Source organism: Bos javanicus, chromosome 5, assembly GCF_032452875.1.
Source record: "Bos javanicus breed banteng chromosome 5, ARS-OSU_banteng_1.0, whole genome shotgun sequence".
Classification (NCBI taxonomy): domain Eukaryota; kingdom Metazoa; phylum Chordata; class Mammalia; order Artiodactyla; family Bovidae; genus Bos; species Bos javanicus.
The window spans coordinates 89068098-89191879 of NC_083872.1; the positions used below are offsets into that span (position 1 = coordinate 89068098).

General features: G+C 39.6%; 3 protein-coding genes across 7 annotated transcripts in view; 2 read left to right on the plus strand and 1 right to left on the minus strand.

The window, feature by feature from the left end:
• Positions 1–8274, plus strand: part of LDHB (lactate dehydrogenase B) — an 18407-nt gene extending 10133 nt beyond the window's left edge. The window contains exons 3-8 of the mRNA XM_061417668.1: positions 215–332; positions 1799–1972; positions 3799–3972; positions 4852–4969; positions 6498–6621; positions 7903–8274. Of these exons, the coding sequence (XP_061273652.1) occupies positions 215–332; positions 1799–1972; positions 3799–3972; positions 4852–4969; positions 6498–6621; positions 7903–8070 (876 nt within the window). The 3' untranslated portion in view covers positions 8071–8274. The remainder of the gene's footprint in view (positions 1–214; positions 333–1798; positions 1973–3798; positions 3973–4851; positions 4970–6497; positions 6622–7902) is intronic.
• Positions 8275–47840: 39566 nt separating this feature from the next.
• Positions 47841–106413, plus strand: GYS2 (glycogen synthase 2). 4 transcript variants are annotated; one of them, XM_061417672.1, is made up of 16 exons: positions 47841–48219; positions 61994–62175; positions 67237–67428; positions 69539–69721; positions 71483–71627; positions 75116–75233; positions 75411–75531; positions 78953–79059; positions 80236–80295; positions 82827–82905; positions 84115–84228; positions 95416–95542; positions 98876–98971; positions 100292–100369; positions 101656–101736; positions 105437–105547. In XM_061417672.1, exons 1-16 carry the CDS (start codon positions 48102–48104, stop codon positions 105448–105450), a joined length of 1815 nt encoding a protein of 604 aa, XP_061273656.1. In that variant the 5' UTR covers positions 47841–48101; the 3' UTR covers positions 105451–105547. The 4 variants fall into 4 exon arrangements, with proteins under 4 accessions (XP_061273656.1, XP_061273654.1, XP_061273653.1 ...); XM_061417669.1 differs by having other exon boundaries at positions 47843–48219; positions 100206–100369; positions 105437–106413; XM_061417671.1 differs by lacking the exon at positions 47841–48219 and adding an exon at positions 56358–59276 and having other exon boundaries at positions 100206–100369; positions 105437–106413.
• Positions 106414–111625: 5212 nt separating this feature from the next.
• On the minus strand, positions 111626–121646 carry SPX (spexin hormone). 2 transcript variants are annotated; one of them, XM_061417673.1, is made up of 6 exons: positions 121459–121646; positions 120975–121055; positions 120720–120777; positions 120118–120180; positions 118433–118516; positions 111626–113122 (listed from the first exon to the last, which is right to left on the minus strand). In XM_061417673.1, exons 1-6 carry the CDS (start codon positions 121462–121464, stop codon positions 113064–113066), a joined length of 351 nt encoding a protein of 116 aa, XP_061273657.1. In that variant the 5' UTR covers positions 121465–121646; the 3' UTR covers positions 111626–113063. The 2 variants fall into 2 exon arrangements, with proteins under 2 accessions (XP_061273657.1, XP_061273659.1); XM_061417675.1 differs by lacking the exon at positions 121459–121646 and having other exon boundaries at positions 120975–121061.
• Between the last annotated feature and the right edge of the window lie 2136 nt (positions 121647–123782).

Below are 123782 nucleotides of genomic sequence, written 5' to 3' on the forward strand. Positions count from 1 at the left end.
CTTTTTTAAAAAAATGGCATCAAATATTAATAGTTCATTATTCAAAACTTTCCCTCATCAAATTGTTGAAAGCACACCTAATTCCATTTTAAAAATTCTTCCCTAAGTTTTTAGACATTGGGCATTCCCATTTCAAGGGTATTTGACTGAAATACTGTGAATTGAGGTGTCCTTGAGTAGCTTGGGGTCCTAACAGCTCCTTTTGTGTTTATAGTCTCTGACTGACGAGCTTGCTCTTGTGGATGTTTTGGAAGATAAACTCAAAGGAGAAATGATGGACCTGCAGCACGGGAGCTTATTCCTTCAGACACCAAAAATTGTGGCAGACAAAGGTAGGCTCCTTTCATGCCTGAAGTGATCAAATAATAAATTGATATCCTCACTCCCTGAGAGAAAACAGGTTTTCCCATCCTGGTGAATCTAATGTCAGCAGTTTCTTGTTTCCTTCTGGGTCCAGTTCATCCTCAGGGACAATCATAATTGTTATCTCTGTAAAGCCTCTCCCTGGTGCCTTGCACACATACAGTGCATAACATTTTAGGAAATTGGATCCAAATGCTTGCTTACACATACTTGAGAACAGGGATGTTTTAAATCCGAAGAAATATTTGCACAAAATAATTTTGAGTGTCTCAAAGAAACTAAATAAATTCGTATTCTAGCCATCTTTGTTCTGGATTAATGCATTTATGCAGTAATACGGCTGTGCCTACAGATAGAGTAATGTCCAGCCTCCAAAATAATTTCTAACAATACTACTACTAATAGTGTATGTGTCAATCACTCAGTCATGTCCAACTCTTTGCAACTGCATGGACTCCTCTGTAGCCCCCCAGGGTCCTCTGTCCACGGGATTTTCCAGGCAAGAATACTGGAATGGGTTGCCATTCCATTCTCCAGGGGATCTTCCCAACCCAGAGATCGAACCAGGGTCTCCTGCATTGCGGGCAGATTCTTTACCATCTGAGCCACAGGGCAAGTCCACTACTAATAATAAGTAGCTGTTACTTACTGAATTATTAGCATTCTGGGTACTGTGAAACTTGTTGCATGTCTCATCTTCACTGCAGCCCTGTGAAAAGTGGGTCCTATTACCCCCGTTTTATGGAAGAGGAAGCTGATAAATTATTAGTAACTGTCAAAAGTCACATAGCAACATGGTTTAATTGTATGAGTCATCCATAAGTATTGAGTCTAATGACCATACCAAATCAAAATGTCTGTAATTTGAGAAAGGATTCACTTGCTTGGGGAAAAAAATAAAATACTCTCTAGAGAAACTCATTGCTAAAAACAATAAGCTTATTTAAAATATTGAGTATTAGAAATTAAATTTTAGCCAAGAACAAACACTTGAGTGCCTTCCTTTGCCTTCACAGATTGAATTAACATTACAAGTCTACAGTTACCTTCCAATTGCTTTTTTGTTGGATGACTGCCAGTTGAACTTTGCATTCACTGTTTATACTTTGTGTTATTACTGACAATCCAGTATTCTCTAAAGCCAATAGGATTTTGAATCTGTTAGCAAGAAACATAATTTAAGGCTGTCTGTGTTTCCTGGGTTCATTTTCTGAGCCAGTGTTATGGTCGGAATGGTTCCATATCACTCAAGAAGGAAGAAGCCATGAAACACTGGTGTTGCAACTCAACACGTTATACAGAAAATGTAATTCTCACGTAACGTTCCTCACATACGTTCCATGAGCTTACGTATGTTTGGGTCCCTAGAGCACCTCATACGGCATGTTTTGATGCAGAGTTGTATGTGAAGTCCTTTTCTCCCCTCTCCTTCAAGATTACTCTGTCACTGCCAATTCCAAGATCGTGGTGGTAACTGCAGGAGTTCGCCAGCAAGAAGGGGAGAGTCGCCTGAATTTGGTGCAAAGGAACGTTAACGTCTTCAAGTTCATCATTCCTCAGATCGTCAAGTACAGTCCTGACTGCATCATCATTGTGGTTTCCAACCCAGGTATCATTGTGATGCCTTAAGGTTCAGTTCTGTTCAATACAGTACTTTGGGATTTTTTTTTTCTTTTCCTTTTTTTTTTTTCCCCTTTTTTAACTTATAAAAAGTCTTTTCTGGTGTTTGGCCTAAGCAATTCACGTGTCTTCCGTTAATTGGCCACAGAGAGTGATGTTTACAAAACCACTGGCACATTCCCAGGCCACATGCTGAAGAATGTGAGAAGAGTTTTATATAAAACAGTTTCATCTCCTTATTTTATCTGGGTTTGTTGGAAAGTCTAAAAGATTTTAAAATTTTCTATCAAGATTATACTGGGATACAAAATTTGAATGTGGCCCCAGTTTGGAAGAAGTATTTTAGCATATTTGATCATCTGTTTTCCAGAAAATGCACTTTAGTCTTCTAAAATTCTTGAAAATTAAGTTGACTGATTTTTTTTTTTTTTAAGGAATTAAAGAAAGCCATTAATTAGTCTAGGTTTAAAGATGGAAAATAGCCTGTTGATGGACAAATAACATGTTTAACACCAAATGTTGTAACTTAAAATTTCTGATTAGAAAGAATTGTACTTTTTCAGCCCAAAGAGTCAAAATTCACTGTTTCACACTTCTTTTGCCTATAGTTTGCCACCAAACTTACTTTTTATTGGTAAGCACAGTAGATAAATATGTTGTTAAATGGTAAAGCTGATTATCTCTGATACTTCACTTAGAGAAACATTGTAGGAGCCAGGAAAGTCCTTACAGTTTATGGGATATTGAGAGTTTGGAGCCAGCAAGACCATCTTGGCTTGGAGTTTCCTGGTCAACCTTGTATCTAAAATTTCTCATAAATAGAGAGTGGCAAATAGATGCAGAGCATGAATGACAGACAGCAGACACATATGAAGTTGCTACATCCTGTGCTTAAGGCAGACATTATTAACTGGTTATACAACTTTTCCAGGTATAGCTTCAAAGTCTTAAGTCTCCAGGGAGTCACTCCTACTGAGTCAGTGTTGCCAAGGAAGAGGTTATAATATCCAGGCCAAAATGACCTTAAAATATCTCATCCAGTGTCTGTATATGAGAGTGGAGGTGGAGACTTGCCTTCCTGGTGTGCACATTTTCCTACTTTTTACAGCTTAGCCTGTATAAATGCTCTGCTCTTCTCTAGCCCGGCAGGTTTTACCTCTGTGCCACACCAGAATAAAGGCTCTGTCATTAAATTCTTTCTGTTAAATACTGCTGCTGCTGCTGCTAAGTCACTTCAGTCGTGTCCAACTCTGTGCGACCCCATAGACGGCAGCACACTAGGCTCCCCCGTCCCTGGGATTCTCCAGGCAAGAACACTGGAGTGGGTTGCCATTTCCTCTAATTGTTTACTGAGTACTGTCTTGTTCGCAAAGGTAACTTTAAGCCGCGTGCCTTGGTTGTTTAGTAACCTATAGCTTTCGGTTTCTGAAAACAGTTGTTACAATCCTGGAATGTTAGAATTGGAAGAAATTTAAGTGATGATCGAATTCAGCCCTTTTTCTCTTTCTTTCCATATATAGTAAATTAATCTGCAGGACTCATATATTCTTGTTTCCAATGATAATGTAGATTAAAACCACAATATTGCATTTTCCATGTTTTACAATCTCTTGACTATACAGCTTAAAAATTTTTCTTATCTTTCTAGTCCCCATGGTCCCTAATTCCGAAAAGTCAAATATTCACATCTTTCTGGCCACATCTCATTTGGGGGATGGAGCAGAGGGGAGAGGAGAAAACCAGGGCACCACTGCTTGACATAGCAGTTGACATCAGTTTTGATGTACTTACATATATTATTTTAAAAAATTTTAGTGGATATTCTCACATATGTTACCTGGAAACTAAGTGGATTACCCAAGCACCGTGTGATTGGGAGTGGATGTAACCTGGATTCTGCTAGATTTCGCTACCTTATGGCTGAAAAACTTGGCATTCATCCCAGCAGCTGCCACGGATGGATTTTGGGGGAACATGGCGACTCAAGCGGTAAAAAACAAAACAAAACGCAGTGTTTGCTGTGAACTAGGATATTGTTCTTGCCATTCTGAATTTTTTGTTTGTTTTTAATTGTAGTTTATATTTTCGCATACATCACATTATAGATAAGTAATTGTGAGAGAATACTTTGATACTGACTAGGTAAATATCTGATTCCTTATCAGTTTATTGCCTCATAAGTTTAGTATCCACAAATGATTCTTAGTTAAATATTATTTAGATAATAATGGTTTAAAAATAGTTAAAAATTATTACTATGATAGTTTTGAAACATTCTAATTCCATCATTTCATCTTAAACATTGAATATTATACATTGAATAGGCTTATTGTATAAAACTGTAATAATCTAAGACATAATGATAATATTGGTTTTACTAAATCCACCTCTGTCCAATATGCAAGGGGCTATTTTCTCCCTAAAGGTTAAGGTGTACATTTTTCTTTGAAAAATTAGTAGTGTAATTCTGGTAGAGTGAACTTTGGTAGTGTAAGAATTGGGTCTTAAAATTGTTACTTATTTTTTAAAATATAAGCAGGTGGAAAGTTCAGAATTTCTCAAACCCAGAGTTTAGGATAGTCCCGAACTAGAGTCCCTCACGATTTCACAAACCCACAGAAAGGGAAGAATTTCATAATGCCTGTTAGTCTGACACAGCAATTCTGTTTGCATCAAAATGGTTGAAAGGTTAAAGGTCAGATTTGAAGGCAAATGTTAGTCTCTGGGGGGAAGTGAATTGGAGTGAATTGTCATTGGAGCAGTTAGTGGGTAACTTGCATCAAGGGTGAAATCTGAACTAAGAGAAGGAAAGATTTTTTAAAAACAATGTCAGAGATAAAATACTTATCTTTCCCCCACCCCCAATAGTGGCTGTGTGGAGTGGAGTGAATGTGGCAGGCGTTTCTCTCCAGGAACTCAATCCAGAAATGGGAACAGACAATGATAGTGAAAATTGGAAGGAAGTGCATAAGATGGTGGTTGAGAGGTAAGCGGGGGGGAGGGGGGCTTGATTTAAGACAATATCATCTCAGACAAAATCGAGAACACTTTCCATGGCTGCCTATTCAGATAAACTTTTTCCAAAATTTTGTTTTCCTTTTTAAAAAAAAATTTACTCTTTTTTTTGTTTGTTTGAGGGAGAGTGGTTTTTTTCCCCTTTTTTTTCATTTTTTAATTATTTTTTCTTTTAGATAGACTCAGCATAGCAAATATGCAGCTGTTACCTTCTGAAAGAGGCAAGGCTGACTTAACACTGGTCAAACTTGCTATGCTGGTGCCCCTAGGGAAAGCAAATATTTTTCCAGAGAAATTCTGTTGTAATAGGAGTGAAACATGGAATTCACAGATGACAGAGGTGGCTTATTTAGAAAACTAAACCTAGGCACTGTTGTGTCATAATTGACTAAAATGATACCTACTGATTGATTGTTAATAGTTTTCAAGCTATTAGCAATCAGCAGCTTGAACATTGATTCAGTGTCTCTCCATACCCAACCGAGGATGTCCCCTTTCCCCTGTTTTTTTAAAACTGCCTTTTGTGACTAACCATTCTCTCTATGGGCCCTCATGTTTATCATAAAATAAGGTATCATTTTGGACCAGAGTAAAGACTGTGGGCTTAGATTGAAATTATGGGTCTTTTGACGTTGTATAATATTGGGAAGCCATTTAACTTTTAAGCTGAATCTCAGTTTTCTCCTCTACAAAGTCTTAAGAAGGTGTTTATAAGTCTGTTTTCTCAAATATGGAATCGTTTCATTTAGTTCAATTTTAAAGACTTTTTTTCCCCCCAAGAATTTGACCTGTATATGGAGAAAAAGGATCTTTAAAAAGTTGAAAGAGTTCTTAGGATTTCATGAAGATAAACCCAGTGTAGCTCACCCAAGGTCTTTTAATTAGTGATACATTGCGTTAAGTCCCATTTTTCTAGTGCTCAGTTACTCCTGCCACCTAATTCTCAAGTCCAAGTGCCTTTGTGGGTTCAGAGTGTATGTAATTTGTGCTCAGATAGTTGTCTACAAGGTTTTGACATCACTTTGCTCTTAAGTTGTTGGTCGTCGCATTTTAGGTGACAGTGATCAGTGGCCTCAAAGGGACCTGAAAATCAAGGTGTAATTTGTCCTTTGAATGTGAATGTGAAGGTTCCTTTACTTTCATTGTTCCCTGATTTTATTAGTATCTTTGGAAATATTTGTGTTTATAAATAAGATTGGTTGCAAAATGTACATGCTACCAATGTAATTTTAAAAATGGCTATTTATACAATAAACTACTTAAATTTGTCAAAGCGTTTACATAGTACCAACCATGTAGTTTTAAATATTTTACATATATATTAACTCATTTAACAAACTTATGAAGTAGATACCATTGTTACCCTTATTTTACAGAAGTGGACCCTGAGACAGGTAGTCTAAATCATGTTCTCAGGATGACAGAGTTAAGAGACAGCAGGAATCAAACCACCAAAGCATCTGGTCAATTATCTCCTTAATGGGTTTTTTTTTCCTTAGTGCCTATGAAGTCATCAAGCTAAAAGGATATACCAACTGGGCTATTGGATTAAGTGTGGCTGATCTTATTGAATCCATGTTGAAAAATCTATCGAGGATTCACCCAGTGTCAACAATGGTGAAGGTAAACTGTTACAAAATATTAGGTGGTTTCTCATTGAGTATTCCATAAGTAGATTAATTTTAAGAAGGATGAGATAATGTCTCAGTCCACAGTTACTTTTCATCTCAAAGTTTTATGGAAACTGTTCCTTTCTATCAGAAGCTTAGGCCAAAAGAGCAAAAGTTTATAGAAGCTGAGACATCAAATGTGTTTTTATAATTCTCCTTTGTATAATGTGCCAAATTAAATATTAACTCTGAGTCTTATTCAGCATATTCTTAGATGATTATTTGAATAAGTTTAATAATTTCATTTCAAGTTGGTATATTGTAAACTATAGCTTGGCTTTGTGGTATATAGCACTGATACCTTAGCAAATTTAGCTTAATTCAGAAGCTATGGAACAGTTAAGTAGAAATTGATGATTATTTTAAAATAAAACTGAGATAACTGACTCATTTTCTGCAAGTCAACAGCAGGAGTGAAAAAGTAAGGGAGAAAATGCAGTAGACTGAAATAAACAGAAGAGGTAAATATAGAAGTATTTGGGGATAAATCATAGTATCAGATGTTTTGAGGATTTTTTTGTTATTGCTGTTTGGCTTTTTGATACTATGGCAAAAAAAATTCAAGCAAGTATGGCGAAACTGGATAATTGCCAAGTCCATATATAAAAATTTGCTTACTGCCTCCACTTTGGTGTATGTACAAAAACTTTCAGAGCTAATTTAAGAAAATCTTAAACTCCCTTGATTAATGTACTAAAATAATTGCATAATTAAATTAATCCTGTGGGTAAATTACTTAATACAAACCAGTACAGTGTTTGGGGAATTGTGTTTTTGTTTTTGTTTTTTTTTCCCCAGCAATTCTTGAGTGTTCCAAGAATCTTGCCTTTGTGTGACTTCCAGTTACTTTCTTGGACCTTGTAGGTCAACTACTACCTAAAATCTACTTAACTAAAGAGTTTTCAGGATACTTAAAATTACATGAAAAACAGTTCAATAAGAACCACATTTGAATGTGATTTAATTTGAAGACATACAAGCAGAGGGGTGTCAATGAGTTTGATAAAGTACTTAAAACATTCTAGTTTTATCATAGTGTCTATTTGTATATTCTGTGTACAAAATCAAATTTGAAATACAAATATTAGAGATAGATAGGCCTGTCAGTGATAAAAACTAAAGGAGTTTATGCTTATCAAATTTCCTGCAGTTCGTCCTGTTCAACCCCAGGCCCTGTGGTCATTCTTACCTGTGGTTTCATTTCTTAATCGTGGTGCTTTTCTTGTTCTGGCAGGGCATGTATGGCATTGAGAATGAAGTCTTCCTGAGCCTTCCGTGTATCCTGAATGCTCGAGGGTTAACCAGTGTTATCAACCAGAAGCTGAAGGATGAAGAGGTTGCTCAACTCAAGAAAAGTGCAGACACCCTCTGGGGCATCCAAAAGGACCTGAAGGACCTGTGACTTCCGGCTGCAAGGCTGTAGACACTTAGAACTACAGTGTGATTAACCACGAGCCTTTAGTTTGCATCCATGTACATGGAGCACAGTTCGCTTTTGTCTTCCTAAGTCTGTGAATCTGGGCTCCCAGAATCAAAGCCCATGCTTGCTTTAATGCTTGCAAGATGAGTCCTTGAACAAATCAAATAAACCACCTAGTGTAGTGTGCTCCTGTCTCTCGAATTCTTTAATTTCTAAAAGATTTCCATCTGTCTCTCTTTTTTTTTAATAATAGTTCTTCCCCCATATCATAACTTTCCTTAAATTCTGTCGTCTCCATCTCATCCTGTACTTCTTCCACCAAACAGCACTACAATTCTTTGTCACAACATGTGCTGTGCTTTTGTTGTCCTAAGAATATGTTACCATTTTTTGGTTTCGTTTATTTTAAATTTATTTGGCTGTGTCAGATCTTAGCCATGACATGCAGGATCATTATTGTGTCGTGCGGGATCTTTTGGTGCAGCACATAGACTCTAGTTGTGGCTCACTGGTTTAACTGCTCCGTAGCATGTGGGATCTTAGTTCCCCCTCCAGGGATTGAACCTGCATTCTCTGCATTATGCTGCTGCTGCTGCTGCTAAGTCACTTCAGTCGTGTCTGACTCTGTGCGACCCCATAGACGCAGCCCACCAGGCTCCCCCGTCCCTGGGATTCTCCAGGCAAGAACACTGGAGTGGGTTGCCATTGCCTTCTCCAATGCATGAAAATGAAAGTGAAGTTGCTCAGTAGTGCCAACTCTTAGCGACCCCATGGGCTGCAGCCCACCAGGCTCCTCCATCCATGGGATTTTCCAGGCAAGAGTACTGGAGTGGGGTGCCATTGCCTTCTCCATCCCTGCATTATAAGGCAAATAAATTCTTAACCATTGGACTGCCAGGGAAGTCGCAAGGATTTTTTTTTTTTTTTGAGAGTGGTTTCACAGCAAAATTGATGCAGAGATTTCCCATTAACACTTGCCCTTGTGTTTATGGGAAATCTGTCTATGAATATATGTATATGAACACATATTCATAGCTTCCCCTGTTACCAGCATCACTCAGAGTGGTGTGTTGGTTATAGTCAAAGAACCAACATTGCTATGACATCCAAAGCCCGTCATTTACATTACGGTTCAGTCTTGGTATGCATTCTGTGGGCTTGGACAAACGTAAAGTGACATGTACCCAGTATTTTCACAGCCCTGAAAATACTGAGGGTACCATTGTAGGTTTACCACTGAAGAAAGAACTAGAACCAATGGATGACACTTACAAAGAAGTCCATTTTATTTCTTTTAAAGGACAAGCCTCTAAAACGGCTTTCTAAAATTGGGATTAACTTTGTTATAGTTGGTCCAGTTTGATAATGAAAAAGGAAAGTGGCCTGAATTATTCACATCCAGGCTACTGGGAGACAGCTTAATACAGGGGTTAGGAGGGGGCCTTAATGCAGACTTCCTTTAAAAAATAGAGTCTACTTTACATGTAATATCTAGGGGTCAGTTTTGATAGTGTTAAAGGCATGGGATTTGTTATCATGTAAACCTGGATTTCATTGATTAACTGCAGTTTGGGGCAAGTGACCTTCTTTACCCCTAAGCCTCAGTTTTCTTACCTATGAAATAGTGGTAATAATAGTACCTCTTCAATATGGTAGGTATATGAATTAAATGAGAAAATGTAAAACTTAAAGCACAATGCTTGAGTCTAATAGTATTTTAGTGCTTACTGTTATAAGTGATTTCAGTTCAGTTCAGTTCAGTCCCTCAGTCATGTCCAACTCTGCAACCCTATGAACTGCAGCACGCCAGGCCTCCCTGTCCACCAATTCCCGGAACTTACTCAAACTCATGTCCATCGAGTCGATGATGCCATCCAACCACCTCATCCTCTGTCGTCCCCTTCTGCCTTCAATCTTCCCCAGCATCAGGGTCTTTTCAAATGAGTCAGCTCTTTGCATCAGGTGGCCAATGTGATTTGCATATATATAATATATATATAATATATGTGGTTTACATATATATTAACTCATTTAAGTCATCCTAAGCTGGCTTAAAACTCAATGTTCAAAAAATGGCATCAGGTCCCATCACTTCATGGCAAATACATGGGGAAAAATAGGAACAGTGACAGACTTCTTAGGGTACAAAATCACTATGTACGGTGACTACAGCCATGAAATTAAAAGACACTTGCTCCTTGGAAGAAAAGCTATGACAAACCTAGGCAGCACATTAAAAAGCACAGACCTTAGCTTGCCAACATAGGTCCGTCTAGTCAAAGGTATGGTTTTTCCGGTCGTCATGTACAGATGTGAATTGGACCATAAAGAAAGCTGAGCCGAGAAGAATTGATGCTTTTGAACTGTGGTGTTGGAGAAGACTCTTGAGTCCCTTGGACTGAAAGGAGATCCAACCAGTCCATCCTAAAGGAAATCAGTCCTGAATACTCATTGGAAGGACTGATGCTGAAGCTGAAGCTCTGATACTTTGGCCACCTGATGTGAAGAATCTGACTCACTTGAAAAGACCCTGATACTAGGAAAGATTGAAGGCCGGAGGACAAGAGAATGACAGAGGATGAGATGGTTGGATAGCATCACTGACTCGATGGACATGAGTTTGAGTAAGCTCTAGGAGTTGGTGATGGACAGGGATGCATGGCATGCTGCAATCCATGAGGTTGCAAAGAGTTGGACACGACTGAGCAACTGAACTGAGCCATAAGGTAGTGTTTCTGCACCTTGGCACTATTATTTGGAGCTGGAATATTCTGTATTGTAGGAAGGTCTTCTCTAGTAGCTCATTTGGTAAAGAATCTGCCTGCACTGCAGGAGACCCAGTTCGATCCCTGGGTCAGGAAAATTCCCTGGAGAAGGAAATGGCAAACCACTCCAGTATCCTTGCCTAGAAGATCTCCTGGACAGAGAGCCTGGTGGGCTGCAGTCCATGGGTTGTAAAGAGTAGGGCATGAATGAGCAACTAACACAGTGCATCACAGGATGTTTGCTAGCATCTGTGGCATCTACCCTCCTGATGCCAGTTACACACCCCTCTCCCCAGTTTTGTCAACCTAAAATGTCTGCAGACATGTCAAATTTCTCCTGGGAGCAAAATCACCCCCAGTTGAGAACCACTGCTCTAAAGTATTTGAATCCTCATTTTACAGATAAAACTGAAACACACACAGAGAGTCACACAGCTGCTAAGTAGTGAAAAGTTGTTGCTGAACCATGAAAGACGCCAGGATTCTTGGCCTCTGAAGAATTCAAGCTGGGACCACATAAAGCTCTTGATTGCTCAGAGCTTTATGTAATAAAGTTTTATTAAAGTATAAAAGGGATAGAGAAAGCTTCTGACATAAACATCAGAAGGGGGCAGAAAGAGTACCCCCTCGCTAGTGTTAGCAATGCAGTTACATACTTTTTAATTACTTATTCAGTTCAGTCGCTCAGTCATGTCCGACTCTGTAACCCCAAGAATCACAGCACACCAGGCCTTTCTGTCCATCAGCAACTCTCGGAGTCTACTCAAACTCATGTCCATCAAGTTGATGATACCATCCAGCCATCTCATCCTCTGTCGTCCCCCTCTCATCCTGCCTCCAATCCCTCCCAGCATCAAGATCTTTTCCAATGAGTCAACACTTCGCATGAGGTGGCCAAAGTATTGGAGTTTCAGCTTCAACATCAGTCCTTCCAATGAACACCCAGGACTGATCTGCTTTAGGATGAACTGGTTGGACCTTCTTGCAGTCCAAGGGACTCTCAAGAGTCTTCTCCAACACCACAGTTCAAAAGCATCAATTCTTTGGCCCTCAGCTTTCTTCACAGTCCAACTCTCACATCCATACATGACCACAGGAAAAACCATAGCCTTGACTAGACGGACCTTTGTTGGCAAAGTAATGTCTCTGTTTTTTAATATGCTATCTAGGTCATAACTTTCTTTCCAAGGAGTAAGCGTCTTTTAATCTCATGGCTGCAATCACCATCTGCAGTGATTTTGGAGCCCAAAAAAATAAAGTCTGACACTGTTTCCACTGTTTCCCCATCTATTTTCCATGAAGTGATGGGATCAGATGCCATGATCTTCATTTTCTGAATGTTGAGCTTTAAGCCAACTTTTTCACTCTCCTCTTTCACTTTCATCTAGAGGCTTTTGAGTTCCTCTTCACTTTCTGCCATAAGGGTGGTGTCATCTGCATATCTGAGGTGATTGATATTTCTCCCAGCAATCTTGATTCCAGCTTGTGCTTCTTCCAGCCCAGCGTTTCTCATGATGTACCTGCATATAAGTTAAATAAGCAGGGTGACAATATACAGCCTTGATGTACTCCTTTTCCTATTTGGAACCAGTCTGTTGTTCCATGTCCAGTTCTAACTGTTGCTTCCTGACCTGCATATAGGTTTCTCAAGAAGCAGATCAGGTGGTCTAGTATTCCCAACTCTTTCAGAATTTTGCACAGTTTATTGTGATCCACACAGTCAACGGCTTTGGCATAGTCAGTAAAGCAGAAATAGATGTTTTTCTGGAACTCTGTTGCTTTTTCAATGATCCAGTGGATGTTGGCAATTTGATCTCTGGTTCCTCTGCCTTTTCTAAAACCAGCTTGAACATCTGGAAGTTCACAGTTCACGTATTGTTGAAGCCTGGCTTGGAGAATTTTGAGCATTACTTTACTAGCATGTGAGATGAGTGCAATTGTGTGGTAGTTTGAGCATTCTCTGGCATTGCCTTTCTTTGGGATTGGAATGAAAACTGACCTTTTCCAGTCCTGTGGCCACTGCTGAGTTTTCCAAATTTGCTGGCATATTGAGTGCAGCACTTTCACAGCACCATCTTTCAGGATTTGGAATAGCTCAACTAGAATTCCATCACCTCCACTAGCTTTGTTCGTAGTGATGCTTTCTAAGGCCCACTTGACTTCACGTTCCAGGATGTCTGGCTCTAGGTGAGTGATCACACCATCGTGATTATCTTGGTCGTGAAACTCTTTTTTGTACAGTTCTGTGTATTCTTGCCACCTCTTCTTAATATCTTCTGCTTCTGTTAGGTCCATACCATTTCTGTCCTTTATTGAGCCCATCTTTGCATGAAATGTTCCCTTGGTATCTCTAATTGTCTTGAAGAGATCTCTAATTTTTTTGAAGAGAAATCTAGAGATCTCTAGATTTCCCATTCTATTGTTTTCCTCTATTTCTTTGCATTGATCTCTGAGGAAGTCTTTTTTATCTCTCCTTGCTATTCTTTGGAACTCTGCATTCAAATGGGAATATCTTTCCTTTTCTCCTTTGCTTTTCACTTCTCTTCTTTTCACAGCCATTTGTAAGGCCTCCTCAAACAGCCATTTTGCTTTTTTGAATTTCTTTTTCATGGGTATGGTCTTGATCCCTGCCTCCTGTACAGTGTCACGAACCTCATTCCATAGTTCAACAGGCACTCTATCAGATCTAGTCCCTTAAATCTATTTCTTACTTCCACTGTAAAATCATAACGGATTAGATTTAGGTCATACCAGAATGTCTACTGGTTTTCCCTACTTTCTTCAATTTAAATCTGAATTTGGCAATAAGGAGTTCATGATCTGAGCCACAGTCAGCTCCTGGCCTTGTTTTTGCTGACTGTATAGAGCTTCTCCATCTTTGGGTGCAAGGAATATAATCAGTCTGATTTCAGTGTTGAGCATCTGATGATGTCCATCTGTAGAGTCTTCTCTTGTGTTGTTGGAAGAGGGTTTTGCTATGACCAGTGCATTCTCTTGGCAAAACTCTATTAGCCTTTGCCCTGCTTCATTCCGTACTCCAAGGCCAAATTTGCCTGTTACTCCAGGTGTTTCTTGACTTCCTACTTTTGCATTCCAGTCCCCTATAATGAAAAGGATATTTTGTTTTTAGGGGGTGTTAGTTTAAAAGGTCTTGTAGGTCTGCATAGAACCGTTCAACTTTAGCTTCTTCAGCGTTACTGGTTGGTGTTGCGAGAGAGCATCAGAGGGCAGACACACTGAAACCATAATCACAGAAAACTAGCCAATCTGATGACATGAACCACAGCTTGTTTAACTTAATGAAACTAAGCCATGCCATGTGGGGCCACCCAAGATGGGCAGGTCATGGTGGAGAGGGTTGACAGAATGTGGTCCACTGGAGAAGGGAATGGAAAACCACTTCAGTATTCTTGCCTTGAGAACGCCATGAACAGTATGAAAACGCAAAATGATAAGATACTGAAAGAGGAACTCCCCAGGTCAGTAGGTGCCCAATATGCTACTGGAGATCAGTGGAGAAATAACTCCAGAAAGAATGAAGGGATGGATCCAAAGCAAAAACAATACTCAGTTGTGGATGTGACTGGTGATAGAAGCAAGGTCCAATGCTGTAAAGAGCAATATTGCACAAGAACCTGGAATGTTAAGTCCATGAATCAAGGCAAATTGGAAGTGGTTAAATAGGAGATGGCAAGAGTGAACGTCGACATTCTAGGAATCAGCGAACTAAAATGGACTGGAATGGGTGAATTTAACTCAGATGACCATTATATCTACTACTGTGGGCAGGAATCCCTTAGAAGAAATGGAGTAGCCATCATGGTCAACAAAAGACTCCGAAATGCAGTACTTGGATGCAATCTCAAAAACAACAGAATTATCTCTTAATTACTTATTACAATGAATCAAAAGAATGTCATTTCAGTTTTCAATTCAGTCGCTCAGTCATGTCCGACTCTTTGCGACCCCATGAATCACAGCACGCCAGGCCTCCCTGTCCATCACAAACTCCCGGAGTTCACTCAGACTCAACTCCATCGAGTCAGTGTTAGGAGGTTGTAAAGACCTTACTAGACCCACTCCCATAATTTACATTTTAAGATAATAGGATTAGCCAGAAGGTTTTTTCCAGAAACTGTCCTCAAGCAGGATACATTATTGTTATATAATCCTAAGGAATGCAGAGGGAAAAAAAAATGTTTGTCCTTTCCTCCTCCTTGAGAATTCCAGACTCCTCTCTCCTTAGGGACCCCCGGACTTCTTACCAACCTGCCTAGGAATTGACTCTCTTAGTAGCAGAGTTGAGGTTCAACCTAAGCACCACAGCTTCTTAATCTGTCCTGTGCTACTATTGCTGTAAATATTAACACTTATGTTACATTTTTATATCTTTAACATAAAATAATGTCAAAATCATTGTTTCATTTAATGTTCCAGCATACTATGAGGATGTTCCTTTTTTTTTAATTTGGTGTAATATATTTATCGATTTGCATGTGTTCACTATTCTTGCATCTTAGGGATAACTCCAACTTACACCGTCTTTTTTTGTTTTTGTTTTTCACTTTCAACATTAACATTTTATTATGCAGGGACATCAAATGTCACTTATAATTTACATATATTTGAAGAAATTAACAGATTATATGTGTCTGTACCTGGCTCAAGATACCAACCTTGAATTATATCAGAATTTTTACAGAAAGGGAGTCTAAACCACAGGTACTAAGTATACTTCTCAGGTCACATTTTTTAAATGATTCAATTTTTAAATGACTCAATCTGCTGAACAGAACAGGATACTGTATGCACCATTTTGCAATAACCTATAAAGGAAAAGAAACTGAAAAATACATACGTGAATTACTATGCCATATGAAGCTCAACACAGTACTGTAAATCAACCATACTTCAGTTTTTAAAAATGACAATCTTAGGATGATAATCATATCTAGCTAGATGTAAGGAAAAAGGCTATTTTAATTTGTAATTCATTGTTCCAATTTATTTGTGAATACTAAATTTACAACAAGCCAATGGTTCCCAAGCTTGCATTTCATAGACCAGTTTAAAATTTTTTAAACTTCGTTGGGGATAGAAATGAGTCTTTGTGTGGAGGGAGATCGGGGGCCTCAACATAGCCAGATAAAGACATGGAGGGAAAAAAGACCATGTGTTCTTACCATTATACAGAAGAACAGATACGTTAATGCCGAAAGAAGAAAAACATTGCAATCAAATTTATCAGCTGTCCTGAACCATGAGCAGAAAAGCAAAACCCTTGCTCTGGAGGAGCCAAGAGCTGGAAGAAGTCTGGGTCTTTGGAGTTCATGGAGCTGCTCTTCTGGCTACAGACTGCCTGCTTCCAACTTGCTTTTTGCCTGAGGAGGAAACAGACGCCTGTTGCTGTTATTTTGGGTGTGTGTCTCAGCAGCCAAATTTAATTTAGTAACACATTCTGTAAGACTTTATTGGGAAAATTACCATAAGGCAAAGCTCCTGCTAGCAAATAACTTTTTAAAAATTTATTTATTTATTCTGGCAGCCCTGGGTCTTCATTGCTGAGTGTGGGCTTTCTCCACTTGCAGCGAGCAGGGACTACTCTCTAGCTGCTGTGCGTGGGCTTCTCATTGCTGCGGCTTCTCTTGTCGTGGAGCGTGGGCTCTAGGCCCGCAGCCATCAGTATTTGGGGCACAGAGGCCCAGCTGCCCCGAGGCATGTGGACTCTTCCCAGAGCAGGGGTCAAACCCATGTCCCCTAAATCAGCAGGTGGACCCACAATCACTGGACCACCAGGAAAGTCCAGAAAATAACCTTGTATCTAATGGAGGAGACAGATATGAATGATAAATAGCAAAACAAAGTACAGTAAAATCAAGAAAAAAAATTGAGTCTTCACTTGTGCAGTTGGAGCTCTTTGGTTGTTTCTCTGGGGAAATGAAAAACGGAATTGCAAAGATTCCTTAGGGATAGAGCAGATCACCAGTGAGCTCCTGACTGGTTAATATATAGACTCAGAAAGACCCTGATGCTGGGAAAGATTGAAGGCAGGAGGAGAAGGTGACGACAGAGGATGAGATGGTTGGATGGCATCACCGACTCAATGGACATGAGTTTGAGTAAACTCCAGGAGTTGGTGATGGACAGGGCAGCCTGGCGTGCTGCAGTCCATGGGCTTGCAAAGAGTCAGACAGTGAACAACTGAACTGACCTAAACTGATTCCACAGGTCATATCCAAAATGCAAAACTCATGGACTGTTTGGGACTGACATTAGTAACTTACCCAAAAAGCTAATTTTGTCTCATATAATATTAACGTTGGAAATGACCTTGGCTCAAGCATTTCTAGAGCCACTGAGACCCATGTGCTAATCTGATTTACCTAAATGTGACCAAACTAGTTTATGGAGCTGATCTATCAGTTAGTGATCTTTCAAACTAGCTAAAACAAAACAAAAAAGAGGGATGATTTATTGGTGCACCCAACTGAAAAGCATAGACGTGGAACTGACATTAAGCAAAATTATATTTAGGAACAAAAAAATGTTACCAGAATATTCAAGGTTTTCTCCAACCCTCTAATTTTTCTCTCCTTAGTATATGTGTTTGATTTTGAGGTTCTGTGTGGTGGTAAAAGTTCAGTCTCACGTAATCCCCTAATGAGATCTAGTTGGAAACTACCTACTGCTTTCCTAGAAACTTCAGGAAATATCTCATTGTATCCTACTCTCACTGAGTCAAATGCACATCCCTGGACCCATCTCCATGGCCTAGAAGATGCTGTGCTCACACTGACTTCGTTTTTCTGGAGCCAAAGCCCATGAAAGCTGAGAGTGGTAGAGGGAAGTATCTGAGAAGAGATTTAAGATATTCTTAGCAGACATTGGGGGAAAATAGATGGTAAATGATGAAAACAATAGATGTCAAATCTCAACACCGAATCTGTGATCTTTTCCAACACCCTATTTTATTGCCTAGTGTTACTGTCCTCCAATAGCTAGCGTGGGCTTCCCACATGACACTAGCGGTAAAGATTCACCAGTGCAGGAGATGTAAGAGACGTGGGTTCGATCCCTGGGTCGGGAAGATCTCCTGGAGGAGGAAATGGCAACCCGCTTCTGTATTCTTGTCTGGAAAATTCCATGGGCAGAGGATCCTGGTGTGCTAGAATCCCCGGGGTCACAAAGAGTCAGACATGACTGAGCGACTAAGCAGCAATAGCCAAGGTAAGAAGTGCTTTCAGTTATATCTGGATTCTGCCTTAGTGAAGGTTTTTTGTTTTGGTTTGGGTTTTTTTTTAGGTCAATTGCAGATCTTATAAGGGGAAACTATGACATTTTCCACTGTAATGTCTGACTCAACCTGGTTTCTATTTTTATTGGAGCTCCCACATAGAAACACTAGTGATTACTTTAGAAAACTGAAAAATCAAAGTAGGAATTCTGCCCTGTTTTGGAGCAAACAGGTCTATGAATAAAATTAAGGCAAAAATTAAAAGAAGAAGCCATACGACACTAACTTAGCCAAGAAACAAATGTTTATTGAGTATTTATTTAGCATAAGTAGCTTCTAGCTGTCATGGTGAAAGTTAAAAGACAAAGTCCATGTCTAAGGGAAATAAAACATATAGAAGTGTAGTAATTTGTGTGTTTAATATAGTACACAGAAAATTACACTTGGGTCCAAATGTCACACTTGCAGAGGGAGTCACGGTTCTTACTCAAATCCATGTGATCACAATGTCATATTCTTCCATTTAAGTTGTAGTGAATAAGAACATAAATGTAGGAAATGAGTCCCCCAAATTGTCAAAACCTACACATGTACATTATTATGATAAAACCACAGTACAGTGGTAAAACCCCAAGTGCCATGACAGTTCTTACAAGTAAATCTCAGTGGATTAAGAGATACTTTATGGAGATGATTTAGATAATAAGATTTAGATAAGTAGAAAAGATTATGAATAACTCAACAGCATAACTGGAAAAAATGTTATATACATGCCCCACACCCTAAAACATAACAATCTATAAATGAATCAAAGATTTAAATGCAGAAAGAAAAAAAAATGTATGTTCTAAAAGAAAACAGTACATTCCTTTATTACCTTGGCTTGGGAGGATCTTTCTAATTAAGTCTCCAAATCTAGAGTCATTAAATAAAATATTGGTCCAATTCAACCACAGAGAAAAAGAAAAACCTGCTTGGAAATACAATGCAAACAAAGTCAAAAAACAACAACATGCTGGGAAAATATCAACTAAAATCTCAGGCAAAGGGTTAATATCTCTAATGTATGTGGACTTCTTAGAAATTGATTTTTTAAATGCCATAGGAAAAGAATCAAAGATAAGCATGAACTGTTCACAAAAAATAAAGAAAATTACTATGAAATATGTGAAAAAAATTGTCAGCTTCATTTAAGAAGTTCAGGTGAAGGTCTTCCCTGGTGGTCCAGTGGTTAAGAATCAGCTTTCCAATGCAGGGGATGCAGGTTCGAGCCCTTGTCAGGGAATTAAGATCCCGCATACCACAGGGCAACTAAGCCTGAGCACTGCGGCAAGAGTCTGAGCACTCTAGAGCCGGTACTCCGTAACAAGTTAAGGCTTCCCCACGAGGGTTAACTAGAGAAAGCCGGTGCACCACAACGAACAGCCAAACTTTTTTTTTTAAAGAAGTGCAGGTTAAAAGTAAACTAATATACCACTTTTCACCTATGAGGAAAAATTCCAGTGTTTGCTCACACTCTGTAATAATAACATGCCTATAGGGTGGGGAAGTGGAACTCATATACTGCTGGAAGGAGCATGAATTGATGTAATACTTATGAAGGGCAATTGAGCAACGTCAATCAGGTTGTAAAAGCGAATGACTTTGATTCAGAACGTCTGGTTTTGAAACTTAATCCTGCCTGTTAGCACAAGGACACAATGTATGTGTTAGTTTAGTCAGGCAACTTTGTCTATAATAGCAAAAGATGGAAAACAATTGAAGTATCTATCAATGGAAGACTGTTAAAGTATATCATTTCACTCAATGGACTATTACTCTACTGTGCAAATGAATCAGCATCCTGTCCACATATCAATACAAGAAGATGGATTGATAGGTGAAAATAGCTTGCAGAAAAATGGAGGGAACAAAAGGATATATTTGATATTGAGTATATGTACATTAAGAAACAGTAAGGGAGAGAGATGTTAGGAGTGTGGGATTAACATAAACACACTGCTATATATAAAATTGGTCAACAACAAGGACCTACTGTATAGCGCAGGGAACTGTACTCAACATGTTGCAATAACCTAAAATGGAAAATAATCTGGAAAAGAATACACATAATTGAAGCACTTTGCTGTACAGTTGGAACTAAGGCAGCCTTTTCCAGTGTTTATTTATTTGGCTGCCTCTGGTCCTGGCTTTGGCATGTGGGATCTTTCACGGCAGTGAATGGACTTTGTGGTTGTGGTACACAGACTCAGTAGTAGGGGCTCCCAGGCTTAGTTTCTCCCTGGCATGCGGGTTCTTAGTTCCCCAACCAGGGATCCAACCTGTGTCCCCTGCATTGCAAGGTGGATTCTTAACCGCTGAACCACTAGGGAAGTTCCAACATTGTAAATTAACTATACTTCAATTTTTAAAACAGCTGTAAGGTTATAAAAAATATCCTATGTATCTTTACAGTTAACTGGTAATGGTTGGGGACGGGAAGAGGGGCTGTGGTAAGACCTGGGCATATGAAAGAGCATTTTAGGGTATAATTTTTATACTTTTATGGCTTTTGAACCAGATGAATGTATTGTTGATTTAAGTGAATTAAAGTTTTTAAATAAAAAATTGTTAAAATTGGTTTCAATGTAAAAAAAATACAGCAAAGACATTAAAATCTTCAGAAATTTTTATAAATTAATTTTGTCTTATGTTTTCATCTTTTCTCCAGCCTCCTACACTGTGGGAAAATAGCAAGAATAAGATCATCTTTTTGTAAAACTTTTAATTTTGTATTAGGATGTAGTCAATTACAGTTGGAGAAGGAAATGGCAACCCACTCCAGTACTTTCGCCTGGAAAATTCCATGGCTGGAGGAGCCTGGTAGGCTACAGTCCATGGGGTCTGTACATAACAATACAGTCGGACACAACTGAGCGACTTCAATGTCAATGTCAATGTAGTCAATTAACAAAAAATGTTGTGATAGTCTCAGGGAAACAGTGAAGGGACTCAACCATACAGATACATGGATCCATTCTCTCCCAAACCCTCCTCCCACCCAGGCTGCCACATAACTTGAGCAGAGTTCCATGTGCTATACAGTAGGTCCCTGTTGGTTCTCCATTTTAAATAAAGCAATGTGTACATGTCTATCCCAAGCTCTCTAACTATCCATTCCCCTATCTCTCCCCCCAGCAACCATAAACTCAAAGAACAATATAATCTTTTATGAAGTGTTCTGTACATTCTGAGGTCTCTGGTGATTTTTTTTTTTAAAATAATGTTCTTGCCTAGATCATAAAGTTAAACAACCCATGACACTCAGGTCATTAGATTGTAAGAGCTATTTGCTATTGTTTATAAAAGTCAGAGTTCACAAAGCTTTTTCTAGATTTACCAATTTTCTTTGGGAAATTTTTGAGATTCTACAGAACATAAGACATTTTCATTGTAAGACAAGTTATAAGCAGTATTATAAGACAAATTCTGTGTCTCCTTTCAAGCCCATGGAACAGGCTCATTTTGAATAAACACTGTTTTTCAGAGTCTAGCATTGAGACCCTTGTTTTCTTATTTCTAGATTAATAGAAGCTAATGGTTAAAGAACCACCATTCTCTTTAAATATTCTGTATTACTTCATCTATGCTCAGATAATAAAGAACAAATTTTATCATCTTAAGTTAATAGATTTAACTGAATGATATGGAGGAAAAATGAATTCTAACATCCTAGAAGACAAATTTAATGTAATTTGAAACAACCAAGAAATTTTACTATTTAGAGATCAGAGAAATAAAACATATATGTGTGTATTGATATGACATTTTTATGTTTAGCCTAAGGCGTACAACACTACATGTGTGTTCAAATGTTACACTTCCAAAGCCATGGATCTTCTACTTCAAATCCATGTGATGAGATTATTCTGAGATAAATCTGGTTTGGGGTGAAAATAGCTTTCTAAGAAATATAGAAAATACTGAGGTTTTTAGAAGGGTTAAATACACAGGGAGTTTTCCTTCCAAGGGAAAAAAATTCAAACAGAAGGTGATGACAACTCACTTTTCACGTTATCTCTTGTTTATTCTACTGGCATGGTATTTGGCCGCCTGCATTACCAAACACTCAAGGTTGCCGGGCACGTCCTCTTAGCCATGGGGAACTAGCTAGCTGGCTGAAGATTATGACACCCACCTGATACCAGGCAGCTGGTGCTTTCAATTCTTGTTAAAGACGTACGTGGTCATTTCTAATCAATTACATAATTCTAGAACAATGGACAGGATATTTTTAACAGTAGACAAAAATAACACACATATATTAGCCAAGGGCTTTACAAGGAAACATCATGAGCTTATTTAAAATTTAAAGATTTATTATATTTTGTTTCTAGCTCTAAAAATAATGTGAAGGAGGGGAGATGGGAGAGGGAAAAAAAGTGTGCTAAAAAATTTGTGCAAAAAGCTTTACACAAGCAGGATGAATGTTAGTTCACTTGTATATTTACAGGACAGATTTTTAGTTTAAAAGGCCTATTTTATACATAAATATTGTATCTATGTCCATTCCATACAGATACATAAAAGACATGTATATTTTTTCTGTATGTTAATTTTGGACACCTTGCAAACTCAGTAATATATTTACATCTCAGCTTTAAATTCAGTTCTGTTCAGTTCAGTCGCCCAGTTGAGTCTGACTCTTTGTGACCCCATGGACTGCAGCGTCAGGTTTCCCTGTCCATCACCAACTCCTGGAGCTTGCTCAAACTTATTTTATATTAGATGCCTATTAAATGGTTTCCTCCATGTTTCAACCCATACACTAGTCAGATCTTTAAAATTTTAATAGTAATAACGTCTTTGAATATTCTAAAGCATTTTAAAGAGAAAAAAATCTGCCAAGAAATTGGTTTTGCTTTTTATTTTGTAAGCATCAAGAATGGAATGAGAGATGATGTCTTGTTTTATGTGGACACATTTAAGGGTAAATTACACTGCAAGGAATTTTGTCTATTATAGTAGCCAGTTTTCCCTTTAGTCCTGAATATCCTTTATCCTCATTCTTATTTTTTTTCAATCCTATTTCAGAATTGTGCTACCTTCACACTATTATATGGATCATTGTAAGCCATGTGAAATATTGTCTAAAATATGTATACTTTAAATAAGTCAAACTACACAAAGAACAGTAACAAGCAAAATCTTCAGACTTTTATTGACTGTCATGTTCCAGACATTGTGCTAGGGGCTGAGAATTAAAGGTGAAACAGCACAATTCCACCTTTAACCATCTTAGAAGAAATAGAGGCAAACAGGAAGTTGCTATAAAATACAATATGACAAAGTAGCCAGGGATACACAGGGCATTAAAGAAACAGCTGGACCAAGGCTTTCTGAAGCTTCACTTTCCTAAGGTTTCCTTAGATGTTCTTCCTTAAGGGATATCTTGAGGTTACTTAGAGGTGCTGGCTGGGGGCCCAGAATGAGCAGACCTCAGACTATTCCTGGCAAAGAGGACAGTAACTGCCCAGGGAGGGAATCAGGTCTGGGTGTTTTGAAATGCAGCCTGATGGCCTGGAGCATCAGATTCTAGGTTCTGCGTGTTAGATGGTGAGGCTGGGGCAGGTGAGGGAAGGTGGCTATTTCACAGAGATTCCACTACTAAAAGCGGCCACAGAACACAGGCCATCACGAAATCGACAGTGGGTGCTGACATTGCGGAGCCCTGTTCCAAGGTCACAAGACAAAAGTCTCCAGCATTGACTGAGCCCCGTAACGACTGTTGCCATGAGCCTCCTGATCTAAACTGGTCAGTTCCCTGACTTTAGCACCCTGACAAATCACTTACTGCCACCCTTCCAGCAGGCATTTTCTTTGTCTTGAGGCTATAAAAATTAGCCACCAGCCCTTAAAAAGTGTGGATTCTCCCTTGAGCCAGCCCACTGTTCTAATGGCGTCTCCTGCTCTAATAAACTCTATTATCCTCTCATTCTGCTCATGTCTGAAAATTTTTTTCCAACCCATGCATGGACCACAATAGGCATTATTTAGACGCTGAAAAATTATGGACTTTGGGGCTTATCGGGTTTATGAATAACGTATCTGTTAAACTCTAAATAAAGATATTCATTGATTTACATGTATTTTTATAAAGAAAAATGATCTCTTTCCTCTTCTGCCTCCACTCCTTAACCTGAGAATGGACTGCAAGTACACACAGAGACCCCAGACTCAAGTGAGAAACACGTCATTTCCAAAGGAAGGATTTTCCAGGGAAGGCAGAGCTCCTGGTTCTTACCAAGTACTAATACTTCCAATTCCCTTGTGTGCCAGTAGTGGCTTAAAAAGATGGCTACATCTCTGCATTACCCTTTCCCCACCTCTTTTCCTCGTTCCCTTAATCCATTCCACATTGTCTATATTTTCCCTATTATTTTTTAAATTGTGCCATTTCAACATTTCACTCATACTTGATAACTGAAACTTTCCTGATTTTGCTTCTAGAAAGTGCCTAATGTGAAAAAATCAGCCTAGGCCTCCCTCCAGAAACAGATTTATACATTCATGAATCTAACCATTAATTTCAAATGAGTACCAACTTCCCTTGTGATTCAGCTGGTAAAGAATCCACCTGCAATGTGGGAGACCTGGGTTCAATCCCTGGGTTGGGAAGATCCCCTGGAGAAGGGAATGGCTACCCACTCCAGTATTCTGGCCTGGAGAATTCCATGGACTGTGTAGTCCACAGGATTACAGAGTTGGACAGGACTGAGCACCTTTCAGTTACTGAGTACCAGGCAATGTAACAGGCACTGAAGAAGGAGTGGAAAACCACAGACATGCGCCTAGTGGACAAAAAGATGCCACTCAAATAATTACACAGTTAGACATATTGAATGTATAATTACAAACTGTACGGAGAAGGCAATGGCACCCCACTCCGGTACTCTTGCCTGGAAAATCCATGGACAGAGGAGCCTGGTGAGCTGCAGTCCATGGGGTCGCTAAGAGTCGGACACGACTGAGCGACTTCACTTTCACTTTTCACTTTCCTGCATTGGAGAAGGAAATGGCAACCCACACCAGTGTTCTTGCCTGGAGAATCCCAGGGACGGCGGAGCCTGGTGGGCTGCCATCTATGGGGTCGCACAGAGTCGGACACGACTGAAGCGACTTAGCACCAGTACATATTATGAGGAAAACGTGTCTTGCTTCAGGGAACCATAGAGGGCTTCCCTCTGGGACAGCTACACTTGATCTGAAGGGGAAAGATTTGAGGAGCATTGTAGGCAGAGAGCAAAGTATGTACAACTAAGACTTGGGCAGAAAGAACCATGATCTATTTAAGAAACTGAAAGGAAGCCAGTGAGGAGGGGGCTCAAAGGGAAAAAAAAGGGGGGGGGATAAAAAAGAAGCTGCAGAAGTACACAAGAGCTAGATTCTGGAAGAACTTATAAGTCGGGCTTCTGATCAGAATATGTAGCCTAAGAACTTGAAGGGAATTGAGAGTTCTGAGTTTGAGTGTGACTTGATCCAATTTTCACTTTTCAAAACAAAAAAACACCAAACAGCACAACACTTTAGTTGTCAATTGGCAAGAGTGAATCCTGGAAACAATTACAAGAGATGACTGTAACTTAGACTAGGATAGCTCAGTTGGTAAAGAATCTGCTTACAGTGCAGGAGATCTGGGTTGGGAAGATCCCCTGGAGAAGGGAAAGGCTACCCACTCCAGTATTCTGGCCTGGAGAATTCCATGGACTATACAGTCAATGGAGTCACAGAGAGTTGGACATGTCTAAGCGACTTTCACTTTCACTAGGATGGTGATGGCAGAGAAGCTGGAGAATTTTGGAGATATTTACCAGGCTGCATTGACAAGGGCTTAAGAAAAACAAGCAGAGCAGCTTCTAGAGCCAGACGTCCTGATGTTAAGTTGTGGCTCTGACACCTGTTAGCTGTGTGACGTTGAACCAATCCATTAACGTTTGCCTCATTTTCCTCATGTGTAAAATGGGCAAAATATTGGTCCTTCCCACCCAGGGTTGTTGTGAGAACTAAATACTTAAGAGACATAAAGCACCTAGTCCATTGGCTGACACCAGAGCTCTAGAAATGTGTGATGCTCTCAGCCTAGATACAAAGTAGGTCAGTAGAGAAAAGGGAGGTGCCCCGGAGGCTACTCACAAATACATTCAGTGCATTCAAATATGACTTGAATTGGTTTAGGAGGAATCACAAGGGAACATGAAATTGTTAGGCTCTAAACTGGCAACAGTTTTGAGAAATGATCTGTGTTGTGCTCAAGGAGAGAAGCTTTTTTTCAGTTCAGACCCCAAAAAGGAAATTACTCTCCCTTCAAAAAGTGATTTAAAACAATAGAACTTGATTTCTCTGAGTAACGTTGAACATCAAAGAGAAAAATCACAAGTGGGTCCCCTTATTACCTCAGGAAATAAGGAAGTAGCGGCAACTTCCTTAGAAAGCTATTGACACACTCAGTCATCCACCCTTTCAGAAATACTTCCGGAGTGTGTGCAACATGTCAGGCAATTTGTGAGGTGCAGGGTACGGAAGTGACTACAACAGTTATGTCTGTTATAACCTTGTCACAACAGATTAGTGAAGATTAGTATGGAAGCATTAGGCAAATCCAAGAGATTATTTTAAATAAAACACTATACCTGAAATTAACAAATTTAAAAAGGAAATAAAATTGATAAAGAAAAAATGAGGAAAAATAGGAAGTTACTAAACACAATAAGGGCAGTGTTTCAGAGTTCAAGAACATTCTATTAAAATATTAATACTTAAAGCAGTCTCATAAGAGTCACTGATAGACACTTGTCATGATTATTTGGCAATGTTTAGTATATTCTAGCTCTTGCAATCAAAGAAAAATGAGATGTGCTATAAATATTAAGAAAGAATCTCCATCTTGATATGATTACCTACCTAAAAATATTCAAGAAACACCATTAAAAAACCTATCAGTGCTAATAACACAATGTAATATGGCAGATACAAAAGAACTGTAAACATCAACTACATTTCTTTATACTTGAAGTTTAAACTTGAAATTCATTTCACATATCAGACTAGAGATAAAGAATTTAAAATAACACGTGAAAAGATGCTCAACATTACTCATTATCAGAGAAATGCAAATCAAAACCACAGTGAGGTACCATCTCACACCGGTCAGAATGGCTGCGATCCAAAGGTCTACAAACAATACATGCTGGAGAGGGTGTGGAGAAAAGGGAACCCTCTTACACTGTTGGTGGGAATGCAAACTAGTACAGCCACTATGGAGAACAGTGTGGAGATTCCTTAAAGAACTGGAAATAGAACTGCCATACGACCCACCAATCCCACTGCTGGGCATACACACCGAGGAAACCAGAATTGAAAGAGACACGTGTACCCCAATGTTCATCGCAGCACTGTTTACAATAGCCAGGACATGGAAGCAACCTAGATGTCCATCAGCAGATGAATGGATAAGAAAGCTGTGGTACATATACACAATGGAGTATTACTCAGCCATTAAAATGAATATATTTGAATCAGTTCTAATGAGGTGGATGAAACTGGAGCCTATTATACAGAGTGAAGTAAGAAAGAAAGACAAACACCAATACAGTATATTAACACATATATATGGAATTTAGAAAGATGGTAACGATGACCCTATATGAGAGACAGCAAAAGAGACACAGATGTAAAGAACAGACTTTTGGACTCTGTGGGAGAAGGCGAGGGTGGGATGATTTGAGAGAACAGCATTGAAACATGTATATTATCATATGTGAAATAGATTGCCAGTCCAGGTTCGATGCATAAGACAGGGTGCTCAGGGCTAGTGCACTGGGATGACCCTGAGGATGGGATGGGGAGGGAGGTGGGAGGGGGGTTCAGGATGGGGGACACATGTACACCCATGGCTGATTCATGTCAGTGTATGGCAAAAACCAACACAATATTGTAAAGTAATTAGCCTCCAATTAAAATAAATAAAAATAAAGAAAGAAAGAAAAGAAAAGAATTTAAAATACCCATGAATAAATTAAATGAGAAGATGAAATAAAAGTAAAATCTTATATGATGAAAATTATAAATTTACTAATTATAAATCATAATAAAATAACTTTATAATTGATATAATGTATTAATGAAAGGATCTAATTTCAGAGAAATTTATGTTTCTGGGTGGAAAGACAATATCCTAAAGATATCCATCCTTCAGTTCACTTCAGTCACTCAGTCATGTCTGACTCTTCGTGACCCCCATGGACAGTAGCACGCCAGGCTTTCCTGTCCATCACCAACTCCCAGAGCTTGCTCAAACTCATGTCCATCGAGTCAGTGATGCCATCCAACCATCTCATCCTCAGTCATCTTCTTCTCCACCTGCCTTACCAATATAAAATAACTTGAATCCCAGGCAAAATCTGAATGAACTGATGTTTTGCTTTTTGGCTTGGTGGGGTGAGAGCTGTGAGGGGAAGGTGACCGTTTTGGTGGTGATGGATTCATCCAAATGCAATGGAATTAGACGATACATTTAAAGTAAGATAGTAATATGGTCATAGTTTTATGTTTAAATGGCCACTTTTACTGCTGAGTGGAAAATAGACTGTGTATATTTGTGGCGAGGAGGAGAGCTGGGGAAATGCAAAGAACCTAGGTAGGAGGAGTAAGAAGGTCCAAGATGGAGGGAATATATGTATTGTACTGCAGAAACTAACAGAATATTGTAATGAGATTATAAACCAAAAAAAGAAAAATATATAAGGCTAAGGCAGTTTAAGGGATTCCCCAGGTGGGTGACTCAGTGGTAAAGAATCCTCCTGCAATGCTGGAGATGCAGGTTTGATCCCTGGATTGGGAAAATCCCCCAGAGAAGGAAATGGCAACCCACGCCATTATTCTCACCTGGAAAATTTCATGGACAGAGGAGTCTGGCGGGCTACAGTCCAAGGGGTGGCAAAGAGTCGGACATGATTTAGTGACTAAACAACAATAATAACAACAACAACAAAAAAGCATTTAAAGGTTATAGTTAACGGCAGCATGTACTGCAATGGTGGCCAAGGTAGAGGAGAGAAATGGACTCCTTTGATATACAATTATGAGAAAAAAAATTGATAGGACTCAAGGTTTAAATATCAATAACCTCAGATATGCAGATGATACCCTTATGGCAGAAAGTGGAACTAAAAAGCCTCTTGATGAAAGTGAAAGAGGAGAGTGAAAAAGTTGGCTTAAAGCTCAACATTCAGAAAACGAAGATCATGGCATCTGGTCCCATCACTTCATGGGAAATAGATGGGGAAACAGTGGAAACAGTGTCAGACTTTATTTTGGGGGGCTCCAAAATCACTGCAGATGGTGATTGCAGCCACGAAATTAAAAGACACTCCTTGGAAGGAAAGTTATGACCAACCTAGATAGCATATTCAAAAGCAGAGACATTACTTTGCCAACAAAGGTCCGTCTAGTCAAGGCTATGGTTTTTCCAGTGATGTATGGATGTGAGAGTTGGACTGTGAAGAAAGCTGAGCGCCGAAGAATTGATGCTTTTGAACTGTGGTGTTGGAGAAGACTCTTGAGAGTCCCTTGGACTGCAAGGAGATCCAACCAGTCCATTCTGAAGGAGATCAGCCCTGGGATTTCTTTGGAAGGAATGATGCTAAAGCTGAAACTCCAGTACTTTGGCCACCTCATGCGAAGAGATGACTCATTGGAAAAGACTCTGATGCTGGGAGGGATTGGGGGCAGGAGGAGAAGGGGAAGACAGAGGATGAGATGGCTGGATGGCATCACTGACTTAATAGACGTGAGTCTGGGTGAACTCCAGGAGTTGGTGATGGACAGGGAGGCCTGGTGTGCTGCGACTCATGGGGTTGCAGAGTCGGGCACAACTGAGCAACTGAACTGAACTGAACTGAAGGTTTAAACTATGAACATTTTCAGATGCAGAATGAAAAATTTGGAAGTATTATTAATAATAAGGATCCTGACATGAGATAGTGATTTCTAAAAGGAATGCCATGAAACAGACCGATTGCTAGGAAGCATTAGGGAAAGCCCACATGGACATCTCAAAAAGACTAAGACTCAGAAATGATGAGAGACTCTGCTCTCATCTGAATCTAGCTAATGCTGGGCTTTCAGTAGCTCTCTGCAAAATGAAAACTAGAAGTTAATATTGGAACTTTCATTTGTATCTGCTGCAAAGGTTATGCTGAAGTGTTTAAACGTTGTTCATTTTATACTTGAATTCAGTCACAATCTAATCCTGTTGTCTTCATAAAATCCTAAATAATGAAATCTTCCAGAGGCTGATACACATTAAATATCTCGACTAGGTAGATGCCACAAGAATTACACTCAAGCTTCTGCTATCCAGAGTAAGAAAACTGGGTGAGCAGTATTTCTCATAGAGTTTTCTTTTGCCAGGTCCAATTCCCATATGCTGTGTTGATTTCAGAGAAGGAATTATTTTCCCTAGGGGAGGATCAATTCCTTTCTCTTGACTTCTCAGGAAGGTTTAAGGAGGTCAATTCTCCATGAGAATGTTTTTTAAAAGTATCATTTTGGCAAATAATTACCATTACAAATAAGAATAAAAGCCTAGCCATAACAATCTTCTGCATCTCTTAAAAAAAAAAAAAATCAAAAGAGAAAGAAACAGATGCTTAGGACAGATAATAACTTTCTCTCCCTGTTATTCTAGAAATTGCTCTGCTTCTCACTGAAAGAGATAACATTTTCATTTTAAATTATATATTTTGGTAGAGGTAAATTTTTAAAATTTTGCACAATGAAGATAAAGTTCTTTTTTTTTTTTTTTACAATGAAGATAATGTTCTTAACTTCACATATATACTCACAGACTGGTACACATGTCCCAGGTTGTCTGCAAAGCTTCTTATAGTAGTATTTGGATACCTTACAATTCCTAATTAAAATTTGTGTGACTTGAGACAAAATAAACCTTGAGAACAAGAGTCAAGGTCTTTTTCTATTTTTCCACAAGTGATCTTGTGAAAACTGTGTGCTCTATTCCTGAATCCAGGCTTAATATTTTTTTGGCTGCTCTGGGGTCTTCACTGGAAGTATGTGGGCTTTCTCTAGTTGGGTATGCTAAGTTGTCCCACGGTATCTGGGATCTTTGTTCCCAGACTAGGGATTGATCTCACATTCCCTGCATTGGAAGGTGGATTCTTAACCACTGGACAACCAGAGAAGTCCCTCAAGGCCTAATTTTAACGAGGTGCAAAGGTGAGAAAATAAATGCTTTCTGAACAAGCAGTATCTTTGAACTTCCATCCAGAAGTTTATTTGGTCTTGGACGGAAGGACTCAACATCAGTTTTTAATTGCAAAACTGTACCTAGTGCCAAACTGATTTTCCCATTCATTCTGGGAATTTGGCCACCTGACTGAGACACATTTCCCAGTTTTTCCAGAGGCCAGGTATAGACATGGAAGTAATTTTCCACCAAAGGAAAAGTAACCTAGATCAAACCAGTCAATCCTGAAGGAAATCAGTCCTGTCTATTCATTGGAAGGACTGATGCTGAAGCTGAAGCTCCAATACTTTTTGGCCATCTGATGTGAAGAACTGACTCATTGGAAAAGACCCTGATGCTGGGAAAGATTGAAGGCAGGAGGAGAAGGGAGGATGAGATGGTTGGATGGCATCACCAACTCGATGGACATGAGTTTGAGAAAGCTCCAGGAGTTGGTGATGGACAGGGAAGCCTGGCATGCTGCAGTCCATGACGTCGTAAAGAGTTGGACACAACTGAGTGACTGAACTGATACTGAACCTAGTGTATTTTGCTCATCTCTCCCCTGAAGGTAAGAACTGCTAGGCTAACTGCAAGAAATGATAAATTGCTTTTAATTTTAACTCTTCCTTGGTTATCTTAGAAGACATTGCTTGCTTATATTCATTCTGATTATTCATTTCCTGAGCCTACCTGAGCACTATCTATTTTGCATTGTAGTTAACTTTTCTTCTCTGATTTGTTCATTATAAAATGTCATCCCTTACTATTCAGCTAATTATGATGCTATACGGTATATTTCCAAGAAGAAAAGTTTTCATGAATTCTGGGATTTTCTAAAGTCTGGGACATAAATCAGTTCTGTTCACATTCCTTTGGTGGAAAATTACTTCCATGTCTATACCTGGTCTCCAGAAAAACTAGGAAGTATGTCTCAGTCAGGTGGCCAAATTTCCAGAATGAATGGGAAAATAAATTCAGCACACAATCTAAAAAGTAAGCTATCCAAGAAATAAACTTTTGATTTTGCAAACCAAGCTAAAGTTTCTAAGTATTGTCACAAAAAAAAAGAAAAGAAAAAAATTTTTTAAATTATAATAATGTTAACACATTCTGTGGATAGTAAAGACGACAGGATTACCTTTATCATTCACTTTCTTATTCATCTTTGATTTATTTATTCATACATGATTTTTAACTAGATAGATACACACATGTTTGGCGAAACACCGACTTCATTTAAAACACCTGGGATCACGCATCAAAAAAAAAAAGGACAACCTCAAAAATCAAACCCACGCTCTTAATCACTAAGATACCAATATGCTGAAGAATATATATGCCTGCAACAATGCTTATCTTCATTGCCTTGCATTAGAAAGACCTCTGAAAATAAACACAGTACTTATTTGCCATGTGTGGAAACATGGCACCTGTGGATGGACTTAGAAAAAAATCTCTTGACATTTTCTAATAACACTTTCCTCTTAAACGTTCAGTTTAAATCAACATTAAACAGCTTTGCAATCGTATCAAGAAAGTGACTCCACGGTATTCCTTGGGAACATTTCTGGGTCACAAGAACAACTTTTTTTCTAGTCGAAGTGCACATGCAATTGCCAGCCACATAAAGTAATAAATACTGTTTCTCCTCCAAGTGCAGTGATTGAGAAATAGCCTGGTACTGATCTTGTGAAAGATATGATTAAAAAAAAAAAAACCTTTTCAATATAAACATATATATATATATATATATATATATATATATATATATATATACACACATATGTTTAGTATAGAATCACTATGTAAAAAGTTGTGGCCATATTTTATTTCCTGATTTGGGTGAAGAATGTCAGAAAAGTAAGCCTGTCAATTATTTCTAACCTCCACACCAGTGGCCTTGCTTCCAAATAGAGCTCAGATGCAAAAGGGAGTCTAACTGGCAGCCAACCAGTGGTCTCCTAAGTGGAGACTGGGGCAGAGGCAACTTTGCATCTTGGCCAGCCACAGGTCAACTTCGTGCATCAAGATTGCAGTCCCTGGACTCTGAGCCAAAGCAGGATTCGACAGACCCTACGAGGGAGGTGCTTACATTCTCTTAAGTAATCCTCACAACAACCTCATGAGGTAAATGTTATTACCCCCATGTCACAGGCTAGTGAGTAGTTCATTTCTAATGGAAACTAGCCTGACTCCAAAGCTCTTTTTATTTTTATTTTGTTTTTACTTATTTTATGCACTTTGAGGCATGTGGGATGTTAGTTCCCTGACCAGGGATAGAACCCTTGAATTCTACATTGGAAGTACAGAGTCTTAACCACTGGACCACCAGGGAAGTCCGCCAAAGCTCCCCCTTTTTAAAAAAATTTCACTCTACTACCTCTCCAGCAATCCAATATGTGTACAGTCTCATCAGGCTTTGGTTTCTCCTCTTGGCAGATTTTGTCATCAACTTTACACTCGTTTGCTTCGATTCTGATTTTTTTTAACTGATATTTTTAAAATATTGATCATATTGATTCTATTAAAATTTTAATAGGAAAAAAGAGGATGGGTACACAGTGAAAAAAAAAATCACAAAATTCGATTGAACATCTCAGGGTGACTTACTCTCTTGCCAGAGAGAAATCCTCTCTCTGCCTTCTGTTTTCCCCCAAATCCCATTCTTTCAGCTCTTCATTCACAGGAGCTAAAGCTCCTCCTCTGAATCTCTTCATCTTGTACAGTAGACTCAAGAAAGAAGAGTTTAAAATAAAGCCAGAGAAGAGAGCACAGTGAAGCAAAAGTTGTATTTCTAAAACAAGTTCTGGGTGTCTAAGCAAAACTCCATTTATGCTCCCCTAAAATCATCTCAATGATCAAAAATCTTTCTCGTTATCATCAATAAGCACGACAATGGGCATTGTCAACTTAGATTACAAGGTTAATTTTAGAATAACTTCTTTTTTTGACCATTTCCTGATCAGCAACTCCAAATGTGCCCAGTAAAAAATAAAAATTAAAAGCCTAAGATTCCTGTGTTTTTAGGGAGTCATTTACAGTTAACCTAAATGAGTAAAATAGCCCTGTGGAGACAAGGTAACTATGGTGACTGCTAAACTAAGACAGGTTTCTCCAGTTCCAGTGACTGGTGCTGTGAAGGTATGCAAACAGGATCTAGATTTTTTAGGAGAAAATAGAAATCCAAAGTTTTATGTTAAATTTCCCTTTTTTGAGAAATAATTACTCCTTTTATATTAAGGACTAAGAATCTGCCTGCAATGTGAGAGACCCGGGTTCGATCCTAGGTCAGGAAGATCCTCTGGCAAAGAGAATGACTATCCTCCCCAGGATTCTTGCCTGGAGAATTCCATGGACAGAGGAGGTTGGTGAACTATAGTCCATGGGGTCACAAAAAGTCAGACACAACCGAGCAACTAACACTTTCACTTTCACACCAAGTAAAATTAAGGGGCCCATATTGTGACTTCTGCCATAAAAGCTGAATTTTCTGGAGCTGTTTTAACACTCTGCAATCCCTCTTCCTAGGATCTTACTGTTCTCATAACCTCAGTTAACAGTTATGTCTGAGGTCAGTCCTCTGAGGTTCTGAGTAGGGAGTATATCTAACATTTTTTTGAACATCTGGATGCTATTTCAAACTCACCATGGCTAAAACTGAAGTCAATCTAATCTCTCAAGTAAATCTATTCTTCCCCTCAGTGTTTCTTATTTTGGTATACTGCATAACCATCTGCATAGATGCCAGGCTAGGCACCAAGCTACCCTTCTCCACTATCAGAACTCCAGGTCTTGTGATCCTGTGAAATCTTTTTTATTTTTTTTTGCCAATTGTTTCCACTATTTGTTTATTATTTATTTAAGAGTCGGACACGGCTGAGCGACTTCACTTTCACTTTTCACTTTCATGCATTGGAGGAGGAAATGGCAACCCACTCCAGTGTTCTTGTCTGGAGAATCCCAGGGATGGCAGGGCCTGGTGGGCTGCCATCTATGGGGTCGCACAGAGTCAGACACAACTGAAGCGACTTAGCAGCAGCAGCAGCAGCATAGTTGATTTCTCCTGGGTCCTGGCACACACAAGGTTTTGTTTGTGCCCTCCAAGAGTCTGTTTCCCCAGTCCTGTGTAAATTCTGTAATCAAATCCCACTTGCCTCTAAAGTCAAATTCCCTGGGGGTTCTCAGTCCCTTTGCCAAATCCCCAGGTTGGGATATCTGTTGAGGGTGCTAGAACTTTCTTAACAGTGCAAGAATTTCTTTTGTATAATTGTTCTGCAGTTTCTGGGTCATCTGCTCTATGGCTCTATGGTGGGGCTAATGGTGACCTCCTCCAAGAGGGTTTATGCCACATGCTGTGTGACCCAGGTCTGATGCAGTCAGAGCCCTTGCCCCTGAGTCAGGACACTGCTGACCCGTACCTCTACAGTAGACACTCAAACACTCAAAGGCAGGTCTGGCTCAGTCTCTGTGGGGTCTCTGGGTCCTGGTGCACACAAGATTTTCTTTGAGCCCTCTGAGCATCTCTGGTGGGTATGGAGTTTGATTCTAAATGCGATTTTGCCCCTCCTACTATCTTGCTGGGCCTTCTCCTTTGCCACTGGACATGGAGAATCTTTTTTTGGTGGGATCCAAAATTCTCCTGTTGATAGTTGTTCACCACCGAGTTGTAATTTTGGAATTCTCACAGAAGAAGATGAGCACACATCCTTCTACTCTGCCATCTTGTCTCAAGCAGAAATGCTGAAGAAGCTGAAGTTGAATGGTTCTATGAAGACCTACAAGACCTTCTAAAACTAACACACTCCCAAAGATATCCCTTTCATCATAGAGGACTGGAATGCCAAAGTAGCAAGTCAAAAGATACCTGGAGTAACAGGCAAATTTGGCCTTGAAGTAAAAAACGAAGCAGGGCAAAGGCAAACAGATTTTGCCAAGAGAACACACTGGTCATAGCAAACACCCTCTTCCAACAACACAAGAGAAGACTACACATGGACATCGCCAGATGGTCAATACCGAAATCAGACTGATTATATTCTTTGCAGCCAAAGATGGAGAAGCTCTATACAGTCAGCAAAATCAAGACTGGGAGCTAACTGTGGCTCAGATCATAAACTCCTTATTGTAAAATTTGGACTTAAATTGAAGAAAGTAGGGAAAACCACTAGACCATTCAGGTATGACCTAAATCAAATCCCTTACAATCATACAATGGAAGTGACAAATAGATTCAAGGGATTAGATCTGATAGAGTGCCTGAAGAACTATGGATGAAAGTTTGTGACATTGTACAGGAGGCAGGGATCAAGACCATCCTCAAGAAAAAGAAATGCAAAAAGGGAAAATGGCTGTCTGAAGAGTCCTTACAAATAGCTGAGAGAAGAAGAGAAGCTAAAGGCAAAGGAGAAAAGGAAAGATATAAGCATCTGAATGCAGAGTTTCAAAGAATGGCAAGGATAGATAAGAAAGCCTTCCTCAGTGATCAATGCAAAGAAATAGAGAAAAACAATAGAATGGGAAAGACTAGAGATCTCTTCAAGAAAATTAGAGATACCAAGGGAACATTTAATGCAAAGATGGGCTCAATAAAGGACAGAAATGGTATGGACTTAAAACAAGCAGAAGATATTAAGAAGAAGCGGCAAGAATGCAAAGAAAAACTATATAAGAAAGATCTTCATGACCCAGATAGCCATGATGGTGTGATCACTCACCTAGAACCAGACATCCTGGAGTGCAAAGTCAAGTGGGCCTTCAGAAGCATCACTATGAACAAAGTGGAGGTGATGGAATTCCAGTTGAGCTATTTCAACTCCTGAAAGATGATGCTGTGCAAGTGCTGCACTCAATATGCCAGCAAATTTGGAAAACTCAGTAGTGGCCACAGGACTGGAAAAGGTCAGTTTTCATTCCAATCCCAAAGAAAGGCAATGCCAAAGAATGTTCAGACTACTCCACAATGGCACTGATCTTATACATTAGCAAAGTAATGCTCAAAATTCTCCAAGGCAGGCTTCAACAGTATCTGAACTAAGAGCTTCCAGATGTTCAAGCTGGATTTGGAAAATGCAGAGGAACCAGAGATCAAATTGCCAACATCTGTTGGATCATAGGAAAAGCAAGAGAGTTCCAGAAAAATATCTACTTCTTTTTTATTGACCACACCAAAGCCTTTGACTGGGTGGATCACACCAAACTGTGGAAAATAATTAAAGAGATGGGAGTACAGACCACCTTACCTGCCTCCTGAGAAACCTGTATGCAGGTCAAGAAGCAGCAGTTAGAACTGGACATGGAACAACAGACAGTTTCCAAATTGGGAAAGGATTGCCTCAAGGCTCTATATTGTCACTCTGCTTATTTAATTTATATGCAGAGTACATTATGCAAAATGCCTAGCTGGATGAAGCACAAGCTGGAATCAAGATTGCCGGGAAAAATTTCAATAACCTCAGATATGCAGATGACACCACCGTTATGGCAGAAAGTGAAGAAGAATTAAAAGGTCTCTTGATGAAAGTGAAAGAGGAGAGTAAAACTCAACATTCAAAAAAACCTTAAAACTCAACATTCAAAACAAAGATCATGGCATCTGGTCCCATTGCTTCATGGCAAATAGATGGGGATTCCCTGGTGGTTCAGACAGTAAAGCCTCTACCCACAATGTGGGAGACCAGAGTTCGATCCCTAGGTTGGAAAGATCCCCTGGAGAAGGAAACGGCAACCCACTCGAATACTCTTGCCTAGAAAATTCCATGGACAGAGGAGCCTGGTGGGCTATAGTCCATGGGGTCACAAAGAGTCGGACACAACTGATCGACTTAACTTTCTTTCACAATGGAAAGAGTGACAGATTTTATTTTGGGGGGGCTCCAAAATCACTGCAGATGGTGACCGCAACCATGAAATTAAAAGATGCTTGCTCTTTGAAAGAAAAGCTATGACTAACCTTGTCATAGCAGAGCCATTACTTTGCCAACAAAGGTCCATCTAGTCAAAGCTATGGTTTTTTCAGGAATCATGTATGGCTGTGAGAGTTGGACTATAAAGAAAGCTGAGCACCAAAGAATGGCTGCTTTCCAACTGAGGTGTTGGAGAAGACTCTTGAGAGTCCCTTGGACTGCAAGCAGATTAAACCAGTCAATCCTAAAGGAAATCAGTCCTGAATGTTCATAGGAAGGACTGATGTTGTAGCTGAAACTCCAATACTTTGGCCACCTGATATGAAGAACTGATTCATTGGAAAAGACCCTGATGCTGGGAAAGGTTGACAGTAGGATGAAAAGGCGATGACAGAGGATGAGATGGTTGGATGCCATCACTGACTCAATGGACATGAGTTTGAGCAAGCTTCGGGAATTGATAATGGACAGGGAAGCCTGGCATGCTGCAGTCCGTGGTTTTGCAAAGACTTGGACACAACTGAGCGACTGACCTGAACTGATAGTTGCTTTACAGTGTTGTGTTAGCTTTGAATTTATATTTATATTTATATATATATATATATATATATATATATATATATATATATATCGGAGAAGGCAATGGCACCCCACTCCAGTACTCTTGCCTGGAAAATCCCATGGATGGAAGAGTCTGGTAGGCTGCAGTCCATGGAGTCACTCAGAGTTGGACATGACTGAGCGACTTCACTTTCACTTTTCACTTTCATGCATTGGAGAAGGAAGTGGCAACCCACTCCAGTGTTCTTGCCTGGAGAATCCCAGGGACAGTGGAGCCTGGTGGGCTGCCATCTATGGGGTCGCACAGAGTCGGACACGACTGAAGTGACTTAGCAATGTGTGTATATAGATATATATATATATATATATATATATATATATATATTCTTTTCCAGATTCTTTTCCCTAATAGGTTATTACAAAATGTTGAGTATAGTTACCTGTGTTATACAGTAGGTTCTTGTTGATTATCTATTTTATATATCAGTCAGTTCAGTTGCTCAGTCATGTCGGACTCTTTGTGACCCCATGGATACACATAGTAGTGTTATATGCTAATTCCAAACTAGTTCATCCCTCCTTCTCACTTTCCCATTTGGTAACCATCAGTTTATTTTCTATGTCTGTGGGTATGTTTCTATTTTATAAATAAATTCATTTGTATCAGTTTTTATATTCCACATATAAGCCATATCACAAGATATTTGTCTTTGTCTGTCTGACTTGCATGACTTATTGCATGCCATAAGGCCATGTTGCAAACGGCATTATTTCTTTCATTTTTTTTTTTTTACAGCTGAGTAATATTCCATTTTATGTCTGTACCACATCTTCTTTGTCAATTCTTAAACACATCCCACTATCCAGGTCTCTGAACTTTCATTGCTATCACTCTAATACAAATTATCACCATCTGTTGCATAGATTTGGGCTTCCCTGGTGGCTCAGATGGTAAAGAATTTGCCCACAAGGCAGGAGACCTGGGTTTGATCCCTAGGTCTGCAGGATCCCCTGCGGAAGGGCATAGCAACCCACTCCAGTATTCTTGCCTGGAGAATCCCCATGGACAGAGGAGCCTGGGGGGCTACAGTCCATAGAGTCACAAAGAGTCGGACATGACTGAGTACTTGCATAGATTACATTGGAGTCAATTTTTTTTTTTTTTAACTGAGATTGGGTTTCCTAGCCAGCATATAAGTGGAACATCTAGGTCAAAAGGTATGTGTCAACCCTCAGGCACATTCAACCAGTGAGATGCTCAGACTCTGAAAAGACCAGCTGTAGGAAATACAACCTTCTAGTTCCTTCCCATTCTAAAGCATCCTCTCTTCTCACTTGGGATCCTCCCAAGCTATTTAAATTACTCTCTCTTGGTCTAGCTTCTCTTCTTTTTGCAGGTATAATTGAATTTTAAGAATTTAGATGTTCTTTTATCAGTATTCAAAAACTGCAGACACATTATCTTTAGTCTCTTCCCTCCATAATGTATTCTCCAGTGTTCAGTGAGAGTGATATTTGGAAAACATAAATCAGAATGATTCCACTTTCAAATTGGCACACCATAGAATCAGAAGCCACTCACAAAACTTGTCTGAAAAAAAATTCCCACACTCCTATGTGGTTTGTTCTAAGTTTTCATTAAGCTATCACACAAGGGTATTTACTTTGTGAGAGTTCATTGGGTTTACAATTTACGAATTCTACTGTGTGTATGTGTGTTTGCTAAGTCACTTCACTCATGTCCGACTCTTTTCGGCCCTATGGACTGTAGCCCACCAGGCTCCTCTGTCTGTGGGGGATTCTCCAGGCAAGAATACTAGAGTGGGTCACCATGCCCTCCTCCAGGGGGTTTTCCCAACCCAGGGATTGAACCCATGTTTCTTAGGTCTTCTGCATTGGCACCCGGGTTCTTTACCACCAGGACCATCTTGGGAAGCCCATGTGTGCACTCTGTTTCAACTTAAAATTTAAAAATATGTAAAAATTAAATTAAAATTAAATTAAAAAAATAATTCAGTCATGGTTTTCCCTTGCTTTCATGATAAATTCATAACTCCTTTTCTCTCTCTCTTTTTTTTTTTTTTTACCAACTTTATTGAGATGTAATTGACACATAACATTGGGTAAGTTTAAGTTTTACATGATGATTTGATGAATTTATGTATTGTGAAATCATTACTGCAGTAGGAGTAATTAATACCTGTTTCACCTCACATTATTATCTTGGTTATAGCATTCAAGATCTACTCCTCTACCAACATCAGGTATGTAATAGCATTGCTAACTATAATCATCATACTGTACATTTGACCCCCAGAACTTATTCATTTTGTAACTGGAAATTTGTATCCTTTGACCAACATCTCCCTATTTTTCCCAGTCCTTAGCCCCTGGCAATCACCAATCACACTGTTTCTGTAAGTCTGGCTTTTTTTAGATCGCACATGTGGTAATTGTGTTTCTCTGTCTGACTTATTTCACTTAGCATAATGCCTTCAAGATCCATCCATGTTGTTAAAAATGGCACTTTCCTTCTTTCTCACAGTTGATATTCCATTGCACACACACACACACACACACACACCATATATATATATATATATATATATATATATATATACCACATTTTCTTTGTCTATTCATCCATCAGTGAATACTAAGGTCGTTTTCACATCTTGGCTATGGTAAATAATGCTCCAAAGAACATGAGGATGCAGTTATCTTTTCCAGTTAGCATTTCTGTTTCCTTCAGATAAATACCCAGAGTGCAATTGCTGAATTATATGGTAGTTTTCAGTTTTTGAACTGTTTTCCACAGTGACTACATTGATTTACATTCCCGTCATCAGTGTCTGAGGATTTCGTTTTCTCCACACCCTCACCAGGACTAGTCATTTTTGGTCCGTTTGATAATAGCTGTTCTAACAGGTGCGAGGTGGTATCTCATAGTGGTTTTGACTTAAATTTCCCTGATGATTAATGATGTTGAGTACATTCTCATGTACCTGATGGTCACCTGTATGTCTGTGAGAGAGTCATTTCCTAGGCACGTTGATAAGAATTCTAGGGGTCCCCAAGGAGAGAGGGGTCTGGAATTCTCAAGGAGGAAGAAAGGACAAACTTTTTTGTCCCTCTACATTCTTTAGGATTATATAACAATAATGTATCCTGCTTGAGGACAGTCTCTGGAAAAAACCTTCTGGCTAATCCTATTATTTTAAAATGTAAATTATGGGAGTAGGTCTAGTGAGGTCCTTACAACCTCCAGACACTCTTTTGATTCTCTGTAATAACTAATTAGAGAGTATATAATTCCATTGTTAACACTAGCAAGGGGGTACTCTTTCTACTCGCTTCTGATGCCTATGTCAGAAGCTTTCTCTATCTCCTTTATACTTTAATAAAACTTTATTACACAAAGCTCTGAGCGATCAAGCCTTGTCTCTGGCCCTGGATTGAATTCTTCTCCTCCGGAGGCCAAGAATCCTGGCGTCTTTTCCATGGTTCAGCAACAATCTTTCATTCTCTTTGGAAAAATGTCTATTCAGATCCTCTGCCAGTTTTTACATCAGTTTGGTTTTTTGGGTGTTTTTTTTTTTTTGGTATTCAGTTATAGGAGTTTCTTATGTACTCTCACATATATGATTTGCAAATATTTTCTGTCCTTCATAGTTTGCTTTTTTATTTTGTTGATGGTTTCCTTTTCTGTGAAGAAGCTTTTTAATTTGAAATAATCCCACTTGTTTATTTTTGCTTTTGTTGCCTTTGCTCTTGTTGTTAAATCCCAAAAAAACATTGTCAAGACTCATGTCAAGAAGCTTATTTACTATGCTTTCTTCTAGGAGTTTTATGGTTTCAGGTCTTATATTTAAGTCTTTAATCCATTTGGGGTTAACTTTTGAGTATGATATGAGAGAGCAGCCTAGTGTCATTCTTTTGCACGTGGCTGTCAGCTTTCTCAACACCGTTTATTAAGACCGTCCTATGCCCATTGCTTATTCTTGGTTCCTTTGTCATAAATTTATTTCTGGATTTTATTCTTTCTGAAGCAATTGTCTTTTAAAAAAACATTTATGTATTTGTTTATTTGTCTGTGTTGGGCCTTAGTTGCGGCACCCTGGCTCTCCAGCTGTAGCACACGGGCTCCACAGTGCACGGGCTCAGTAGTTGCACTGCGTGGGCTAAGTTGCCCTACCGCCTGTGGGATCCTAGTTCCCTGACCAGGAACTGAACCCGGTCCCCTGCATTGGAAGGTGGATTCTAAACCACTGGACCACCAGGGAAGTCCCTTCCTGATGCAATTATAATTGGGATTGTTTTCTTAACTTCTCTTTCTCACAGTTGATTATTAGTGTATAGAAATGCAACAGATTTGGTATTGATTTTTTATCCTTCAGCTTTACTGAATTCATTGATTAGTTCTAACATATTTTTGGTGGCGTTTTTAGGGTTTTCTGTATATAATATCATGTCATCCTCAAATAGGGACAGTTTTACTTCTTTTCTGATCTCCTTCTGTTTCTCTTTCTTGGGAACTCATTCTCAATATCTAGTTGTGTTAATTCTACTGTTACCTGTATTTAATTATCACTTTCAAAATCCTTTAATTACTTGTTTCATACTGACTTTCCCTGCTAGAATGTAAACTTCATGAAGTCAAGGATTCTGGTCACAGTCCTTGAGACATTGCATTTAATTCTCTATTTTAATCTTATTTCTGTAGTTACAGCAGCAACCCATGCATAAAAAGCTACAGACAATGGACAAGTGAGAGTGTAGAAGTGAACTATAGAGAGATGCCACCTTGGAAAGGCACTCTATATACTTTAAGAAGAAAAAGATCAAATGTTAATACCTTGTTGAGAAGAAAACAGGAGATTATCTATGGAAGGGGTAAAGTATTACATTCTAGAATCTGTGAATGATAGGAAAGCTTCATAACCTCAGATTCCAAGCCTCTTCTCTTGCCCTTCTTGATATTCCTTTTTTTTTTCTTTTTTGTAGAGAAAACTGAGAAATCTTTTCAGAGCATAAATAAGATCACATTGTTACTCTGCATAAAATCAGTCAATGATTTTCCAAATCAACCAAAATAAAAGTTCTCAACCAACATTTCTTTGATTTGTTCTCTGCTTTTGTATCTTTTTCCCTTTCAGACTTCTCATTCATTTCACTCTGGGCCCTAAGCACATTGGTCGTTCTGTTGCTGTGTGACTTAAAAGCATTATTCTCTCTTCTCCCAGATCTTCAGGTGTAGCCTCTTTTCATTATTTGTGTCTCAATTCATGTAACACTTCCTCAGAGTCATCTTCCTTGCCCTCTTCAGCTGAAGCACCCATTTCTAACAAATGGGACCCTCTACCATTGTGGTTTTTCTACTTTGGAAACTTTGGCTTACATGATTAATGTCTATCTATTCACACAGAGGCCAGAGAAGGCAATGGCACCCCCACTCCAGTTCTCTTGCCTGGAAAATGCTATGGACGGAGGAGCCTGGTAGGGTGCAGTCCTTGAGGTTGCTAAGAGTTGGACACGACTGAGTGGCTTCACTTTCACTTTTCACTTTTATGCATTGGAGAAGGAAATGGCAACCCACTCCAATGTTCTTGCCTGGAGAATCCCAGGGACAGGGAGCCTGGTGGACTGCCGTCCATGGGGTCGCACAGAGTCGGACACGACTAAAGCGACTTAGCAGCAGCAGCAGCATTCACACAAAGGCAGGGACTTGTCTACCGTTTATAGAAAATACCTTCAGCTCCTACAATAGTAGTACACAGTAGGTGCTCCATATATATGTTAATAGAATCCTTCTGGATATGCAGGTGAGGGCTAATCAAGCCTTTGAAATCCTAAAGACTTCCAAGAAGATTGCAAAATTGCAAAACAGATGCGTGGTTTTCTAAATGTATCTAGTGACCTCTGCTGGAATACGTACCAAGGAAACCAGCTAGGAATCGTTTTTTTTCCTCTTAATTTGCCTCTGACCTCTCTCTTTTTGGTTATCCTCACAGTTATGGTTTATTACAGGGAAAACACAGAGATTAAAATCAACCAAGAGAAGAACAGCATAAGGCAGAGTCTAGGAAAAGTACTGTTAATAAATATGGAGCTCCCGTTGTCCTCTCCCCATGGAATCTTGTCCTTGTTATTTTCCTGGGATCTGTGTGCAACACATGGAATATTGTCATTAGGGAAGCCCACCTGAGCCTTGTTGTTCAGAGTTCTTATTTGTTTAAACTCTTTTTAATTGAATGTATAGTTTCTGGTTTTGTTTTTGGTTTTTTTTTTTGGCCACGCTGCACGTAGCTGCAAGATCTTACTTCCCTGGTATTTTTTAGTTACTAAGTCATGTCCGACTCTTTTGTGACCCCATAGACTGTAACCCACAAGGCTCCTCTCTCTATGGGATTTCCCAGGCAAGAATACTGAAGTGGGTTGCCATTTCCTTCTCCAGGGGTTCTTCCTGATCCAGGGATTGAGCACATGTCCCCTGTATTGGCAGGCGGATTCTTTACCACTGAGCCACCAGAAAGTCTTTACTTCCCTGACCAGGGATCAAACCCCAGCGCTTCCCAGCTTGCAGTGGAAGCGCAGAGTATGACCACCAGGGAAGTCCTTGAAGAATACTTAATTTACAATGTTGTGTTAGTTTCAGGTGAACAGCACAGTGATTCATGTTATCTTTTGGAATCAGAGTTTTCTCCAGATATATGCCTAGGAGTAGAATTACAGAATTGTGGTAACAATTTTTAGCTTTTTAAGGAATCTCCATACTGTTCTGCATAGAGGCTGTGCCAATCTACATTCCCACCAACAGTGTGGGAGTGTTGCCTTTTTTCCACACCCTCTCCAGCATTTATTTGTAGATTTTTAAAATGATGGACATTCTGATTAGTGTGAGATGATATCTCATTGTAGTCCTGATTTGCATTTCTCTAGTGATTATCAACTGAGCATCCTTTCATGTAGGGCTTCCCCCGTGGCTCAGCAGTAAAGAATCCACCTGCAATACAGAAGCCACATGAGACATGGGTTCAGTCCCTCTGAGGGGAGGATCCCCTGGAGGAGGGCATGGCAACCCCCTCCAGTATTCTTGCCTGGAGAATCCCATGGACAGGGGAGCCTGGTGGGCTACAGTCCATGGGGTTGCAAAGAGTCGGACAGGCCTGAAGCGACTTAGCACACATACACATCCTTTCGTGTACCTGTTGGCTGACTGTATATCTTCTTTGGAGAAATGTCTGTTTAGGTCTTCCACCCATTTTTTTGATTGAGTTGTTTGGCTTTTAGATATTAAGGTGTATATCACCTCTTTTTACTGAATGATAAAATGTTGGTGTGAGTGTAAAATTAGAGCTCAGGAACTGTTGACAGTCTTTCTCCCATCTTGGAGAAATCCCACCTCCCTTTCTGTCTAGAATCTGTCCTCTTTTGGCTCCCAGTTAATCAGTTTGTCCTTTTAGCACAAATCTTAAAGGAGAGTATTCAGGAATATAGGAAACAAAGAACTTTCTCTGATTCTCCTCTAAATCTTATTGCATAAATGACTGCATTCTTTTCATATATATCTGAAGGAAAGCAAATTCATCCAGATAAATGTGGATTGATAAAGATATTTTCCATGGACATATTTCCATGGAAGTATGTCCATGGAAAATATATATATATTTTTTTCCTGAAACAGTGTAAAAGGAGCTGAGAATTCTGCCTTCCATTTGGAATTCTCTGGGAAGTCCATGAGATTTATTTCTGCTGGTTTACCTCATATGAGAATCTACCAATGCCTGTGATCTACCAGCTCTGAACCTCTGCATCCCTAACACGCACCACTCCTAGGATTACAGTTCACCAAAAGAGGGACTGAAAGTTCCAGAAAACTGAAGGAAGAGTGCTTCAAGGTCGATCGCTACCTGTGACATCCCTAGGTGGGCTGCCTCAGTGGGAAAATATAGTTCATGTATTTCACTTCTGTTGACTTAGGAAACAATTTTGAAAAAGACATTCACTGCTAAAAAGCAAAGAATTGACAAAGTGTGTCCTCGTGTCAGGAATAATAGGTTCAAGGGTTATATTACTTTGGGTTAGTATTCACAAGGGTTAGTTTACTTTGAGAGATTGTTAGGAAATGAAGGGTTGTTGAGAGTGTTGCTATTTGAGGCAAAGCCCCAGGTGAAAGCCAACAGCCAGGAATTTCAAAAATCCAAAGTAATGAGAGTGAGAGTGAAATAATCAGGAGGTGATCTGATTGTACTTTCAAAAATTCTTTCCTTGTTCTGTGTATGGTATGACTATATGTACATGTGTTTATTGCAGAAAATTTGTAGGATAACAGTAAACAGAAAAGATGACCTAAATATTAATCATCATCACTACCACCTAAAGAAAACCATTGTAAAAATTTTGTTTATATTTATTCCAATCTTTCCCATCCATTGAATTATTCTTTATCAATTTGATAATATTTGAGGTAAATTGACTAAAATTAATTTCTACAACCTCATTAAAATGATCTGATGATCATTGATCAAAATTACATTCTTCGTATATTATACCTAAATTCATCCTGGTATTTATACTTTTTCATAAGGAAATTTTTAAGAAAAGTAATCAAGGAAAGGGAAACCAAGATCAACATTTATCATCAAAATTCAATTTGTCAATGTGGACTAAAACAACTAGAAATAATGTTTTTATTGATCTAAAAATGGGAATCAAAAGAAAAAATAACACTTAGGAAATCTAAAGAATTTGAAGCTTAGAAACATGTCCCAGTCAATTCTATATGTAACCTACAATGATCTGCATACTTTATAAGTGGAATTGCTATTCTTGGATCACTTTGAAGGTGATGAAATAAGTACCAGTGACTGTGTGTGAGTTTGTTCTAGAGGACAAGGGTTAAAGGTCCGTGCTAACGTCACGATGAGCCTGTAAAGATCTGTTATCCTAAGAGTGTTTACCTAAGCCCTAAGCTGGTGGGTTTTACTTGTGATTGCTCTGGGTTATTTGGGTAGATATCGATCAGAGATAGTGTCCTCACTGGACCTCCCCAGAAAGAGTGTAAAAGGAGCTGAGGATTCCGCCTTCCATTGGGAATTCTCTGGGAAGTCCATGAGATTTATTTCTGCTGGTTTACTTCATATGAGAAGCTACCAAAGTCTGCCATCTCCCAGCTCTGAACCTCTGCGTCCGTATCACGCATCACTCCTAGGATAACAGTTCACCGCAAGAGAGACCAAAAGTGCGGGAGAACTGAAGGAAGAATGCTTCGAGGTCGATCGCTATCTGTGACATCCCTAGGTGGGCTGCCTCGGTGGGAAGCCGGACTTCCTGTGGAGAATTTACTGCTCTTTGAAGTCTCTTGGGAAGTGACCAATAAAGGTTTGTACTGCCCCTGAGGCATCTATTTGCCAGATCACTGAAGAATGTAGATTAGGAATTCACAGAACGCACTCTAGTGAGAATGAACTGCCCTTGTGAGTGAGGAAAGTATTCAAAGTATAGGTTTAGACGAGGTTTAACCTTGTCTATTTCAACAGGCAATGAAAACTTACACTGGTCTACCTGTTGAAGGGAGAGACAACTGAAAATATTAGTCTTGGTCAGGGAATGCGCATTTAAATTAAAATTACAAATTCATGTTATGACAAAACAGAAATATAGAATTAATATTTACTTTTTGGGTTTCATGATTTTTTTTTTCAGGAACAAAGTTCAGTTTTGTAGTTTGTTTTAGGAATAATTGTGCCTGATCTGGACTAATTAGAAATTTCAACCCCCGTTGAAAGGATATGAAATATACATGTGCTCTGTTAGCAAGTATGTGAAATATTTAATAACATTTCTTTTTTTAAATAACATTTCTAATATTCTAATAATTCAAGATTAGCTCGGAATTAAAGTTTTAACTTAGAAGAAATTCTGAAGGTATAATATTGACCTCCTATTAAGAAGAATGCATGTAGTTTTTTCTTCAATACTATATAAACATGGAAATTATAAAGGAAATCAAATGAACAAAAATAGAACAATTTCCTAGTAAGATGTAACCTCTTTTATGCTGGATTAGAGAAGGCAAGGCAGAGAACTGTGGCCTAAACTTTTTTAATGATAAAGGTACCTGTAAAATTCTTAAAAAACAGTTCCTTGTGGATTGATAATGTCTAGTTTAAAAGTCTCAAGACTATTACTACTAATATTGAGGGAATATTGGTAGAGAAAAAGCAACAGTTGTGAAGGTTGAGTTTTTCAAGATCAAGGAAAACCAGCCCAAATGATTGTTGGATGAAGGCAGTGATAATGTGTGGAATTTAAAGGATCTAAAATGAAAATATGTGATGTGATCTATTATATATTCATTTTGGGGGAAATTATATTTTTTGTTTTTGTTACTTATAACATGGTTATTGCAATAATTTAAAGGATCTGAAATATACATGAATGTGAAAATTACATCTTCCTTTTAGCTAATCAGAAACAGCAAAACCTCAAAATCAAAGAAATTACATTTAGCATCTGTTCTGATTTTTACCTTATGCTCAGTGTTCATTCTCACACGTATGCATTCATAAAATTCATAAACTCATAAATAAAAATAAATTCTTCCTAGGTAGAAATGCACAGAATGAATGTAAGAGAACAAAGCACTGTCTTCCTCTCTGGGGTTTACTGAGGAACAGGCAAAGAGGACAGAAACCTTAATATGGAAAAGCGAAGTGTTTTTCAATCAGCTTGTTCCTAATGTTCTTTTTCCAGTCACAAGATTTTTAAATATGCCCAAAGCTCCTGGGAGCAGAGCCATCTTTGCTACATGTAAATCCCAGACTGTGACTTGAAATAGAGATTTTCTCTGCCTAGCAAGCAGGCGTTCAAGGATATAGCTTGTTGGTGGAAAAGAAACGGGGTGGGGGGCCTCTTTTGCACCAGGAATCTGTTCTGAAGAGTTCTGTGTAGGCTCTTCTTTTTTGTTTGTTTTTAAATAGTTATTCATTTGTTTATTTTTACTACTTTCGGCTGTGCTGGATCTTCATTGTTGTGCGGGCTTTTCTCTAGTTGCAGAGGGCGGAAGCTACTCTCTAGCTGTGGTGGTGCTCGAGCTTCTCTTGTTCCAGAGCACGGGGTCTAGGGAACGTAGGCTTCAGGAGTTGCGGCATGTGGGCTCAGTAGCTTTGGCTCCGGGGTTGTAGGGCAGAGGCTCAATAGTTGCGGTACACGGGCCAAGTTGCTGCGTGGCATGTGGGATCTTCCTGGATAAGGGATTGAACCCATGTCTCCTGCAATCTCTGCCACTGAGCCAACAGGGAAGCCTTGTGTGGGTTCTACTGAGCATAATGCTTCTCCTTCCTTCCTTTTCTCTCCTTTCAGCAAATGTTAACAGGGTATTGTTTCCTGGTGGTGGGCACACAATGGTGACACTGACTGTTTCCCATCCCCCACCCTGAATCTTCTAGCCTGATGACATGCATGCTGCTCTCAGGGCCTGGAACAGTGCATAGAAAATGCTCAATGGATACTTTTTCTTCTGAATGAAGGAATGAATACATTTATTTTTCAACTTCTAAGCTGCCTTTGATACTATTTTTCTTTCATTTCCCATGCAAGGGAATGGGAATTGAGGGAATAAAGGGAATTATCTTGTCGAGAGGAAACCCATTAAAGTGATTTACCCAAGTTGATATTTTCTCCAACATAGCTTCAATATTTATTATAGTCTGATTTTATGACATTTTTCTATAAATGGACAATTATTGTGTGCATCTATGACAAGACATTGACACTATAGTTTCTTTGAAAATTTTACTTCGAGTTTTTATTTTCCTGCTGTTCATAGCAATATAGGAGATGTCTTCAAGATCATGAATCCAACTTCTCTACTTCATAGATGAAAAGGATGCCTACAAGGATACATTAAATGGTCAAGCACATAGCAGGGTTGGGACTAGCATTTTGGTCTCCTGAGTCCACTTCTGTTTTTTATTAGCATGCAAGAATAAAAAATTAAATGTCCACTGTCTAATGAAATATCCTGTAGGTATAAGAACACAAGAGTTGCAGTCCAAAAAGGTCAGGGTTTTCTGAGACTTAGGAAAAAATCCCTTAAATTGCCTGAATATCAGTTTCTTCATGATGAAATGTACATAGTACGTATGCTCCAGCCATCTTACAAATGTTTCATGGCAAACAAGAAAACATATTTATATCCAAGAAAACAAAAGATTTTTTAGAGAAGGGGAAAATTCCTTCCTGACAGAATTTTGACTATAAACAATGGAAATGTGTAAAATATAACAAATGAGAGAGTCATAGTTAAATTATTGGGTGTTAATTCTCAGACTTCAAAATAACCTTTTCTACTTTATTAACCTTGAAATATGTTGCTTTTATGCATTCATTCATTCTTATTCAGTAAAGATTCATCAACTATCTATTGGATATCAGACACTGGGAAATGAAAGTAGAATTCAACAACACAGAAGTGATTTCCAATCTTTCAGAATTTACAGACATTAAACATGCAATTGTAGTCAACTGTAATGAGTGTAAGAATGAGAACAAGGTGCTCTAGAAGTGTACAGGCAGATCTGATTTTATTGTGTTTCACTTTATTGTGCTTGGCCAATATTGCATTTTTTCTGACAAGTTGAATGTTTGTGGCAATCTTGCATCATGCAAGTCCATTTTTCCAATGGCATTTAATCACTTTTTGTCTCTGTGTCAGATTCTATTAATTCTCATGATATTTCAAACTTTTTCATTATTAATGTATTTGTTATGGTGATCTGTCATTACTATTACAAAATGGTTATAACTCACTGAAGGCTCAGGTGGTGGGTAGCCTTTTTAACAATATTATACTTTTACATTAAGGCAGGTACATTATATTTTTAGACAAAATACTATTGCATGCTTAATAGACTGTGTTATAGTATAAACAAAACTTTTATATGCATTTGGGAAACCAAAAACTTCATGATTCGCTTTATTGCAATTTCGTTTTATTGGGATGGTCTGGATAAGAACCTGTAATATCTCTAGGGTCAGTCTGTGCTTTAGTGGGGGGAGGGGAGGTTTCTGTCTAATTGGAGGCTTGGGAAAAACCTGTAACAGAGAGACGTTTTAGCTGGTTCCTGAAGGATAAATAGCTGTTGGGTAGAGATGAGGAAGCGGCGATAAAGAGCAGACAGTGTTCAGTGTGTGGGAACTGTACATACCGAGATACAGAAGTGAGAAAGTGAACTCTGTTCAAGGATCCGAGGGAAGCTCAGAAAGGCTAAGAGGAGTGGAGCCTGAGAGGAGATGGGAGATACCAAGGGCTGGATTGTGAAATGTAGAGTGAGTTAATAGCCTATTAACATTTCCAACCAAGAAGCGTGGGAAGCCATTGAAGTTCTAGATAGTGGAAGGCGGTAAGGAGTGAGATGTCTTTTAGTTTTTTTATTTTTAATTTTTTTTGCTGAATGAAAGATTCTTTAAATTCTAGCGTGCTTTATAATTTTCAAGTCTCACACACATGATTTCATGTAATCCTACAATAACTTCCCCCCTGGCCCTACATTGCTCCTCTTCCCCTCTCTCCCTCCACGAGTAACCACTAATTTGTTCTCTTTATCTGTGAGCCTGCTTCCTTTCTTTTTGTTCACTAGTTTGCTGTCATTTTTAGATTCCACATATAAGTGGTATCATACAGTACAGTATTTGTCTTTTTTTTGGTCTGACTTAATTCACTTATCATGATGCCTTCCAAGTCCATCCATTTTGTTGCAAATGGCAAAATTTCTTTCTTTCTTTCTGGCTGAGTAATATTCCATTATGTATATTAATGCTGTGCTGTGCTGTGCTTAGTCGCTCAGTCATATCTGACTCTTTGCAACCCCAAGGACCGTAGCCTGCTAGGCTCCTCTGTCCGTGGGGATTCTCCAAGCAAGAATACTGGAGTGGGTTGCCATTTCCTTCTCCAGGGGATCGTTCCAACCCAGGGAACTAACCCAGGTCTCTCTCATTGCAGGTGGGTTCTTTACCATCTGAGCCAGGAGGGAAGCCTGTATATATTAATATACACCACAAAAAGCACTATAACTAGTTGGGGGACAGGTTAGCAAGAAAGTAACAGTAAGAGACTGTGCTATGGTCTAGGAAGGAGGCTTTGCCCAAACACTGGGAAATAAGCTTTACTTTCAACTTCTCTGCTACAATTGTTTCTTTTGCACAAACTTGCCTGAATCATTGAAAACTGTGGACCAACGATCATGTTGAGAATTTCTGGAGTCATTAAAAAGAGCTTAATGAATGTTATCAAAAATAATGTATGCTAATTTAATAAATGTCACTAAATAGATGCTCCCCTCTAAAAACTGACTAAAAACAACTTGTTTTAGCCCTAAGCCAGAGTTGGCTTAAAAAAAAAAAATTGCACAATCTAAAAGTTGAGAATTGTGTTTTATTCAGTGGACTTTCTGAGGACTATAGCCTGGGATACAGCCTGTCAGATTGCTCCAAGGGACTGCTCCAAAGTGGTAAGAGAAGAGCCAAGATATATAGCAATTTTTTCTCATTATGTATATGTGTTTTTTCAGAGTCAAGATCTGAGTGATTTCATTATATTTCCAAAGGGCTCTATAATCAATGTGAGAACCACTGCTCTGAAGTTCCCTTAACCCAAGTTCCCATAAAACCCAGTTTTTTGGTTTTTTTTTTTGGCCAGAATGTTTAGAGCCAAAGTAAAAAATTCATTTCCCCTAAGTGTTGTTTTCCAGATGGGCCTTCTCTAAAGCAGAGTAGAAATGATTCCACCCTCTCCAAGACCTAAAGATTCTTATCTTTGTGTGACCCTGCTCACTTTCTCCTTCTGTCCCTCCCACCACCACTTTCAAAGTTTCATCAATATGTTGCTCCATAGAGTTAAAGGCAGCCCTCCATATCCGTGGTTCCATATCTGTGGATTGAACCAACTCTGGATCACAAATAGTTGAAAAAAGATTCCAGAAAGCTCCAAAAAGCAAAACTTTACCACACACCAGCAGATTGACCATACCCCATTTACATTGTGTTAGATGTTACAAGTAACCTAGAGATGATTTAAAGTACGTGGGAGGATGTGCATAGGTTATATGCAAATATTATGTCATTTTATATATAGGACTTGAGCATCTAGGATTTTGGTATCCAGAGTAGTGGTCAGTGAGTTGTGTCCCAAACCCAACCTGCTGTGGATACCAAGGGACAATTCTACTTACAATGCTGCTATCCAAGGCTTGTAAGTCTGGAGTCAGAGTGCCTGGATTGGAATCCCAGCTCCATCATCACATGTCTAATATTGGAACCATCTCTCAGCCTCTATGCCTCAGTTTCCCCACCTAAAAAAAAAAAGAAGAAGAAGATAATAATAGCATCTTCCTTAACAATGTGGTGAAAACTAAAAGAAAATACCAACTGTAAATCACTTAGAACAGTGCCTATTCCTTAATTACTGTTAGCTTATTATTATTTCTTACAAAATTTATTCATAAAATGGGGACCTTGAATCATTCATTTTCACGACTACTCTCAGTCTGAACAATTGCATGATTCTGTTCTTAAATGCAAAAGCAGGAAAAAGGGAAGAAACACATGACTCAGGATTACTATAGTCATCAGTCAGTTCAGTTCAGTTCAGTCGATGAGTCGTGTCTGACTCTTTGAGACCCCATGAATCGAAGCACACCAGGCCTCCCTGTCCATCACCAACTCCCAGAGTTCACTCAGACTCATGTCCATCGAGTCAGTGATGCCATCCAGCCATCTCATCCTCTGCCGTCCCCTTCTCCTCCTGCTTCCAATCCCTCCCAGCATCAGAGACTTTTCCAATGAGTCAACTCTTGGCATGAGGTGGCCAAAGTACTGGAGTTTCAGCTTTAGCATCATTCCTTCCAAAGAAATCCCAGGGCTGAACTCCTTCAGAATGGACTGGTTGGATCTCCTTGCAGTCCAAGGTACTCTCAAGAGTCTTCTCCAACACCACAGTTCAAAAGCATCAATTCTTAGGCGCTCAGCTTTTTTCACAGTCCAACTCTCACATCCATACATGACCACTGGAAAAACCATAGCCTTGACTAGATGGACCTTTGTTGGCAGTAATGTCTCTCCTTTTCAATATGCTATCTAGGTTTGTCATAATTTTTCTTCCAAGGAGTAAGCATCTTTTAATTTCATGGCTGCAGTCACCATCTACAGTGATTTTGGAGCCCAAAAAAATAAAGTCTGACCCTGTTTCCACTGTTTCCCCATCTATTTCCCATGAAGTGATGGGACCAGATGCCATGATCTTCGTTTTCTGAATGTTGAGTTTTAAGCCAACTTTTTCACTCTCCTCTTTCACTTTCATCAAGAGGCTTTTTAGTTCCTCTTCACTTTCTGCCCTAAGGGTGGTATCATCTGCATATCTGAGGTTATTGATATTTCTCCCGGCAATCTTGATTCCAGCTTGTGCTTCTTCCAGCCCAGCGTTTCTCATGATGTACTCTGCATAGAAGTTAAATAAGCAGGGTGACAGTATACAGCCTTGACGTACTCCTTTTCCTATTTGGAACCAGTCTGTTGTTCCATGTCCAGTTCTAACTGTTGCTTCCTGACCTGCATACAAATTTCTCAAGAGGCAGGTCAGGTGGTCTGGTATTCCCATCTCTTTCAGAATTTTCCACAGTTTATTGTGATCCATATGGTCAGAGGCTTTGGCATAGTCAATAAAGCAGAAATAGATGTTTTTCTGGAACTCTGTTGCTTTTTCGATGATCCAGCAGATGTTGGCAATTTGGTCTATGGTTCCTCTGCCTTTTCTAAAACCAGCTTGAACAACTGGAAGTTCACGGTTCACATATTGCTGAAGCCTGGCTTGGAGAATTTTGAGCATTACTTCACTAGCATGTGAGATGAGTGCAATTGTGCAGTAGTTTGAGCATTCTTTGGCATAGCTTTTCTTTGGGATTGGAATAAAAGCTGACCTTTTCCAGTCCTGTGGCCACTGCTGTTTTCCAAATTTGCTGGCATATTGAGTGCAGTACTTCCACAGCATCATCTTTCAGGATTTGAAATAGCTCAACTGGAATTCCATCACCTCCACTAGCTTTGTTCGTTGTGGTGCTTTCTAAGGCCCACTTGACTTCACATTCCAGGATGTCTGGCTCTAGGTCAGTGATCACACCATCGTGATTATCTGGGTCATGAAGATCTTTTTTGTACAGTTCTTCTGTGTATTCTTGCCACCTCTTCTTGATATCTTCTGCTTCTGTTAGGGCCATACCATTTCTGTCCTTCATCGAGCCCATCTTTGCATGAAATGTTCCCTTGGTATCTCTAATTTTCTTGAAGAGATCTCTAGTCTTTCCCATTCTGTTGTTTTCCTCTATTTCTTTGCATTGATCACTGAGGAAGGCTTTCTTATCTCTTCTTGCTAATCTTTGGAACTCTGCATTCAGATGCTTATATCTTTCCTTTTCTCCTTTGCTTTTCACGTCTCTTCTTTTCACAGCTATTTGTAAGGCCTCCCCAGACAGCTATTTTGCTTTTTTGCGTTTCTTTTCCATGGGGATGGTCTTGATCCCTGTCTCCTGTACAATGTCACAAACCTCAGTCCATAGTTCATCAGGCACTCTATCTGTCAGATCTAGTCCCTTAAATCTATTTCTCACTTCCACTGTGTAATCATAAGGGATTTGATTTAGGTCATACCTGAATGGTCTAGTGGTTTTCCCTACTTTCTTCAATTTAAGTCAGAAGTTGGCAATAAGGAGTTCATGATCTGAGCCACAGTCAGTTCCTGGTCTTGTTTTTGTTGACTGTTTAGAGCTTCTCGATCTTTGGCTGCAAAGAATATAATCATGGGCAACACTAAAATTAGAAGTTGGGGTTCCTTTGCCTGCTGTGGATATGCACAGCCATGTCATCTCAAAGGCACCCCAAGTCACACCACATGAAGCACACAGTCTCTGTAAGAACTATGTTTGGCACACACATAGGTTCAAGAAGAGCACTAGTCTCTGCACTTTCCTTTCATTCAGATTGCCATGACTAAGCCCTTCTTGCATAAAGCATTCAGATCTGCCATTGTGGATAGATCAGGGAGGGCATGTCTCTGGGCTTTCTCCAAGTCTGTCATCTCCCACTGCCCTGGACTATTGCTCTGATTGGAGCCGCAGACCTAGTTGATTGCCAGGCACACAAACATTTGGTGACCATCGTCACTGGTAGCATTTAGTCTCTTTCCCACCAGACCTGCTGCCTCAGAGAATGATGTCTAACTCTGTAATGACTGTCCCTGCTTCTGCAACTGTGTCTTGGGATAGGAGTCAGATGAGTAGCTATGCACACTGAAATCATAGACTTCTAAATTCTCTGACTTTTAATCACTTAAAAATAGTGAAGAGTCTCTTTATATACATACTTATATATTATTGTATGTATCTCCTTTTTATGGCTTTCCTGGTGGTTCATTGATAAAGACTCTGCCTGTCAATGCAGGAGATGAGGGTTCGATCCCTGGGTCAGGAAGCCCCCTTGGAGAAAGACACCCACTCCAGTATTCTTGCCTGGGAAATCCCATGGAAAGAGGCATTTAGTGGGCTACATACAGTCTATGGGGTCAGGAAAGAGTTGGCCATGGCTTATCGACTCAACAAAAATTCCTTTTTATGACTGGCTCCCACCTTCCATACCGCCTTGGAGTTCTGCTTTTAACAATGTCGGCAGTACTTCTAGATGATGACTTGAGGTTTTTGCTACTTCACTGACACATATGTTTATGAGAGCTCATCTTTTCTGTCTCTACTTTGCCCTCACACGAGAGATAGCTCCCATGTTGTTTCAGGAAAGTAGAGATCAATAAAATGCAAAGTTCATGTTTGAAAGTGAAGAGTCAGTCCAAATTCAGTGACCTACACTGTAGGAAAACAATAATTCATTAAAAAATAGATTTTAGTGAACCCTTGGTCTATACTCCAAATTTAAAAATAGGCATGACCCTGTTTCTAAGCTATCATACTCATCTATAATTAGCATGCTGGGTGGGGAGTTGGGTTAAAGATGGTAAATAGAGTGAAAACTAAGGAGAGTAGTTGGCATATAAATCTGGGAAGGACAGAGAGGGCCTGAAATGAAGCCTTAGCATATCCATTAGCAGTAGGAGCACCTCCTCACAGAAAGACTGTAAGGGGAGAAGTCTGGGGGATGGGGGAAAATTTATTTATAATCAGGTCTCAACCAATATGGGATGAAAAAAATTTTGTTGAGTTTTATGCTTCTATTTCTGAGACTGAAATAATATAGTCATAGTATTTATAAGCACTCTAAGGGTATTCGGGGACTATTTTATTTCAAAACTGAAAGCCTCAAATGGGAAAAAGAAGCCTCAAATGTTTATCTTTGCATTTCAATTCTCAAATCCTACCTTTTTTTGAAATAAAGAATTTCTCTTTTCCCTTATATCCTTTAGCAAATAAAAATGTTTTGTTTGCATTAACCCAATTGTATTTGAATTTGCAACACAAAATCTAACAAACAAGGAAGGATGTTCTAAAATCTCTGGTCAAGATACACAGTTGCAAATAAAAGAGAGTATTCAAGGGACTTCCCTGGTGGTCCAGTGGTTAAGAATCCACCTGCCAATTCAGCAGACACAGGTTCAATCCCTGATCCAGGAAGATTCCACATGCCTCGGGCCAACTAAGGCAGTTGGACCACAATTACTGAGCCCTTGCCCTAGAGCCGGTGCTCTGCAACAAGAGAAACCACCACAGTGAGAAGCTCAAACACCACAACGAAGAGTAGTCCCTGCTCCCCAAAACTAGAAAAAGCCCGCGGGCAGCAATGAAAATCCAGCACAGCCAATAACAAAGCAACTAATTAATTTTTTTAAAAGTTTATCATTAAAAAAAAGATTGTCCCAGAATAGAAATGTAAGACATTTAAGAAGTGTATGCCATCAGAACCTGAACATGTATTCCCCTGGATTAGATACAAATGAAGGAAGTAAGTCTACAAAGAGGAGAAATTATTTGAAGATTTTAAATTATTTTGATAGTGGGCTTGAATAAAGCTTATATAAATATATATATATTTAAATATGTTGCTAAGATGTGACTCAGACTTTAGAGAAAAATTCTATTTAGTTACCCTTGCAAACTGTTTGTCTAATTTTTTTTTTTCCTCAACAAATGGTTTCAATGGTTCCTAAACTTTTCTGGAATTTGGCGAAGTGCATAGGTGTCCTTGATGTTGGCTTCAATCAGATTCATCATTGAATGGTTAAGTGAACCCCGTCTGTTCTGATCCAGTCTGGAAGGTTCTGCTTGTAGATTTGCAGATCATCTTCTTGTGTCCCATGCTGCATTCATCAGCCAGTGGAAGCTGGGATTGATAATATCTTTATTATCAGACTCTGCTCAAGTGGCCATTTCAATTTCTTTTAGGTATGGTCAAAAAGCTTTTTCTTAAAGATCGAGTTTCAAAGGACAATAAACTTATGTAGGCTTATGTGAAAACTACATGTAATATTTACATTTTGGAAGTTATATTAGCTCTTTTCTAAATTACTGAACCTTGTCTTGTCAGGTAGTAGTATTTATATTTGCCTTTTGTGTCTCACTTCTCAAAAAGCAACTTATCAAAAAGTATGTTTTGAGTGGTTCAAGAAATTTGCAGATGGCAATTCTACCTTTTGGCTCTCAATTATGACTATCATTGTAAGTCATATAATACAAGTAAATATTACTTAAGGTCTGAATGATTGAAATAAGAAATTTAAGAAATATAGTAGCTATCAGTACTCTTGCCTGGAAAATCCAATGGGTGGAGGAGCCTGGTAGGCTGCAGTCCCTGGGATTGTGAAGAGTCAGATACGACTGAGCGACTTCACTTTCACTTTTCACTTTCATGCATTGGAGAAGGAAATGGCAGCCCACTCCAGTGTTCTTGCCTGGAGAATCCCAGGGACGGGGGAGCCTGGTGGACTGCCGTCTATGGGATCACACAGAGTCGGACACGACTGAAGCAACTTGGCAGCAGTAGCAGCAGCAGTAGCTATCAAACTCCATATGCTGAAGAACTGAAATACATTATGAAAAACCATGATGAAAAATAAGACTTTTTCTTCTTTGTGTACAAGTAACAAAATTGTTCTTCGAAGTAGAGTTGATGATTAATGCCAGAATCTGTATTAGTTTGGGGGATTTTACATAGAATTTCTTGAGTCATTCCTTTGCCTATGGTTCATAGGCAAAGTACCACTCAAGAAACTGATTTAGACTGTTTTCATATTCTCATACTAGGTGATTGCTCTGAGCTGGCATAAGAATTATCCTGTGCGGTTTACTAAGGGTCTTCTTCCCCTTGACCTTCCCCATCCCTCCTATGAGGGAGGGGAGTGCCTGTGACTCTGCTGGTACCCTCTGCTCCAAAAGTAGCGCCTTGGCTCTAACTGTTCCCTCTGCCTAAAAAATTCTTCCTCATGAATCAACTTGCTTGATTTCTTTACTCTTTTAAGTACTTACTTTAAATATCACCTTTACCCAATGAGGCATAATTTATAATATTGCTGCTCCAACCTGTCCTTTCTCCCCAGGTGAAGTATTGGGTTGGCCAAAAAGAGGTTTTGCATTGAGGTTTTTTTTTTTCCTGTAACATCTTAGGGACAAATCTGAACGAACTTTTTGGCCAACTCAGTACTATTGTATCCCCCTTGAACAGGTGAGCTAATGGAGCCTCAGAGAGGTTAAATGAGTTAACGAGTTCAATTTAAGCTAGTTAGAATTTTTCACCTTTATAATTCTTTAATAAATATCCTTATGCACACATATTAAGTCACTTTAGTCATGTCTGACTCTGTGCGACCCTATGGACTGTAGCCCACCAGGCTCCTCTGTCCATGGAAGTATCCAGCCAGGAATACTGGAGTGGGTTGCCATTCTTTCCTCCAGGGGATCTTCCTGACCCAGAGATCGAACCTTGGTTTCTTGTATTGACAGGTGGATTCTATACTATCTGAGCTACCTGGGAAACCCAAATATCTTTAAATGCATATCTTATTTTCCCCTCAGGATAATTTTCCATATGTAGACATGCTGGCTGTAACAGTAGGCATATTTGGCTTTGTGTGTGTAGTGGCAGCAATGGCAGAGAGCTAAAATGAAGTACTATATGAAAACTTGGATTTATGTCATGTGAGTCGGACCAAGCATCCCCCTTTAAGATCTGTCAGGTTTTTCCCCTTGTCAAAAGGTACTTGCTTGGTCCCTAGAAGGGAAGTGGTTCTTTATTCTGGGAGAAAGTAAAAAAAGTGAAAGTGTTAGTCACTCAGTCATGTCCAACTCTTTGCAGCTATGAACTGTAGCCCACTAGGCTCCTTGGTCCATGGAATTCTCCAGGCAAGAATACTGGAGTGGGTTGCCATTCCTTTCTCCAGGGGATCTTCCTGACCTAGGGATTAAACCCAGGTCTCCTGCATTGCAAGCAGACTCTTTACCATCTGAGCCACCAAATTTGCTCATAATTTGAGCAGTAGATGATACTTGGTCTTATCTTATGCCCTTGGGCCACTGAAGGAGAAGAGGTGAAAGGTGATTACTGCTGCTGAGGGCACATGCCATGACAATAGCTGTTTCTCCCACCTTTGACACATCCATGTAGATAGAGCTTTAAGCCAGGTACTGCTTTATCCCAATTGTCTCTTCAGGTTTCCTTTAAATATTTGTGATTTGCTGCTGCCAATCTGCTGCTCTCTGACAAAGTACCCAGCATGGAATTGAAACAAAGACTAACTCCTTGATAGTATTCCTTAAAAACTTTCTTTTACAAAGCTAAATAAATCCATGTGCTTGATTCCAGGTGCTAACTTAAAAATGAGGACTAACACAATATTGTAGATCAACTATACTTCAAAAAAAAGTTGGCTTGGACTTTCCTGTTGGTTCAGTGGTTGAGACTCCACCCTTCCAGTGCAGGGGTGCAGAGGGCATGGGTTCAATCCCTGGTCAAGGAAATAAGATCCCACATGCTGCATGGCACAGCAAAAAAAAAAAAAAAAAGTTTACTTAAGCAACATAGAAAAATTGAGGACTTGTTTCCATCCCTTCATCACTTAACATGAGCTATTAACCTGAATGGTAATGGGACCTTTTCTTTTTAACAGTCGGTGGCATCTATACTGTGATTCAGACAAAGGCCAAAACAACAGCAGATGAATGGGGAGACAACTATTTTCTGATTGGTCCATATTTTGAGCATAATATGAAGACTCAGGTGGAACAGTGTGAACCTGTGAATGATGCTGTTAGAAGAGCCATGGACACAATGAACAAACACGGCTGCCAGGTAAAAGACACCATCTGATGCTTCATTCAGCAAGTCTTAGTAAACTCTTGTGGAAACACACCACACTTTACATGAACTCATGAGCAAAGACCACTCATCTTCTTAGGCCAAAGAAGTTGGTTTATGAGAAAGATGATGAACTTGATTTTAAATAGGTTAGATCTGAGACACCTTATGAAAACCTAGTAGTAGAGTAGGTTTGGAACTCAGCAGAGGGTATAGAATAGAGATGCTTGGGGAAAAGTCAGTTGTGTCTAAATTGTAGTTGACATTATGGGTGTTTATAACATTATTCAGTGGAAGAGTATAGACTAAAAGGCAAAACTTGGGCGATGTCAGTGTGTTAGAACATCCACATGAAAAGAAGTCACGGACTGCAAAAGTAGAAGCGCAGCTAGTGATTAGAACCAGAAGGGCTTTGTAGTTGTGACAGCGTTAAGGTTCTTGTGATGGGAAGATTATCCCGGATTATCTGGGTGGATCCAATGTAATCATAAGTATCCTGATATTAGTAAGAGGTGGGCAGTAGAATTAGAATCAGAGAGGAGATATGACAAAGTGAGCAGAAATTGAAGTGATGAAAGCTTTGAGGTGGAGGAAAGGGGCCACAAGCCAAGGAATGCACATGGCCTCTGGAAACTGGGCAAAGCTAGAAGACAGATTCTCCCCAAGAGACTGCTGATGAAATGCACCTCTGCCAACATGTCAGTTTTAACTCATAAGACCCATTTCAGAGGGCTAACCCCTAAATCTGTAAGATAATAAATTGTGCCATTTTAAGCTACTAAATTTGCAGTAATTTTTGCCACCTCAATAAGAATAGAGATGTCAAGACAAGGAAGGAGAGAGTTTCAAGTATAAAGGAGGGATTGGATCAACCAAGGATTGAACCCGGGTCAGTTGGGTAGAGTAATACTCAGGTCATTTGTGGTCATCTTGCTAATGACAACTTCAGAGGAGAAAGTAGGGTTAAAGCAGATTGCAGTAGCTTGAGGAATGAATGAGTAGTGAGATAGAGGGTACAGAAATGTGGCTGGGAGGTTTTTCTACGAAGAGGAAGGATAAAAGTCATTTCAAGTGATATGGCTCTGAGAATTCGTGTTTTCTTAAATATGAGTGAGCATATTTATATTCCAAAAAGAAGCATCCAGAGGACAGAGAGAAACTGAAAGTTTAGAAGGAATAGATGATGAAAGAGAGTAAGGTCACTGAAAACAGGAGAAGAAATGAGATCCAAAGCCCTGCTGAAAGGATTGTTCTTCATTCCTTTTGCTCAAACTGGAAACAAAGGATAAATGCAAACAGAAATGAGTTACTGAGGAATTCAAGATCATCTCACTCCGTGTTTTCAGTGATCTTAAGTGCTCAAGACAAACTTCTGAGAGTTAGAAGGCAAGTATTAATATAAGAGAGTGTGAAGAAAGAAATTCTGGAAAAGTGTTTAAGGAATAGGGAAAAGAATTTCCGGACATCGTTAAGGTATATGTGTGTGTTAGTGGATTAGTCATGTCTGACTCTTTGTGACCTCATAGACTGTAGCCCACCAAGCTCCTCTGTCTATGGAATTCTCCAGGCAAGAATACTGGAGTGGGTTGCCATTTCCAGGGGATCTTCCTGACTCAGGGATTGGACCCAGGTCTCCTGCATTGTAGGCAGATTCTTTACCGACTGAGCCACCAGAGAAGCCCCTCCTTAAGGTATAGTCATGGCTTTTTAATGGCACAAATATACACAACTGTGACTTTCTCCAGCAGTCTCCTACACATGAATGAGTTCTGTTTTGAGAGCACATTCTCAAGTTCAATTGTTTGTTCACCAAAGTTAGCCTAGGTACCCAACTAACACAACTGGCTATATAGCACTGTCTTGTAATAGGTTTATGATACTTTTCACACAAACAATATGTGAAAATTGAACACAAAAAGTAAAACATTTTTAACCTTACAGTCCAGTGCCTTGAAATGTAGTACGGTCCCACAGCTAACATTCAAGGGCTGGCATCAGGTGAAGAGACAAGAAGATTTACTGACTGGAGGAGGGAAGTGGGAGATGGTAGAGCTGAAGGATCATCAGCAATAGGAGATAGAAGGTGAGCTGCAATTTCATGCATGCCTGATGTTGATGGCACAGGGTCTGGGGCCTGAAATAAAGTACTAGACTACTGTATTCTATACAGTACTATACAGTAAAGTACACAAAAGCATAACCACTTGTAGAGGAGGCACACGTGCAATGTATGCCACACGTGTGAACTAATTTATGTGACTGGACATGTGAATGCACGTTTGCATCTTTGAAAGTTTGCAACTTGAAGGTTCATATGTAGAGGGGCTTTACTGCAGTCAGCAGCCTGAATGAAAGTGTTAGAAGTTAAATAGTTGGAGATTCAGTGTCGTTAAATTTCAGCAGGTGTGCAACAGGGCAAGGTCGCATAAGTCTTGGAGGTAACTGTGCAATTGACTGAATTAATGGTTGAGTTGCTGGATGGTTGGATCTGAAATGGACGGGAAAGGAAGTGATGAAAGGAAAAAAATGGTGATAATGTAGGACAAGAAGGAGGGTCTTAGAAACTGGAGATGCTGAAGAGGAAAATGAAAGAATACATACTCTGGGAAAAACTCAGTGAGAGAAGTTATGGAAGTTGTGTTGAAGGATAAACATTTCAGAGGAGTAACAGTTTGGCTGTTGACAAGGATAAGACTGCAGCCTTGAGCTTGGGTGGCTGACATGCAGTGGACATGAAGTTCTTTAAAGTCAGTAAGGTCAAATAGCTATGAGGTAAGTGTGTAGGATACAATCCTGATTTTAAAATTTCCCAGAATAAGGTAGAAAAGTACCCAGGAGATTCATAGAACAGGGAAAGGTAACATGTTTGGAAAATGTAAATTTCAGAGATGTCTTTATATGCAAAGAAACAATGAGGTTTTAAAAGTTTCAGTATGATGTTAAAAAATCTTAACTTTCCTTCACATTCACCTGAGGAATATAGTTTCTAAGAGTGGAAAAATGAGTTTTCATTGAGATGTCGATGGAGTGTTGGTGTCTAGGAGGTTTAGGGTGTAGAACATTTAATTTAAAAGGGAAGTTGAAGTCCCAGAGGGTACTTTGGAAGCATATCACATTGAGAATGGTGTGGAGAATTAGAATAGCGAAGGTTGCAGGTTATACTTTTGGGATGAAATGAGTGAGATGTTAAAAGGGGTTCACATTTGAAAGTGTGAAAGTGAAAGCCTCTCAGTCATGTCTGACTCTTTGCGACCCCATGGACTATACAGTCCATGGAGTTCTCCAGGCCAGAATACTGCAATGGGTAGCCTTTCCCTTCTCCAGGGGATCTTCCCAACCCAGGGATCAATCCCAGGTCTCCCACATTGCAGGAGGATTCTTTACCAGCTGAGCCACAAGGGAAGTCCAAGAATACTGGGTGGGTAGCCTATCCCTTCTGCAGAGGACCTTCCCAACCCAGGAATCAAACCGGGGTCTCCTGCAATGCAGGCAGATTCTTTACCAACTGAGCTATGAGGGAAGCCCCTCACATTTGAAGCTCTTGTGAAAGAAGAAAGAGATGAAAGTCATGATGAAACTGACTGCACTCAAGATTCCAAGTGGATCTCTGATGTAAAGATGTTTCTTGTCATGAGCAAGAATGCATTGGAAGTCAAGACAAGCTAGCTTATATTTTCTGTAGTTTCAACACTTCTCTGTGCTCTTAGCTCACTACATCATATGCCATATATCAGGCAGCCAGTAGCTATTTGTTAAATGAATGTATAAATCAATGAATGTCCCAAAAGAATCTATTGAAAGGTTGTTCGGAGCTCAGGAAAACTAATTCTGAAAAGGAAATTATGCCATGATAAATACTGAATTGCAATGGATGCAGCTGACAAGTAATGAGGATCTTTCAATGTTGACCAAGGCATGGACAGGAGAAAGAAATCACCATGAATTCCTGAGTCCCAAGTAAGGGAATGGTGATCAAATGGGCTTTCACACTCTGGAAAATTCAGCTTTGGGAGGAGTCATAACGTCAATGCTGGCAACGTAAATTCAGTTTACTAGAGAGGACTAGATACCCAATGAGAGAGACTCCTAGGTTCTGCCAACTTCAAAAAGGGTTTAAAGTAATTTATGGAATTGCCTTGCACATAATAGGAGAAGAAACATAAAGTAAAAAACATGAATAAATTACTATAGAAAAGTAGATACCAAAAGGAAAGTTAAAATTTAAACATACAAATGACTATATAGTTTTTAATTGGAAAAATTTGAAACAGCTACTACATTAAAACATCCACAAAGTAAAATATTTTGGAATAAAATAATCAATTTGAGGAATATAATAGAGTAGTTATCTTAAAGAGAAAATGTGTCTTGCCTGTGTGCGTGAAGTCACTTCAGATGTGTCCGACTGTGCAACCATATGGACCATAGCCCTCTAGGCTCCTCTGTCCGTGGGATTCTCCAGTTAAGAATACTCAAGTGGGTTGCTATGCCCTCCTCCAGAGAATCTTCCTGATCCAGGGACTGAACCGGCATTTTATGTCTCCTGCATTGGCAGGTAGGTTCTGTACCACTAGCACTACCTGGGAACCCCCCCAAAATATGTCTTGGTCAATATATTTAGTTAAGACTTCTTGCAGTAACCATATTGGGAAACACTTTTCATCACTTTTTTTTTTTTTTTTTTGATAGGAGGAATAGGAGAAATCATATACCTTTGTCTAGAGAAACAACCTAAAACCATGAGCTCAAGGTCATGGGAAAGTAATGATAGACAGAAGAACAAAAATCATATGATCTACATACTTCATTTTTGAATGACTAAATTTAATGAAAAGCAAGAACTTGGAAATTCTAGATGAATGGGTGCCGGCCCATTTCCTCTTCAGGCTCAAACATGAAATGCTCTGTGTTACCACTATTGTTTCCTATATGGCTTGTGTAATCTCCGGAGTTCTAAGTACAGTCTCTATCAAGTACAGCTTCTAAGTACAAACACATTTTCCTCCCCTGCATTGCCTAGTGTTACTCCATGGCTGTATGTCCTTTCTATGGCAGGTGCACTTTGGAAGATGGCTGATAGAAGGGAGTCCTTATGTGGTTCTCTTTGACATTGGCTATTCAGCTTGGAACCTGGACAAGTGGAAAGGAGACCTCTGGGAAGCATGCAGCGTTGGCATTCCTTATCACGACCAGGAAGCCAATGATATGCTGATCTTTGGGTCATTAACTGCCTGGTTCTTGAAAGAGGTACTGTTTACTGTAGAGTCCCACGATAGAAGAGAAGCATATTGCTGTACCCAGCAATGATCCTCTAGTTTTTAAGCTAGTTTTGAGATGGTACCATTATTAATTGTTTTATTGACATATCAAAGGAATCTGAGAAAATGCCTTCTTGTAACTAAATGGGGATTCTCCAGGCAAGAATACTGGAGTGGGTTGCCATGCCCTCCTCCAGGGGATCTTCCCAACCCAGGGATCGATCGAACCCAGGTCTCACACACTGCAGGCAGATTCTTTACAGTCTGAGCCACCAGGGAAGCCCTGTAACTGAATACCATTCTTTGAAACATGTTGATAATCATGCTTATTAATATTTACCTCATGTCAGGTTTAACTAGAACGATGTGGGTAAAACCCCCAATTATATTTCCTGCTACTTAGGTAATATTCAGTATATATGCAAGAAAAAATACTGTACATCATGGACTAAGTACATGCGTTCCAGCATCAGGGGAGTAGAAAATGGCTTGAAATATTTGGTTTTGTTCATGCATGAGTGCTTGTGTGACTGCAGTGGCTCTTAGATCTTTCAATCATTTACTAAAGGGTGAAGTGATCTCAGCAGTTGCTAAGAAGTCCACAGCAGTGAAATATTTTGTAGCTGTAAAACAATAAGAGCCTTGGAAATCAGTCTTTGTTAAATGAGCCAAGTCTGTTCTCAATTCCTGAAAGGATGGCAGTAGGATTTCTTCACATTCCTTGCATTACCTCAAGATGATTATGCCTTGCTTAAAAATCAAAAAATTAAGAGCATCTCTGGCAAAGTGGGACTGTGTTCTAAGAACAAATCACAGAGCTGTATATTGGCTGTGTGTCCCCTTTACCAGTATAACTTCTTTCTGACGAAACCAACAGCCATAAAGGGTGTGTAGGTTATTGCAAGATATAAAATACAGTTTGTGAGTCTTTACTGCTTATCTATTTTATATATAGCACTGTGTATCGTTTAATCCCATACTCCTAATTTATCCCTACCCACCACTGTTTACCTTTTGGTATCTCTAAGCTTGTTTCTATGTGAGTCTGTTTCCATTTTGTAAACGAATTCATTTGTGTATGATATTTAAATTTCCCTTATAAATGATACCTGTCTGATTTACTTCACTTAGTATGGTAATCTCTACTGCATCTATGTTGTTTCAAATGACAGTATTTCATTCTTCTTATGACTGAGTAATATTCCATTGTATATGTATGCCATGTCTTTATCCATTCATTGGCTGATGGACATTTAGGTTGCTTCCGGGTCTTGGGTATTGTAAATAGTGCTGCTACAAACACTGGGGTGTGTCTATCCTTCCAAATTAGAGTTTTCATCTTTACCAGACATATGCCCAGAGGTGGGATTGCTGGATCGTATGATAGCTCTATTTTTAGTGAAACAAAGTAACTTTAAGGCTAAGAAATTGGTGCCTTGCCTAGTGTTAGACCTGGAATTAGATCTGGGTCCTCAGTGTGTTACTAAATTTCTATTTGATTCTAAGCAAATCTCTTCTTCCCCCAGTCCCATATTCTTAATAATATACAAAATAAGATATATTAAAAATAATATTAATAATATAAAATAATATTATTATAATATAAAATATTGATGTATATAATAATAATATATCAGCAAAAATGTTTTTGGCTCTAAGTAGCAGAAAATCCAAGTAAGACTGACTTAAAACATGAAGTCATTACTTTTAATTTAAAAAAGAAGATTGTAAGTGGCTTGTCCCAATTGATTCAGCTGCTCAGTGAAACTTCAAAAATTTTATTGCTATTAATCATTCATTCATTCAATGAATATTTATTGAGCACCTACTATAAATTTATTCTAGGAGTCCCCTCTGTGAATGCAAAAATAAATCTGATCCATACTGAAAAAGAGGATTAAGCCATAAACATATGGGCTTTATGAACAGGAAGCTAAATTCTAGAAAACCCTTATAGTTGCTAAATCTGCATGGTTTATATTTAGATTCCTTTTAATTGTGCTAAAATTTACAAGCATAACAACTTTCCTTATTCTGTGGACCATGAGCAAGATCAAACTTCATCCTGAACTTTTCTACAAGCTTCTTTTCTGACCTAGGTGACGGACCATGCTGATGGGAGACATGTCATTGTCCAGTTCCATGAATGGCAAGCTGGGATTGGACTGATCCTTTCTCGAGCTCGGAAACTGCCCATTGCTACAGTCTTTACCACCCACGCCACACTGCTTGGGCGGTATCTCTGTGCAGCTAACATCGATTTCTACAACCACCTTGATAAGGTAATTAGCTCTTCCACCCTCACCACCTTTCTTTCCGACTCTTGAAGCTGAAGGATGGGAAATATTGATCTTCACCTTTCATCTGTCATCCAGATGCCAGAAATGCCCTTTTGACCAATCAATATTCATGACGCAGCTTCCCCTGAGGGGACTGAGAGCTCATAAAATTTAACTTTGTTCAGAGTGCATCAGAGTGTAGCGGGGACAGGCCAGATGTCTGTCCACTTTGAAGTAACAGACCCAAGATCCAAAGGGGCCTGGAAGACATCAGCCACTGTGGCCCTGAGGTTGGGCTGCTTGGGAAATGCTGTGAGGACCTGGGATCCTCACGCAGCTTTGAGTGGCAGGTACCCCACAGGGACGCTAGGCATCTGCTTGTACTATGAGCCTCACTTCCTCCATCCTCCAAGTGAACGAAGCTCAGATTTCTGCTGTAACTCTGCAGTGAGTTATAGGTGGAGTTTTGTGGGGAGTCCAGTTAAGACAGTTACCAAAAACAGGAATGTAGATCCCTGGTGATCAAACAGCTGGGTTTGCTTATCTTAGAAGACTGCCCTATTCTATGACCTAAAGTTTTGACTTCTTTCTTCCAGTTTTCATCAGTTTAGATTAATGTAACTATGTTTTTCATATTATCCTGTCAGTAGTAGTGGTCAAGTGACCAATATAACACTGTAAAGCAATTATCCTCCAATTAAAATCAAACAAATTTTAAAAATAAATAAGGAAAGAATGTAAAAAAGTTAAAATAAAAAAATCATGGTCAAGCATTTGAGTAACATACAGTCAGGAGTTTTGCAGACGTGGTGTCTATATTGCCAGTCAAGTCAATTTAGCATTTTAGAGTTTTGTGTCACTATCGGGAACATTAGGAAGTTGAAAAATTGACCCCCCTCCCGTTTAAAAAAATTTTAGGAGTCTATGCAATAGACTGCATACTTTTCTGAGTGTATTTTCTTGCCTATTTGTAATACATGATTAATACTACTCAGAGAATGAGAGCAGAAAGTTATACCACCATCTCAGAGGCATTTTGAATGCAGGAAAGTTCTTTGGGACAAAACTTAACATTTGCAAAACAGTGAGTGGTCCTAAGGAGAGCTTGCCTATAAAAAGGTCAATTGAACCTGAAGGTCAAATTGTAAACATAAGATGTATATTCAAAATAAAGTCACCAAGGAATTCAGAAAGGTCAAGAGGTCAGGGAGATTTCCTAATAGTAGACTAATAAGGGCAAACCAGTGATCTGTGATAAGCTCAACCACGGTGTTTCCTGGAGAAGAGCAGGCTTTGATGTTTGTGAAAGAGAAAATATTACAGAGGCATAGCGAATATTTCAAACACATCAAATATCTCACTTCAAAATACTTAAGAACATAGTATACAGCAATTAATAAAAACAGCTAATAATATTCATCAGGTTTTATTAGTTGTTTTTAAGGAACAAAATCATAATATATAGTTATATATCAATATTATAACTTTATCCTTTCAATAAAAGGTCAGTATTCATATCCCACTGTCTTTAAATATGATTGCATATCTCCCCAGCTTAAAGTAAAGAGCACTCTTTGTAAGCATAAGTAGCTTTGTGTTTCAGTGATGGGTTTAATAAAAATTTGTCACTTCTTTTTTGTGGTCATAAAATTCCACATAGTCGTAAGGAAAAACAGTGTGAGAAATATGTGATTTTGCTTTGCCTATGTAGAAGAATTGGTGTAAGCACATGTCTACATGTGTGTGTTTGTTTTGTTTTCACAGTTTAACATAGACAAAGAGGCTGGGGAAAGGCAGATTTATCACCGGTATTGCATGGAGCGCGCTTCCGTCCATTGTGCTCATGTTTTCACCACAGTTTCTGAAATTACCGCAATAGAGGCAGAACACATGCTGAAGAGAAAACCTGGTAATTATTATCGCTGAGTTTGTCACCGATCTGTGATAGTTTTGTTTTAAACAAAAATGCATAAAATGAGAGGAAAACTGCACCATCACTACTCAGATCTTTATACGTATTCGAATTCTCAATTTCAGTAGTTTTGTTGAACACTAAGCTATATCTGGAACATAATAGTATACAGTCTGTGCTTGTTGAATAGTCTATGTTTAAAATACTCTAATTCTGAGCTGGGTTGTCATGATGACTTCCTGTGTTTAAGCAAGCTGCGTTGACTTTTCTATTTTAAGAAAATGAATGTCAGGAAAATATCAGAAATGTGTGTGAGACTTCACCAGTGCTACATCTTAGAACAGTGCCTCATTGGTCCTGTTTAGTAGAAACTTGTTATTTTACTTCTCCCAAGATTTTCTTGCAAGTTTTTCTGGGAAAAACTTCAGACCCATCCAAAGGTTGCAATGCCAAGAGGTGTGTTCATAATACATGACCCTGTCACCTGGCCGCAGCTGGTTGATCAAGAGATGGATACCTGATATAAGTTGGCTCAATCAGATTGCTTTCATAATGAGTCTAAACAGATGAGTTTGTTTGAATAGTCTTGTATAATAGAAGCTTGGAAGCTGTTGGTAGAGTCCACTTCCTACGTTGCATGAGATGCAAAGAAATATAAACTACAGTGAAATACAATAAGAAGCAGAAACAGACTGAGAGAACTCTAGATTCTCCAGTGATTTAGACCATGGTTTAAATTAATTCCTGCGGCCCAGCTACATCTTTCCCATCAAACACTCCAGGAATTAATAATTCCTCCTTGTAATACTTAAACTAGTGTTAGTAGATTTCTTTTGTGCTGTGCTTAGTCACTCAGTCAGGTCTGACTCTTTGTGACTCCATGAACTGTAGCCCGCCAGGCTCCTCTGTCCATGGGGATTCTCCAGGAAAGAATACTGGAGTGGGTTGACATGCCCTCTTCCAGGGGATCTTCCCAACCCAGGAATCAAATCAGGGTCTCCTGCATTGCAGGCGGTTTCTTTACCAGCTGAGCTACCAGGGAAGCCCAGATTTCTCTTACTTGCAACAAAACAGTCCTGATTAATACATTTTCCTTGCTTAATTCCTGTGGTCTTATCTCTAGTTAATTAATCTTTCTTCTGTATACCAGTTTAACATCTAGAGAAAGCATAACAAAGTTCTACATAATTACAAAGGAAGCAGGGAATTTGAATAGTGGCAGCCTAAAGATCCTGGGCTATTCTTTTTTCTTTCCAAATGTTCTCTTGAATCCACTTTGCTTCTCACACTCGTGTCTCTTGCAGGAGTTTGCTTCAATATGCTCACTTGTTTCTTGGATCTTACTTTTTTTCCTGTCATCAGTATCCTTTCTGTACTTACAAAAATGCTTTGTTTTTTCCTATTCTGAAATAAAAATTTCTCTTAAAACCACTACCCTCTTAGATGTCTACATAATCTCATCCTTCCTCCTGCTATCAAGTATTTTACAAAAATAATCCATAGTTTTCCCACTTAGAGCTTCTTCAACTTTAACTTCCAACCTCCAACCCTTGATCTAAAATTGCTTTTTCAAAAATCACCAAGTTCACAGTTCTGTAATTTTTTTGTTCCTTGACATTCTTTAGCAATTAAAGGTGGCAGATACCTCTATCATTCCTTATTTACTTGACATTATACATTCTGAGGTTTCTCAAATATTTTTTTCTAATGTCTCAATAGTTTCTCTACTAACTTCTGTCTGTTGTTTTTACTGCTTCTAAATATAATAACCCATAAGTTCAACTCAGTAGGTGATTACCATCACGTATTCTGAGCAGTCTTTATCTTTCTTGACACAGACCAATATTCTGAAAAATCAAAAATGTCTCCTTACCCAACAACAAAATCTTCTAGGCAGAAAGAATCAGTTATGTGTTGGAATAAAGGGCTACTTTCCCAATGTTCCTTATGGGCAGAACACTTCACACATTTGACTAAAATAAAATGACAAGAGGTAGTTTAACACGGATGTACTTAGAGGCTGTCATATGGAGTGAAGTAAGTCAGAAAGAGAAAAACAAATACCATATATTAACACATATATGTGGAGTCTAGACAAATTGGTATAGATAATTTCATTTAGGAAAGAGAAATAGAGACACAGACACAGAGAACAAACATACGGATACCAAGGGGGAAAGGAGAGGATGGGAACTGAGAGACTGGGATTGACGTATTTATGCTACTGTGTATAAAACAGATGGACTTCCCAGGTAGCCCTCGGGGTAAAGAACCCACTGGCCAGTGCAGGAGACATTAGAGACCTGGGTTTGATCCCTGGGTCAGGAAGATGCCCTGGAGGAGGGCATGGCAAAACACTCCAGTATTCTTGCCTGGAGAATCCCATGGACAGAGGAGCCTGATGGGCTAGTGTCCACTGGGTAGCAAAGAGCTGGACATGACTGAAGTGATTTAGCGCACATGCATGCATATAATAGATAACTAATGAGAACCTACTGTACATCACATGAATTCTACTCAGTGCTATGTGGTGATCTAAATGGGAAAGAAATCCCAAAAACAGGAAATATATATATACATATAGCTGATTCACTTTGCCATACAGTAGAAACCAACACAACACTGTAAAGCCACTTTACGCCAATAAAAATGGAAACAAAAGAGGAGTTAGTTTAGCACACAGCACAGTTAAGGGTAAAACAGGTGGAGACAGACAGCATGGACTCTACCCATGTGTTCTGGCACAGATTCTGGAACAACTCTGTGTCTCAGTTTCTGCCTCCGAAATATCACCTTGCTCCAGTGGTTGTTGCAGGGATTAAATGAGTTACAAGGCGTTTAGAGCAGTACCTAATGCATAGTAAGTGATCAGTAACTGAAAACTCTTAACAATGACTATTTTTGCTATTGGTCTATTACATAATACCCATTGCTTAATGCTATTTCGGTCAGATCCTCCTGATTTTCTATGTCAGCAATTCATTATGGATTTTTATAAACTTCCAATTCTATGATAGTCAGAAACTAGAAATGTTAATAGACACCTAACTTGTTGTTGTTGTTATTCAGTTGCTAAGTCGTGTCCAGCTCTTTATGATCCCATGGACTGCAGCACTTTAGGCTTCCCTGTCCATCACCAGCTCCTGAAGCTTACACAAACTCATGTCCATGGAGTCGGTGATGCCATTCAACCATCTCATCCTCTGCTTCCTCCTTCTCTTCCTGTCTTCAATCTTTCCCAGCATCAGGGTCTTTTCTAATGAGTGGGCTCTTCACATCAGGTGGCCAAAGTACTGGAGCTTCAGCTTCAGCATCTGTCCTTCCCATTAATATTCAGGGTTGATTTCCTTTAGGAGTGATTGGTTTGGTTTCCTTGCTGCCCAAGGGACTCTCAAGAGTCTTCTCTAGCAAAATACTGTTGTTTTTGCAATGCTACCCTCTCTCAAAAGAGATTTTTCCATGAGGATTTTACTTCGCTTTTCCAGATGTAGTTACTCCAAATGGCTTGAACGTTAAGAAATTTTCAGCTGTACATGAGTTTCAAAATCTCCATGCTATGTACAAGGCCAGGATCCAAGAGTTTGTTCGAGGTCATTTCTATGGGTATGCTTTTATTTATTAAAAAAAAATTATCCTGTGATATTAGGGATTTGGGGTACAGAGAAAACAGGATTGTTAAAGTAAATGTTTATCTTTCCCAGTCCCCTTTGTACTTTAACAGAACTCATGTGTACATTTTGTTGCTGTTGCTCTTTTTCATTGGAAACTGTTTTGTTTTAGTCATCTGGACTTTGATCTTGAAAAAACGTTATTCCTCTTCATTGCTGGGAGGTATGAGTTTTCAAACAAAGGAGCTGACATCTTCTTAGAATCCTTATCCAGGTTAAACTTCCTGCTGAGGGTAAGAATGCTCTAGAACACAAGAGGGTAAGAATGCTTTTTATAGAGAACTTTGTTCTGTGGAAAGTAAAGAACTTCCTGGATTCTTAAATGGCTTTTAAAAATATATATGATTTTGAAGACTTAAAATGATAGCTTTATTTTTAAAATGCTTTTGGACTTTCAATTATCATATTTAAAATGATAAATATGATTGCCACAGTCTTTGCTCATGTATTTGTCTAGGATGTCAGGTATTTTTTAAAGAGAGCTACAAACTTATCATGTTATATTGGGTATATAGCCAATATAATAGTATGGTTTTTTTTTAAGAATCATAGAAGCAAAATTTTATTGGAAATGCACCCCAAAGGATATTTTATGTTAATTTAAATTTTTTTTCAAAATTCTACTGATATATAGTTGATTTACAATGCTGTGTTAGTTTCAGGTGTGCGATACAGTTATGCGTGCTCAGTCGCTTCAGTCGTGTCCAACTCTTTGAGACCCTGTGGACTGTAGCTTACCAGGCTCCTCTGTCCGTGGGATTCTCCAGGCAAGAACACTGGAGTGGGTTGCCATGCCCTTCTCTAGAGGATCTTCCTGATCCAGGGATCAACCCAGATCTTTTGTGTCTCCTGCATTGCCAGGCGGGTTCTTTACACCAGTGCCACCTGGGAAGCCCTGATTCAGTTATACATATATATAAACGTATATATTCATTTTTCACATTCTCTTCCTTTATATGTTATATATGTGCCATGTTTTAAGCTGACCACATAGCATCCTCTTTCCCACCTATCCCCCAAGAGTTTGTAAACAATGGAAAGATACAGAGAAATCAAGCAAACAGAGAGTGAAGAGAACAAAACCTTGCCTTTTTTAAAATCGATAGACTTAATGCACTGTGGTGACCTGAATGGGAAGGAAGTCTAAAAGAGAGAAGATATATGTATATGTATGGCTAATTCACTTTGCTATACGGTAAAAACTAATGCAACATTGTAAAGCAACTATACTCCAATAAAAATTAATTTAAAAAAATACTATAATGGGAGATATGGCTTGGTTGCATGGTATTAATAGGCTTCCTAATATTGGGCCTTGGTATTAAACTTTGTGGTATTAGACATCTGATCACAGACAGCCCTGGCCATTTCCATCCCCTCCAACCAGAAGCCTTCAGAAAAACATGTACTACATGACTGACAACCAAGCAGTTGCCCTCGTAGAATGGGGCAGATGCACACAAACTCTGTTCCTCTCCCAACTCACTAGCCATGCCTCTACTCTGAGATCCGAAAGCCCCAAACCATGAAACTAAGAGAGGTCCCACCACGCAGAAACATAGAGGAGTTTCCCACTCCCAAACATGGAATGATTTTTTGCTCAATAGGTTAGATTTGCCCAGAATCTTAAAATAGGTTGAGAACTGTTGTTGTGTGTGCATGTTCAGTCGTGTCTGACTCTTTGTGACCCCATGGACTGTAGCCCACCAGGCTCCTCTGTCCATAGGATTTCCCAGGCAAGAATCCTGGAGTGGGTTACTCTTTCCTTCTCCAGAGGATCTTCCCGACCCAGGGATCAAATTCACGTCTCTTGTATTTCTTGCATTGGCAGGCGTATTCTTAAAATAGGTTCTGAACTAATCCAGCAATAAAACCTGTGCTCACGGAAGTACTGCATCATAGATATTGATGAATGTTATTGGCTTATATTCTTGTCACATCATAGAAAAATATAGAATACATAAGGAAAATAGAAGAGGTCAGTGTAGAAGTCTAATTTTATTGAGATGCTGAGGCAATCTAAATTTTCCTGAGTTCTGTATAACTCTCCCGTTCAGTTTTTATTTCTTGGACATTGATTTATCACTGTCTTAGCCCAGATATTCCTGGGTGGCTCAGAGGGTAAAGAATCTGCCTGAAATGCAGGAGAGACAGGAATTGCAGGTTTGATCCCTGGGTCAGGAAGATCCCCTGCAGAAGGAACTGGCAACCCACTCCAGTATTCTTGCCTGGGAAACCCCATGAACAGAGGAACCTAGCAGTCTACAGTCCAAAGGGTGGCAAAGAATCAAACATGACTGAAAGACTAAGCACATACACTGGACCAAGTATTTTAAGAGATTACTAAAATCACATTAATAAACATCCACGCTTATAAAATAGGATTGAAGATCAGAAAGATTATTTAAGAATAAACTGAAATAATCTTATTTCACAGTATTTTCTGATATGTATCTATTTAACAAGCTTTATAGATGGACTCACAACTATATAAAAATGTAGCATGTCTAGAGACATTATTAATTTATCCATACATTTATTAAATATTTGCTTTATTTTTAGATGTGAAGAAAAAGTGAATTTCTCTTATTCTAGACATCAAAGTTAATTACAATCCTTGGAGAAATCAAAATAAGACATTTTCTTTCCGTATAGTACATTTAGTCTTTAATAAAAGCACATTGCCTACTCTTGGGGTGTTTCCTGTTTTATGATTCCTATAGATGTTTTGAATAGAATATAAGGTCCCAGAGGGCAGAGACCACAGATTAGATGATGGTGCCCCACATTCAAGAGTCAGTCATTTCAGAATATAAAAGCATTCATCAGTTCACAGTTTTAAGTTTACGCTTTCATTCCCACAGCTGTTTGGCATGTCATTTCTTTCTGAGAAACTTCAGGTCAATAATATTTTGGAATAGGAAAAGTAAACAGGTTGTAGAGTCAAAAAAACATCAGTTTTAAAAAACAAAACAAAACACTAGTTTGACTCCCAGCTTTGCCAATAACCTGTGATAGGAGCTCAGAAGAAGAATCAAAGCTCTTGCGCCTCTCTTTTGAAATTAATGAGGAGAGCGATAGTTAGGCTTGGGTTAACTTATGTGTTTAAAGCGCTCGACACAATAACTGCTACACCAAAAGTTCTGAGTCCCCATTCTGGTTCCTTTATGGTTGAAAAAAATCAAAATGCAATATCATGAGAATCAAGACATTTAATGGAAAAATGTTAACAATCTATTTGTGCAAATCCATGTAAATTAGCTATAAGATGTAGAATAAACCCAAACGAAATCCTCATTCACTTTCCAATCTGGAATTTTCACATTTGTGTTATCTTTTATGTTATTTTTTAACCACAGAAAACCACAGTGATATCAGTAGCAATTGCTATATATTTCAGATGATGGATGCCATGAAATTATTCTGTGTGGATTTTTAATTGTTAATTGTCAGATCTTAGTTGAACGTCATATTTACATTTTCTGAAGAGGCTTCAAGACACTGCTGTATAATTTCTTTGTCAGTCATAAATAAGTATTCTTATTCTCTCAAGATCTTTCAAAGCACTATTTGTCACAGTTTAAGGTCCATCTGTCACATGGTTTATTTTATCTTTGATAGCTGACTCTGTTGTGTTTTCTAACCCCTCGTTAGATGCATAAAAGTGACGTCACCGTGGTGGTGTTTTTCATTATGCCTGCCAAGACAAACAATTTCAATGTGGAAACCCTGAAAGGCCAGGCAGTGCGCAAACAGCTATGGTAACCTCACATCTTGTAAATATTCTCAAGCAATAGATGTAAAGGGATTTTTTTAAGTGCATGATTTCTGATCTATTTCCTTGAACTATTTTTTCCTCTTAAGATTATAATAGCTTACATACTACTCGGTTCTCTTCTCATTGGGCTCCTTTGTTAAATTTTATCATGTCTATAATACTGTGTTCGTATAAAAACGTTGGAACGAGCTACCGTGGAAGGATAAGGCCTTTGTAGAAATCTTTAAAGATGGGTCAGATTTTTAAAAAATTTATTATGGAAATGTTAAAACATATGCCAAAGTAATGAAATTAGTATCGTGCTCCCCCTCTTCCCAATAGGCCAGACTCAACAATGATAAATGTTAACTTAAAAAATAGTTGCAACCTAAAAATTGAGAGTTATGTTTTATTTGCTGGGAATATTTAGAACTTTGAGTCTAGGAGACAGCATCTCAAGTAGCCCTGAGAGAACTGCTCTGAGGAGGCCAGGAGAGGAGCCAGGTTATATAGAAGTTTTGCAACAAAGGGCAGGTAGCCTGAACATCAAAAGATTATTGCTAATTAAAGAAAATCAGATATCCCCAGTTAAGGAACTTAGTGCTTTTCTTTTTATGGGAAGATGCAGCAATCTGGACTCACTGAAAACATTCCTTTGATAGAAACGTCAACCTATTTGCGGCTGGTATCCAGTGTTTTTCACATTCTGAGCTCCCTTGGGACTCACAGTAGGTAGTGACTGCAGTCTGATGGCTGCTAGATGGCAGGTATTCTTCTCCTTCCTGAGTTTCCTTATTAGCAGCAACCATCTCACACTGGGAACTGCAACTGCTGATGACTGTGACATCCTTGTTTACTGATATGGCAGGAAATATTCCATTTCTCAGAAACAAATTCCTCATATTATATGGAAACCTACATACACTCCCTTTCCCTTCCCCCAACCTTCTGATTATCATCAAGCCAAAGAAAGTTACACTCCCCGCACTGGTCAGGGTGTTCAGTAACCTCAGCTCTAGAGGTGTTAACTCAGGCTAAATTGGCAAATAAGAAAAGAACAAAAGAGACTATATAAAAGAGATCTGCAATTTCAAAGAATACATTGACAGAACACCATCATGGCAAAGAAAGACTTAAAAGGGTGACATTGTTTGAGTTGTGTATCTTTCTGTTCATACAGGGACACTGCACATTCTGTGAAGGAAAAGTTTGGAAAGAAACTGTATGATGCATTATTAAGGTAGGAGCTTGGAACACTAAACCGCTCAAACATTTAGGGCTTCACTACTGAGACAAGTATTTAGACACTATACTAATTTTGTTCCAAATATAAAAGAATTAATAGCCTTTGAAGATTCTCCAAGCCAGGCTTCAACAGTACCTGAACCTTGAATTTCCAGATGTTCAAGCTGGTTTTAGAAAAGGCAGAGGAACCAGAGATCAAATTGCCAACATCTGTTGGATCATAGAAAAAGCGAGAGAGTTCCAGAAAAACATCTACTTTTGCTTTATTGACTACACCAAAGCCTTTGACTGTGTGGATCACAACAAACTGTGAAAAATTCTTAGAGATGGGAATAGCAGATCACCTTACCTGCCTCCTGAGAAATCTGTATGCAGGTCAGGAAGCAACAGTTAAAACTGGACATGGAACAACAGACTGGTTCCAAATAGGGAAAGGAGTACGTTAAGGCTGTATATCGTATGCTGCTTATTTAACCTATATTCAGAGTACATCATGTGAAATGCCAGGCTGGATGAAGCACAACCTGGAATCAAGATTGCCGGGAGAAATATCAATAACCTCAGATATGCAGATGACACCACACTTATGGCAGAGAGCAAAGAAGAACTAAAGAGTCTCTTGATGAAAGTGAAAGAGGAGAGTGAAAAATTTGGCTTAAAACTCGACATTCAGAAAATTAAGATCATGGCATCTAGTTCTATCACTTCAAATAGATGGAGAAACAGTGGAAACAGTGGCTGACTTTATTTTGGGGGCTCCAAAATCACTGCAGATGGTGACTGCAGCCATGAAATTAAAAGACGCTTGCTCCTTGGAAGAAAAGTTATGACCAACCTAGACAACATATTAAAAAGCAGAGACATTACTTTGCCAACAAAGGTTCGTCTAGTCAAGGCTATGGTTTTTCCAGTAGTCGTGTATGGATATGAGAGTTGGACTATAAAGAAAGCTGAGCACTGAAGAATTGATGCTTTTGAACTGTGGTGCTGGAGAAGACTCTTGCGAGTCCCTTGGACTGTGAGGAGATCCAACCAGTCCATCCTAAAGGAGATCAGTCCTGGGTGTTCATTGGAAAGACTGATGCTGAAGCTGAAACTCCAATACTTTGGCCACCTGATGCGAAGAGCTGACTCATTTGAAAAGACCCTGATGCTGGGTAAGATTGAGGGCAGGCAGAGAAGGGGATGACAGAGGATGAGATGGTTGGATGGCATCACCAACTCAATGGACAAGAATTTGGGTAGACTCCGGGAGTTGGTGATGGACAGGGAGGCCTGGTGTGCTGTAGTCCATAGGTCGCAAAGAGTTGGACACGACTGAGTGACTAAACTGAACTGAACTGGTGTGAAGAACTGACTCACTGGAAAGGACCCTGATGCTGGGAAAGATTGAAGGCAGGAGGAGAAGGGGATGACAGAGGATAAGATGGTTGGATGACATCACTGACGCAATAGACATGAGTTTGAGTAGGCTCTGAGAGTTGGTGATGGACAGGTAGACCCGGCGTGCTGCAGTCCATGGGGTTGCAGAGTCAGACGCAACTGAACGACTGAACTGAACTGAAGATATGTTGCATCATATGAGCAGGCTTTGTTTAATCCTTCATCTGACAAATATTTGTAGACAGGTTGTACAAATGAGGACATAGTTAAATACGCAGGTAAGGTATCTGTGTGTGAACTCAGTCACTCAATCATGTCTGACTCTTTGCGACACTTTGGCCTGTAGCCCACCAGGCTCCTCTGTCGTGAAAACAGGATTTTTCAGGCAAGAATACTGTGCCATTTTCTCCTCCAAGGGATCTTCTCAATCCAGGAATCGAACCCAAGTTTCCTGCATTGCAGACGACTTCTTTACCTGCTAAGGCATTGAGGAAGCCCACAGATAGGGTCTCTTTCAGTGGAATTCTCATTGAGAGTTAATATGTCAATTTGAAGCTGTGGAAGATTTCAAGTCAAAATATATATTGACATATTAACATATATTTATTAATAAACACATTAGTTAATGTTAAGTAACATTTACTTAAGTAATATACACTACTTAATGTATATTTAGTATACATTGAGAAGCTCACCACAATGAGAAGCCCATGCACTGCAACTAGAGTAGCCGCCACTCGTTGAAACTAAGAGAAAAGCCCGCACAGCAACAAAGACCCAGCACAGACAAAAATAAATACATAATTTTTTAAAATATCAACTTACAGATGGAAAAGTTATGGCCACTGTAGAACATAGTACTCACTTCCTATAATTGTTAAAGTAGGCAAAATATTATGAAAGTATCCTCCTGGTCATCAACAGTAATGCTTTAAAAATTAATTTCAGTTTTCTTTTATGCTAGCAAAGGTATTCTTTTATCGAACTTCCTTGCCCTTTGGAATTTGTCTGTGAGCTTCATCAGGAAACTATGTATGTTTTACATTTATTTTAAAATTGCTTGAAATGGTGTTTGATGCATAGGAAACAGTCGGTTAGTGCTAGCTGTTTTTATTTTGATTTTTAAAACTATTTTCCCCACAGAGGAGAAATTCCTGACATGAACAATATTTTGGATCGAGATGATATGACAATTATGAAAAGAGCTATCTTTTCAACTCAGGTAATAAAGGAAAAAATGCCCATTACTTCCCATAATTGTTAAAGTCTATTTAGATCAATATCTTAATTTTTTGAAATGGGCTAATTTGGGAAATTTTTAAACCTGAGAGCTAGAAAAATCATCTTTAGGTATTTACCTAAAGGACACCTTTGTGAGTTCTCTTTCACCAGTGGTTTTTCAAGGCTCCTATAAACAAATCTCATGGAACTTGTCTTCATATCTACTTTAAAAATTCATTTGGACCCTATATGCCAGTTGAAAAACTATGTATATTCCAATGACAAAAAAGTGCCTAAAATTTTCAAAAAGCATAGACTTCGGAGTCACTCTAGAGAAAAGGTGAATGTTTCTCAGTCGAGTGAAATTGTTAAAAAGATAATTGTGTTAGCCGTGTATAGCAATCTTGTTATTAACAGGGAGGCATCGGAGAACAGCCCCCTAGTGGGAACCAGCAGAGTAGCTCACCGGAGTTCCATTCTTATTCCAAATACAGTCAGTCCCCTCCATATGAATGAGCTAACATTCTGAGAGCATGTTCGTAAGTCCATTTAGTTCATAAGTCCAACGAAGTTAGTCTAGGTACCTAGCTAATGTAATTGGCTATATAGTACAGTACTGTAATAGGTTTATAATACTTTTCACACAAATAACACATAAAAACAAACACAAAAAATTAACACTTTTAACCTCACAATACAGTACCTTGAAAAGTACAGTAGGACAGTCCAACAGCTGGCGTACGGGGGCTGGCATCAAATGAACAGGCAAGAGGAGTTACTGACTGGAGGAGGTAGAAGAGGTGGGAGATGGTAGAGCTGAAGGACCACCAGCAATAGGAGACGGAGGGCAAGCTGCAATTTCACACACATCTGATGCTGATGGAATGTGCTTTTGCATCTTTTTGAAAATTCCCAATTTGAAGGTTCGTATGTTGGGGACTTACTGTAAGTCTCAGGAGGCTTCAAGAAGTCTAGGCTTTCCATAGACTGGCTGCTGGTGAACAAAAGCATCGAGTGTTCAGAGTATGGAAGGAAGTTCTTTAACCTGTTGTCTTCCTATGACATACACAGACAACCCCTCATTAATTGGCATCTCAGACCATAAAGGCATAAAGGTTGGATGACATATTACCGATGACCTATTGCTGAAATTAGTCACACTTAGTAATTCTTTTCCTGAACTGACATTTTCTTCCCTCTGCTCCTTCAGCGGCAGTCTTTGCCCCCAGTGACTACTCACAACATGATTGATGATTCCACCGATCCCATCCTCAGCACCATTAGACGTATCGGGCTCTTCAATAGCCGCACAGACAGAGTCAAGGTACAACTCATTGTTTGTGCAGGACATTTCAAAATCATAGAGGACAGGTTTTTGAGAATTTATTAGAAGCATCCCTTGTTTGTTTTAACATCTATCGGAAATATTGTAAATGATACTTCTAAAGGAAAATTAATTCTGTTTCCTGTCTTGAGCAATTAAAAAGTGACTATGTTGGTATCATTCTTAAAAATAATTGAATACTATTTATGGCTTTGAGTTGTAATGCAGCTTTCATTTTCATTGTAAAATACTGTCAGGAAATGGCCTCATTTTTAAGGAAACACATATGGTCTAAGAATTGTTTAATGAATGAATCTCAGAGATTAACATAAATTGTCTTTGTTTCTTCCTCATAAAGTTCAATTTAAGGGCATAGTATGAGAAGATTCAAGTTTCAGAGAATGTGGCTAATGATGGTTTTATGTAATTTCCTATAGACTAATTTGTTCTTTTGACTCTTTGAGTTTCTCCAGTGATGAAGCACAGTGTTGAATAAGACCTGGTTTCTGCTGCAGTGGAGCTTAATCTCCATGATGTTTACTGAGGGTGTGTTATGTTCTAGGCATGGGGTTAGGTGTGGGAGACAAGGGTAAATGTGTCAACAGATCATAGCTTATTCCTACTCACTTCCATCCACCAGCATTCAAGATCAAGTTGTCACAAGAATTTACCAATCTTTTCGAAAGGAAGGTCCCAGTGTCCCTTCTTTCTTTTGCCTTTAGCAGATGATATGAATTCTAAGATGATATGAATTCTAATTCCTTCACAGTCCCTTCATACTGGCCTCACATCTAGATTTTGACTCATTCTTACTTCTTTTCCTTCAGATTGTAAGAGTTTTTCTGGGACCTTATTTCCTCCCACATTCTTAGGAAATGCACCCTGTTTATCCTTTTCTATATTGTAGGCTTTCTAGCTCTTTCCCTTGCTGTTTACAAATATTTCTGAAATTTTTCCACATGAAAAAGCAAGCTTTGCCTTAACTCTACCCCCTCTTGATGTTTTTAAATGTTTTTCTACTCTTCTCTGTAAAGTCTCTTGGGAAAATACAATCTATTCTTAAATGTATTTATCATCCTGCACTCAATCATTGACATAGGTATCAGTGGATGTCATGGAGACAAGTTAAGGACCTACTGCAGCAGTCCAGGTGATAGATACTGAGGGCCACTATCAAAGGCCTTCTCAGAAGTTCTGGAGAGGATGGAACAATGGGAGAAATGGTTGCCTGCAGAAAAAGACCATACTTAAGTGACCAGTAGGCATACAGTGAGAAAGAGGCAGAAAGCAAGGCTTCAGTATGTAACCCACACTTTCTAGAACCTAAGGAAAAGCTTTAAAAGAAATTGGTTTGAGGGTCATATCTCAAATGAAGTTCAATTTTTCATAGATTAAGTTACATATGGGATATTCAAGTTAAGATGCTTAAGAAGTACTTAGAAAACATAGGTCTGGGAGTTGTGAGGGGAGCTATTGGCATGTGGGCAGTAGTGAGGGCCAAGGAATGATGACCTTGCCATGTTGGAAGACTAGGTGGAAAGAATGAAGAAAATATTGACACAAGGAAACCTCAAGAGAGGATTAAAAGATGAAAGATTAAGGAAAGAAAGAAAGAGGAAAATATATAAGAAATCAAGGCAGGAGAAATTTTAATAATAGTAGAAAGAGCTCATAGTAGAACATGATCCATGCTGTTTATAAAATGTTCCATGTTGTGTTAACCCTTTCATTTCAAACAATCTACACATAGACCCACATATATGTGTATATTGCCCTGTGCTATAGAACTATGGGTGATTTTTAATTTCTCATTTGTGTTCGTGAATTTCCAAATTTTCAACACATAACACACATATAAGAGCCAGGCTGCACATTTTCCCTGGAAATGCAGGACTATTGCTGCCAAGACTGCACCACTCTACATTTTTTCAGCAGGATTCTATCCACAGAGTATGTCAACACACACTTGTCATCATTCTCATGTAGTTTACTCCAGACTGGTCCTTCTCAGTTTTTTGTATCTTGGAAAGAAAGTAGTGGGAGCAAGAAAGCATGTTATTTCCCTTTTGATTTCTGTTTTTCTCAGAACCTTTCATGTCACAGTTCAGTTCAGTCACTCAGTCGTGTCCGACTCTTTGTGACCCCATAGTCTGCAGCACACCAGGCTTCCCTGTCCATCACCATCTCCTGGAGTTTGCGGAAACTCATGTCCATTGAGTCGGTGATACCATCCAAACATCTCATCCTCCATCGTCCCCTTCTCCTCTTGCCTTCAGTCTTTCCCAGCATCAGGGTCTTTTCCAATGAGTCAGTTCTTCACATCAGGTGGCCAAAGTATTGGAGTTTCAGCTTCAGCATCAGTCCCTCCAATGAATATTAAGGACTAATTTCCTTTAGGATTGACTAGTTGGATATCCTTGCAGTCCATGAGTCTTCTCCAACACCACAGTTCAAAAGCATCAGTTCTTCAATACTCAGCTTTCCTTATCATCCAACTCTCATATCCATAAATGACTACTGGAAAAACCATAGCTTAGATTAGATGGACCTTTGTTGGCAAAGTAATGTGTTTACTTTTCAATATGCTGTCTAGGTTGGTCATAACTTTTTTTCAAAGAAACAAGTGTCTTTTAACTTCATGGCTGCCGTCACCCCATCTGCAGTGATTTTGGAGCCCCCAAAAATAAACTCTGTAACTGTTTCCATTGTTTCTCCATCTATTTGCGATGGAGTGATGGGACAGGATGCCATGATCTTAGTTTTTTGAATGCTGAGTTTTAAGCCAACTTTTTCCACTCTCCTCTTTCACTTTCATCAAAAGGCTTTTTAGTTCCTCTTCACTTTCTGCCATAAGGGTGGTGTCATCTGCATATCTGAGGTTATTGCTATTTATCCTGGCAGTCTTGATTCCAGCTTGTGCTTCATCGAGCCCAGCATTTCTCATGATGTACTCTGCATATAAGTTAAATAAGCAGGGTTGACAATATACAGCCTTGACGTACTCCCTTCTCAATTTGGAACCAGTCCGTTGTTCTATGTTCAGTTCTAACTATTGCTTCTTGACCTGCATACAGATTTCTCAAGAGGCAGGTAAGGTGGTGTGGTATTCCAAGCTCTAAGAATTTTCCACAGTTTGTTGTGATCCACACAGTCAAAGGCTTTGGCATAGTCAATAAAGCAGAAGTTCATGTTTTTCTGGAGCTCTCTTGCTTTTGATCTCTGGTTCCTCTGCCTTTTCTAAAACCAGCTTGAACATCTGGAAGTTCATGGTTCATGTATTGTTGAAGCCTGGCTTGGAGAATTTTGAGCATTACTATACTAGCGTATGAGATGAGTGCAATTGTGGGGTAGTTTGAATATTCTTTGGCATTACCTTTCTTTGGGATTGGAATGAAAACTGACCTTTTCCAGTCCTGTGCCCACTGCTGAGTTTTTCAAATATGTTGGCATATTGAGTGCAGCACTTTCATAGCATCATCGTTTAGAATTTGAAATAGCTCAACTGGAATTCCATCACCTCCACTAGCTTTGCTTGTAGTGATGCTCCCTAAGGTCCACATGACTTCACACTCCAGGATGTCTGGCTCTAGCTGAGTGATCACACCAACGTGGTTATCTGGGTCATGAAGATCTTTTTTGTATAGTTTTCTGCATTCTTGCCACCTCTTCTTAATATCTCCTCTTTCTGTTAGGTCCATATCGTTCTTGTCCTTTATTGTGCCCATCTTTGCATGAAATTTTCCCTTGGTATCTCTAATTTTCATGAAGAGATCCCTAGTCTTTCCCATTGTATTGTTTTCCTCTATTTCTTTGCATTGATCACTGAAGAAGGCTTTCTTATCTCTCCTTGCTATTCTTTGGAACTCTGCATTCACATGGGTGTATCTTTCCTTTTCTCCTTTGCCTTTAGATTCTCTTCTTTTCTCAGCTATTTGTAAGGTCTCCTCAGACAACCATTTTGCCTTTTTGCATTTCTTTTTCTTGGGGATGGTCTTGATCAGTGCCTTCTACACAATGTCACAAACCTCTGTCCATAGTTCTTCAGGCACTCTGTCTATCAAATCTAATCTCTTCAATCTATTTGTCACTTCTACTGTATAATCGTAAGGGATATGACTTAGGTCATATCTGAATGGTCTAGTGGTTTTCCCTACTTTCTTCAATTTAAGTCTGAATTTGGCAATAAGGAGTTCATGATCTGAACCATAGTCAGCTCCTGGCCTTGATTTTGCTGACAGTATAGAGCTTCTACATCTTCAGCTTCAAAGAATATAATCAATCTGATTTCAGTGTTGACCATCTGGTGATATCCACGTGTATAGTTGTCTCTTGTGTTGTTGGAAGAAAGTGTTTGCTATGACCAATATGTTCTCTTGGCAAAACTCTGTTCCCCTTTGCCCTGCTTCATTCTGTACTCCACGGCCAAAATCGCCTGTTACTCCAGGTATTTCTTGACTTCTTACTTTTGTATTCCAGTCCGCTATGATGAAGGGGACATCTTTTTTTGGTGTTAGTTCTGGAAGATCTTGTAGGTCTTCATAGAACTGTTCAACTTTAACTTCTTCAGTGTACTGGTTGGGGCATAGACTTGGATTACTGTAATATTGAATGGTGTGCCTTGGAAACGAACAGAGATAGTTCTGTCATTTTTTAGATTTAGGACTCTTAATTTATGCATTTAGGACTCTTTTGTTGACTAAGAGGTCTGCTCTATTGCTTCTAAGGGATTCTTGCCCACAGGAGTAGATATAATTGTCATCTGAATTCAATTCACCCATTCCAGTCCATTTTAGTTCACTGATTCCTAAAATGTCAGTTGTCACTCTTGCCATCTCCTGTTTGACCACTTCCAATTTACCTTGATTCATGGACCTAACATTCAGGTTCCTATGCAATATTCTTTACAGCATTGGATTTTGCTTCCATCACCAGTCACATTCACAGCTGGGTGTTTTTGCTTTGGCTCTGTCTCTTCCTTTCTTCTGGAGTTATTTCTCCACTCTTCTCCAGTAGCATATTTGGCACCTACAGACCTGGTGAGTTCATCTTTCAGTGTCATATCTTTCTGCTTTTTTATAGTGTTCATGAGGTTCTCAGGCAAGAATACTGAAGTGGTTTGCCATTCCCTTCTCCAGTGGACCATGTTTTGTCAGAACTCTCCCCTATGACCCATCTGTCTTGGGTGGCCCTACACAGCATGGCTCATAGTTCCATTGAGTTAGACAGGCTGTGGTCCATGTGATCAGTTTGGTTAATTTTTTGTGATTATGGTTTTCATTCTGTCTGCCTTCTGATGGATAAGGATAAGAGGTTTATGGCAGTTTCCTGATAGGAGAGATTGACTGTGGGGGAATCTGGGTCTTGTTCTGATAGATGGGGCCATGCTCAGTAAATCTTTATTCTAGTTTTCTTTTGATGGGTCGGCCTGTGTTCCTTCCCTGTTGTTTGACTGAGGCCAAACTATGGTAGGGGTAATGAAGATAATGGCAACCTCCTTCAAAAGGATGTGTGTACGCACTGTTGTATTCAGTGCCCCTGACCCTGCAGCAGGCCGCTGTGACCCACATCTCCGCCAGAGACTCCTGGACACTCGCAGGCAAGTCTGGCTCAGTCTCCTGTGAGGACACTGTTCCTTTCTCCTGGCTGCTGATGTGCACAAGGCTTTGTTTGTGCCCTCCAAGAGTCTGTTTCCCTGGTCCTGTGTAAGTGCTGTAATCAAATCCCACTGGCCTCCAAAATCAAATTCCCTGGAAGGAAGCAAGATGGTGGAGTAGAAGGACATGTGCTCATCTCCTCCTGTGAGACCTCCAAAATTGCAACTTCCTGCTGAACAACCATCGACAGAAGAATGTTGGATCTCACCAAAAAAACATACCTCCCATCCAAGGGCAAAGAAGAAGCCCCAGCAAGATGGTAGGAGGGGTGAAATTGCATTTAGAATCAAACCCCATACCTGCCAGAGACACTTGGAGGGTTCAAACAAAATCTTCTGCACATCAGTACCCAGAGACCCCACAGAGACTGAGCCAGACCTGCCTTTGAGTGTTTGAGTGTCTCCTGCAGAGGTATGGGTCAGCAGTGGCCTGCCACAGAGGCAGGGGCTCTGGGTGCAGCAGACCTGGGTCACACAGCGTGTGGCATAAGCCCTCTTAGAGGAGGTCGCCATTAGCCCCACCACAGAGCCACAGAGCAGACGACCCACAAACTGCAGAACAATTATACCAAAGAAATGCTCACACTGTTAAGAAAGTTCTAGGACCCACAACAGAATTCCCAACCTGGGGATCCGGCAAAGGGACTGAGAACCCCCAGGGGACTTGATTTTGGAGGCCAGTGTGATTTGATTTCTTGTCACATCCATATCTAAATTTTTGACTCTTCCTCTGATGATCTATCTGTGCTTGATGCTTATTATGTACAATAAACACAGATTGATGTTTTTTAAAAAGTATGATAACAGTCAAGCAATTCCTAGGAATGGACAAGTAACTTATTTCCTAAACATGTGAAATACTTTCATATCTCTATGTAATTGCTGATATTTTTTCCCTCTGAAATAATCTTATTTCTGTTACTTTAACAATTCTTTTGGAATCCAACCTCAGAGTCATCTCTTTCTTACACTTTTCTTTAATATACATTTACCTACTCCAGACAGAACAATTGTTTCCTTGTCTGTATCTCCTGCAGTTATAGGAGCTATAACATTGAATTCTATATATTTTAATTTAATGTGTCCATTTCTCCAGAGACTGTGGGTTTTTTGAGCTGGTGATCATGTCTCATCTGTTTTCTCAATTTTTGTCCTCTGAAAAGCAGATATCGAGACAGGAGTAGTTATGAAATCTTATTGACAGAAATACTTATGAAGGATAAAGAAGTGGAAAGGAAGAGCAGGCAAAGAGGTGCAGCCAGACACAAGGAAGAGAGAGCAAGATGGAAAGAAGAGGTTGTTGTTTAGTCCCTCAGTCATGTCTGACTCTTTGCCACCATATGGACTATAGCCCTCTAGTCTCCTCTGTCCATGGGATTTCCCAGGCAAGAATAGTAAAGCGGTTGCCATTTCCTTCTGCAGGGAATCTTCCCAACCCAGGGAATGAACCCGTGTCTCCTGCATTGCAGACAGATTGTTTACCATTTGAGCTATCAGGGAAGCCTATTTTTTATATAGTAGCTTGTATGTGTCAATCTACATCTCTAAATTTATCCCTCCCCACCTTAGCTCCTGGTAACTGTAAGTTTGTTTTCTAAAGAATAGCTCTAACAATATACATTCAAAGCACTGAGATAAACTTTGGTCAAGTCAGAATTAGGTATTTAATTTTATTAATAGTGCCTTTTAAAAGTTTGACAGTATAAGCATCTATTGGATTACCTGCATGTTTATAGACAGCTATAGAGTGATTCTTAACTCTCCAACTGAATTGACAAGTTTTTTATATTAATGTGACCATTTGACTCAGGAAGCATTGAGTCAAATTTGAATCTGAATTTATCATTGATCCTGCCTCGGTTTTGAGGCATATTGAGAAAAGTCTGGACTGCAGATTTCAGATCTGGACCCTGTGCTGCCCGCTGTGGAAGTCAACTAACTTCCAGGGACCTTGCTTCCTTCCCAGGATAAATACAGCCTGACAAGTTTTTGTTGTATGTTGACTGATCCAGGTCTTGCTGTGAACCAGCTGCTCTGCTGGGGGGCCTTGCACACAGGATCTCATTTAATCCTCCCTGTGACCTTGGGCTGACCTCTAACATCCCTTCCTCTGCCCTGGGCTTCTGCCATTGGCTGTTTTAGGATGTAGAACAGCTGTGTTCTTATTTTAGTTGTGCTGTTATTCTCTTTGGCTGGGAACAAAACGAATGAGCCATGATGTTTTCATGTTTCCAAATGGGCTTTGAAGAGAACAAATTTTCCTAAGTTTGGAAAAGCAGGCGCAATGCCTTTCAAATCCCTCTTTGCTGATATTTGCCAACAGAGTACAGTGGGCTTCGGACTTGTAGACATAGACACAGTCAAGTGTCTGTCTCTTTGGTCTCTTTTCCTAGTGCAGCACTTTGCATGTAATAGGAATTAAAATTATGTTTTGTGGAAGGAAATATTTTACCCATTTTCTTTGCCAATTTGTGACTCTTATGACTGAATAAACCATCATTTATAGGTACTAGTTTTGGACATTTTACCATTTCATTTCTTCTTCAGTGTTACATATCTCCTATTTATGGATCTATTGAGATATGTTTGCAAAGTCTTAGTTTCCTTATTTTTAAAACTAGAAATAAAATAAAATAAGGACAGTCAGAATGTCTACTCTCCTTATCACACAATGTTGCTAAGATTAAATGAGGTAATATATGTGAAAATGACTTATAATATATAAAGTATTGGACAACTATTGTCATCATTATTGCTGTATATCCCAAATTAGATTTTTTTTTCTTCAAAGTAATCTCTTTGGAAGAATATACACTTATTTCCGGAGAAGGCAATGGCACCCCACTCCAGTACTCTTGCCTGGAAAATTCCATGGGTGGAGGAGCCTGGTAGGCTGCAGTCCATGGGGTCGCTAAGAGTCGGACACGACTTCACTTTCACTTTCACTTTTCACTTTCATGCATTGGAGAAGGAAATGGCAACCCACTCCAGTGTTCTTGCCTAGAGAATCCCAGGGATGGGGGAGCCTGGTGGGCTGCCGTCTATGGGGTCGCACAGAGTCAGACACGACTGAAGTGACTTAGCAGTAGCAGTAGCACACTTATTTCAGTTGTTCATTTCAACCATACAGCAAAGTGTTTCAGCTCTATATACATATATATTCTTTTTTAGTTTTTTCCATTATAAGTTATTAGTATTATAAGTCTCATTTCCTGTGCTATACAGTAGGACCTCATTGTTTACTTATTTTATATACAGTAGTGTATATATCGGAGAAGGCAATGACACCCCACTCCAGTACTCTTGCCTGGAAAATCCCATGGGTGGAGGAGCCTGGAAGGCTGCAGTCCATGGGGTCGCACAGAGTCAGACATGACTGAGCGACTTCACTTTCACTTTTCACTTTCATGCATTGGAGAAGGAAATGGCAAGCCACTCCAGTGTTCTTGCCTGGAGAATCCCAGGGACTGGGGAGCCTGATGGACTGCCGTCTATGGGGTTGCACAGAGTCGGACACGACTGAAGTGACTCAGCAGCAGCAGCAGCAGTGTATATATGTTAGTCCCAAACTTGTAGTTTATCTCTCTTCCCCTCTTCCTCACTGTTTCCTTTGGTGACCATAAGTTTGTTTTCTATGGCTGTGAGTCTATTTCTATTTTGTAAATAAAGTCATTTGTACCATCTTTTAGATTCTATGCATATGTGATATCATATGATATTTGTCTTTATCTGACTTACTTCACTTAATATGATAATCTTTAGGTCCATCCATGTTGCTGCAAATGGCAGTATTTCATTTTTTTATGAAGTAATATTTCATATTTATCCATTTATCTATCAATGGACATTTAGGTTTCTTCCATGTCTTGGCTATTGTAAATAGTGCTGCTATAAACACTGGGATCCATGGTATCTTTTCAAATTAGAGTTTTCTCCTGATACATACCCAGCAGTAGAATTGCAGGATCATATGGTTACTCTATTTTTAGTTTTTTAAGGGAGAATATTCTTGTTTGTAGGAAACACACATTAAGTATTTGTGGATGATGAGCATCTAGTCAGCAATTTATACTCATATGGATCTGGAAAAATATTAATTCTCTTCACATTATACTTGCAACTTTTCTGTAAATTTGACATTATTTCAAGTTATATATAAACATGTTTACATATAAACAAATAAAAATATATAAAACATACTATATATGAAAATATATATAATATATATATATAATTCTATTTCTCCATTTTATTAAAGTTCTCACCAAACCAATTTTAGGTTACCTATCAGCCTCTCCTCATAGCTAAGTAAGTTATGAAAGTTAAATTCTAATAAATGAATTAGAAAAATCTGATTTTAAAGTACTGTAGTACTGGAGTAATGTAATTTATATATGATAGTTATATTAAAATTCATAATTCATCATTTTAACAAACAGGAGAAATAGAACTCATTTATCTAGGTTACCAGCTAAGTAGCTATTCTAGTCATAGCTGTCCAAGTATAGCTGCAGTCTGGTCTCTGCCTTGGCAGAGCATTAAAGGCTGCGGGGCTTCCTAGGTGGCGCTAGTGGAAACCCTCCTGCTAATACAGGAGACGTAAGAGATGCAGATTGGATCCCTGGGTTGGGAAGATCCCCTGGAAGAGGGCACTGCAACTCACTCCAGTATTCTTGCCTGGAGAATCTCGTGGACAGTGGAGCATGTCAGGCTACACAGTCCATGGGGTTGCAGAGTCGGACACAACTGAAGTGACTAGCACACACACATGCACAGGCTGTGCAGTCCAAGAAAAGGCTCATACCAGTGCCCGGGAGCCAATTGCTAACTGTTCAGAATGCTGTGGGCCAGTTTTAAACACAATTGTTGTGTAAAATCAAATTGCATAAACTTAAAAAAAATCAATTATGCTAAAAGGAAAGGCAATGCTCAAATTCATTGCATCTTAGTTGTTTACCGCATTTTTCTATAACCTCTGCTCTGGAGGTTATTTTTGACCATTGTACTCACATGGTGAAAATATCCTATCAGGATGTCCTGCTCTTCTTCCTGTCTCCAGTTCAGGGACATCGCATTGGTAGCTTGCAATTGGCCCTCAGTTCCATTTCACTTGGCGTGGAAGGGTAGCTCCCTTCTTTTCTGTTCCTGGTGGGAATAAATTGAAAAACAAGACAGGGGCCAGCAGTTAGAAAAGCAAATAAAATCTTTACTGTCAATAAAGGTTGGGTTGGATGAATTTAGCATGAGAACAAAAATGGACACAACTCTATATCCTCCAATCCAGGCCTGGGAACTTAAGGGAAAATCAGTCCTCGGAGTAGATAATCACAGAGAATAGAGAGGGGAGGAAAAAACACCCAGACCTTTTCCTTTTTCTTTTTCCTTATCTCTCTTTCTTTCCCCTGAGTCTATAACACAATGATTCTATAGTATCATTCTGAAATAAATTCTGAAATAAAAAAACTTTAGATTTTTTTGCTCTAATTTCTTCTTTCTTTTCTCTTTTTTCTCATTAGATTTTTTTTCTCTTTCAGTTGATTTTGCACCCAGAGTTCCTGTCCTCCACCAGCCCCTTGCTACCCATGGATTATGAAGAGTTTGTCCGAGGTTGTCATCTTGGAGTATTTCCATCTTACTATGAACCCTGGGGTTATACTCCAGGTATGTGACATGTATAGATTGTGAAATGCTTTAAATTGTATTAGAATATTATCCTACACACATGTATGTAGTATTCCAAGTTGATATTTCATTTCTACTAAGGTTCTGGTTTTGTTTGTTTTTAAAGTGATTTTGGTTGGATCTATCCCAGAGGTCAGATTTACGATTTGTTGCTTCTGACATAAGCATAAGGACATAGCGAGTGTGTGCATGCTAAGGTCACTTCAGTCATGCCCAACTCTTTGCGACCCTATGGACTGTAGCTCGCCAGGCTCATCTGTCCATGGGATTCTCCAGGCAAGAATCCTGGAGTGGGTTGTTGTGCCCTCCTTCAGGCGATCTTCCCAGCCCAGGGATCAAACCCACCTCTCCTATGTCTCCTGAATTGGCAGACAAGGTCTTTAAGACTAGTGCCACATGGGAAGCCCAAGAACATAATACGTAATCTTTTATATAAGTGTAAGAGGTTGTGGTTGGGCATATTTTCGTATCTGAATTCTTGCCTCATTGCATTCCAAAGAAAAAGACTGTTTTATAAATAATATATCATTTTAGTTAAATTCACCAATCTTATCCATTAATACGAAGGAGAAACTATCTACAAGGAGATTAATATGAGAAACAATTGTTTCTTAAATTGTTATAAAATTTATTTCAGAAGAATCCCTTTTTAAGTTAAGGATATATTTGTCTTTTAATTACGTAATGCATTCACATGGTTAAAGACACAAATAGTATAAAGAGATGTATGGTGAAAAGTCATCTTCACACCCTTGTCTCTCAGAAAAAGAGGTAAAGATAGCATGTCAGTTTGGTGATAGGTATTATGCCAATGACATAATTCCATTCATACCCTATACCTGCCCCACCCGCTTTTTTTCCACAGATGGTAGATTCTCAGATCCACTGTCTTTTTTTCTTTTCTGTATCCTACTAACTTGGTTGTCAATGGCATCAGGAGCCATCAATTTGTATTTGTACTGAAATGCCTAATTAAAAAGGAAACAATTATTTTATATGCCAATGCAAGGAAGACATTGATGACTTTTCCATCTTCTTGGTAATCAGAGATTTTCCTCCCAGTACAGCTGTAATTCTATTTATAATTGAAAATAAAAGGCTCAGAAAACATTTTTATTTATAATGAATACATTTTGCCTTCTGCATCTCCGTGTCATCATGGTCTAAGTAAGGGGCAGCAGCAATTAGGGTGGGAGAGGTCATAGGCTAAATTATGAGGAAGATTTTTCTAATCTTTGCATTCTGACCCCAGAATTTAAGTATAGAATTTTAAATTCTATATAAATAGGATACTATAATCTTTACAATAGGAATGACAAGGCTCTGCATCTTTTGATAAAGTTCCTTTTTTATTGCCTTAGGCTCCAGCAAGAATAATTTGCCAGCAGCTGTAAAACCATTAGAACGTTTGGGGAAAGATTGATAAAGAATTACCCATTCTTGAAACATGACATAGTAAAGTTGCTAATCTGACTCCTCCAGTTCTCTTGTAGTTCTAAAAGTTGTTTTTGGCACCAATTCCACTTTCGTGAAGGCAGTATCTCCTTACTTGTAAAATGCCCACACAGTTATCTTAAATTGTTTTTAAAAAAGTAACTATCTTTTGAGATACATTGAAACAAATCACTTGATGAACTGGCAATTTTGTTACTCCTGTTCTTTCTAGTAAGTAATATAATTTTCAAATGTAAATATGGAGGACAAAAAAGGACAAAGCCAAAACATGAGTGACAATGGGAATGTGGGAAGTCATTTATACTGGATAAAGAGAAGGTTATCTAACTTATTTCCCACCTGAACATTACAGGACAAAGGTAAACTTAACCTGAAGAGCTATATCTAGTTTGTTAAGATAAAGGCCAGCAAAGGTGTTATAAAAGATAAGTAGATGGAAAGGGGGGTATGAGAAATACATGCCAAATAGTGAATGAGTCCTTCTCTGTTTTAAATTAACTAAAAGAAGTTGGCCCCTCCTTTCCTAACTTGAATTACAGAAATAGCAGAAACTCTGGTGATATAAGTTTAGTATTAGATAATTTTTTTAGAAAAATTGCTTTATGTGGTGCTAACTCTCACTTTGGAAAGTATTAAAATCTGTGTTTTATGTTTTGAGAAAACCCAGTGACGATAAACACTGACTTCATTAATTTCATTCAGTGGGCACATACGGTGCTTATAAAGGTGCCTGGAATTGTATTATTTGTGTGTAAAAGAGTATTTAATAAAACTAAGGATCTGTGAAGTTTTGTAGAATTGTAGGCAAAATTTTTCTGGGAAGGAGTTCTAGGGTTTCGTCACATTCTCAAATGAGTCAATAATCCCTAATTCAATTTCCTCTCCTCTTCCATCTTCCCCCAAATTTGAAAACTGCTACTCTCTGGAGCCAAACCAAGAGGAAATAGTTGCAAAATAGGAGGACATGGGTCATGAGGAAATTTTTTTTATCCACCCATCCCCACTAAGAAAAATTCCAAGAAAGATTCCATAATTAAATATAAATTTCATGTTAACAATTCAATCATCCTTGAATGTGGTAACATCTGAGATTTTCTGGAGAAAAGGTTTGACTAAAAGGTGATAAAGGATTGAAATAAACCATGGTTTCACTGAGCACCCGAGAAAGTGGAAGAGATTGGTGGCAAAAGACATGAAAATGAGGGGAGGAACTAGTCTTGTCCATAATGTATTTTGGTGTTGTTCAGTCACTCAGTCGTCTCCCGACTCTTTGCGACCCCATGGACTGCAGCACGCCAGGCTTCCCTGTCCTTCACCATCTCCTGGAGCTTGCTCAAACTCATGTCCATTGAGTTGGTAATGCCATCCTACCATCTCTTCCTGTCATCTGCTTCTCCTCCTGCTCTCAGTCTTTCTCAGCATCAGGGTCTTTCCCCAGGGAGTTGGCTTACAGCATAAACTTGCCATATATTTAGAGACACAAGCTTAGAACAGAGCAAAAGAAAAGCAGCTGGAATGAGAGAGGCAGTGTAAGGTAGCAGTTCTGAGCAGCTCTGGGGCTGGGCACCTGGCTACAAATCCCAGCTCCACCACATCCACTGGCTTTGTGAAGCTGGGCAAGCTATTTAAACTCCCTAGCCCTCAGTGTCTTCATCTGTAAGATGGGGATAATGATAGCATTACTTCACAGGCTGCTCAACAAGGTTAAATTTGTTCATGCATGTAAGGAGCTTAGTACTGTGCCTGGCACAAAACAAGCATTGCTATTACTAGGACTGGAGCTTTTTCCTTCTCTGGATGTATAAGAGGGTATAATTGCTGATCTGAAGCCAAGCCTTTTTCTGTTTCCCCTGGCAGCTGAATGCACTGTGATGGGCATCCCCAGTGTGACCACCAATCTCTCTGGCTTTGGCTGTTTCATGCAGGAGCATGTGGCTGACCCCACTGCATACGGTGAGGCTTTTCATCATGAACCCACCCAGGGAGAAGGGACCTCTCACCAAACAAAGCACAGAGCCTTTACAGAGCCCAACTCTAACACTATCCCGATGATGATTGTTTTTTTTTGTTGTTTAGTCGCTAAGTTGTGTTGGACTCTGTGACCCCATGGACTGTAGCCCGCCAGGCTCCTCTGTCCATGGGATTTCCTAGGCAAGAATACTGGAGTGGATTCCCATGCCCTCCTCCAGGGGATTTTCCTGATCCAGGGATCAAACCTGGGTCTCTTGCATTGCAGGTAGATTCTTTATTGCTGAGTCAGTAGGGAAACCCCAATTAATATTTATACTTCTTGGTTGATTAAAAGTAGATTACTTATATGGTCCATAGAAAAGATAAGGATGATATTAATATTGAATATATTGCCTCAAACTACAAAGTGTGAAAGTGAAAGTGTTAGTTGCTCAGTCGTGTCCAACTCTGTCCCCCACCAGGTTCCTCTGTCCATGAGATTCTCCAGGTAAGGATACTGGAGTAGGTAGCCATCCCCTTTTCCAAAAGGAGTACTAAACTTGGACAAATCTTTCCTTTTCACCTTTTAATTTTTCTGAACTGGTTTGGTCTTCTATTACCTGGAAGTGATATTATGATAACCATTGCTTTAGAGTATATGTGTTGGTCAGCATAATTATTTTGTAAGTTCCAACTACTGAGTTATCAAGATTCACATTTAAGATGGCAGATGGTGTCACCATCTCTGTGTCCATGTTGCCTAGCAGCAAGAAAAATTAGAATGGGCTGGATGCTCTGCCTGGACATGCTGATTCTCTGGTCTTTTAGAGTCGCATTGTCAGCATTGTCTTTCCTTGGGTGACAGCTGTAGTCTCACCCCCATGGTGCACAGAGGGGACACTGGGGAACTGGAAAAGCACCGAGATTCAATCCTTACCCTGGAGACTCTGGTTAGCCAGCAGCCCCAAGGATGACCACTGATCTGGGGTAGCCCTGGTGTGCCAGGTTTTTTATGGCAACATTCATTTGGCTGGCTGTGTGTTAGTGACAGTTGTGAGCTATTAGAAGGAAATCACAGGAGAAACACAGTCTTGGAAGGGAAAGGATGAAGCAGAAACAGCAGGGGAGTCAGGGAGTGGACAAGCATGCGGTCCATGATGGATCCTAAGGAACAGGAGTAGAAATGCTCCAAGGTTAGCCTTGCCTTTACCTGTGCTCTGGCATTTGTGTCCCTCAGGAATTTACATCGTTGACAGGCGGTTCTGCTCACCTGATGATTCTTGCAATCAGCTGACTCAGTTTCTCTATGGATTTTGCAAACAGTCACGCCGCCAGAGGATTATTCAAAGGAATCGAACCGAGAGGCTCTCAGATCTTCTGGATTGGAGATACTTAGGCAGAGTAAGCAAGTCTGTGATCTACAAAGAGGACCCTTTTAAAAATCCCCCCTAGACTATAAAAGATCTGATTTGAGTTGCCATCTATAAGGTCAATCTGTATCATCATTGTTAAGATCTCACTGATGTTCTCACATACTTACTATGACTACTTTTAACTTGATGTGAGTTTGCAAAGTCCTAACTCCAATTCTGCATATTTAGTTTGAGACCAGAACAGCCAGTTCAGGGAGATGTAGCCATGATCTTACTAATTATTCTATTGCTAGGGCTTAACTTAATGCATTACAGATATGGTTTCATGAAGATGAGGAAAACATCAAGAAGAAAGTCCCTGTTTTGTTTCACTCTAAGAGATAATATGACCACATTTCTCAACTACAATGGGGAGTGGGAATAATCTTGTTTCTCCAAATGACAGGTACAGGAAATACCTCGTTTCTATTCTGAAGTAAGTTTATAAATACTCAGATAGATGTTCATACATCTTAGCACTGGATGATTTAATAAAAACTAAACTGATTTTGCCTTCACATAATGCAGCTGCTTATATACTGCTGAACTCTGGCTGACAAATGACAGATGCAGCCACCAGCTGAGGACACACACACTAGTGCTGACAGTTACGCTTATTACCTGGAAGATTAATTTTACTGTCTTCATCTTATAATGAAAGCAGGATGATAAGGCACGCAAAAGTTATGTTTCTTTCTTAACATCTGAAGCACAATTTAAATCCAGTTTGTCTGATTATTCAGGCCTCAACTTTTTTCCACACCATACTGCTTTTCTGGAGAATAAAACCAGGGTTCTCAATCACCTTTGTGCTCAATTCAGAGTTCAAGTAAGAGTTCATTTCCTTAGAAGGATGGCCTTCCCTTCAAATTTTTGGTAATATTTCTTTACTTATTCACTGAAAAGTAATAAACCTATAAATTACCATATTTTAAAAATTATTTTTAATTGGAAGATAATTGCTTTAGAATGTTGTGGTGCTTTCTGCCATAAAATGTGAATCAGCCATAAGTAAACATATATCCCCTCCTCTTGACCTTCCTCCCACCCCCTCATCTCATCCCTCTAGGTTGTCACAGAGTACCAGGTTGAATTCCCAGTATTACACTGCAATGTCATGGTTTTTTGATTCTTAAGTTTAGGATAACTAAAATCTGCCACTTTACAATATATATAAGTGGGAGAATAAGATTTTTATATAATAATTTGGCCACTGAGATATAAATATATAACTATAAATGTTTTTTTTAACCATGGATTGATTTTCTATCACAGTATTACCAGCATGCCAGGCACCTGACATTAAGCAGAGCCTTTCCAGAAAAATTCCACATGGAACCCACATCACCACCAACGGTAAATAGTTTATGTATTGTTTATTTGTTTTAAAAGCTAAATGGTTTATGTGTAGTAAGTCCTTGTATTTGAAAGTAGCTAAATTCACAAATTATTATACTTTTTCATAGTGTTACAACAAAACAAGTAGAGAAACTGACAAGTCAGACCATCTCTAAGCCCTCAATTCAGTTAGTCTATACTTAGGATCTCTTGGAGAAGGAAATAGCAACCCACTCCAGTGTTCTTGCCTGGAGAATCCCAGGGACGGGGATTCTGGTGGGCTGCCGTCTATGGGGTCGCACAGAGTCAGACACGACTGAAGCGACGTAGTAGCAGTAGCAGCATACCTAGGATCAGCAGTCAGCTACTTTGTGTCACTGGAGAAGCACTTTCAAATGAAAACTCTCCTGCTTTGGTGCCTGAAACTTCTCTGAGACATCTGTTCTTCTGAGAGCTGTCGAAAAGTAAACTGGCCTACTTTCATCAGAAGTGAATTTGCTATTCAAGGAGATGTTTAAATATTGGTTGAAGACTCGGCAAGAATAATAGAGAGACTTCAAGCACCATAGAAAAAATTGGACTAGATGACCATTTCTGTTCCATTCAGCCATGCACACCAGGGAGTCTTCCTCTAAAGTCATCTTAGACATTTATATTCATGAGACTAGAAGAGACTACTTGTTATCACATTTACTTAGAAGGAAATACAGCTCTAAGTAGAGCAGCATCAGACATTTCTCTTCAGTGGAATAAGTCCTTACAGAAGTCTACACAGTGGTCCAAGAGCTAAACTTCTCTGTCCCCTCCCCATCAGGTGAACACTTAGGTGCAAAAAGATGAAACCTCTGCCATTGATCATGGGATCTATTTTAGCTTAGTTAGTAGTTCCATGCCCCACAAGAGCCAACATCTCGTGTAAATCTTCATTGATAAGCTTCTGTGGGCTCTGCAAGGATTGTGAGCAATTATACGAATCATCAAATTCAAGGATTTCTAAAAGCTAGAGTGCTGGGGTCCAGGCCCGGTGGATCCAGGGAATTCGAAGCGGGGATGGCGTCGGCGAAGATCAGGAAACAATTGCTTAATTAAACATTAATTAAGGATATAAAGAGTGGTTAAATAAGGATAGCTCAGTGAGGAAATTCAGTGAAGAAAAGAGGCTGAATAATTCAGCCAGAAGGTGAGAGAAAGGACGACATGGGGAGACCAAGTTTCGGTGAACAAGGCCCGCACTTTATTTTCCAAAGTAGTTTTTATACCTTAAGTTATGCATAGAGGATAATGGGGGAAGGGGTAGAGTCATGCAGTAAGCCAGGCTTTCTTCCTGCAAACATATCATATGCAAAAGTTTAGGTGATTTGCATCATCTTCTGGCCCGGAGGCCTGTTAACATTTTAAGACCCTTTCTTCAGAAAACTTATTTTTCTCTAAAGGTGATTGGTCAGGAGCCACGCTCCAAAAGCATTAGATAAAGTTGCATTCCTATAGGGCAAAGGTGTGGTGGGCTGTAACAAGTAAAAGAATTAACTCAAGGGTCCCAGGTTATAAACACTGCCAGGGACACAGCAGGTAAGGGATATGGAGACTTAGCAGCAAACATTGGCCCAACAAGTGAAAAACCCTTCACCAATACAATTTCTAATCAATCTTTTAACTGCTCAAAGGAATCTGTATTTAGACAATTTAGAACATCTCATGCCTCTCACAGTTGAGAGGCTCTGAGCAATCACATGTGGCCGGAAAAACCTATTCAGGCAGGCTAGAGGACTTCCAAAGGAGATTGTAGGTTGAAACACTATCAGACCCAGGAACTTTATTAACTGGAGCTGTAAGTTAACTCTTTTTCAGAGAGAGGTAGTAGGGGACAGCCCCCTGTAAAGTCAGAGGTGTAGGTGAGAGCACAAAGCAGTAAAGTAAGCAGACTCTGGTTTTGGGGGTAGATGCTCAAGAATTTCCAGGGGGACTCCTGAGGCTCAGTCCCACCTTTGCGTATGCCAATCCTCCTTCCTCATGACCTTTGCCATGGGCGGAGTTCCTCACGCTGGCTCATGGCAGTGATAGAATTTCAGTTGAGCTATTCCAGATCCTGAAAGATGATGCTGTGAAAGTGCTGCACTCAATATGCAATATGCCGGGAGATGGCTCCCGGCACTAGAGATCTTCGTCAAGTATTTATAGATACTCCAAATGTAGATGTAGTTTTTCAGTGAGGAGTGGTTTTTACCATAAACAATTTTTCCCAATACCTTATATTCACCTTTATTTGGTATTTTAGGACCAGATGTAGAAAGCTAACCTGAGGTAAAATTTGCTAATAGAGAAAATGAAAGGGCTTCATAAATCCCTCAGTTTATAAATTTCAGTTCCCATGTCCATGATTGTTTCCGTTCCCATGTCCACGTCCTCAGAGTGACTTGCTTAGAGTATTTAGAGGCAGTCACTGCCCTGAATGATAATTCAGCTACATTTATCCACTTATTCAACTAATTCAACTAAATAAGTATTGACCTCCTATGCTAAGTATAGGACTCAGCTCTTTTTTTTTCTCTTGTTTTGTATTGCTTCCAGGTAAAGTATCAGAGTCTTGACAGAATAGTGTCTAAGAATAGTTGAAATTCAGAATGACAAGTGCTGTTACATTTGTCTTCCTGATTGATGAAGCCTTATGGTTTTCTGTTTCCCCAGTGGCATTAGGGTGTCTGTCCTACAGGTGGTGCTCAGTGCCTGTTTATCCAGTGAGTTATCCCAGTGCATCTTAGGTAGAAGGGGAATTGATTAAAACCTAGTGATAAATGCTCATTAACTGAAATAAATGGAACCGGTGGAATTTCAAGGTCAACGAAGTGGCCTGGCTTCCAGGAATCTTTCTAATGGTGGTTGTCCATGGATATCCAGGCTGCCCATGTTCTACATTTTGGTTGAATAAATCTGAAGGATGAAATAGAGACTGATAATCTCAACAGGGTATCATGGCAGTAGATATTAAGGGCTCTCGGGTAGTCACAGCCAGATCATCCCAAAAATCATCCTAAAAATATTAGCAAAAAGAAAATAGCCTACTTAATTATAATAAGGACAGTGTCTCTGAGACATTGCTGAATGATTGTGGTTAAACGTATCAATGTTTTCAGTTCAGTTCAGTCACTCAGACATGTCTGACTCTTTGTGACCCCATGGACTGCAGCACGATGTTTTAAATGTAGTTAAACCTAAACTGACCAAAAAACCCCCACATTCACCCATGGATTAGTTTTTTCCAGAATTGTTGAGAATTGTTACACTTAGATCACAGTGAACATCTTGACTGACCTATTAGTTGGCCCAGGTCTGTAGAGGCTCTGAAAATATTCAGGTCTTCTGCAACCAATCTTTGCTCTACCATTTGCTGTATGACCTTGAACAAATCATTTGGACCCTCTTGGACCCTCAATTTTCTTCTGTAAATGGGAGGAACAGATTGGTTGGAGATTAAATACGCTCACACATACACATAGCACCTGGCACATTTCAGTGCTCAGTAAAATGAAGCTATTTATTTAAAGAATCTCTCTTGAACTTGGTGGTACCAGAGTCAAATTAAGTAAAAATTAATAGCCCCTGAACAGACCACAAAAAATATCCATCTGTGATTTTATTAGATGCACATGCCAAGTGTTTACCTCACTGAAAAATCAAGAAGTCGTTCTGATGTTTTGTGTCTTATTTTTGGCTTTGGCAGACAGAAGGGTTTAAGTATCCCAGGCCGCCCTCGGTACCACCTTCTCCGTCGGGATCTCAGGGCTCCAGTCCTCAGAGCAGCGATGCGGAGGGTGACGATGAGGATGAGAGATACGACGAGGAGGAAGAGGCCGAAAGGGATCGGTTAAATATCAAGTCTCCGTTTTCTCTGAGTCACGTTCCTCGCGGGAAGAAGAAGCAGCACGGAGAATACAAGAATTGAATTCCGCCCTGGTCCAACAGGCTAACTTAGTGAGAATGTAGTAAGAATGATTATTGATAGAAATGGAAATGCCACACGTTTCACTCTCTTCCTCTCAGTATTACATTGGGACTTATTCTCTGCCTAAAAAGCGGAGGTTAAGTGAATGGCAATTTTGCAATTTATAATGAAATCCCAGTTATTTTCCCCAATTCCTTTTCTCCAGTCAATTTAGGTCATGAGGAAAAGTGTTAATTATAGGAAGAAGACTGGAAGTGTTTTTAAAAATGGTTACTTTAAGCGGTAAGAATTTTCATTTCCTAATGTCGATTTTTAAATTATCATCACCATAACCCTTTGGTTAGTGTTTAAACAGCTTCTATACCTGCTAAACAAGTCTGCCATCCCATCCCCAAAGGATCCTGACCTTAGCCATGAATGTGTTCTACCTTTATATTTCAAATAATTTGGTCTTTAGTGATTATTTTTATTTTTCACATGAATCAGAACCATGAATTTAAGCTTACTTTTGCAGACAATCAAATTCCATAAGACAATAGCTATCCAAAATCCAGATCTTGCTATGTTAATGTGTATGTACAAGGTCACTTCTCAAATTAATGGTGGGAAGATGTTATCATCTGTACTGTGCCACCTGACTATATCAGTTTTTTCTATTGTGTAAAAGGAAAGTCTTTTTGAAAACTTGGTTAGTCTTCCATAGGGGATAAACTGTTAAATCCATATGAATAAATATATGAATATTTAAAGTTTAACCGCATTGATAATGTCTTATTTAAAATTCTTTTCAGCATTTAAATAATATGTTCAAAAACACTTACTATAAAATAGTGCCTAATGAAGGATAACATTTAAAACTATCTTTAAAAAATATTAGCAAAAGAAAATAGAGAGTCTATTATAATAAGGACAGTGTCTCTGAGACATTGTTGAATGGTTGTAGTTAAACATATTAATGTTTTCAATGTAGTTAAACCTAAATTAGCAAAAAACAAACCAACCCCAAATTCACCTGTGGATTATTTTTCCAGAACAGAGAACGCCTTGGTTGGCTTATTGGTTGGCCCAGGTCTATAAAGGTTTTCCTTACTACTACTACTACTAAGTCACTTAAGTCGTGTCCGACTCTGTGCGACCCCGTGGACTGCAGCCTACCAGGCTTTTCCATCCATGGGATTCTCCAGGCAAGAGCACTGGAGTGGGTTGCCATTTCCTTCTCCAATGCATGAAAGTGGAAAGTGGAAAGTGAAAGTGAAGTTGCTCAGTCATGTCCGACTCTTAGCGACCCCATGGACTGCAGCCTACCAGGCTCCTCCATCCATGGGATTTTCTGGGCAACAGTACTGGAGTGGGGTGTCATTGCCTTCTCCAAGGTTCTCTTTAGGTCTGCTCAATTTTGGGTTGTTGATGGCAATAAAAGAAGAGAAACAGGGACTTCTCTGGTGGTCATGTTTGAGAATGACTGAGAGTGGTTGAGAATCCTCCTGCCAATGCAGGGGACATGGGTTTGTTCTCTGGTCTGGGAGATTCCACATGCCATGGCATAACTAAGCCCATGGGCCACAATTACTGAAGTCCAAGCGCCTAGAGCCCATGCTCCACAACAAAGGGATCCACTGCAATGAGAAGTCCACGCATCGCAAAGAAGAGTAGTCCCCACTTGCTGCTACTAGAGAAAGCCTGTGTGCACCAATCACGACCCAGCACAGCCAAAAATAAATAAATACATAACCTGTAATTTTTTAAAAAAGGAAAAGAAACAACGACAGTGTATCAGATCATGCAGTTCAGTTCAGTTGCTCAGTCATGTTCAACTCTTTGTGACCTCATGGACTGCAGCACACCAGGCTTCCCTGTCCATCACCAACTCCCGGAGCTTACTCAAACTCATGTCCATCGAGTCAGTGATGCCATCCAACCATCTCATCCTCTATTGACCCCTTCTCCTCCTGCCTTCAATCTTTCCCAGCATTGGGGTCTTTTCCAATGAGTCAGTTCTTTGCATCAGGTGGCCAAAATATTGGAGTTTCAGCTTCAGCATCAGTCCTTCCAACGAACATTCAGGACTGATTTCCTTTAGGATGTACTGGTTGGATCTCCTTGCAGTCCAAGGGACTCTCAAGAGTCTTCTCCAACACCACCGTTCAAAAGCATCAATTCTTCAGTGCTCTTCCTTTATAGTCCAACTCTCACATCCATACATGACTACTGGAAAAACCATAGCCTTGACTAGATGGACCTTTGTTGGTAAAGTAATATCTCTGCTTTTTAATATGCTGTCTACGTTGGTCATACCTTTTCTTCCAAGGAGCAAGTGTCTTTTAATTTCATGGCTGCAGTCACCATCTGCAGTGATTTTGGAGCCCCAAAAGATAAAGTCTGTCACTGTTTCCATTGTTTACCCATCCATTTGCCATGAAGTGATGTGACCAAGATGCCATGATCTTAGTTTTCTGAAAGTTGAACTTAAGCCAACTTTTTCACTGTCCTCTTTCACTTTCATCAAGAGGCTCTTTAGTTCTTTGCTTTCTGCCATAAGAGTGATGTTATCTGTGTATCTAAAGTTATTGATATTTCTCCCAGCAATCTTGATTCCAGCTTGTGCTTCATCCAGCCCAGCATTTCTCATGATGTACTCTGCATATAAGTTAAATAAGTTAAAAGAAGAACTTTCAGATGTTCAAGCTGGATTTAGAAAAGGCAGAGGAACCAGAGATCAAATTGCCAACATCCGGTGGATCATCAAAAAAGCAAGAGAGTTCCAGAGAAACATCTACTTCTGCTTTATTGAGTACGCCAAAGCCTTTGACTGTGTGGATCACAATAAACTGTGGAAAATTCTTAAAGAGATGGGAATACCAAACCATCTGACTTGCCTCCTGAGATATCTGTATGCAGGTCAAGAAGAAACAGTTAGAACTGGACGTGGAACAACAGACTGGTTCCAAATAGGCAAAGAAGTACGTCAAGGCTGTATATCATCACCCTGCTTATTTAACTTGTATGCAGAGTACATCATGAGAAATGCTGGGCTGGATGAAGCTCAAGCTGGAATCAGATCATGCAAGGCCAGTGGAAACTGAATTCCAGCTCTCCTATTGCCCCATAATTAGAGGAGAGTAGAAGAATGGCAGACATTAGCAACATCTCAGACCAAAATGGAAGATCATGGCAAACTTCCTCACTTAGAGGTTTGTGGGCAAGGAAAATAAGTTACCTAAAGCCTACTCCTTAAAAAATGCCCAATGGATTCCAACTAACCCAGCACCTGCAGAGCAGTTTGGAAAGCTCTGCAGAGGAGATTAGAAAAACAAAATACGAAATAGATTTGTATTACAATTCAAATACCCATTTGCTGAAGCACCAGAAAGATCTCATAATGAAAATGGGTTTCACTGTTGCAATAGCCATGAGACTATATCCCTAGTAAAGTGATGTGATGTTGTGATGTGTGTATTCAAGTGATCCTCTTGATTGGTAAGTGGTTGAAAGCATGAACTCTATTAGAAGCTATAACTTCTTAATAGAAAACTTTAAAATTCAAGTTGTTTTTAAAATGAAAGAATAGTTTTCTGATTAGAAATGAGTACAAATGGTATAGGTCACGGGGAAAGACTGATTTGCAAACACTTGGCTTCCAGTGGCATGTGCAGGAATCAATTTCTACGCTGCATTTGGTCCTCTGTTCAGACAGCTGCTGCCATCTGACTCCAACCCCTTGCTCCAGGCACTTAGTTGTCATTTCCCCAAAACTGACAAAGCTCAGTGCTTAGTTGTTCTTTCCCCAAGACTTACAAAGCTCAGTGTTTAGTTGTTGTTCCCCCAAGACTGACAAAACTCAGTGTTTAGTTGTCATTTTCCCAAGTTTGACAAAGCTCAGTGAGGAGCAACCAATGGGATCATTAGATGACTCTGTGCCTATCAGTGCCTTATACACGATTTTAATGAAAGAAACAGAGATAAGAAAGTTGATGCTCTTAAACAATGTATGTATAAAAAAGGAAAAAAACAAAGAATGTGTGGGATTTCCCTGGTGGTCCAGTTGTTAAGACTCCACGCTTCCAATGAAGCTTATGTGGGTTCAATCCCTGATTAGGGAACAACATTCCTACATGCCATGGAGCGAGGCCCCCCCCCCAAAAAAGAAAAAAATGTATGTATCCATAAACTGGAGGTCAGGAACTATAGAAAACTGTGTGCTTGACCAGCTGACAGCAAGATTTTTTTGAATGCATTGTACGACACTTTCTTCTGTGGTAGGAAGAAGGGTGAATAGAGCTGGCGTTACATATACAGATGGGAATATAAAATATTACAAGTGCTATTCAAATAGCTTTTCAGGAGGTCTCAGAAGAGGGATTGGTTAAGTATATACTTGAAGATATTCAAAGAGACATCTTAGGGGGAGACAAAATTTCTCTGAAGTAATGTGGGAGACATAGTTGCCCATTTCACATTGTGGTTGTAAGGATCAAATCAAATTGGACATGAACATTTCCTTAAGGAATTTATAGTCCAGTAAGAGGAAGCCAGCAAGTTGCAGTCCCAATTGCCCTTTGTCCTGAGGCCAAGGTAAAATAATGCAACTCCGGGTTGGTAGGATATAGACTTCTTTTTCTTATCAGCAGATAAAGAAGAAATGCTACTTGGAGGTAACCTGTTAGGACCTATCTCCTTCTCTCCTTGCTTAGGATCACCATGGTGATGTGGGGATTGGGGGAGACAAGACATCCACTGGGGAAACCCAGGGAAACAGAAGATAATTGAGAGCCCACCTGGGGGCCACGTAGCCACAGGGGAAGAAGGATATAGAGGCAAAGAGGGCGAGAGCAACTGGATGGTATGAAAGTGCCTGCGAGGCCAATCCAGAAGTGGGGTATTTTAGGACATGGACATGGATAGGAGGCAAATATTTCCCAATTTTAACATACAAGCCAAACAAACCTACGTTGAGGGCAGGAATAGAGACGCAGATGTAGAGAATGGACTTGTAGACATGAGGGGCAGGGGGAAGAGGAGGGTGGAATGAATTGAGAGGTGAGATGAGTTACTCAAAGGGAGGTGGGATGAATTGAGAGAGTAGCACTCATGTATATACATTACCATGTGCAAAATAGAAGCTAGTGTGAAGTTGCTATATGATGACCTAGAGGTATGGGATGGGGGGTGGTGGGAGGGAGGCTGAAGAGGGGGGATATATGTATATATATATATACATATATATATAGCAGATTCATTTTGTTGTACAGCAGAAACTAACACAACATTATAAAGCAGCTATGCATGCATGTGTGCTAAGTCACTTCAGTTGTGTCCAACTCTTTGCAACCATACGAACTGTAACCTTCTAGGCTCCTCTGTCTATGGGATTCTCCAGGCAAGAATACTGAAGTGGCTTGCCATACCCTTCTTCAGGGATAAAGCAACTATACTCAAAATTTTTAAAAAGTAAAGCAGAAAGTTGAATAATTCTGAAAAATTATAAATAAAATACAAGTCATACAATGTGAAAGATTTTGACCACTGATCACTTGATTCATCTCGGTTTTGAAAACGCAGAAATGAAGAGAATTGCAAAGACACTCCAGGAGAGATAGAAAGTTATAGCAAACCAGGCATATGGGTCTTCATGCAACTACTGTGTTAATGAGCACATCTTTATAACAGAAGAAAGTTCAGGAAATTCAAATACTTCTAATATTGGAGCTGGTAATATTTTAACAGCTGTTGGCCATTTAGACAGCTTTTAAAAGCTCTGTTTTAGTGGGAAATGCTTGAGATTGTTTTAGGTGGAAGAATTACTTTGTAAGATAGACTTTAAATGTATTCTCCAAATAGACATAGTATTTAAGTAGTTCAAATGGGCAAGTCTATGTCAGGTGAGTAAATAATTCTCAATAGACTGGACATTTATACTGTCTAGAAAATCCACTTTAAAATCAAATAATAATTAATGACAGGCGTATATTTTAATGCCACAAAGAATTTTTTAATGCTAGCATATTAAGTTTTTGGCAGAGATCCATGTTACATTAACTTGAAAACAGTTGCATTATTCAATTATGAAATGAGATACAGACAAATCTTACATATAGGGTTTTGTTTACTTAATACAGTAAAACTGTAATTCCAAGTTACAGAGACATTCATATAATGATATTCTTTACCTACTCACTAATAGCTTATATACTGGTGATAATAAGAATTGACAATGCTTTCCACTTATGACAATTATCAGTAACAACTTTCAATTAATTAAGTCAGAAATAATTAACATGCTGGTCATATTGTAATTCCAAATAAATATACCATATGCTTGCTGTAGGTAGTGCATATTTTATTTTTCAGACAGTACTGAAAAACTGTCGACTGTATAGCTGACTTTAAAAACTGAATAAACTAGGCCTAGGATCATGCACTTACATTTTCGGAGTGCCTTTATGTTATGTTTTAATGCGAATAAAGTCTACTGCGTGCTCGGTCTCTCAGTCATGTCTGACTCTTTGCAACCCTGTGAACTGCAGCCTACCAAGCTCCTCTGTCCTTGAGATTTCTCAGGCAAGAACACTGGAGTGGGTTGCTGTTTCCTCCTCCAGAGGCAAATAAAGCCTAAAGTTCTAGACAGTTAGAGTAAGCAGTCTTTGAATCTGCTTAGCCAAGGAAAATGGCTCTAAAAAAATGATTCCTTTCTTTTGTACAATATATCCAGGAGTGGAGTATGTTTCCATCTTATTTTCCAGTAACTTTTAGATCCTTGTTTCTAAACTGAATTCAGGGAAATGCCCAGAGAGCACAGGGGGAGCACCCCACTATAGAACCTTCCACTGGCTCCTGCCTCACCAAGGGTCCCCCTCCCTTAGCAACCAGCGTGTCGTGTCTGATCACAGGGCTTCTTCCCAGTCATCCCCCCTGGTTCCCTTCCTGACAACTCACCTCTCCTGGATACTAACAATCACATTTCACTCTTTCCCATCCTCCCATGCTTCCCACCTCTCTCTCCTTGGAGGTGAAGAAAGGGGGGAAAGGAGAGGAGATTCAGTGTTGAGTGCTAAGACAATGCAAACGGGTAATAAAATGGAAAAAAAAAACAAAACAACTAAGAATGATTAAATCAAGATGGGTATTGTAACAAAAAGAAGGAACACTCTAAAGAGTCTTCAACCTAATAACTATAAATGGGTTAAATTCAAGAGTAAGACACCAGGTGATCTAAATAGGACCTGAAGTCATGGAGAAAGCAGTGATGTTCTAAGAACGCAGCATCACTTTAGCTTCTGGAAGAATAAAACTGGCTGTACATGTTCCTAAGATTACAAATGAAGGGAAAAGGGTCCACAGGCTTTATTCACATGGCTCATGTTTTCAACAAGAATAGAATGATAATTGAATGGAATCTGGTATATTTTCACCAGTTTAGCAGACTGTCTTCTAGGAATCTGGTTTGATCCAAGTTTTCATCTCCAGCTGTAAGGGAAAAAAATACATAACATAAACACATCCTGTTTTTTACAAGAAGAAGACACAAGATGAAGAGAACTTCAGGAAGTAAACATTTGATTTGCCCCCCTTACATTATGTCAACTCATGGCCTCTGCTACGGAATGCCCCCTAATTGGATTCTGATTGATTTTGTTAAAAAATTTCCTCCCTCAGCTTGGGACCCATCATAGAATTCGTATCTAACATGTGGGTCGCCAAAGTGAATGAATTTACATGGTGTGTTTAGTAGAAATCCAAAATGGCCACATGTCTTTCTCTAAATATGCCTCATGTCTAAAATATTCACTAGTGGAACCGTGCACTCGCAGCAAGGTATTGTTTCTATGCATGCATGCATGCTAATTTACTTTAGTCATGTCTGACTCTGTGGGACCCTATGGACTGTAACCTGCCAGGCTCCTCTGTCCATGGGATTCTCCAGGCAAGAATACTGGAGTTGGTTGCCATAACTTCCTCCAGGGGATCTTCTGATCCAGGAATCAAACCTGAGTCTTTTACATCTCCTGCACTGGCTGGCAGATTCTTTATCACTAGCACCACCTGGGAAGTCCCACTGTTTCTATATTTCCTATTAAAATGCACTCTGGTTAGGAAAGATGCCAAAGGAACACATATTCTCTTATTAGCTGAACTAGAGGCCTGGGGTAGAAGGAATACAAAAAGAAGGGACATTTGTTAGTTGGATGGGACTGCAAAACTTCAGAGTAGGAGGAATCACTTCTTGTGTGGGAACATACTGAGAGGACACTAGGCTCCTAGAATTAAAACTGGGTCTCAGGGCTGAAACTGACAATGCGGAAGGGAGAGGAAGTTACCAGAGGTAAATTTCACTGTTCATTTTGTCTAAGGTCATCTCTAGAGAAAACCACTTTCCTCTAGTTAGTAACATTATAGTTGGAATATCTGAGTTAGTTTAATCTGAATTGCTATCAAACTTCAAAGTACTGCAGGTAATCAGTTGCTCTATTTACTCTTTAAATTAAAACATTAAAAAAATTTATTATAGTGTTAGTTTCTTCTGTATAGCAAAGTGAATCAGTTACACATTTACATGTATCCACTTCTTTTCCCATATAGGTCATTACAGAGTATTGAGTAGAGTTCTCTGTGCTATACTGCTGCTGCTGCTGCTGCTAAGCCGCTTCAGTCGTGTCTGACTCTGTGCGACCCCATAGACGGCAGCCCACCAGGCTCCCCCATCCCTGGGATTCTCCAGGCAAGAACACTTGAGTGGGTTGCCATTTCTTTCTCCACTGTGATATACAGTAGGTCCTTAATAGTTATCTGTTTTAGGGTAGTGGATATTTAAAGGGAGAAGGCAATGGCACCCCACTCCAGTATTCTTGCCTGGAAAATCCCATGGACGGAGGAGCCTGGTCGGCTGCAGTCCATGGGGTCACTAAGAGTCAGACACGACTGAGCAACTTCCCTTTCACTTTTCACTTTCATGCATTGGAGAAGGAAATGGCAACCCACTCCAGTGTTCTTGCCTGGAGAATCCCAGGGACGGGGGAGCCTGGTGGGCTGCCATCTCTGGGGTGGCACAGAGTCGGACACGACTGAAGTGACTTAGCAACAGCAGCAGCAGTGTATTTAAAGGAAAGGAAAAATAAGCCAAGAAAGGAATCATCCCTGTATATCCTCCATTAAAATAATAATCCACTACTTAAAATAAGGGCTTCCCTTGTGGCTCATCTGGTAAAGAATCTGCCTGCAATGTGGGAGACCTGGGTTTGATCCCTGGGTTGGGAAGATCCCCTGGAAAAGGGAAAGTCTATCTACTCCAGTACTCTGGCCTGAAGAATTCCCATGGGGTCGCAAAGAGTCAGTCCAAATCATATCTAGGGACTTCAGAATAAAAATATAAAGATGAACACTGATTAATCTATCATGTAAGAATCCAAAATTTCCCATCAATTTAGACTAATAAAATTTTGCTTTCTAATTTCATCATCAGAGACAAGCCACTTCAGAAACTTAAAGAACTAAAAACTTGAATTTATTTTTCCAAAAGACTTGAAATGGAGACCTAGAGTCAAATCCTTCTGTAGTTTCTAATGAAGATCCTTCTCCTCTTTATTTTTTAAAAAATATTTATTAATTTAGTTGGCTGTGCTAGGTCTGAGTTGTGGCACGTGGGATCTAGTTCCCTGACCAGAAGCCCCCTGCCTTGGGAGCTCAAAGTCTCAGACATTGGACTGTCAGGGAAGTTTACCTTCTCTTTCTCTTTAAAACGAGCTCTCCTTTCTCCCTTCCAGCTCACTTTCCTTTCTGGCTCTGCAAATCTTCCCAGCAATGAAATCTCAGACTTCATGATCCCCTCATCTCTACTTGTGCTATCCTCGTCTGACTTCAAGAATCACTAAGAATGCCAAATGTTGGATGCAGCATCTTCTACCCATGACTCAACTATTTCTCATCTTTTCATTGCAAGAATTCTGAAGGCCATGCCAGCACACACCCACTTTCTTTTAACTCTGCAGTTTAATTTCCTTTCCCAAATTCCCTCCAAACAAGGTTTCAGAATGGGCATAGCAGCAGTAAATCATACCACTGGGCAGGGCAAGGGAAAGATTTGTGAACTGCAATTTATTTTATTATTATTTAATTGAAAAAAATTTAAATTGGAGGATGACTGCTTTACAATGCTGTGTTAGTTTCTGCTGTACAGTGTGAATCAGTTATAAGTATACATACATCCCCTCCCTCTTGAGCCTCCCTCCCACGCCCCCATCCCACTCCTCTTTAACGACCCTTCCTACCCAACACAATCTTCTTCCTCCTTTGATTTCTCTACTCTTACTAAGCATTCTGCTATATTTGATAGTTCCCTGTGCTATGCAGTAAGACCTGGTTGCTTATCCATTCTGTGTTATGCTTTTAGCAAATAGTTACCCTCTGTTATCTGCTCTCCTTGTGGTATGCCTCCATTCCTGCTGACCTCATGACTCCACTCCCGAATGACTGCCTTAGTTTCTCACTGACTCCCCTCTCCAGCCTTCCTCTTATCACCATCCGTTTGAGAGACGGCAAGAGTTACAGATGCCCACAGCCGTGAGTTAAACTCCCCATATCACTTCTTCTAACCGCGTGGCCTTAGGAAAGGATATACACCCCAGAAAGGTTCAGTTTTCTGAGCTACAAGGATGACATTAACATCTGATGCACGGTAGATGTTCTCATATTGTAACTATTGTTCCTGCTCTGATGGTTACCCTATAAGCCATAACCAGTTACATCTTCCTTTACCATGTTCCCTCTCTGCTAAAAATCCATAGACCATGTGATTAATTCTCTGATGAAGAACCAGCTACCTCCTATTTCTCAGCCCGGTTCTAGTATGTCCCTGCCTCCTGAGAATAGGCAAGCTACTCAATCTTTCTGTGCTTCTATTTCCTCATCTGTAAAGTACGGATGATAATGGTGGGTAATCTTAGGAGGTAATTCACTTAGTACGGATGAATCAATTATTAATAAATGTATTGGGCTTCCCAGGTGGTGCTAATGGTAAAGAATCTGCCTGACAATGCAGGAGATGCTGTCTTAACCACTGGACCACCACTTCTCCACCACCATCTCCTTCTCATTTTTTCTTTTTTGTTTAACCTGCTTTTTTCTCTATCTGCCACAGTGCCTGGCACCTAGCAGACATCAATGCAGATTTGCTGAATTAAATAGTACAACCTCCTCCACGCAACCAAGTCAACTCCCATCTTGCTCTGAGTTCAAAAGACCTCTTTATCCCTGTCTTTTCAATTTGCTTCTTGTAGGGTTGTTTTTGTTTTGTTTTTCCACAACAAAGCCATAAGTTTGAAGCCAGAAAGAACCTCCTGCTCTCTTCCTTTCCCAGACATCGCCCATCCAATACCAGGCAGTGAGCATAGGGTTTTCTTCATCAGCAAAGTGTCAGAGCAGCAGGCCAGCAGTTTGTGCTCTGACCCACCAGGGAGTTTACCAGGTGGCTCAGTGGTACAGAATCCACCTGCCAAGTCAGGAGATGCCGGCTTGATCCCTCAGTCAGGAAGATCCCTGGGAGGAAGAAATGGCAATCCACTCTAGAATTCTTGCCTGGGAAATCCCATGGACAGAGGAGTCTGGTCAGCTACAGTCCATGGGGTCTCAGAGTCAGGCACGACTGAGCACACACTACTCACTGTATTTTTTTAAATACATTTTATCATTTAAATCATATCATAAATATGGCATCATTACAGTTTTTGAGAGCAAAATGTCTAGGTCTATTTATTATGCTTTGATGACCTCTATTGTTAACAGTAATAAAAAATTACATACTTTGTTTCATTTGGCTCTTAGAGCAACCCTGCCCATGGATGTCATTATTCCTTTTTAGCAATAATGACACTAAAGCCACCCAGATAGGAAAACAGTCAGGCCAGGATTTGAACCCAGTCCTGTTATATTCCAAAGTCCAGGCTAATGTGTTACAAGATGCCTTAATGCAAATAGTGGTTTTAATGCCACAGGGACAGAGAGTCTCTATTTGAAGATCACACCTAATCCTGGCATGCAAGAAGCTGTATGTGTGCATGCTGAGTTGCTCAGTCATGTCCGACTCTTTGCGACCCCGTGGACCGTAGCCCACTAGTTTCCTCTGTCCATGGGAGTTTTCAGGAAAGAATACTGGAGTGGGTTGCCATTTTCCTCTTACAGGGGATCTTGCCAACCCAGAGATCAAACCTGAGTATCCCTGTGTCTCCTGCACTGCAGACAGATTCTTTAACCACCGAGCCATTGGGAAAATCCAAGAAGTTGAATAGTGAAACACAAATCACACAAGTTTAGCATTTAGCATCAGAACTAGCCCGTATCTCTTAGGGTGAACCATAAGAAACTGCCCTGTTTGTAAGTTAAACATGAATGATTTTCAGCTATTTCATTTGCTTCAAATTTTAATAGCAAGTAATTGGATTTGTGAGTACTTGGCCTCAGTTTTTTCAAATATAAAATAATGAAGTTGGCGTCTCTAGGGTTCTAAGAGAAATAAAAGCTCCAAAAGGCTATGGATTATGGAATTAACGTGAAATCCCACCATCTCATCAAGGAAATGTTTTTACATTCTTGGGACTCACTATAATGAAAAATATGGTAGTCTGTAAATAATAAACATCTCTGAATTTCTGATGGCCTGGGCAACTGTTAATTATTTTTTAAAATCTAAATAAATAAAAGCAACTTTGTTGTATTCAACACAGAATTTCCAAAGCACTCAAAGCTTCTCTGTCCTGCAGTTAAAAGAGTTCACTATGCTTGTACCTTCTTGTGGTTTCTGCAAAAAAGCCAATAGTACAGCTGCTGCCTCTGGAAGAGTTAGTTGTTGGGAATTTGGGCTTCGTCTTTCTGGAGAAATGAAAAAACATAAACAGGTTCTATTAGCATTTAAGCATTCATATAAGTAAGTAACTGTTAGTTGCTCAGTTGTATCCAACTCCACAACCTCATGGAGCCCACCAGGCTCCTCTATCCATGGGATTCCCCAGGCAAGAATACTAGAGTGGGTTGTCATTCCCTTCTCCAGGGCATCTTCCCGACCCTAGGATAAAATCCTGGTCTCCTGCAGTGCAGGCAGATTCTTTACCATCTGTCACCAGGGATTCCTAAATATTCATATAGATAAGTCTTATTCCACTATGCTATAATACTAGAAAAATCTCTGTGAAATAGCTTTTTGATTGCTCAGCAAAGAGCCCCTTGCACAGACTGATTTTTACAAGTTGAAACATTTCACACTTTCCTTGGACATTACTTACAGTTGGTTATATTATGACAAGGAATGGAAGAGAATTTAAACTATATACTACAGCAAATTTCACTAAAGCAAGGAGGATTAAGATAAAGAGCCCAGGAGGAATTATCCCCCTCAGAGGTTAAAATGGGATGCCTGAGTGGAAAAGTTTAGAGGGGACTCTGCCTGAAGTCTGATCCCTGGGTCAAGAAGATCCCCTGGAGGAGGAAATGGCAACTCACTCAGTATTTCTGCTTGGAGAATTCCTTGGACAGAGGAGCCCAGTGGGGTTGCAAGAGTCAAACATGACTGAACGACTAACACACACAAACACACACACACTGCCTGGAGTCTAGTTCTTTCTTACTCCTTCCAAAGCAGTTTGAGAAACTAATCTACCTTTTGGGCCACATATAAGGCAATTATTTGACTGAAAGAGAATCTGAAAAATATTCAAAACTATTTCAAACCTAAGCTGATGGAAGACAGACCGTCCTGATTCAACACAAACCACGATTTTTGGGTATCTACAGAAGTGGGAAAACAAACCTTACCCTCCTACAGTAAATAAGGTGCCGGCCTGAAGAAGGTAAATCAAAATTTGATAAGCACCTACTACGTGCTCAAAACAGTGTTTGGTATTTTTCAAAACGAGTAGACTTGGTAATTTTCAGCAATCTTGAATGCTTATCAAAATGAATGATATTGCTATTTTTTTAATCCAACGGCGTGGAAAGTTTATCATGAAAGAGTCTCCGGCTCCATCCTTAAAGGCCCCCCACTTCTTCACTATTTCTGGCTTTGAACCTTTTGATAGTTCTTTTCAGTAATAAAACAAAGGCGTTTGAAGTTTTTAGGCAAAGCACTATTATAATAATGACGACGATGATAACATTTGTAACAACAGAGTTTAAAGGAAATCTTGAAAAGACCCTGCGTTAAACGGGAGGCTCATTTCTAGGGGCAGGCGCACAGCTCTCATACCCGTCCTGACCTCTCCGCCCTTCCCCCCGCCCCGCCACTCCCCCCGTCCCCGGCTGTCTGGAGCGGAACCCCGGCTCCCGCCACCGGATCTCTATCCTTAAGGTCAGCCGGCCCGGGCGGGGCCGGCTCTCCCTTGGGCGGCCCCGGAGCCCGCCTTCCCGGGGGCGGAGTGCGCCCTCCCGACCCGCGCGGTCTTCCGGCGCCCGCGGCCTCCTGGATCCCGCGCACTCACCGAGCGGCGGCCGGTCGGAGAGGTCCTTCCTCCGGCTCTGGTCGGAAAGGAAGCGGCGCCCCTCTGCCAAGGCGAGACAAGGGCTCAGCGCCCGCCCGGCCCGGCCGGTGGGAGTTTCCGGACCAGGAGCGGGCGAGCCGGGGTGGCGAGGCCGGTGCTCCCACCCGGGGCGCGCGGGGCTGCAGGCCTCCGGGCCCCCGGGTCCCCAGCGCGGTAGGGGGAAGAGACCACCGGGAAAGCCGCGCGCCTTCCCCAGCGCTTCGGAAGGGGCGGCGGTCTCGCTCACCAGCCAGGGCTGTGTGCCTGGGAAACCCCAATCTTGCTTTGAGCAAGAGCCAACTACCTTCCGGTTTTGGTTAGAGGATTTCTGATTATCCTCCCCACCCCACCCCCACCTCCACCCCCGACCTTTCTCCTTGATTAACTGAGACCAGGATGACCTCAATTATTTATGGGAACAACCTCGATAGTATTCTCTCTCCGCAGGTCTCCATCTGTCCCACGGATTCATGCGCCCCTTTAAGGGCCTTTAAGGCTCTTTAAGAGCCCCTTTAAGGCTCTCCCTTTACCATTGTCAAAAGAGCAAAGTGTTTGGAACATACGTGCACCCTTCAGGTAGAGCATAGCTTGAGGAGTCCAGTTCCTTCTCTCAAAGAGTCTCTACAACCCAAGAAGAGGAAAGCAGTTAGTGAGGCGTTGCTGCCCAGCCCAGCATTAGAAATAAACCAGAAGGGAGGAGAGGGAACGAAAGAAAGGGAAGGGAAGGAAGGAGAAGAAAGAAGGAAAAGAAGGGAGGGAAGAAGGAAGGAAGGAAGTACCCAGCGCATAGAGGAGCCCCAATTTTTGCTTGTGATTACCTGCGGAGCACTGTTGCAATTTCCCATGAAAGAAAACACCAGGAAGAGGGTCAAGGTCATTACCACCAGACTTTTGAATCCCTGCATGAAAAGATCAAAGTTATTTCTGTGCCTATAGAATCTTCTACTGTTTTCCTTCGCTCCTGGACAATTACACCCCCCACCTTTTTTTTTTTTTTTTTTTTGCTATGTTCTGTTTTAGCACTCAGAGTGTAGGGGGGAAGGGAGTTCCCCAGTTTATCATCTAGTTAATTCACAAAGAGATCTTTTAAAAAAATTATTTAGAAATATTTTAATTATTTAACCCAAACGAGGATTTAAGAGAATAAGTGAATTTTTTTCTTTGTAAAATCAAATGAATCTGATATTTTAAGGGCATAATGTTTGACTCTGAAATACATTAAACATGAAAGAGTTAAAAAAAAAAACACAATACAGCTTTTTATAAAATAGCTAAAAAGTCTCAAATAAAACTTTTCCTTACCTTCATGTTCTGCACCTTTCCAGAAGCTGCAATAACTAGAACTTAGCCTGTGAGTTTTCTAAGTCTTGTTCTGAGAGTGGGGCTTTTAAATCTCAGTGTCAAGGATCCCTCCTGATGTTGCATAGAGTTGGTGTCTGCAGGGACTTCCTGTCAATCTTCAAGATTGAGAGCATCTGATGACTCCTCCAGGGAGATTCAGTTGCAGGAAGTGGAAAAATGATTGATGGGTGAACATCATTTACTGCCCACATCAGCCAGGAGATATTCTGAGTATATCAGCATCATAACCTTTGGTTTTCTTACTAGATTTTCAAGGCATTATTATTATTATTATTAAAAGAATGTTTAATAACCCCAGGCAGAATCAAAAGTAAATGAACAAAACTTGTCTTAGATAACTAGCTATCAAGCTATCACCAGTGAGTAAAGATGAGTCATTTGGATAGGAATGAAAAGGTTAGGGAATCTCAATGGAATATGACATCAGTCATTCACTTAATTCAGTTATTTAACAAATATTTATGGAATGCCTACTGTGTATCAGACATCCCATGGGACACAAACATGAATCAAAAAGACAAGTTTCTGCTAGTTTAGGGAAGGTAAAAATCAAAAGGGATCTGGAAGGATAAGGTGGAGTCAGAATGGGATAAGCTGGCATGGATTTAGTATTGCTGACATTCTAGGCAGAAGAAAAATGCAAAATCTTGGGATGGCAAAGAGCTTGGCTTGTTTGAAGAACAGGAAGGTGATCAATGGAGCAAAGTTGTGTAGGGGTCTGGAGAGGGTGCTATGAATTGAGGATGGAGAGGAAGAAATGGGCCAGTTCAAATGTCAATTTGGCAATAGGCAAAAGATGATGATGGCTTAGACTAGGGGAGTGCTTGTAGGGAATGGAGAGCTGTAATGAATTTGGGCGGTAGAAAATATGGACTTGTAGATAAATGGGATATGAGAGTTTAAGAAAAATAAATCAAGGATGATTCTGAGATTTTTGGCTTAAATACCAGATGAATGATGAAGCCCTAATTGGAGGGACTTCATAAGGAACCAATTTAGAGAGGGAAATTAAGAATTCTCTTTGGACATATTAAAATTAAAATATGTATTAGACATACATGGAGAAGTACAAAGTAAGCAGTTGCAGATGCAAAACTCTAGAGCTCAGCAAACAGGTCTGTAGATTTTTTTCTAAAGGCAAGAATTATCAGATTTGAGAATTTTAAGCCAGGAAAAAATTGAAATTGAAAGAATACTTAGGGAGTGAATGGAGTTAGAGAGGAAAAGATAGAGCTCTGAAAACAAATATACAGAGATTGAGCAGAGGGAAAGTCAGCAAAGGAAGCTGAGCTGAAGCAATTGGAAAAAAGTGAAATTCCAAGAGACCATAAGATCATGGGAGCTGGGAGAATACCCAATAACACTGCAAGGTTAAACTGTGTGAGCTGAGAAGTGTCTGCTGGATTGGAAATATGATGGCTTTTGAGGAACAATGCTAGATTGGGTAGAATAGGATATGAGGAAATAAAGACCAGTGTGGACAATCTTTTTTAATTTCACCAAAAGGGGGAAAGGAAAAAATAAACTTTGAAAAAAGATAAATGAGTGTGGTAGAAATGGGATTATTTATTTTTTTTAACCTTTCAATAACATCTGAATCCTTTTAATTGAAGGAAATTTCTGAAATTCCCTAAACTATAAATTATGACTTTTGGTGGGAAGCAGTGTCCTGCCTCTATTGTAGATGCTGAACATGTCAGATACTCCTTCCCAGTCTCCCTATCAGGTAGAGTGTGGGCATGATACAGGCTTCACCAATCAGATGTACCCACTTGGATGGAGACTGGAGCTGGGAGGGAATAAGTGGGGACTGGGAGAAGCACTTTCTGGTGCAGCAGTGGTTGTAGGATGCTCAAGTTTGTGTGGGCAATACTGGCTACAATGCTAGTGACAGACTCCTGCATGCAGTGCTGAGGAGGTAGCGATCCACCTGCAGTGTCCTTTGAAGAAAGTCCTCTTTTGCTTAAATCAACCAGGTTTGTTGGTTTCTTTTGATGACCATTTGCAGAACCTGTATGCTGATGGAGATGATCGGCAGAGGAGGAAAAATTGATCATATGGAAGAGAACTGCAAAAAGGAATTTGGAGAAGGCAAGAGGGCTATGACCCAAATATGTACAGTTCAGTTCAGTCACTCAGTTGTGTCCGACTCTTTCAACCCCATCGACTGCAGCACGCCAGGCTTCCCTGTTGATCACCAATTCCCAGAGCTTGCTCAAACACATGTCCATCGAGTCAGTGATGCCATCCAACCATCTCATCTT

Excerpts from the sequence above, each read along its gene's own strand:
- SPX (XM_061417673.1), bottom strand. Across the intron at positions 118,517-120,117 it reads CTCCGACCGGCCGCCGCTCG|AAAGACGAAGCCCAAATTCC; the intron begins GTGAGTGCGCGG and ends TCATTTCTCCAG. Across the intron at positions 113,123-118,432 it reads TTTGCAGAAACCACAAGAAG|CTGGAGATGAAAACTTGGAT; the intron begins GTACAAGCATAG and ends TTTCCCTTACAG.
- GYS2 (XM_061417669.1), top strand. The coding sequence starts at position 48,102 with ATGCTTCGAGGTCGATCGCTATCTGTGACATCCCTAGGTGGGCTGCCT. Across the intron at positions 62,176-67,236 it reads TGAACAAACACGGCTGCCAG|GTGCACTTTGGAAGATGGCT; the intron begins GTAAAAGACACC and ends TTTCTATGGCAG. Across the intron at positions 82,906-84,114 it reads GAGCTATCTTTTCAACTCAG|CGGCAGTCTTTGCCCCCAGT; the intron begins GTAATAAAGGAA and ends CTGCTCCTTCAG.